This window comes from Heterodontus francisci, chromosome 1, assembly GCF_036365525.1.
Source record: "Heterodontus francisci isolate sHetFra1 chromosome 1, sHetFra1.hap1, whole genome shotgun sequence".
Classification (NCBI taxonomy): Eukaryota; Metazoa; Chordata; class Chondrichthyes; order Heterodontiformes; family Heterodontidae; genus Heterodontus; species Heterodontus francisci.
Window position 1 is genome coordinate 168,241,294 of NC_090371.1, and position 129,850 is coordinate 168,371,143.

Here is a 129,850-nt window from a genome sequence, read left to right on the forward strand (position 1 = left end):
TCATAATTTGTAAAGTGCATATAAGATGACACCCACTCATGTTATTCTGCATCATGTAAGAAGATTTATTGTGTCTCTTTGTGTGTCAGGTCTGTTGTCTACATCATGATTATTGAATATATTTATAAGTTTTCCTGTTCCTCGGTAGTTAAGTATCTTTTCTTCTTTTCTCATTAGTTAAGTCTCTTGGAATACAATTCAGTGTTGGGAAGGGTGGGTGGAGGTTACACAGTGGGTGGTAACAGATTGGACCCCTTTCCGCCCCACTCGATTTTCCTGTCAGTTAAGTCAATCGGAGAAGTGTATATCGGGTAACTGATCCACTATCGCCAGTCTTCATCCCCGCTGAAGTTGAATACCCCCCAAGACATCCTCCTTTCTGTTAAGAGGCAAAAGAAACACATGAAGAAGAGAGCAAAACAGAAATAGAGGTGAAAAGGGAAGTGAAAGAGCAAAAGAGAATAGAAAGAGCAAGACAGAACTGAAAGAGAGAAGGCATAGAAAGACACAGCAACAGGAATAGAAAGAGAGACTGAAGTGAAAGAGAGACAGAAATGAATACAGAGAGAGAAATGAAGGAGAGGAGAGAGATGTAAGTGGAGGAGGAGAGCTAAAGAAATAAATTAAATATGGAGATTAAAAGAAGTGAAGGTGGAAAGGGAAACAGAAATAAAGGAGAGAGAGAGAATCGAAAGTAAAGTAGTGGGAAATGGTTTTAATGGAGAGAAACTCAAAAATGTGGAGGAGGAGAAAAGGGAAGTGAAGGAAATGGGTGCTGAACTGAACTGAAGGAAAAAAGAGAGAGAGAAACAGAAATGGAGGCTGAGAGAGAAGACTTTTTTCAGGATTGGCAGTGCCAATATCCATAGTTATATGTTACAAGAGGCCAGGATTGTTTTTTGGTGGGCCTGGGCCAAAAAGGTTAGAAGTACTGGAGCCCAGCCTCTGAAGTTTTGAAAACCACTGTTCTGGCCAATAATTAGCCCAATATGGGTATGCATGGGAATTCCAATGAAGTAATCTCTGACTTTATTCCTTTCAACAACTCATGACCATGTTGAAGGGGAACAGAGAGCTTTTGATACCCTGGAGGGAGAGTGGCCATGTCAAGAGGAGCTGGGAAAGCAAAGGAGAGAGGTCTTCTTAGGTCAATATGGGAATATGGGAAAGACCTGTTGAAGGGCTAGGGGAGAGAGAGAGTTAAAGGAGTTGAGCAGGGAGGGAATGAGTGAAAGGCACTGTGTTAGGATGGCAGCAGGTCAAACATAGGCAAGGAAATCTCCTGCTAATTACCCCATACCTCCCTCCCTCAACTGATAAATCAGTACTCCTCCATGTTGAACACCACTTGGAAGGAGCACTGAGGGTGGCAAGGGCACAGCATGTACTCTGGGTGAGGGACTTCAATCTCCATCACCAAGAGTGGATCGGTAGCACCACTACTGACTGGGCAGGCCAAGTCCTGGAGGACATATCTGCCAGACTGGGCCTGCGGCAGGTGGTGAGGGAACCAACAAGAGGGAAAATCCTACTAGACGTCCTCATCAATCTACCCGTTGCAGATGCCTCTGTCCATGACAGGAGTGACCACTGCACAGTCCTTGTGAAAATAAAGTCCCGTCTTCACACTGAGTTTACTGTCCATCGTGTTGTGTGGCACTACCACCATGCTAAATGGGATAGATTCAGAACAGATCTGGCAGCTCAACTGGCCATCCATGAGGTGCTGTGGACCATCAGCAGCAGCAGCAGAATTGTATTCAAACACAATCTGTGACCTCATGGCCTGGCATATCCCTCACTCAAGCATTACCATCAAGCCGGGGATCAATCCTGGTTCAATGAGGAGTGCAGGAAAGCATGCAGGAGCATCACCAGGCATACCTAAAAATGAGGTGTCAACCCAGTGAAGCTACAACACAAGACTACATGCATGCCAAACAGCAGAAGCGGCATGAAATAGACAGAGCTAAACAATCCCACAACCAACGCATCACATCTCTGCTCTGCAGTCCTGTCACATCCAGTCGCGAATGGTGGTAGACAATTAAACAACTAACAGGAGGAGGAGGCTCCACAAATATCCCCATCCTCAATAATGGGGGTCTCAGCACATCAGTGCAAAAGACAAGGCTGAAGTATTTGCAATCATTGTCAGCCAGAAGTGCCGAGTGGATGATTCATCTCGGCCTCCTCCTCAGGTCCCCAGCATCACAGATGCCAGTCTTTGGCCAATCCGATTCACTCCACGAGATATCAAGAAATGGCTGAAGGCACTGGATACTATGGCTATGGGTCCTGACAACATCCTGGCTGTAGTACTGAAGACTTCTGCTGTAGAACTAGTTGTGCCACTAGCCAAGCTGTTCCAGTATAGCTACAACACTGGCATCTACCCGACAATGTGGAAAATTGCCCAGGTATTGTCCTATCCATAAAAAACAGGACAAATCCAATCCGGCCAATTACTTCCCCATCAGTCTACTCCTGATCATCAGCAAAGTGATGGAAGGTGTTGTCGACAGTGCTGTCAAGTGGCACTTAAATGCTCAGTGATACTCAGTTTGGGTTCTGCCAGGGCCACTCAGCTCTTGACTCATTGCAGCCTTGGTCCAAACATGGACAAAAGAGCTGAACTCAAGAAGTGAGGTGAGAGTGACTGCCCTTGATATCAAGGCAGCATTTAACCAAGTGTGGCATCAAGGAGCTCTAGGCAAACTGAAGTCAATGGGAATCAAGGGGGAAACCCTCCACTGGTTGGAGTCACACCTATCACAAAGGAAGATGGTTGTGGTTGTTGGAGGCAAATCATCTCAGCTGCAGGACATCACTACAGAGTTCCTCAGGGTAGCGTCCTCGGCCCAACTAACTTCAGCTGCTTCATCAATGACCTTCCCTCTATCATAAAGTCAGAAGTGGGGATGTTGGCTGATGATTGTACAATGTTCAGTAACATTTGGAACTCCTCAGATACTGAAGCAGTCCATGTCCATATGCAGCAAGACCTGGACAATATTCAGGCTTGTGCTGATAAGTGGCAAGTAACATTCATGCCACACAAGTGCCAGGCAGCAACCATCTCCAATAAGAGAGAATCTGACCATCTCCCCTTGACATTCAACGGCATTACCATCGCTGAAACCTCCACTATCAGCATCCTGGGGGTTAAATTTGACCAGAAACTGAACTGGAGTAGCTACATAAATATTGTGGGTACAAGGGCTGGTCAGAGGCTGGGAATTCTGCAGCAAGTAACCCACCTCCTGACTCCCCAAAGCCTGTCTACCATCTACAGTGCACAAGTCAGGAGCGTGATGGAATCTCTGCACTTGCCTGGATGAGTGCAGCTCCAACAACAGTCAGGAAGCTCAACACCATGCAGGGCAAAGCAGCCCGCTTGATCAGCACACCATACACCACCGTAAACATTCACTCCCTCCATCACCGATACACAGTGGCAGCAGTGTGTACCTTCTCACCATGCCACCTTCAACAGCATCTTCCAAACCCGCGACTTCTACTACCTGGAAGAAAAAGGGTAGCAGTTCAATGGGAACACCACCACCTGCAATTTCCCCTACAAGCCACACAACATCCTGACTTGGAAATATATCACCATTCCTTCACTGTCGCTGGGTGAAAATCCTGGAACCCCCTTCTTAACAGTGTGGTGGGTGTTACCTACGCCAGATGAACTGCAGCGGTTCAAGCAGTGATAGGCACCAACATGTTGCACCACGGATATTTGCCAAAATTATTTTCTCAGCCATGGACATGGGGGCAATTAATCTGTATATAAAGTGTATAGCCAACCTAATGCCATCAAAACACAGTCCAATTTAAAACACATTTCTCGCTATTTAGTGAGGTACCTGGCATTGTTTTTGTTTGCACACGTAGTCAGTGTCTGCCCGCATACTTGATACAGCGATGCGGAGAATTCGGATAGATGTCCATCTGTCAGGAGTGATTGTCATCTTTCTCTCTCCCCCTATCTGTGTCCCTCCCCCTCTCTGTGTCCATCCACCTCCCCCTTCTCTGTATCCCCTCTCCTCTCTCCCCTCTGTGTCCATTCCCTTCTCCCCTCTCTGTGTGTCCGTCTTCCTCTTCGTCCAGCCCCCTCCCCCCCCCCACTTTGTCCTTCCCCCTCTCCCCTCCTGTATGTCGTTGCTCCTCTCCCCCTCTCTGTGTCCATCCCCTTCCCTCCACTCTGGCCCCACTTTGTGTCCATCCCCCTCTCCCTCCACTCCATGTCCATCCCTGTCTCCCCCCTTTCCCGTGTTCATCCTACTTCCATCCTCTCCCTGTGTCCATCCCCCTCTCCCAACCTCCCCACCCCCCGCCGTTCCCTGGGCCAGTGCTTGTTTAAAAGGCTGCCTGACTCTCAGCTTCTCCCACTGCACCGCACCTCTGGCTGTGCAGGCCCACTTCCTGCTTTCCCCTCAGCCTCTCTCTCACCTGCAGCAGCCATTCCCGCTCACTCCCTGAACTGTGGGAAAAGATCAGGAATGGCCGATCCCAGTGCGCCTGTGCTGCAAACCGCCAATCAGTGCTCATCCCACCCAGGCAGCCCACTGTCAGTCACAGACAGTGACCAATCACAAATATGCGGCCGCTGTCCGTCAGGCACAGGTTCTGCCTCCACCAGATATACACTTTAATAGGACAGACAGCAATCAAAGTTGAGTCATGGGCAGCCCACTGTCAGTCACAGAGTTTTGGTGAGCTGGATGGCAACCATGGACCTCAAAATGTTTTGTCACAGACATGGGTGTCCATATACGGACACGTTGCCGACCCCTGGGTTCAAGAAGGCATCTCACCATCACCTTCTTAAGGGCAATTAGGGATTGGCAGCAAATGCTGGCCTTGCCAGCGATGCCCACATCCCATGAAAGAATAACAAAACAAATGTTGACCAGAGATACACAGAGACCCCATTCAAGCTGGGGTGGATGATACACATACTCTAATGTAAGATAAGATAGAGGTGCTTTTTGCCCCCTTATAAGGTGGGAACAGACTTAGCAACACAAAGCTTGTTGTGAATTGACTTTATTGAGATAAAAGTAAGGACAAGTTTATTAAGTTTTCAGATAAACCATAGTCACAAACTCAGGCCGTGATTAACATCTAACACAGATACTACCCATATTAGAGACTGTATGGCAGAGTTTAGTTTAGTAAAGTTTAGTTTAGAGATGCAGCACTGAAACAAGCCCTTCAGCCCACCGAGTCTGTGCCAACCATCAACCACCCATTTATACTAATCCCATATTCCTACCACATCCACACCTGTCCCTATATTTCCCTACCACCTACCAATACTAGGGGCAATTTATAATGGCCAATTTACCTATCAACCTGCAAGTCTTTTGGCATGTGGGAGGAAACTGGAGCACCCGGAGGAAACCCACGCAGACACAGGGAGAACTTGCAAACTCCACACAGGCAGTACCCAGAATTGAACCCGGGTCGCTGGAGCCGTGAGGCTGCGGTGCTAACCACTGCGCCACTGTGCCGCTTGCAGCTTTTTTCTTGCAGCTTTTGGTCTTCAAGTTTTTTGGTCAGCCCCTCTCTCTTGTCCCTTGCTGTTGTTCGAAGATTCTTTGCCATACAGGGACAAAGTCAAGACATCTTTTATCCTGGCTGCTATCAATTAACCCTCCCTTCCCCAAATAATCTTTAGTTTTGTGTTTAAAGGATGCCTTTCTTAGCCGATCAAGGATAATTCTTCAGCTGTTGCTAACCTTTTGGATTTACGTAGGTCACACCCCTTTGTGTTGACTACTTTATCTTAATGCTTTTACATTTTGTGGTTCCTTATCTCATTATGAGTCAAATCTGCATTTTGTTCTGACAGAAGCTGTTGTCATTGTCTGCTCTCAAGGTCTCACCCTTATACTGCAAGTAAGCATTTTAAAACTGGACATTATTGCCCAAAATCCCTCTACCTTGACATTGGTGGTCGCCTAGCCATTGTATTTCCTGCATTCTACAGTCATTCTTCTGCATCATTTTTACTGAGTGTTTCTGTGAGGTGGTGGTCTTTTCTATTCCAGGCTGCAGTGCTAGACCCAACTATTCCCCTTCCTTGAGTCTAACTTACCTAATCATGATGGCAACATCCATGGCCCAATCACACTGGTCACAAAAACGTTATATTACATTTATTACAATGTCACAATCTTTCCATCATATATGGACTTAAAAGATTCTCTAGCTCTCTCTTTGCCTGTATCCATTTTGTGGATAGCTCATGTTAAGTATTATTTTCCTAGCCCTTCAACTGTCTCTCTGAACTTCAATTTTACTCCCTCTGACCATTACCAATGTGTTTAATTTATCCTGATTGTTGTAAAGTCAGTTTCTCTATGGAGAATGTGTCAATGTCTTGGTAATTTAAAATATTGTCTCACTCTGCTGGCCACATTAACCATTTCATGCCATGCTGTTTGTCAAGTTGCTGCGCATGTCTGAGACCCATTCTTCAGTGCAGGTTCACCAAGTATTTCTGCACCAATCACATCTGCACACTTACACCAGTATCCCAATATCAGGCCACACATTCTCAACTCTCAAGTGAGCTTACTAAAAGATCAAAAAGGGGGGTGTGGTGTCTGTTTCTCCCCCTGCATGGCCCCGATGTCTCGGATAGTGCCCAGACTATCAAATGCCACTCTCTTTAAAAATAACTCATAGGCAAGGATACAAATATCTCCAAGAGAAAGTATTCAAATTATCTACAAGTTCCTGACTTTCATTGGAAACTTCTGGACTTCTTGCAAATTCCACACTGTATTAATTTAACAGTTTGAATTCCAATTTCACCATTGTGCATCCCCAAAATTCCTTTATTAGCTCTTGCATCAGCCAGATCTAATTGGCAATTCCCAGTAATTATAATTCTATTTCATTATTGAGTCCTGGAGAAACTTTACAATCCAATATTCTCATAATATCTTTAAAAAAGAAATCAAACATTCCAATTTGATTCGAGGCATTACCATATTTTGTTTGTTCTTTATCATTGATGACATTTTGGTTTCTTAAAAGTAAGTTGCTAAATTACACTGGACTTCTTGCATTTCAAAATTATCTCAATTCAAATAACAGTGTTGCCCGGATTACAGGTTTTGTTAATGTTCCATTTAATTTCTCCCCAAAAGAAACTTTCTGGGTTTTTTATACTTAGGAACCCCCTAGACTGCTTTGCTATCAGATTTTTTGTTGAATAAAAATTTGATTATCCCCTTAAATTTCAAATAAATTCCCCTTTGAATGCTTGATTGATTCCAATGCCCAGCATTGGTAGTTTTAAAATGCTTTTACAACAGCGACTGAAGTACTTGCAATCAGTCTAGAGGTAACTTCCATATCTCCTGTTCTCAAGCACTTTGTCTCAGAAAATAACAAATAACAAACGGCAAAGCCTCTCATCTGAATTGTGACTATGCTATGACATTTCATGTCTGCAGATAAGTTCTTAAATTCTTAAAGCTGCTGGATCTCTTGTTGTGACATCAGTTCTCATGTGGCCCTGGAAACCATCATCACCTGTTAAAAAAACACAAAGAATTCATTGTGGCTTTGCCCCAAAGCCCAATGGGTTAATTTGTCCAATTATATCTGTCTATTTAGAAATTAGAATATTTAAATAATGTCGAATATATAAATTTACACTCAACAATACAAAAGTTGTATGGTAAATTAAATGAAAAAAAACTACAGGTGCAGTGGGGTTAATTTCTCTGTTCATTTTCAAGGGGGCGGAGCAAAGCATTCTCAGATGTGTCACTTTACGTAACTTTTAAAAAAAAACTTTCCCAACTGAAAAAGAACCAAACTCCATTTCAAATTATTTTTCTTCCCAGTTCTTTTTGGTATCCTTAGGGATTGAAAACAGCAACAAAAAAAATCATTCATAACATTATCACCTTCAAAGGAAAACATTTCCATCAGGGAAGACTGCATTTCAGATTAAACTCCAATTGTTTCCAAACATTTTTTAATGTCTTTTATAAGAGCTTTCTAACTCAAAGATTTTTTTTTGATATAACCAAGATGATTCCAAATTTAAATTCACTGCAATAAGCATTTAAAATTCAAAACTGCTAATGTGATATGAGCGAGCCTCATATCTGGAATTAAAGATTCCCTCAAATCATGCCTTGATTACTTGGAAGTTCATTGTGGCCGCAAATGAAATTCCAGTTTCCCCAACTTAACAGGTTAGTTAACCATAATAATTTAAATTTAATTCAGACCAATACTTACTAACTACACACAGAACAGAATAGCACATGCTTTTCTTTTCAAAAGAAAAGGTAAATTATGTATTTTTTATTGTTCTTTCTTCAGGCACCTTTCCAAATGACTGTAATAAAACCAGAAAAGCTAAATAAAAAGTTATTTAACATTCTTGCAACAGAAGACATAACACCAGCCTCTTTAAACTGATGGACTCTTACCCATATCTCCTTTATTTATCCTTTCTCTCCCTTAAACCAATTTCCAGTTCTTGATGTTTGCTACTTAAAAATAGTCCATAAGACATATCTTTAATTTAAACTTCAAAAAAAGCAATAACAGGTTGTAAACTTTGGTCAAATTAAAGCAAAGTGTTTTAAAACTTCAAATTGGATTTCTGCCAGGCATCTTCAAGCCTTTAAAGCTGAAGCTTATGTCTTAAAAAATTATTCATTGACTTTTCACAGTTGCAAAACCAACTTTTAAATTTAAAAAAATTATACCAGCATCTTTAATTTAAAATGTAATTCAATTTTTATATCCCATTTCTGTGTGCAAAATCTTAAATTAAATTGAACACACTCAACAATCACAATCACACTTTCTTAATTCCAAACAACTTAGAAATATTGATTTCTGTAATGGGTTATGAATTCAAAGTACCAAGAATCTGTGTTAAATTCCCTGTCCCAAATTCAAGGAACACACAGTTCAATTAGCTCACAACCAAAACATGACTCAGAAATATAGAAATAATGGAACAAGTTACAGTCTCATGCTTTCAACATTAAAGCCAGACTACAAAGGGTTAATGCCTGTTAGCTCTACAGAACACAAACTACACAGGTAAGAACATTCATTCGTGGAAGCTTCCAACATTCAAACAGACTCGAACAAAAGACACAGTTACTTGCTTTTACTCATTTTAATTTCACTAAAGTTTTTTTTATTTAGGTTGTCCCTCTGTCCTCAATCTGATACCTCTCACATTCCCACTCTGGCTCTCCCCAATCTCCCCCATTCTTGTAGGAGGTTGGGAAAGTGCCACCCACGGTTACTGCAGACGCAATTACCCGTTGTCTCCCCAATATTCCCCACAGTTCCAAATCTTTTTTGAAACACTTATTCTGCTCCTCTTGTTTCAGCTGACTTTTACTTCCCTGAGCGTCAATCATGGCTGCGCAGCGTTCAAGTTAGAGACATGTTGCTGTTGTACCAGAGTGGTTGTACACTTGTGGGCATAGCTCCAAATCCCGAACACGCTGGTTCAGTCACTCAACCTCTTTATCTTTCTGGAGTAGCGGCCTCTTGGATCCACTGAGTGCTGTAAGAGAAGGCTTTTTGCCTTCTCTATCTTTAACTTCTGCTGGCCTACCTTATCTTGAATGAACTCTGTAACTTCCTTGTATTTCTGCTCAAAGACCCGTTTAACATCTTTAGTTGACATGACTTTATTTATTCTCTTTATATATTCTCGTATAAGTGCCTTTGATCACTGGTTGGTCTGTTAAGATCTCCACACTCCCCTCAGGGTTTTCCCTCCCAAGATGCATGTTGGCCGGATTCGCGAACTCAAGATCCTTCCTTTCTCTCAAAAAGCGTTCACAACACGCCAAGTCCCATCTGGAGTGCCAGATGTAAGATTTGATAAGTGTGGTTTATGCCCCCTTATAAGGTGGGAACAGACTTGGCAGCACAAAGCTTGTTGTGAATTGACTTTATTGAGATAAAGGTAAGGACATGTTTATTAAGTTTTTAGATAAACCATAGTCACAAACTCAGGCAATGATTAACAGTCTAACACAGATTATACGACCCATATTAGAGACTGGACAGCAGAGTGCATGACTCTTTCGCTTTGATCTTCAAGTTTTTTGGTCAGTCCCTCTCTCTTGTCTCTTGGTGTTATTCAAAAATTCTCTGTCGTACAGGGACAAAGACAAGACATCCTTTATCCTGGCTGCTATCAATCCTCCCTCCCCCAATCATCTATAGCTTTGTGTTTAAAGGATGTCTTTCTTAACCAATCAAGGATCATTCTTCAGCTATTGCTAACTTTTTGGATTTACGCAGGTAATAATCCTTTGTGTTGACTACTTTATCTCAATGCTTTTACATTTCGTGGTTCCTTATCTCATTACGAGTCAAATCTACATTTTGTTCTCACAGAAGCTGTTTTCATTGTCTGCTCTCAAGGTCTCACCCTTTTACTGCAAGTAAGCATTTTAAAACTTGACATAATCTCCCAGAATCCCTCTACCTTGACATCTTGTCTATACTGTGCCCTATTTCCTAAGTTTTCCCACTTTACCGTATGACAAAGAAGGCTTCTAATAAAGCTAAATGTTAGTTAATGATAATAACTCAGTAGTTAGTTTATAATAGCTAGATTTTAACAATTACTATTCTGGTTAGTCTCGTTTTAATAACCTAATAATCTTACAGTATTGAGGATATTACATGCATTGAACTGTATTATTTGGTATCCCTGCAACAATCTTGGCCTGAAATTTCTTCGGCCACAGTCCGCTGCTAGAAGTGTCACAGCCTGGGCCCAATATGGGGAAATTTATGCTGGCGGAGAGAGTCTCGACGTCGGGGGAAACCAATGCCGAGATCCTGGCGTCCTTTCTTTTCCGGAAGGCCTGCCGAATTTAGTGCCCTTCATATGATTTAGGGCCCCATTGTCAGAAGTTCCAGTCTTGCAGAGCTGCTGACCAATCAGGGGCCAACAGCTACAGCGCCACCATGGAAGCGGTGGCTGATGCTGTAGCTGCACCTACCAGAGGCCGAGGAAAGTCACTGGAGCCAAGCCTCGGGTAGGTCAGGAAGGGAAGAATCTCACTGGGTGGGGGTCGCAGGAGAGGGGGGAGGGAGGTCGGCAGCAAGGGCAGGGAGGTGGCCCTCAGCGGGCCCCTCCCCTCCTATACGCTGGGTCCCTCGTTCAGGCACTTAAGTGCCTTTGAACAAAGGACCCCTCCCTGCCCAGGAGCCGAAAAGCAGCCCGCACGGTTTTATGTGCCATGCTTTCTGTGCGGCAACAGGGCTGCCCGCTGCACGGGTAATTGCGGCTGCGGTGGGAAGAGGCCCTTAATTGGGTGTTAAATACCCAGTTAAGAGCCTCAATTGGCGGTGGCGCAGGACGGCCGTTCAAAGGACTCGCTGCCCAGACTAAATTTCGGCAGAGGCGGGATGGTGACGGGAGCTCCCCACCACCAACCCACCCGATTTTATGCTCTCCTCCAAACCTGTTGCGGGGGAGAGCATAAAATTCCACCAAATGTGACTAGCATTCACCTCATCCCAAACCCCACAGATAAGGTCATCAGCATAAGGGGGCAGGGCCTGTGCCAATCAAGTCATTCTCTGGGTGTCCGCTGTGCAGGGGACCAGCAGTATTAGAGAAACACTGTCTTTCTGTTGTGGGAGGTGAGGGGTTGCTGGGTGGCGGGTGGGGTGGGGGGGTAGGGGGGGGAGAAGAGATGCTGCCACAAAGAGAAGCATAGAAGAAGTTGTTGATTTTAAAATTAACATTTTCATCATGAAAATCAATCACTCTGGGAACAATTGCTGTTAGTAAGGCAGTCTGATGTGCCCTACTTCCACCAGATCCTTTCATAGCACAGCTGCCTTGTGCAATGGTGCCTTTTCCTGGCTGCCGGAAAGGTGGAACTGGCAGGATTTCTGATGAGGAGAATTATCTGGCAGTCTTGCCTCATGCATGATGTCAGGTTGGGGGTGGGGGCAGGGATGAGATACAACCTCCCCCTCCTATTAGAATTTCCAAACATTAAAGGGCCTGGAATTTTACGACAAAAGCAACATACTATGCATGCTGGAAATCTGAAATAAAAACTGAAACTGCTAGAAATATTCAGTAAGCTTGGCAGCATCTGTGCAGAAGGAAACAATGATATGTTTCTCTCTCCACACATGCTGCCAGACCTGCTGAGTATTTCCAGCATTTTCTGATTTTTATTCCAGGAATTTTAGGGTCCTTGCATCCCTGTGAACTATGTCCATGTAATGAGTGTTGTTGAGTCCCTTTGAGCAGTCATTATCCCAGAATCCTCAGTGTTACGACCAGGTGAGAAAGGTGTCTAGGGGTCTGTTACTATTTTCATTGTAACAGGGTTTCATTTTAAACACGCTGTGTTTTGAGTTCCCCCTTTGTGAATCCTTGTTCACAGCTTTCCAATTATAAGGCAAGAAAATGAGCACACCAGGGGCTGAATTTTATGAGTGCGCTGCTTTTTAAAGGGCTTTAAGCCCTTACACATATGTATAATTTTTAAAGGGACAATGTAAAGGATTTTAATGACATATAAAAATAGGTGATGGAGACCCTTCCCAACACCCCCAATGGTCATTTCAGGCAATAAAATGACCATCCATTGATTGTTCCACTACCCAAGCATTCTCCCCCAACCTCCAATCTTTTGCCCTTCAAACCCTTCTCACCATCCCCACCTCCAATAAAAATTAATTTCCCCGCTCCTCCGCCCCTTCCGCCCTGAAAATTTTATTCCTTCCTCCCTCCCCACCAGGTTCTCGCCGGAACTCTGTATGGAGTTCCGAAGGTGCGCGGAGCACAAACGGTGGCCGTAATATTGGAGTGGGACGGCCACCGCCTGCATGTAAGTTTATTTAAAGAATTTAAATGTTCGTCTACATATGCTGATGAATGGCACACCGCCAGGTGGAGGGGGGAGGGCGCACTGAGGTTCTGCCGCCGCCGGTAATATGCGGTGGACACTTCTTGACATTGCGAGTCGAGGCGGGCCTCTCGCTGCAACATTTTACCGGCCTCCGCGCCGTGACCCACAGCGTCGAGGGGCCAGTAAAATTCAGCACCAGGTTTTCTTTAGGTTTAAAAAAGAAACGTGAAATTTATTAAACCTTAATCTTAAACTCTAATACGGTTAATGCCTACGGGTATACGACACACCCATGCCAGTATGCACATGTGATACACACATGCAAATAGGGACAGAAAAGAGCAAAAGAAAATTAAAATGGAGAGGTTTGAGGCAGTCTCTAAAGGGGGTTTCTTGTTACTGTTTCTGTGTTTCTAGCTCACCGTAGAGTTCTTGATTGTAGACAGCTCTTACCTTTCGGGGCCCAGTATTCTTCTTAAACCTTTATAATAAAAGCAAAATACTGCAGATGCTGGAAATCTGAAATAAAAACAAGAAATGCTGGAACCATTCAGCAGGTCTGGCAGCATCTGTGGAAAGAGAAACAGAGTTAACGTTTCAGGTCAGTGTCAGGCAATCCGGAATCCGAAGAAAGGTCACTGACCTGAAACGTTAACTCTGCTTCTCTTTCCACAGATGCTGCCAGACCTGCTGAGTGGTTCCAGCATTTCTTGTTTTTATTTCTTCTTAAACTTTGTTCACTATTGGAGACTTTTCTCTCTTGGGGTTCATATGTCTTCAGTGGTTTCTGAAGCTGGTGAGAGTGAGATGAGAGCAGACAGGAGAGAGGTGTTCTCCGTCCAGGAGCTAACAGTCTTCTGAGTTCAAATTGAAAAAACTCCAAGTCAGTCATGTGACTAAACTGGCCCGACTACGTCTGTTTGTGTATTCGGCCATCTTAGTAGTTAACCTGGAATACTTCAACGTCTGGTAATCAAAAGTCCATTGTGGATTAAAATTGGAGCAGGGAACAGCTCCTTTGTCCTTTGAAGTACTTGTCTGTTGATATGCTAATGTCTCTCTCCTGCCAAAGTCTCCAATTGTTTTTTTAAAGCAAGTTCGTTCTTCACTATCAGCAGTTTAAAATCAATGTTCATGTGACAAAATTAATTTTCCTCATTCTTGGCAGGTGGGGGGCTTGCCTGACACTCAGTCTAATGTCATTCTGATTGGTCCTTTTTATATTCTATCAAAAAGGTTCTGTGGCATGTGAGATTTTCCCCAACTCTGTTATAGGACACCAGAGCCACCATGTCCTGTGCTCCATGGTTTTGCCCATGCTAGACCCAACATGAACAAGAACAGACCAAAGCAGGACCTAAGGCTATTAAAAGTGGTAGCAATTTTAAACATTGTACAGGCAAAGTTAAGATTTCAAATAGATTAGCATCCTTTTACAACAAAACTAGGTCCTCACATGACCAGTGAAATTAATCTCTGACTATGCACAGTCTACTCCCCTTAATCTCTGTCAATGCACAGTTCACTCCCGAGAATTCAAAGTTGTTTTTGCTCAAATAAAAACTAAAATTAAGAGATGTATAATTTCCTTGAGAGTTCTCCCAATTGTCTGCCGTAACTTCATCGGACGATCTGCAGAATCTATAGAGAAGCAGCAGAAACAATGTGCATTTCTCCAAAGTTTCTGCCAACCTTCCAAGCATATGTTACCCCATAGTTTATTTAAAAAAGGCAGAATTTGACCAAATTCCTGTGAAAATGGATCGTTCTAAATCTGTACTGTTAAATACAAGATGTTAATAAGTGACGTAAATGTGAAAAGCAGTGACGTACATGCTGGACTTGCTTCAGTCCTTCAACTCTTTTACTCCAAAAAGTCTTGAGACTATCAGTCTTAGGCTTGAGGGACATTTTTAAATTTAAGAAGGCTGCTCCAGAGTATAGACAGCAGGACATTGCTGAATAAGAATATTCCAATGAAATCAGAGCATTTGAAAGACTTGGCTGCCGATAATAAAGCAATGCAGAATGTCATATTGGAGTTCCGAAGAAGGGTCACTGACCCGAAACGTTAACTCTGCTTCTCTTTCCACAGATGCTGCCAGACCTGCTGAGTGATTCCAGCATTTCTTGTTTTTGTTTCAGATTTCCAGCATCCACAGTATTTTGCTTTTATATTAATGCAGAATGTCATATTGCTGGTGCATTGCACAGGAACCACCAGCAGATGGCACTCATCTCAAGTCTCCGATCCCCAGTGTACATTACTATATGTATCCCTCCTAGAAATCATTCAATTTTAGGGGTAGAAACTGGTCCTCATTTGTACCAGTTTTGGGGAGTAATACAGGCTCAATGAGAGCCAATTTGGGAGGGCAACATTCAGCAGCCTAATAATCTGAAAGATTTTGAGTGGGGCCATTTTTCAGACAGCTGATGTTAGGCCCCTTACATGTGCTAATGAGGGACTGTTTCAGGACCCTGTATGAATTTGGGCTCATTTGAGCAGAGCAAATGCCAGGCCAACCAGTCAGGTTTTACAGTCAAGAATGCAGCCACTACTAAAAAGTAGTATCTTTTGCTCGGTTTGATTTGGAGCAAAAAGATGCACTCCTGCTCCTCCCAGCTCCACAGCACTCCTGAAGGCCACTGTCACACTACAATCGCGCCCATCCCCCCCTTGTCTTCCTCCGCCCCAACCCTGGGATTTATCTTCAGGCGGCTGTCACAAGGCTCAACATTCATTCCTATCAAACAGTCTAGCTGCCTGTGGGGATGTAACAGGTACTGACAGCTCACCCAGATAATGCTAACAAGGCTGGAGTCCCAGTTTCGGCAACAGACCTTCCAGCTGAGGTGTGCACTCTGTGTGTGGTACCCATTTCAGGCCTGGAATTCCTATACCTAAGTCTCATTTTCGTGAATGTATGAAGACTCTAATAATGGTGGTTGGGGGGCTGTAGCAAAGTGCATTGTTCCCATTAGAGTTGGCTTTCTGTTATAAATCAAAACCTACAAAACATATGCAGCAGATCAGTTTGTTTTTGAAAGGAAAACGATTTTTTACCATATCTGTGTTGACCCTTCATCAGAACTGGTAACTGGAAGATTTGTATTGGACTAAACAAAAGGAAAGGGACAAATTAGTAAAAGTCGCGAGCTGGCCATATTAATCACTCGCATGTATGAGTAGCTAATGGAGTTAATAACCTGAGAATATTTTTGAAAAAAGTAAAAAAAAGTTTTGAATTATTATGCAAAAATCATCACAATCATCAATGCAAGTCCGTTAGAAAGTAAAAGGATGTGAAAATGGCTTCAAAATGGATGTGAATGTAGTGAGAGATGGATGCGGATAACCAGGCAGGAAAATGGGGTTGGAAATATGCTTTGTGGAGGGGCAGTCTCTCTGTAAGTAGGTGTGTTTGGTAGTAGGATCACGTTCTTGATGGACTAAATGTTGGAAGATGATCCAGCAGCTGCAGAGGCTAGTGTGATGAAATGTTGGTGCAAGAGGGATCTTGATGTTTGTGGAAGGAAAGAGGTGAAATGCAAGAAATGAAGCGGGTGATTAAAGGAGTTGTGACCACAGAGGAGCGAAGGTTTCAGCAGAGGAAAAAAAGAGGAAATTTCAAAAGCTGTAATGTACAAAGTAGAATCATTGAAACAAATATGGTGCAGATGGGGAAACTGAGTGAAATGGATGAATTCTTGCAGGAAGGAAGGTGGAAAGAAATATAATACAAATACTTATAATGTATGTCTGTGAAAAACCCATAAACAGTTAGAAAGAAGACCAAGAGAGAGCACAGAAGTTCAGAAATGGACCATGTAATGGAGAAATGGGTGGAGGTGGGAAGCATAAGCAAGATTCTTCAGATTAGAATGAGAACAGGAAGCAACACAACACAATATATCATAGGAAGAGGTCAGGGATAGGAGTGAGTAGGATTGGGATGGACGATTCCATTTAACCAACTAAAGGACAGATGCAGCTGAGAACCATATGCATTCCAATATCTTTATACGGAAATTGTAATATTTTTTATATGGAAAAAGTGAGTAGATCTAAAAGAAGTTATTAATTTCCTGATACATTCAGCCACAAACATGTAGTGGACTCAGGCGTTGATCAAGGAAGAATTCCCATTTTCGTTGTCGAATACCTTTTCGCTGCCTGACAGAGATGATCTTTATATATTTGTCAGCACTTATCCTCTCTTTCTACTTGGAAAAAATATACATGTGTTATTATTGTTGCTACGGTTAGCATACTGCACTCCGGACTTTTATTTCCACCTTTTCTCTCATTTTGTTTTATATTTGGCCCTCCAAAAAGGGGCTTATCTTACAATTTCTAATGTTATGAAGCATCTACACCATAAAAGTTAAATCATCATCTTTCTGATGCACATGGACTTGCTGTGTGTATTCCAACCAATTTCCAGCAATTACATTTTCTAATTTCGATTGTAAATTTGCTGAATCATCTTTGCTAGCTTCACATTAGCTTTGCTAATGTTATGAGATGTTCACTATACTGTGCATCGCATTATAATAAACTGGAAATGATTTGCTTCCAAGAAATGTGTTATATTGAGATTAAAGGTTGAAGCATGTCTGTATTACAATGAAAGTTTGGAGTGTGTTTTTAAATTCTTCGTTTTTTTTTCTACTAATCACTGGGTGGCTTCATTATATTTTTATTTCATTGATCCACCTATAGACATGGCCACTACCAAGGAAACATTCACATATGTTAAATAAAAGATTTCAGCATTCCAGCAACTGACGAGAGTCGATGATGAGAATGTGAAGAGATGGTTTCCTCTGTGCTCCAGATGGAATCAAATTGTAAACCTGTTCTTTATAAACTTTACAATTTGGCTACATCTGCTGCACAGAGAAAATCTTCCCCTGTGCTTATTCCACAAAACCAGCTGTGGTAGTTAGGATATCCCTTGAACACAGTAGGGCTGGTTTTAAACCAGTCTCTTGTGCACTTCTCGCCTATAACTGTTTTAGATTAATTAACTGTAGTGTTGTGTAACTTCATATCATCTGTTCCCTGTTATTATTTATATATTCCCTTTGTGTTTTTGGGTCCTTTTATGTCTGTGATTCATATTTAATACACAATTGAATCAGGAATTCCCACCTTAATTTCATTGTGTAATGTTGTTTATGATCATTAACCATCGTACACTAAAATCGTGTTCCTCTTACCCATCCCTCTAATGACACAAATTATGCAGGGTGCATCTGGCTTAGATGGACAGCCAGGACTGCGGGTGAGTGAGTCGCATTTGTACTCTTTGTCCTTCCTTTTGACTATCTCCTTTCTGCTTGGTGCTGGCAGTCCACTAGAGTCAGTAAATGCTCTGTGCTCATGATCCCCTCCTTCATACTCACTCCACTCTCTGTGCATGGATCGCTCACAGTTCAGTGTGAGGCACTGACAAGTCCTGTTGACTAATTTACCTTTTTTCACTATCCATTCAGGGCAATGTTGCTCCAGGGAAAAGTGAGACAGGGTGAGAGTGTCAGTGTCTTGGGATTTAGCTTTAAATATTGCTCACTGTCAAGGGTAGCATTAGGACTGTGCAACCCATGCAATCACACAGCGCCCCAAGCCAGTCACAGATTTATCCAGTGAAAGAACACCTAGACAACGGTTTTGTCAATTATTTTTATATTGCTAATGGCAAGCATACCTTTTCACAATCATACATGTATGGATTTCACACCAGATTAATTACGTGGTAATGTCATTGTCCAGTAAAATGTGGGGGCCCCAAAACAGAATCTTTGTACAGGGCCCCCACAGGCAAAATATGCTCCCATCTGCTGTTAGACTACATTTTTATCAGAAGAACCAACAAAAAAAAATAAAAATTTACATTCTGAGTTCACAGAAACCTCTCCTCTATAACTGATCAACTTGGCACCAGCCTCAGATGGAGCAGTCACAAGGTGAACATGACTTCAGTCATGTTAATGGGTGGTACAGCATGCCAAGGGAATTTTCTGTTCGTCTACCATTATGTTTGTGTTTCTGGAAGCAGGGCATGTGTCAGGCAGTCTCAAGTTCAGGAAGTGAGAAAGAAAATTGGTAAAATGGGAAAAAAGGCCATCTACTGCACGAGACTGTCCTTGTCTTTTTGGAAATGTTTGGTATCATTAATGGGACAGAGCTCTGGGGCAATCTCATGAATCTGAGGTGCTTTGCTTTATCTCCATCCTCGAGATGAGACAGACCTTTTAGTTTATCGGTATGTTGAGGGAGTGTTCGCCACAGTTAATTGTTCTCTTTGTGTTCAAAGGGCATTGATGGTCCAATGGGTCCTGCAGGTCCAGCAGGCCCAAAGGGCGATAGAGTAAGTACTGAATTCTATGAATGTTTTACAATGTCTTGTATAAATTGGTAAGGAGTGGAGTGTGCAATGTACATCGAGAAATGCAGTGCTAGAAATAAGCAGAAATACTTTAGTGTTACACCTCGATGAATTTTTGATGAAAAATAAGCTCCGTGGTGGGTAGTAATGCTGTACCTATGACTGTTGCTCCACTCTGATCTTTTACATTATTTATTTTGATAACATTTTTCCCTTTTCTATTTATTCTTTGCTTCCTTTGTCCCTACCTCCAGCTTCATATCTGTACCCAGATGAGATTCCTTGATTGAATGAGTAGGACAGCCCCTGTCAATGTTGGGAGAAGGAAGATCTACTTAATTCATCCAATAGCTGCTCAACTAGGTGAAGTGAGCAGATCTCCTTTGTCCCTTTTAGCCTTGCATCTCTGACATACGACTGCGCCCCCCCCCCGCCCCCGCACAGACCAGAAGCTACTCATTTCAAGGTGCACTGAGCTAGCAGTTTGAACCGCAGTCGTCTTCTTATTGGCAGCACCACCGTCATTGCGTCTCATGTGTGACAACATCCTCTTACAGTGCCTTTCAGCATGGAATTTTAAATTCCAACATTCCCGATATGAGCCCTAAGTATCCAATTTAGGAGACTTCAGTCTTCCCTGTCTGTAGGCCCAGTGATGCCGCTCTGTAAATATGGGATTGTTTAAGCAAGTACTCTGCTCTGATTCTGTGACATCACAAGTCTGCCAGAAGCTGTTTGGAAAATTCTCTGACATTTCAGCATTGAACTGTGAACGCTTGCCCAGATTGTAAAGGAACGCTGAGATGTATTTTGCTATTCATAAATCATTTCTTCAAAAAATAAGCTTTTAAACAGAAAAATGTAGAGGCAGTTCTGTGTTGTAACTCCATGAGTACTAGCCTAACACTTGCGAAAACTCAGTGCACATAAGACCCTTACAGCCAACAGACAGAGGAGGCTTTCTTCTTGTGGACAACATTATTTAACTGTAAACAAAGGGTAGAATTTTCACTTAGGGCGCAATCGACAAACTGAGCGCAAATTGCACTCTTTTTTCCAAAGTGAATTTATCATTCGGGTTTCTGCCCAAAACCACCTGCATAATGATGCACATAAAATCTTCCATGAGCCAGCGCAATTGAGCAGGGTAATAGAACGTAACGTTTTGGTTCTTTTCTTTTGCATTAAAAATATGCCTCAATGTATTGTTACAACCAAGTGTGAAGGGTGTCTAGGGATCTTTTGCTATCTTTACCTGGTCTTATTGTAACAAGGTTTAATTTTAAACATGCTGTGTTTTGAACTCCCCCTTTGTGGATCCTTGTTCACAGCTTTCCAATTATAAGGCAAAGAAATGAGCAGACCAGGTTTTCTTAAGTTTTAAAGAAGAAAAGTGAAATTTATTAAACCTTAAACTTAAACTCTAATACGGTTAACACCGACAGATGTACGACGTGCCCACGCTAGCATGCACACGTGATACACACATGCAAAATATGGACAGAAAAGAGCAGAAGAAAAGTAAAATGGAGAGGTTTGAGGCAGTCTCTAAAGGGGGTTTCTTGTTACTGTTTCTGTGTTTCCAGCTCGCCGTAGAGTTCTTGATTGTAGACAGCTCTTACTTTTCGTTGGGGCCCAGTATTCTTCTTAAACCTTGTTCACTGTAGGAGACTTTTCTCTCTTAGGGTTCATATGTCTTCAGTGGTTTCTGAAGCTGGTGAGAGCGAGATGAGAACAGATAGAAGAGAGATGTTCTCAGTCCAGGAGCTAACAGCCTTCTGAATTCAAAATTCTGTTGGAAGCTCAAATTGAAAAAACTCCATCAATCAGTCAGTCATGTGATCAAACTGGCTCAACTATGTCTGTCTGTGTATTCGGCCATCTTAGTAGTTAACTGGAATGCTTCAATGTCTGGTAATCAAAAGTCCATTGTGGATTAAAATTGGAGCAGAGAATAGCTCCTTTGTCCTTTGAAGTACTTGTCTGTTGATATGCTAATGTCTCTCTCTAGCCAAAGTCTCCAACTGATTTTTAAAGCAAGTTCTTTCTTCACAATCAGCAGTTTAAAATCAATGTTCATATAACAAAATTGATTTTCCTCATTCTTGGCAGGTGGGGGACTTGCCTGACAGTATTTAAAGTGGTAACCTGGTGCTGTTTTATTCATCCAGCAGAAAATGTGCTCATCACTAAAAATAAGCATTTTTAATAAGAGCGCCCAGTCTTCCACCTGTGAATAAACTGGATTTGAAAATGGATTTAAAAACTGTACTAATTTGACTGGTGTACACTAGTCAGTTTCTTCATAAATTTAAAAATTTTTACCTGTTAAAAAATATTTAAGCGTGCCTGTTACAACTGACTACTCCAGTCAAGACCCCCAATCAAAATATACCATTCTGATTGTGGTGGGAGAAACACACTGTTAATTCAATCCCATCCCTCCACAGATCACCTAACATATAATTTTAAACTTTCCAAATTAAAGAAAGACCCAGCCAAATTGTGCCACCTATTAACCCCTGAATGAGGCTAACCAAACCAGGTGTCTTTAAATCAACAAATTAACTGTTTCATTAGAAAAACTAAATTTTTAAACACTGCTAAGATATAAACAACATTTAAAATAGAAAAAATTAGAGTCCTTGCAGATTTACGCTCCTGCCAGATGTGGAACAGTCCAAGGTTGCTTGAAGTCCTTACAGCTGTCCGATGGAAGAAAAAAGGTTCTTCAACAGTAGAACAGTCTGTAGTCTAAATCAGAAGTCAAAATAGTTGCTCCTTCTCCAGTGATGAATTTCAACAATTAACAACTTGCAAACACTTTTTAATGAATCAATTTAGCGTTAGAATTTTTTGAGGGATAAAAGATTGTCACAGTCTAACTTCCCTTCCTTCAATTTAAATTATCAGAGATCTCTGTTCTGGCTTGACTTTTTAGAATTCTGAGAGGGAATAATAAATAAACAAACTAAATTCTCTTCCTTCAGTTTAAATGGTGTGAGATCTCCTTTCAGATGCTAACACACAGCTGTCAGTCTGTTTTTTTCTGCGTTAGAACTGTCTGTTTCCTCGATAAACTAGTTCAAACCTAAATTGTAACAATGTATCACTCGATCTCTGGTCTTGAATGGTTGTATCCCGGGCAACGAGAATGCACTCTTTGACTCTCAGTCTCCAAATTTTTTTTCCAAAATATACTTTACTCATAAGTATCTGTAAAATATACATTACAAAACAGTTACAAACAGCACCAAGTCAAAAAATACAAACAGTGCAAAGGAGATCAGTTTCCTTCAATACAGGTTCAATGAGTTGCCTCACCACCCTTCAATTTCATTTTTCCTGCCATTTACATTTTACAGCAAAAAAAGATTTTCTGGGTACAGTTCGAGGGGTTTTCCATGGATCCAGCCCCTCAGTTCAGCTTGGTGGGGGGACCTTACACTGTGGTTTTCCCCATTGAGCCTTTGTTGTGGCTGCCCCAAGCTTTAGTGCGTCCCTCAGCACGTAGTCCTGGACCTTGGAATGTGCCAGTCTGCAACATTCGGTCGTGGACAACTCTTTGCGCTGGAAGACCAGCAAGTTTTGAGCAGACCAAAGGGCGTCTTCCACCGAATTGATTGTCCTCCAGCAGCAGTTGATGTTTATCTCAGTGTGCGTCCCTGGGAACAGCCCTTAGAGCACAGACTCCTGTGTTACAGAGCTGCTTGGATGAACCTCGACAAAAACCACTGCATCTCTTTCCACACCTGCTTTGCAAAGACACATTCCAGAAGGAGGTGGGCAGCCGTCTCTTCCCCACCACAGCCACCTCGAAGGCATTGTGCGGTGGGGTTGAGACTTCGGGCGTGCAGGAAGGATCTGACAGGGAGGGCTCTTCTCACCACCAGCCAAGCTACATCTTGGTGCTTGTTTGAAGGTTCTGGTGATGAGGCATTCCGCCAAATGATTTTGGCAGTCTGCTCGGGGAACCATCCGACAGGATCTACCATCTCCTTTTCCTGTAGGGCCTTGAGGACATTCCGTGAAGACCACTGCCTGATGGATCGGTGGTCAAAGGTGTTTTTCCGCAGAAACTGTTCCACGAAGGATCGTTGGTATGGCACAGTCCAACTGGATGGAGCGTTCCGCGGCAATGTGACCAGGCCCATCCTTTGCAACACCGGGGACAGATAGAACCTCAGCACGTAGTGACACTTGGAGTTTGCGTACTGGAGGTCTACACACAGCTTGATGCAGCCGCACACGAAGGTAGTCATCAGGGTGAGGGCGATGTTGGGTACATTTTTCCCGCCCTTATCCAGAGGTTTGAACATCATGTCCCTCCGGACCCGATCCATTTTGGATCCCCAGATGAAGTGAAAAATGGCTCAGCTGACCACCACAGCGCAGGAGTGGAGTATGGGCCAGACCTGCGCCACGTACAGCAGCAACGTGAGCGCCTCGCATCTGGTGACCAGGTTCTTACCCATAATGGAGAGAGATCGCTGCTCAGCTTGTGTTGTACCTTGGCTACTCGCTACTCCCAGGTTTTGGTGCACGCCCCGGCCCTTCCAAACCATATCCCCAGCACCTTCAGGTAGTCTGACCTGATAGTGAAGGGGACAAAGGATCGGAAAGCCCAGTTCCCAAAGAACATGGCCTCGCTCTTGCCGTGGTTAACTTTGGCTCCTGAGGCCAGTTCGAAATGGTCGCAGATGCTCATCAGTCTGCGCACGGACAGCGGATCCGAGCAGAAGACGGCGACGTCATCCATGTACAGGGAGGTTTTAACCTGAGTGCCTCCACTGCCTGGGATTGTCACCCCTCTTATGCTCGCATCCTTCCTAATAGACTCAGCAAAGGGTTCAATACAGCAAACAAACAAGACAGGAGAGAGAGGACAGCCCTGTCTGACTCCAGATTGGATCGGGAAACTTTATGATCCCCACCCATTGATTGAGACTGCGCTACTGATGTTTGTGTAGAGCAGTTTAATCCAATTGCAGATTCCCTCCCCAAACCCCATTTTGGAAAGCACGTCCATCATGTAGGTGTGCGATATCCTGTCAAAAGCCTTCTCCTAGTCCAGGCTGATGAGGCAGGTGTCCACCCTCCTGTCCTGTACATAGGCGATCGTATCGCTGAGTAGCGTGAGACTATCAGAGATATTCCTGCCAGGTATAGTACAGGTCTGATCAGGGTGAATCACCAACTCCAGAGCAGACTTGACTCCACTGGCTGACTTTTGACAGAATCTTGTAGTCAGCATTAAGCAGTGAGATGGGCCGCCAATTTATGATTTCTGCCCTCTCCCCCTTCCGCTTGTAGATGAGGGTGATGATGCCTTTCCTCATGGATTCTGACATGCTGCCGGCCACGAGCATACTCTCGTATGCTTCCAGCAGGTCCGGACAGACCCAGTCCCACAGGGACGAACACAACTCAACCAGTAAGCCATCGAAGCCGGGAGTTTTACTCGTCTCGAAGGACTTGACGGCCTTTGTCAGCTCGTCCAGAGTTAGCGGCTTGTCCAGTCTCTCCCTCGTGCTGTCATCTAAGACCTCTGTGATAGATGACAGGAAGGACTGGGAGGCTCTGCTGTCTGTGGGTTTCGCGTCATACAGCCCAGCATAAAAGGGTTTGCTGATCCTTAGTATGTCGGACTGCGAAGACGTTACCGAGCCATCCTCTTCCTTCAGGCTTCTGATCACAGAGCTCTCTCTGTGTACCTTTTGGAAAAAGTAACGCGAGCACGTCTCATCCTGCTCAATGGAGTGGACTCTGGACCAGAAGATGATCTTGGAGGCCTCTGTGGCAAAGAGCGAGGCCTGCTGGCTCTTCACCTTGTGGAGGTCCTCCTTGACCCCCATCGTCTGCAGCCGGAGCAGATTTTGCATACTTCTCTGGAGTCGGGACATTTCTCTCTGTCGCTCTCTAACCCTCTGAACACCTTTGAAGATAAAGAACCTCTTGATGTTCTCCTTGATCGCCTCCCACCAGTGAAAAGGAAACTCCAAATGGCTGTATCCCGGGCAACAAGAATACATTCTTTGACTCAGTCTTTGGAGCTTGCTGCCTTAAAGCAATACTGCTCCCTTTCCAGCCTTAAAGGCACACTGCATTCTTCCTGAACAAAAAACTACAGGGTCATAACATGCCTACTAGTGTCTGTGCACCTAAAAAAGAAAATAAGCTCAATTTGACTTCTGCAAATGGGCACAATCGGCAGAAACGCACCACGCTCATTAATTCAATTTGGTGGCATGGCCAGCTTGGTGGGCAGGGCAGTGTTAATGCAGAAACTTGTTTTATGCTCAACGTAAGTTGAGTTCTAAAATTTCACATTCTTTTGTGCTCGTTTGCCCACTTTCAGCCAGAGCAGAAACTCTAGGCCAAGATTGTACAAGGTTTTAGTCAGCTTTGAAGTGTTTGCATCAGCAAACAGGTACATTTATTTTCTAAAACTGTCCATGTTGCTGTTCTGTATGTCAGGTTAAAGGGATTTTGATAGTTGCTGATGAAGTAACAAGATCAAATAGTACCATGTAAGCAATTAGGGAAGTCTTGCTACAACTGTACAGGATGTTGGTGAGACCACATCTAGAATATTGCATACAGTTTCGGTCTCCTTATTTAAGAAGGGATATACTTGCATTGGAGACAGTTCAGAGAAGTTCACTTGGCTGATTCCTGGGATGAAGGAGTTGCCTTATGAGGAAAAGTTGGGCCTATAATCATTTGAGTTTAGAAGAATAAGAGGTGCTCTTATTGAAACATGCAAGTTCTCAGAGAGCTTGACAGGGTACATGCTGAGAGAATGTTTCCCCTCATAGGAGAATCTAGAACTAGGGGACAGTTTCAAAATAAAGAAACTCCCTTTTAGGTCAGAGACGAGGAGGAATTTCTTCTCTCAGAGGGTTGTTAATCTTTGGAATTCTCTACCCCAGAGAGCAGTGGATGCTGGGTCATTGAATATATTCAGGGTGAGTTCAACAAATATTTGATCTACAAGGGAGTAAAGGGTTATGTGGGGCCATCAGGAAAGTTAAGACCACAGTCAGATCAGCCATGATCTTATTGAATAATCTTATTGAATGTTCTAAGCATTACAATATGTTCAATAAAGCAAGTCAGTCTGAATTGGGAAGGGCAGCTGTCCACTGGCTGAACTCATACTTAGCATAGAGGAAGATGGTTGTAGTTGTTGGAGGCCCATCATCCAACAACACACAGGAAGCTCAACACCATCCAGAACAAAGCAACCCGCTTGATCAACAACCTGTCCACCACCTGCAACATTCATTCCTTCCACCACTAAAGCACAGTGGCAGCAATGTGTACCATCTACAAGATGCACTGCAGCAACACACCAAGGCTCCTTCGAAAGCGCCTTCCAAACCCATGACCTCTTCCACCTAGAAGGACAAGGACAGCAGACACATGGGAACACCACCATTCCTGTTCAAGCCACACACCATCCTGACATGGGACTATATCAGCATTCCTTCACTGTCGCTGGGTCAAATCCTGGAACTCCCTTCCTAACAGCACTGTGGGTGGATCCGCTCCTGATGGACTGCAGTGGTTCAAGAAGGCACCTCATCACCACCTTTGCAAGGGCAATTAGGGATGGGTAACAGATGCTGGGCTTGCCAGTGATGACCACATCCCATGAAACACATAAAAAAAGTCTCAGCCCCAAGACATCGCTGCAGGAGTTCCTTGAGCCCTTGGCCCAACCATTTTCAACTGCTTCATCAATGACCTTCCCTCCAATGTAACATCAGAAGTGAGGATGTTTGCTGATAATTGCACAGTGTTCAGTTCCATTTACAACTCCTCAGAATCTGATGTAGTCCTTGCCCACATGCAGCAAGACCTGGGCAACATCCATGTTTGTGCTCATAAATGACAAGTAACAGTTGGGCCACACAGTGCCAGGCAATGACCATCTGCAACAAGATATAATCTAACCATCTCCCCTTGACATTCAGTGGGATTATCAGAGTCAAAACCCTCACCATCAACATCCTGGGGATCACCATTGACCAGAAATTTAACTGGAGCAGCCACATAAATACTGTGGCTACAAGAGCAGGTCAGAGGCTGGGAATTCTGCAGTAAGTAACTCACCACCTGACTTCCCAAAGCCTGTCCACCATCTACAAGGCACAAGTCAGGAGTGTGATGGAATACTCTTCACTTGCCGGGATGGGTGCAGCTCCAACAACACTCGAGAAGCTCGACACCATCCAGGACAAAATAGCCCGCTTGATTGGCATCCCATCGACCACCTAAATATTCACTCCCTCCAGCATCAGCACACCGCGGTTGTTGTGTATACCATCTACAGGATGAACTGCAGCCACTTGCCAAGCCTCCTTCGACAGCACCCTTTCAAACCCATGACCTCTTCCACCTAGAAGGACAAGGGCAGCAGTTACATGGAAACACCATCAACTGCAAGTTCCCTCCAAGGCACGCACCATCCTCACTTGAAACTATAATCGCTGTTCCTTCACTGACACTGGGTCAATATTTTGGAATTCTCTTCCTAACAGCACTGTGGATGTACCTACACCACATGGATTACAGCAGTTCAAGAGGGGGGCTCATCACCACCTTCTCAAGGGCATGAATGAATAAAAATGAATGCTTACAATAGAAAATGATAGGGAATTTAAGCTGTTATGTGATTAGGTTGGTGGTATTGTGCTTTCCTGGATTTTGAAAGTATTTTCACTTTTCAAGTGGAAGAGTTGCTCGTCCTGCACACAGCAAGGCATCACCCCAATGCAAGCCCAGATTGGAAGGTTGCAGGGGTGAACCAGAAATTTCCAATCCACACTTGCAGACTCCAGGTACCGTTCATGAAGTAAGACTCAGAAAATTTCCCTTTCACTCTATGCTACATTTCTGTTTTGATGATGCATTCTCCTTGGATCATGTTCAAGATGGCCTCAGCAGAGTGGAAACCCCAATTATCTCAAAAGCAGAACTACAGGTCCAAACTGAACAATCAGCATTAGCAAAAGATAAACTGCTTCAGGGTTTTAATTTTCCACGGCAGCGTTTGCATGACGCTCCCAACATATTTTTTTATCACATTGTTGAAACTGCTTCTGCTTTGTTGAAACGTGGTAAAGGTATTAAGTCATCTCCTTTGTGAAAAACAATTCCAAGTATTGAGAACATTATGACAAACAAATGCAACCCTACCATTAATGGTTTTCATTTCAGCTGTTATTTTCCATTCGGCACTGCAGTTGATTTTAAACTCTATGCATGTGCTTTTTTAAACTTGTCATATCCCACAGGATCTTCCTGCACTTAGTAGTTTCCATGCCCGTCAGATTTAAGATACCAAAAGCGTTTGAGAGTGCTTGCTTCTTTATAACCGTGATTGTTTATTTTATATTAAGTGTTGTCATTTCAGGGTGAAAAAGGAGCAGTTGGTAACCCAGGGCCAAGGGGACCCACAGGTTTGCCTGTAAGTAAACCTAGTGTTGGTTTGAGTAACTTTAAGAAGGAATAGCACTATTTTGTGCAGTTTATATTAATGACACAATTCCAAATGGCTGAGAGTGAGTTCATGAAGATTTTATTCGCTCTGTGACTTGAATTTGCATATTAGAAATTTTTAGAAGCAGTTTTTGTGATGGAGAAGATGCGTTTTGATGGGTTCAGAAACTCAACTCAGGATTGAGGAGAATTCTAAAGTTGTAGAAAGTTTGGTTCAGTCCAAGAGAGCGGTTTGCAGTTATATAACAGCAGTGATTGTGACAGTGATGTGCACTTTGTGGAAATGGTAACAGATATCATGTAAAGCTATGTTTGCCAGCTTGACATCAACTTATGCAAGGTTGTTTGAAAGGAAGAATAAATGAGCAATGAGGGTAGATTTTCTTCAGCACTGCCATTTGGCAGGCACAGTAAAGAGGATAAAGAGAGGAGACCTGTCAGGGCTCAGACCATCTTGCACTGCTTCAACATTTCACAGGGCTGTACATAATTGGGGTGCACCTATAGCAATTTAATTCAGACAAAATTGGGTGTATTGGCCTCCCACAAATTGTTACTTGAGTGACAATTGTTGCGTGTCCAAGAAAAAATGGGTGAAGAGGCCAGTTACTGGATCCTCTCTGAGGAGGGTCTGTGTGGGAGCTGAGGGCAGTCTTACTTCATCAGAGGTAAGTATAAAAATTGTATTCCCTCTTCATCCTACCCAGGATGATCTTGTGAGCTTGGCACCTTCTGATTGCTGCTTTCCAGGAGGAGCAAAGGCCTAACCTCAACAGCCAGGAGCACAGGAACAGGCCTCTCCCAATGCTGAGGTGCACAAAGCAGTCAGGGGGTCAGGCCTGGGCCTAGGACATGCAACCAGAATGGAGCAAGAACAAGATGGCAACTACTTCCTCACAGCCACAGGATACCTGATTTGTGTTACACCCGTCAGAGGCACAGTGAATTCCCATAGAGGAAAATCTACCCTATTTTGACCCAAATCTGAACCATGATTACTCAAAGTAACATTATCTTAATTTGTTTACAGTATGGAACATGGTAGATTAAATCACTGTGAGGTGAAATGTGATAATTTTTCCAAAAATTTTGGCATTATGCAAAATGGTAAATTGCCCATGAACTTTAACCCTGTGTTATTTACAAATGCTGCCAAAAGTGGCGCACAGGCCTTCCCTCAAGAAGACAGGTTTTCTGGATTTTTCCGATAAAGACAATGGGCAGAATTTTTGATCTCTGGAAGAAGTGGGACTGTAGGCAGACGAGCCCGCAATTTCCAGACACAGTCCGGCGTGCCGCGTTGCCAGCATGCTCCTGCCTCGGGGCCACTTCAGAATATGCAGGTTTGGTGAGTGAAATGGCTACCCTCCCTCAAGCGCAGGTAGCCAATTAGGGCTGTTAAAGGCCCTATTAAGGCCTCTCTGCCACATTTGGCTGGAATTTTCCAGTCAGCCGGTAGGCCTCCCTGCAGTGGCTGGAACACGCTCCATATGACTTGTTAAACCCGCTGCTGCTGCAACTATAAATGGTCACAGCTGTGGTTGCAGGCCCCTCCACAGTGGCACTCTTGCAGCTATGACCAGTTTTTATTGAATAAATTTTATAAGCTTTGAGAGGGTGCGTCCACCTTGAGCTGCCCTCTCTCTTACCTGCCTTGGACAGTGGGGCTGCCACTCCCTCAGTGCTGGCCAGCCTCCTGTTGGCCCTCCAGCCTCAGGAGCTTATCTGCTGTCTTTAATTGGACGGCGAGTGTGCTCCTAGGCCACTAATTGGCCATCCATTCGAAAATCGTGTCAGGCATGTCACGCCGATGCCATTCAGGATCAGGACCTGCAAATGATCCCAACATCGGGGCCCGGACCCTAGAACAAAAATCCAGCCCAATGCCTCTTTTAATATATTAAAACTCACCTACTGCATCATTTATTTTTGATGTTTCTAAAGTTATTGGTGATTTTTTAATGCTAATTAACCTTTAATTAAACTGTCAGAGGTACTAGAAAAACTAAGGCTCCCTGGGCCAGCGTTAAAAATTACACTTGGTGATATTAATGGATGAACGCATAACATGTTGATAAGGCATTACTCTATTCATTATTCAACAGAGGCATTTATGTTATATGAATGCTTTAAACATTGATCTACTAATATCAATAACAGTTATCTCGTCACTGAAAAAGTAGTTTCAAATTAAAGCATGTCATTTGAAACATTTTCTTAAGCACATCTAGCTTTCTCTTTATCCTGCTATTTGTTCCTCCATGTTATCTTTGTTTCTTTTATTTATCAGAGATATTTCTATTTACTATGCCCTATTTTAACTCTTTTTACATTTTAAGATAATTTCTTTCTCAATCTCTCAGGTCGCACAATTTATTTTGAAGCTGGAGGCTATAGTGGAAAAAAGTTACCCTTGATTGGTTGAAAAACCTGGTCCACACTGGTTTCCCAGCCATTCCAAGCTTGCTGTGTAAAGACTGATGTGGTTGTGTCAGAGACCTGACCAGGTTTATCTTTGCAGTTGTTTTGTGTCAGATAGCTGCTTTAGCTGGACAAGTTGGAGCAGATTATCATCATCACATGGGCAGTAATCTGGGGAACTGGCCAACTGCCATTTATAAAACCCTCACAATTTGCATGCCATCGAAATGTGTGTGCTATTTTCTGCTGGTAGCTACAGCAATATTTGTATAATACATAGGCCAGAGAGCATTATCATCTGGAATTGTTATGTTGTAGCTAGTTGATAAATAAGTTGGCCAGAACAAGTTCTACATTCACTATTTCTCAAAATGAGTAGGTGAATTTACACAGGGAGCTCAATTTACACAGAGCTCACCTGCTGTAACTGAACAGCCATGGAGCCTTGGAAAAAATGGTGTTCCACTGAAGTAGGACCGACCTCTGTGGAAATTCACCCCTCTGTGTTTTAGTGAAATTGTATTCAGAATTAAAGAGTCAGAAAGCTGCAATGTGAATGAGCAATCATTACAGTAGCCCAAAGAAAATGGCTACTGCAGCATCGAACATCATCTATTAGATTTCTTTAGGGTTTTGGGCAGTATTGGATTTATCATGGAGAAAACAAGTTCTAAATGAATTCACATACACCCACAGGAAATTACAGCCCTGAGCACACTGCATTTGATATAAAAATTGGAAGCAGATATGATAGTCATTATGTATATGTTGTTCTTTGACAGGGTATTGATGGCGATCCAGGGTTAGATGTAAGTCTTATTCCCTTTATACTCTGTTTATATCAGCCTTGTCTCTAAGGATTCCAATTGTGTTCACTTAAAGAGAATAATAAATAATTTGTAAAGTCTTTAAACTTTTTTAAATGTTGTTTATTTACGAATTTCAAATTGCTTAAAGATCCTTTACAGCAGGGTTGTCCAACCTTTTCGGGTGGAGAGCCGCATTCTGATTTTTGCTCGGCCTGGGGGAGCCGATAAGCAAATTTCAAAAGATAAAGGCATTAAAAATTTATCTTACTAATAAAAACAACAAATGTGCATTTTTGTGAAGAAGCTTTAAATGAGAAGACTAATTTATTGACTTACTTTCTCATCACTATATTGAAAATTGATTTAGTGAAATACCTGGCATTATTTTTGCTTGTATAAGTAGTCAATCTCTGCCCGCACACTTGATGTAGCAGTGCAGAGTATTCTGGATAGATGTCCATCTTTCAGAAGTGAGATCTCTTTCTCTGTCTCTGTCTCTCTCTCTCTCGCTGTGATCCCCCCTCTCTGTGTTGTCCTTGCTCTCTGTGTACCCCCTCTCTCTTTGCCCCCCCCCTTCTCTCTGTCCCCCTCTGTTTACAGGAATAGTATTGCCATTGAGAAAGTGTAGAGGCAAGTAACAAAGATGATTCCATATATCAGACATTTAACTGATGAATAGATGTTAAGAAAGTTGGACATCGTTCCTTTCAAAAGAAGACATTTTGTGAGCCTACCTAAATGAAGCTTTTATGAAAGGAACTGACAAAATTAATCCAGGTGAATTGTTTATTCTGTTTATGCCAGCGACACAAGTAAAAATTAGGATATTATGAGTAAAAAGGAAGCAAGTGAATATTGAGACGAGCTGATCCCTTTATACCAGTAAAATTAGTCTGAATGAACAGATTTGTTACTAATCTTTGTAATTTTTTTCACAGCAGGGATTATAAATTTGTTCTGAGTTATTTTGATTTTTTTTTTCTTTCAGGGTTTCACTGGTCCGAAAGGAGATAAAGGAGAAAGGGGAGAAAAGGTGCAATTACAGATCTGTTTATTTACAAGTTCAAATGGCTGTCCTCATTGTTGGTGAAATGAAATGATCCTTGAGCATGAGAACCAAATGCACTTAGAGTTCCAGTATTCCTTTTTAGGTTGCATAGAGTAAAACACAATACAAGGAGTGAGGTAGCCTCCACATGTGCCTATTGTATAGCCTTGCAATTGTAACTGAATATGCAGGAAAGTATAATCCAGAGGCCCAGGCTAGTGCTCTGGGACACGGGTTCGAATCCTACCATGGCAGAAGGTGGAATTTGAATTTAATTAATAAATCTGGACTTAAAAAGCTAATCTAATGGTGACCATGAAACCATTGTCGATTGTTATAAAAACCCATCTGGTTCACTAATGTCCTTCAGGGAAGGAAATCTGCTGTCCTTACTGGCCTGGCCTACATGTGACTCCAGACCCACAGTAAAATGGCAGGGCCCAGCCCGATATTGCCGGCTGCAGCAAGGCCTTGTGGTGCCCCCCCACCCCCGCCCCCCCCACCCCCCCCACCACCACTTGGTGATGGGACTGCAATTTAATTATTTAAATAAATTACAATACCTGAATTAATTACTCTCCTGTCGCCTCCTAATGCCCTGCCGTGATCTTCACCCCGACGGTCGGCACTGCTGCACCTTTGGATCCCCGTCTGGAAAGAAGAGGTGCAACACTGATGGGGAGGGGGGAGGAAGTAAGTTTCTCAGTGCGGGGTGGGGAAATGGGGTCAAATTAGCGTGATGGGTGTAGGGAATAGTGGGAAGGGTTATAGTTTAAAGTTTGTGCAGTTAGGGAGGAAAGGTCAGATGGTAAAGGTTGGGGGGAAAGAGCAAATAATTAATTTAATTGTTATTGTGGGGGGCGGGAAAGGGGCAAAAGAGATGTATTTATTTAATATCGATAACTCTTTCTTTAAATATTTAAATTTGCCAGTAGGGCGAACAGTCCTTTACAAATAGCGTTAGCGCCTGCGCACAGGCAGCTAATGCCATTGCCGGGGATGGACAGCCCACTCCCTCCATGTGATCGAGGTGGTTGGCCACCCCAGCTATTTAAATGAGCCGCCATGATTCCAAGCATGGCGGCTCTTTGGTGTGTGGGTGGCCATTTTTCGCATCAGCAACGGGCTTATAGAATCCAGCCCAGGGTCGACAGCTCTCAATGGTGGGAAACCCAGTTTTTATTTACCTTAGAGCTTTAAACATTGGTTCATGTTTTGTTAGTAAATTGATTATCGCATTTAGCAAGATCAGTTAATGAATATGTTTTTTTATTGTGTACAAGGGGCTGCATTTTAAGTTTCCGCCACCAAAATAGGCGATGGGCATAAAAAAAATGCAACCCGCACGCACAGGAACCACGTGGTGGAGAAATCGTGGTGGCTCATTTGCATGGCCATGGCGCCCACCCGCCCCCCACGATGACATGGAGGGAGTGTGCGAGCCATCACTGGCAATGGCATCAGGCGCCGGCGCCATTTTGAAAGGGCTTACAGTCCTCGATGTGCATTTAAATTTTTAAAGGGCCGGTTACTGTAAAGTTTAAAAAATGAATAAAATAAACTTTCCATGCACTCTCCCACCTCCCGAATGGCATATCACAACATTCCTGCCCTTTTCCCCCACGGAAATCCTAACATGAAAATTTGACCTTCCCCCCGCCCCCGCAAAGTTCAGAACCTTTATCCTTTATCCCTTCCCCCCCCGCCCCGTGACCAATCCGAGGTGTTTTAACCCCGCTCCCCTGCAGAGAAAAACACCTCCTTCCCCCCTCTCCACAGGTGTTGCGCCACATTTCCCCAAACAGAGATTCAAAGGCGCAGCACTGCTGGCCACGAGAATAAAGATTGCAGCCTGGTGGCTGAATCATTGCGGCCTACATGGTAAGTAGGCATCAACATATTTTAATGCAGGGGTGGCCGCACGAGGCCTCGCCGCCGCAGCTGAGATTGGTATGGGGCCTGCCGCTGCCGCTGCCAGGGTCGGTGGCGGGCTTCCTCTGTACTGATCTTCATTGCCCCCCCCCCCCCCCCCCGCCACCCTTCCCGGCAGTGGAGAGGCTTTAAAATCCAGCCCAAGATGTCAGTAAAGTTGGGAGACTTGTTCCAAAGCACCGCCTAATAGGTATAACCTGCAACTGCATTGTTGTAGGGAACTGTTTACATACAAGGATTTCCATTCAAAATGTATGTTACATGTTAATGTAAAAACGTAACCAAAAGTGACAACAGTGTCTGCATACACAAGATTATTATATTTGATAATCCAGAAATTATTCCAGTGCTGTTGGTACACTATGTAAATTTCAATCAATAATGTTCGATTTACAATTGTTCCTGGATTGCATTTCATTACCTATTCCATATTTATTGTGACTAAGGTACTAGGTATATTTTTTTAATTTTACTTTCTTACCTGGTGTAAAATTCCCACTGTTAATTTTATAGAAAAAGCTTTTTCTGGATGAAAAATGCAAAATGAATTCTTGTTTTCTACTAAATTTATCTGCAGCAGAAACTCTGTCTGCCGGCTGAAGTTTTTTTTAGGTCTTTTTGGGAAATATCCCTGCTGTGCCCAAGAAACTGGAACAAGCAGTCTATCACCATTGCTCCTCACCAGCTAGGAGATGTACAAAAATGGCCTTGGTTACCTTCACTCTGATTCTTCTCCATCCAATAATTTTGCACAATCTGTATTTTTGCAACAAAAAATTGAGAAACACGTTTCCCCAATTACTTTATCATTGGTGTCTGGAACATTTGATTTAAGAGTAAGGTGCTTACTTTGATGAGCCCATGCAAAGCCAATAATAGCAAGCAAAAACTGAATGCAGTGTTGGAAAATGGTTGATTGAGCAAAATAATAAGGAATACTGAAGCTTTTGTCATTTGAATTTGAACATGTATGTTTAGAAATAAAGTACAGTGAGGTTCATTCAGAGAACACTCATTAGGCTGCATGAGTGATCCATTCATAGCTTTCTTGTGATCTTGTATGAACTGTCCATCTACAATGGCATGAGCTAGATATCCACTGCTCTCCTATTGACTGTAAAACTATCCACAGCACTCTATAGACTGTATAAGCTGTGTCCATCCAGAACTCTGATGTAGACTGCATGAGTTGTCCATTTTGAATAGACTGTACAAGTCAACCTTCCACATCCATTTATATAAACTGTGAAATGGCAATATCACTGAATGGATACTTAACACATTCCTATGACATTCCTCTGTACAATTAATGATAGCCTATTTATTTTAAATAGTTTAACTGCTCCATTAAAAATAGTGGACAGAGAAATGTCATATGCACAAGCTAAGCATTCATCTGCTGACATAACTGACAGCAATTTCTAGGCTGTACACTGTGTGAGCTATCAATTAGTTCATTTTTGAAGTGTGTAAGTTATCCAACTCTCGTAGACTGTATAGGGTCGATTTTCTGAGTACGCACTGCTGCCGTGCAGCTTTGCCCACTGGCAGCACATGTGAGGAGATTGTGGTCAGTGTTGCCGCAGCTTCCCAATATGTGTTGCCAGCTGGTGATGCTCCGAGCCAGGAACACATCCTCAGAAAATTGACCCTTGTGTGCTATCTGTCCACTGTTCTCCTTTGAAATGTATGAGCTATCCAACAATACTAGCTGTAACATTTTAATCAGGTCTTTTCCCTGTTAGACTTCTGGACTAAATGTATAATTGTTATTAATTGCAATAAAGACAGTGATCAAACCACTGGCACAGTTTTGTGAAAATTATCACACGAAAGTATGAAACTTAGTACATGCAACTTTCCAAGACCTTTAAAACCTCATCAGTTACACTTTTAAATTATTCAAAGACTAAAATATCAAGGGATATATAATTTTTTTTACAAAAAAAACCCTTTCATTGACTAAATGCCATGTTTCATGGATTATGTTCTCTGAGGTTGTGTGTAATTTCCTGGTAGTCACACATTCGCTTTGGTTGGATATCTCATAACATCAGGAGCTCTGTGTTAAATGATTACATTTTATTTCCATTTTGCTTCCACTTGCACAACTGATTGAATTGTTTCTGGTTTTGTAGAGGTAGTGTCCTTTTCCCTTTGCCTATGCATCACTCTTGAATGAGGACAGTGACCACTGGCTGCAACATGTACCACTGCTGCACAAAATTGCCAAAACACGATGCAGCAGATTTCTGTTGTAGCTAAGAGCATTCATAGGTAAACGCAAAGGACCACTTCCTCTGCAGAAACGGGATTCCTTCCAGAAGCTTCTTATTCCTGTCGCTCAGATTGAAGCATGCTTCATTTTCCTGGAGGTGCCTATCCTTCTCCTTCCCCCTCTGCCCTCTGAAACCCAAGCATATTGGTTCCCACCTATGGACCTGCCCCACCCTTTTACTTTTTACTCCTTAATTTGACTACTTTAATAAGAATTGTAGTTTTACCTCTTTCTGAATATAACTCACTCCTAAGTGTTCCTGCAACCTCACTAATTCCCCTTTTTTTCTAATATCATCCCTTATCCTTACTGCAGTCCCTTTACTCCTTATAACCGTCAAGTGTTTTTTCTGGCTTTAAACTCATTATTACTCTTTTATTGTTTAATTCTTAGCATTCAAATTGGCTTAAAGTAATTAATGTACAGTAACATGTAGCAGTGTCTGAGTTCACAAAACTTTTTTTTTTGACCAAACCATTGTGTCCACAGGGGGAAAAGGGAAAGAAAGGCAAAAAAGGGCCTAAGGGGGAGAAAGGAGAACAGGGTGCCCCTGGATTAGATGCACCTTGCCCATTGGTATGTCTCTGCTGTGTATTGGTATTCAGACATCTCAAGCCAAACAAAAGAGAGAGGCATGTTCTGTCTAACATTCCCAATGCATATAATGACATAAATTATTTACTCAATATTTCATTTGAGGATTTCACAGTGAGCACCAGCTCTACTAAACTTACCTTCTACAACATTTGCCTTGTGGCATTCTAGTCACAGTAATAATAAGATTTGTTCCATGTGTGTAAAGGGGGTTTCAGTCCCATCACAATTATTATGCTGTGGGGTATACAGCCTCACACACACATCAAATATTTACAAGTCCTTACTATTTCAGATCCTCTTTTTTTGGAGGGAGGAAAAATTCAACATTGCATTTTTGCTCCAAACTTTCCATTTACAATTTGAAATATATAATCGAAGATGGAGACACAAGAATAGCTTTACAAATTGAGCATTTGTTTCTTTAAAGTAAGCATTATTGAGATTTTAAATGTAAAAATAGGAAGAAAGGATGCTCAGTTTCATAGTCCTTGTATTTTCCAACTTGACTTATGTTATGGAAACCCCTCTCTCCACACGTTGCCCATGAAATCATTATCTGCTTCTCTCTCCTGTTTGTAAACTGTCAAGTGTTGGCCTCTCAGCAGGCAGAGCAATTCATTTGTCAATAACAATGCAAGTTAATTTCAATAAACAGGGACTCCGAGGCAATAAGGGGGAAAAAGGGGAGCCAGGCCAGCCTGGCCTGGATGGGCTGGATGCCCCTTGCCAATTGGTACAGTATTCTTTTTCCTACCAACCCTGCATGTTGTCTTTAATTAGGCAATCTGTCATAATGCAAAGCAGTGGTTTGATCCTCTTTGCATTGCAGGTTTAATGCATGCGCATGAGTATACCTTCCCTCAGCTAACGTATCCCAGTGCAAGAAGGGTGTGCTTGTTATTTACTTACTGACCAATATGTAACATGTGGTGTATAATGTGATACTGATAGAATTCTGCCAGCATATCATTGAGAAATTTGGGGGAAATCAATAGGATGTGATGCTGAAAGATGATTTAGTAATATAGAAACATCAACATATACAGTGCATTCGAAATTACAAAATGGTTTTCAGAATCCTGCAACAGAACCCAAACATCTTCAGTGGATTGAAGGCCAATCAGTACCTCCTTTAACATTGCAAAGAGAGGATTTTAATACAAATGCAATAACCATTCATACAATTACATTGCCAACAGTAATTTGTACCCCTAATAATACCTGGCTCTGTGTCTGCACGACAGTTATTTCTTTTATGAAGTCTAAAGGGGAGAATTTTAACAACCCCCCCCCCCCCCACCCCACCTCAATGAAGGGGATTAAATGGGGAAAAATGTGAAACCGGACCCCATCCCACAGTGAACGCATCTACTTATGCTTTAACCACAGCCGATGTGGGTGTGTGTGAGTAACTCACTTTGGAGAGACAGGTCAGGATTGCACAATTTCAATCAGGCTCCTTTCCTCAGACTTTGTCAGTCCTTTGAATGTAACGGCTGTGAGATGTGTTTCCCAGGACTTGGGAGGTGAGAGATGCCAGGTAAATGCTTTTCCAGCACTGGTTATTGGCCAGGAGAAGCAGGAGTGCTTTCCCCCCACCCCGTCCCCCAGCACCTCAAGCAAATCTTCTGCCTCAATTGATCTATCCCTGCAATCTGCTGACCACCCCCTCCCCCCCGCCATGATTTGTTCACCCCTGCAAACTTCCACCCCCCCACCACAATCTCTACCTCCCAATGATCTCTCCTTACCTCCCTTCTTTACCTATGTAACATAAGTTTGGTTAATTCCAAGCCAGTTGGTGGGTGAAAGTCCACTTTACAAAAATTCCCACAAATAAGCATCAAATAGACAATCTCACTCAGAACCACCATTACAAGGGCTACAAAAGCTGAGATAAAAAGGAAAACTGTTGGGACTGCACAATAAATCGTCAGCTGTAAAGCAAAAAGACAGGTTCAAGGTGTAGGTCAGATTCCTCAAAATTCAAAACTAGGAGATAAATGAGCATCTTAATTTAAATGAACCAAACAAAGAGAGACGAGACCAATATGTCCAGTCAACCCAATTCAGTCCAAAGCAGCCACTATTAGCAAGTGGCTGCAAGTAGTTAACTTTTAATCAGACATGGAAGCATTTTAGTCTGGTGAGATGTAAAGATTTTTTTTTAATTATTTTATAATAATGTGTTCATCCAAGCAGAAAATAACTTCCCTGGACTGCCAATGTACTCAGGCAATTCAAATTTGTCCATGCACCAGAAAATGTGAATGTTTCAGACCCATGAGATTGTCAGGGATCTGAGATACAACAGACCCACCAGACTGCAAACATCTTATTGCACTGGAGCTATTAGACCCCCAGGGAACTTGACCAAACCTGAAGGGCTATCCACAGTAACCAAGTAATGGCTATATCACTAACCATGGGCAAGGTGCCCTGTACTTGTAGTTAGTGCCATGATGTATATTCCTGTACTGGTGTGCTGGTTTCCTGATAAGTGATGCAGATTAAATTTGACCTCCAATTTGTACTGCAGTGTAAGACCTCAGGTTAGACAATAATATTTCAACAACAACAACTTACATTGAATATAGCACAGTTAACATGGTAAAACATCCCAAGGAATTTAACAAGAGCGATATCAATAAAAACATTTTTGATACCAAGCCACAGAAGGAGAAATCAGCACATATAACCAAACACTTGATCAAAGAAGTATCAGCTTAAGAAAGGTTGAGAGGTGGAGAGGTTTAGGAAGGGAATTCCAGAGCTTAGGGTCACGGCAAACTGAAAGCATGGTCACCAATGTGGTGGAGTAATTAAAAACAGAGGTGTGCAAGAGGCCAAAATTGGAGGAGCACAGAGATCGTGAAGGGCTGGAGGACGCAACCGGGATAGGGAGGGGTGAAGACTTGGAGGAATTTGAAAACAAGGATGAGGATTTTAAAATTGAGGCATTAACAGATTGGGAGCCAGTAAAAGTCAGCAAGCACAGGGATGATGGGTGAACTGGACTTGGAACGGGGGGCAGAGTTTTGGATGACCACATTTTATTAGGGTGGAAGATGAGAGGCTGGGCAGGAGAGCATTGGAATAGTCAAGTTTAGAGGTAACAAAGACACGGAAGAGGGTTTCAGCAGCAGATGAACTGGAGCAGGATCAGAGTGAAGCGATGTTACAGAGGTGGAAGTTGGCAGTCATGGTGATGGTCGGAAACTCATCTTGGGCTCTAATGTTAGGTGTCAGACAAGCAGTGTGACAAATCAGAGACGGTGCAATGGTCCAAGGTGGTATGAAAGAGCTGAATGGCGTTGGCAGACATGTGGAAGTTGGGTTTTCAGGTGATGTTGCCAAGGGATAGCATGGAAATGAGAAATAGAATGGGGCCAAGCATAAATTCATGGGGATCTCCAGAGATAACAGAGTAAGAGTGGGAAGAGAAGCCATTGCAAATGATTCTCTGGCCATGATTAGACAAATAAAAATGTAACCAAGCTAGGGCAGTTCCACCCAGCTGGATGATGGAGCAGAGGCACTGGAGGCAGATGGTGTGGTCAACTGGGTCAAAAGCTACAGATAAGAAGGATGAGGAGGGATAGTTTATCGTGATCACAGTCACAAAGGATATCATTAATGACTTTAAAAAGGCCCATTTCTGTACCGTGCTTAGGCCAGAAACCTGCTTGGAGGGATTTAAACATGGAATTGTAGGAAAGATGGGCATAGATTTGGGAAGAGACAATACGTTCAATGACTTTGGAGAGGAAAGGGAGGTTGAAAATGAGTCGGTAATTTGCAGGTACAGAGGGTTGAAGAGTAGGTTTCTGGAGGAGGGGGTGATGACAGCAGATTTGAAGAGTGGGGGGGGTGGTGTACTTAAGGAGAGGGGCCATTAACAATATAATCTAACATGGGAGCCATGAAGGGATGTTGGGTGGCCAACAGTTTGGTTGGAATAGAATTGAGGGAGCAGGAGTTGGGTCTCATGGAGTCTTTTTCCTCGGATGGTGATGGCAAACACGAGGGGACATAGCTTTAAGTTGAGGGGTGATAGATATAGGACAGATGTCAGAGGTAGTTTCTTTACTCAGAGAGTAGTAAGGGCGTGGAACGCCCTGCCTGCAACAGTAGTAGACTCGCCAACTTTAAGGGCATTTAAGTAGTCATTGGATAGACATATGGATGAAAATGGAATAGTGTAGGTCAGATGGTTTCACAGGTCGGCGCAACATGGATGGCCGAAGGACCTGTACTGCGCTGTAATGTTCTATAAGGTCAGAGAGAGGATTGCAGGAGATGGGATACAATCTAGAGAAAGATATGTTCAGGGCTAAGTCAGTGTGGGCTTTGGAGGAAGTTTGTCCCAAAGGTCTAGGGGAAGGGAAGGAAGTGGCAGACGCAGCTGAATAGATGGTCTTGATCTTTGTGATAACAAAAGTCCATGATCTCCTTGCACTTATTGTGGGAGGTGAGGGTGGAAGAAACAGGAGAAGGTGGTTTAGGAAGATAGTTTGTAGTCAAGAAAAAAAGGCAGGGATTATCTTTGCTTTTCTGGATGCTCTTTGAATAGTGAACAGTTTTAGTGATTTCATACTTAGGCTCCAATGTGGGGCTTTACTATATTCAAATTATAAGAAAACGGACACTCTCACTCACACCTTCCTAACAAAGAAATATCCGCCAGTGCAGAGGAGCTCTGTCCATGCGCTTAAACATCCATCCACAGAACTCTGTCCGAGCAGGCGGAGTACAAGTCAGTCACAAGAGTCAGTATAACCCAGTTATTGCTGGCTGTGCTTACTGCTCCCCAGACTTCAATTTCAGACCAATAGTGCAGTCTAACTGCAGCCTGAATTACCTAGGGCTTCATTGTGAGGAATGATCAATCAAAAAGCTTAGCTTGAATCAATGTGCTTGCTTTCCCACCATAAAATGAAGCAATCCTTCGAGGCAATTTTCAACTTATCCCCTCTCAATTTAATAAACTAAGATGCAGTTGGCTGGAATGTTCCTTGGAAAGCAAAGCATAGTATGTTGTAACTTAACAGATATTTAGGATAGTTACAGCAGAGGTACAATTTCCAACTGGGTGTGTTGAGTGTAATCATTTTTGTTCGAACTTATGTATTTGGTTACTTTTCAAAGTACTGTTATTAAGATCCCAATTTGTGTTAACTCCTAGAAACTATAGAGCGGAAAATTCTTTTTCCAAAGCAGGTCCAAAGAGCAATGTGAATCACTACAGCATTTATTTGTGTTCCTGAAATAAGGAAACACTCCTAATATACTCATCGAGTGGTAAAATACCAATCTTGCTTACTTACTGCTCCGTATCCCTTTGGCAGTATTAGTTTTAACAAAAGATGCCTTCCCTGAGCTGAACTGTTCCAAGCTTATACTAGCAACCCTTCCCTGATTATTAACATAATGTCAAGGTTCCTGGCTTATCTTAACACATTGCAGTTCACTTCAAAAAGGTCTCAATTTTTCAATATTAAAATTCCATATTGCTTCCCAAACCCTTCTTAGCTTTTAATACAACCTCTGTTTCATTTTTGATGTAACCAATTGTAACCCTTACCTCCATTGTACCAATCGGGCAAAATTTGCAATGTGAAATATTCATTTGGAACATATATAAATAAAAATTCATCAGTTAAACTTTTTATGTAATGCTGTTTTCAACTGATCACAAGGATTAACTGTAGTATTTTAGTAGAAGACGGCATTTGATGGGATTACAAAAAGCTGTGGTGTATTGTATTTGGTTCTTTCACAGTTCAGACCTGTTAAGTCTAGCCAAAAAGGTAAAAATGTTCAATGGAATGTATTGCTGTGCATGGTTATCTTCTTTTGAAACAAAATGCCAGTTCTATATAAATCCTGACAATGTAATTGTTCTGATTTCTGGACATTATATCTGATTTGTTATAGAAATTTGCGATAAGAGACAGCTAGCAATAAGCTGTGAGGCTGCTACTAATCATGAGTGCTAAGCTTCAGTTGCCTAAAGACTAAGCTAGATTTGGCTGCCTATCAATAGCACCTTGTAGTCCACATAGAGTTGCAGTCTTAAGTCCGACTATTGCTATTTCTGAATGACAGAACAAGGAGCTAATAATGATGGCAGTGGCATACGAACAAAGATATTTGAACTTGTGACATGTTCTACATTACAGTGTTAAAACTGATGGAAAAGTACTTTATATCATCAGGGTACTCAAAACCAATCTAGAAAAGCATTTCCCAAACTCTTTTAGATGACTTTTCTTAAGAAGCAGTGTGATTGCTGGGATATATGAAGGCAGATGTTCCTTTGCTTAACAGTCCATGTGTGTCAGCTAACAGGATTTTAGGAACAGGAGCAGACACCTGTACTAGTGAATGTCTGCCCCATTTGTGTATTAAGCACATTTCCTGGATGGAACAGACATGAGTGACCTAATAATACCTCCTGTGTTGTTCTCCGGAGATTATTTAATTCTTCTTATCCCTTTTAATTGCACATGGAATAAATACCACACATTGGGCTGTACTTTACCAGCTCGTCAATGATCTCAGTGGCGAGTTTCAAAGATGGTGGGGCGTATGAGCGGGATTTGCTCCGTGGAGCCACTGGGATATTAAAGAAGGCGGCTCATTTACATAGCCGGGGCGGACCACCCCCGTGATGACGTGGAGGGGGCAGTTGATCCGTCCCTGGCAACAGCGTCCAGGGCCACCGTGCAGGCACCAGCGCCATTTTTAAAGGGCTTAGAGCCCTAAATGACAATTTAAATTTTTAAAGGGATGTTGAATTTAAAAGTATTAAAAATAATTAAACATATCTTCCAGCCCCTCTCCCACCCCCCCCAATAGCCTTACATTTGATCCCTTGCCCTATCCCCCCACCCCCCACCAAACTACTCACTTTGTGTTCCGAAGAAGGGTCACTGACCCGAAACGTTAACTCTGCTTCTCTTTCCACAGATGCTGCCAGACCTGCTGAGTGAATCCAGCATTTCTTGTTTTTGTTTCAGATTTCCAGCATCCGCAGTATTTTGCTTTTACTCACTTTGTGTACCTGACCTTCTCCCCCCCAAAGCTCAGCAACTTCTAACTTTACCCCTTCCATCACCCACTAGATCAATCACGCACATTTGGCCCCACTACCCCCTCCAGCCCTGATATACTTACCTCCTCAACCCTCCCTACCAGTGTTCAGCCAAACTTCACTGGTCGGAGATCGGACTGCACGGGAGTGCCGGCCACTGACAGTAATATCGGAGTGGGATGGCCGGCGACACCCTTTAAGTAATTATTCTTTAATTTACATGTCTTAACATATTTAAATGTGTCTCCCTTCGCCAAGCGGCTGGGGGGGGCCGCCAAAAGGCCTCACTACTGCTGGTAATATGGGGCGGGGCCTTCCTGTCATCGAGGTCCGTGGCGGGCCTCTCCCAGAGGCATTTTCCGGCCCTCATGCCACGACCCCTGCATCAGGGGGTTGTTAAAATTCAGCCCACTGAAACTAGGGCTAAATTTTACTTGCTCCCCGATGTCACATTTAAATATGTTAATGTATGTAAATAAAGGAAATAATTACTTACCTCGTCGCACCAGCCGTCCCGCTCTGATATTGCGGTCGGTGCCCAGCACTCCCATGCCGTCCGATCTCCGACCAGTGAAGTATGGGGGAACACTGGTAGGGAGGGGGCAGGAGGTAAGTATATCAGTGCGGGGGAGCGGGGTCAAACTTACGTGATTGGTCTAGGGGGTGATGAGAAGGTGTAAAGTTAAAAGTTTGTGTACTTTGGGAAGGGGAAAGGTCAGATACACAAGGTATTTTGCGGGGGGGGTGCAAGGGCAAGGAATGAGTGTATTGTTATTGTGGGGGGTGTGGGAGACGGGCTGGAAACATGAATGTAATGTTTTTAAATAAATTTCATTGAACTTTCCCTTTAACACTATAGTTTGTAATGATGGGACTTGAAGCCCTTAAAAAATGGCGCCTGCACAAAGGCGCCGGACGCCGTTGCCGGGGACGGAGCACCCGCCCCCTCTAAGTCATTGGGGGAGGTGGGGGGGGGGGGGGGGGTCCACCCTGGTCATGTAAATGAGCTGCTGTGTTTAATATCGCGGCAGCTCCATGGAGCGAATCCCGCACATGCACCCCGCCATCTTTGAAGCTCGTCGCCAAGATTGATAGCGAGCTGGTAAAATTCATCCCATTGGGCTAGAGGTTATGAGGTGGCCTTCTCAGATTGGAGGATCTGAAAAGAGGCCTGCAGCAACCTCCTGGGACCTCAGCTAAGTAACTTTCCCGGTCATTAGTTCATCAGACCACATTGCAGGGATGAAGGCCATTTGTTGCTACTTCTGACTTTAGACCAAAATGCCGTTTGTGATTTACACTACTACAGACCTTTAAGGATGCATAGCTTTCCCACCTTGAAAATGTGCACACCCAGCCCATTTAAATGCAGCACAGCACCTGGCTTCAGTGGAGGTCAAGCTAGGTGAACGCAAAAAGCACACCACACAACTTATGCTGGGTTGAAATGTTGGGAAGACAGTCAGACCCACTTGATCAATTTATTAGTCTAAAAACTGAAACGCATTTTATAATTTATCATATAATTAAAAGCAATGGTCAATTACTCAATTAGATACAGGGAATAAAGTTAAAAATCAAATAATAGGGGATAGTAAAACTAAAGAAGTTTGAATTTTTTCGCAAATTAACATCATAGGTGTTTAGAGAAGAGTTAAGTAAAAACATTTTAGTTAACCTTTCTATAAAAGAAAGTGATGTCAGCATAGAAAAATCAGCTGATTGGTGAGTTGCTGGTGAGTCTCTTTTTAAGTAGTAGGTTTATTAGTCTAATAAATAGAGGCATGGCAGGGCAGCTCAGACCTGTAGAGATTGAGATCTCCTGGACGCTTCTCATGTCCTGGACAACCACATGTGCAGAAAGTGTCATAAGCTGCAGCAGCTTGAGATCAGGGTTTCAGAGCTTGAGCAGCAACTGGAATCACTGCGGTATATCTGAGAGGCTTCGAGTTGCGTGGACAGCACATTTATAGATGTGTTTACCCTGCAGCTTAAGAGTATGCAGGCAGAGAGGAAATGGGTGACCGCCAGGGAGTCAAGAAGGAACAGGTAGGTAGTGCAGAAGTTCCCTGAGTGTATTTCAGTCACCAACCAGAATTCAGATCTGAATACTGGTGAGAGTAATGGTTCCTCCGGGGGGTGCAGCCAGAGTCTCGACCACGGCACCATGGCTGGCTCAGCTGTACAGGGGCAGGAGGGAGATTAGGAAAGCAATAGTGATAGGGGATTCTATAGTTAGGGGAACAGACAAACGTTACTGCAGCCACAAACGTGAATCCAGGATGGTTTGTTGCCTCTCCAGGGCCAGGGTCAAGGATGTCATGGAGTGGCTACAGAGCACTCTGGGGTCGGGGGGGGCGAGGGGAGAGGGTAGACGGCGTTAAGCAGCCAGCAGTCATGGTCCATATTGGTACCAACGACATATGTAGAAAGAGGGATGAGGTGCTGCAGGTAGAAGAAAAGAAACTATCAAGCAGCACTCCCAGTACCACATGCAATTGAGTATAGAAATAGGAGGATAGAGCAGATGGATGTATGGCTGGAGAGATGGTGCAGGAGGGAGGGCTCAGTTCCTGGGACATTGGGACCAGTTCTGGGGAAGATGGCACCTGTACAGGCTGGACGGGTGGCACCTGAACAGAGCTGGGATCAGTGTCCCTGCGGGGCGATTTGTAATTGGGGAGGGTTTAAATTAATTTCGCAGGGTTGTGGGAACCAGGAGGTAAATTTAGAGAGGTAAGCCAAGGTGCACAGAGAATTGGGAAAGATAGATAGCACTAGAGTAGGAAATAGTAAGGCATTAGGTGGGGGTCAGTTTATGAAGGAATGTAATAAGGTCTAAATTAGGTTTACTCTGCTTATATAAATGTGTGGAGTGTAGTAAATAAGGTTGGTGAACTGCAGGCGCAGATAGCCATGTGGAAATATAATGTGGCGATAATGGAGAACTGGCTCAAAACAGGGCGGCATGTGGTACTAAATATTCCTGGGTACAAGGTGTTCAGGAAAGATAGGGAAGGAAGGAAATGAGGAGGGGTAACTGTATTGCTTAAGGAGAACATTACAATACTGGAGAGAGAGGATGTCCTAGAGGGGTCAAGGACAGAATCTATTTGGTTAGAGCTAAGAAACAATAGAGATAGCATTACATTGCTGGGGGTATTTCGATAAGCCACCAACTTGTGGGAAGGATAAAGAGGAACAAATTTGCAAGGAAATTACACAGAGGTGCAAGAATTATACAGTAGTTATAATGGGGGACTTCAGTTATCCTAATATAGACTGGGATAGTAATAGTGTAAAAGGCAGAGGGAGGCAAGCGTTTCGAGAGTGTGTTCAGGAGAATTTTCTACATCAGTATGTTTCATGGCCAATGAGGAAGGAGGCATTGCTGAATCTGGTTCTGGCGAATGAGGTGGGACAAATTAATCATGTGACAGTAGGGGAACACTTAGGGGACAGTGACTGTAGCCTCATAAAGTTTAGGTTAGTTATGGAAAAGGACAAGGAGCAATCCAGAGTAAAGATAATTGGGGGGTGGGGGGCAACTTCAATGGAGTGAGAACGGAGCTGGCCCAAGCAAATTGGAATCAAAGATTGGAAGACAAAATTGTAACTGAACAATGGTCGGCATTTAAAGGGGAAATAGCTCAGGTTTTTTTTTATTCATTCATGGGATGTGGGCGTCGCTGGTCAGGCCAGCATTTATTGCTCATCCATAATTGCCCTTGAAAAGGTGGTGGTGAGCTGCCTTCTTGAACCACTGCAGTCCATGTGGGGTAGCTCCACCCACAGTGCTGTTAGGAAGGGAGTTCCAGGATTTTGACCCAGAGACAGTGAAGGAACGGCGATATAGTTCCAAGTCAGGATGGTGTGTGACTTGGAGGGGAACTTGCAGGTGGTGATGTTCCCATGCATTTGCTGCCCTTGTCCTTCTAGTTGGTAGAGGTCGCGAGTTTGGAAGGTGCTGTCAAAGGAGCCTTGGTGCATTGCTGCAGTGCATCTTGTAGATGGTACACACTGCTGCCACTGTGCGTCGGTGGTGGACGGAGTGAATGTTTGTAGATGGGGTGCCAATCAAGCAGGCTACTTTGTCCTGGATGGTGTCGAGCTTCTTGAGTGTTGTTGGAGCTGCACCCATCCAGGCAAGTGGAGAGTATTCCATCACACTCCTGACTTGTGCCTTGTAGATGGTGGACAGGCTTTAGGGAGTCAGGAGGTGAGTTACTTGCCGCAGGATTCCTAGCCTCTGACCTGCTCTTGTAGCCATGGTATTTATATGGCTACTCCAGTTCAGTTTTAGGTCAATGGTAGCCCCTAGGATGTTGACAGTGGGGGATTCAGTGATGGTAATGCCATTGAATGTCATGGGGAGATGGTTAGATTCTCTCTTGTTGGAGATTGTCATTGCCTGGCACTTGTGTGGCACGAATGTTACTTGCCACTTATCAGCCCAACCCTGGATATTGTGCAAGTCTTGCTGCATTTCTACACGGACTGCTTCAGTATCTGATGAGTCAGGAATGGTGCTGAACATTGTGCAATCATCAGCGAACATCCCCACTTCTGACCTTACGATTGAAGGAATGTCATTGATGAAGCAGCTGAAGATGGTTGGGCCTAGGCCACTACCCTGAGGATAGTCAAGGCACCTTCCCACAAGGGGGAAAGGTAGAACAAACAGATCCAGTGGTCCCTGGATGATGAAGGAAATAGAGAGTAAGATGAAGCAGAAAAAGGGTGCATATGACAGATGTCGGGTGGATAATACTATTGAGATCCAGGCTAAATATAAAAAGTAGAGAGGGGAAGTGAAAAAACAAATAAAAGAAGCAAAGAGAGAGCATGAGAAGAGACTCGCAGCTAACATAAAAGGGAATCTAAAAGTCTTCTATAGGCATATAAATAGTGAAAGGGTGGTAAAAGGAGGAGTGGGCTGTTTAGGGATCGCTAGGGGATTTAAACATGGAAGCAGAGGGCATTGCTGAGGTACTAAATGAGTACTTTGCATCTGTTTTTGCCAAGGAAGAAGATGCTGCCCAAGTTATGGTGAAAAATGAAGTAGTTGAGACACTGAATGAGCTAAAAATTTATAGAGGAGATATTAGATAGGCTGGTTGTACTTAAAGTTGATAAGTCATCAGGACCGGACGAGATGCATCCAAGGATACTTAGGGATGTAAGGGGGAAAATTGCAGAGACACTGGCCATAATCTTCCAATCCTCCATAGATACAGATGTTGTGCTAGAGGACTGGAGAAGTGCAAATGTTATGCCCTTGTTCAAAAAAAGGTAATAATAAGCCCAGCAACTACAGGCCAGTTTAACCTCAATGGTGGGAAAGTCTTTAGAAACAATAATTCAGGATAAAATTATCAGTTAGTTGGATAAATGTAGATTAAATAAGGAAAACCAACACAAATTTGTTAAGGGCAAATCGTGTTTAACTAGCTTGCTTGAGTTTTTTGATGAGATCACAGAGACAGTTAATGAGGGTTGATAACGTGCCACGTAATAGGCTTGTCAGCAAAGTTAGAGCTCATGGAATAAAACAGACAGTGGCAGCATAGATACAAAGTTGGCTGAGTGACAGGAAGCAGAGAGTAGTTGTGAACAGCTGTTTTTCGGGCCGGATGAAGGTAAATAGTGTGATTCCTCATGGGTCAGTGTTGGGACCACTGCTTTTCTTGATAAGAATATTAGAACATAAGAAGTAGAAGCAGGAGTAGGCCATTCAGCCCTTCGAGCCCACTCCGCCATTCAAAGAGATCATGACTGATCTTCTACTTCAACATCATTTTCCTACACAATCCCCGTATCCCTTGATGCTTTTAATATGTAGAAATCTATCAGTCTCAGTCTTGCTCAATGACTGAGCCTCCACAGCCCTCTGGGGCAGAGAATTCCAAAAATTCACCAGAAGAAATTCCTCCTCATCTCAGTCCTAAATAGCCTGCCTCTTATCCTGAGACTGTGACCCCTGGTTCTAGACCCCCCAGCCAAGGGAAACATCTGTCCTGCATCTACTCTGCTGAGTCCTGTAGGAATTTTGTATGTTTCAATGAGATCACGCCTCATTCTTCTAAACTCCTGAGAATAAAGGCCCAGTCTATTTAATCTTTCCTCATAGGACAATTCCTCCATTCCAGGAATTAGTTCAGTGAACCTTTGTTGCACTCTCTCTATGGCAAGTATATCTTTCCTTAGCTAATGAGACCAAAACTGCACACAATACTCCAGGTGTAGTCTCACCAAGGCTTTATATAATTGCAGTAAGACATCTTTACTCCTGTACTCAAAACCTCTTGTAATAGAGGCCTTTTTGCTGTACCAGCACGTTAGCTTTCAGTGACTCATGAACAAGGACACCGAAGTTCCTTTGAAGTTCAACATTTCCCAGCCTCTCACCATTTAAGAAATACTCTGTATTTCTGTTTTCCAACCAAAGTGGATAACCTCACATTTTTCCACATTGTATTCCATCTGCCAAATTTTTGCCCACTCACTTCGCCTCTCCAAATCCCTTTGAAGCATCTTTGCATCCTTCTCACAACTCACACTTCCATCTAGTTTTGTGTCATCTGCAAACTTGGAAATATTACATTTAATCGCCACATTCAAATCATTGATATAGATTGTGAATAGCTGGGGCCCAAACTGATCCTTTCAGTACCCCACTAGTCGCAGCCTGCCAACCTGAAAATCATTCATTTATTCCTACTCTCTGTTTTCTGTCCATTAAGCAGTTCTCAGTCCATGCCAGTATATTCCCCTCAATCCCATGTGCTCTAATTTTGTTTACTTAACCTCTTGTGTGGGACCTTGACAAAATCTTTCTGAAAATCGAAACATACAACATCCACCAGTTCCCCCTTATCTATTATACTAGTTACATCCTCAAAAAACTCCAACGGGTTTGTTAAACATGATTTCCCTTTCATCAATCCATGTTGACACTGCCCAATCTTACCATTATTTTCTAAGTGTTCTGTTGTCACATCCTTTATTATAGATTCTAGCATTTTTCCTATGACAGATGTTAGACTAACAGGTCTGTAGTTCCCTGTTTTCTCTCTCCTTCCTTTCTTAAATAGTAGGGTTACAATTGCCACCTTCCAATCTGCAGAAACCATTCTAGAGTCTATAGAATTTTGAAAGATGACCACCAATGCATCCACAATCTCTACAGCCACCTTTTTCAACACTGTGGGATGTAGATCATTAGGTCCATGAAATTTATCTACTTTAAGACTAATTAATTTCTCTAGTACTTTTTTTTACTAATATTAATATCTTGCAGCTCCTCGTTTACACCAGTCTCTTGATTCTCCTTTATTTCTGGGAGGTTTTTAGTATTTTCCTCCGCGAAGGGCTGAATTTTATAAGCCCCCCAACATCAAGGGTCATGGCGGGAGGGCCCGGAAAATCCTTCCGGGCGAGGCCTGACATGGGCCTCGACGCTAGGAAGGCTCCGCCGCATTTTACTGGTGGCGGCAAGGCTTCAGAGTGGCACCCCTGTCGCTTGGCAGCAGAGCCTTCATTTCAATATTTAAATAAATTTAAATGCATACAAAAACACCTACCTTGTCCCAACAGCCGCCCCATACCGATATTCTGGCCGGACACCAGAACTCCCGCGCTTTCAGATCTCCGTTCAGAGGTCCAAGCTGTGACATTGGTGAGGAGGGGAGAGGAGTGAAATTTTCAGGGTGGAGGGGAGCGGGGAAAACTGTTTCTATTGGCTGAGGGGATGATGGGAAGGGGTTGAAGGGCAAAAGTAATGAAATTAATGGAGGAAGTTTGGGTTGGGAAGAAAAGTTTTTTTGATGGGATAAGCCCAAAAATAAAGTGTGTGGTCATTCGGGGGCTGGGAGAGGGGTATCCAGCTTTTATTTTATTTTTTTTATTTCACTGTGAAATGAATATGTCTTTAAAAATTTTAATTCAACTGAAGGGCTTGAAGCTCTTTAAAAATGGTGCCTGCGTGGTGGCACTGGATGTGTTGCCGGGACGACTGCCCACCCCCTCTTCATCATTAGGGACAGGCGTTCCACACCCCTCCATGTTAACGAGCTGCTGTGCAGGTCTTGTGCGTGTGCCGCGCATTTTTTCAAGCTCGCTGCCGACAACGGCGGCAAGCCATTAAAATTCAGCCCGAAGTATTTGTTTAGTTTCTCTGCCACTTCCTTAATACCCGTTATAAATTATGCTGACTCTGCTTGTAATGGACCCACATTTGTTTTAGTTAATCTTTTCCTTTTTACATACCTCTAGAAGCTTTTACAGTCCGTTTTTATGGTTCTTGCTAGTTTACTCTCATATTCTGTTTTCCCTTTCTTACTCTTTTTCTTGGTCCTCCTTTGCAAAATTCTAAAATGCTCCCAATCCTCAGGCTTACTATTTGTTTTTGGCAACTTTATACACCTCTTCCTTTGCTCTAATACAATCCTTGATTTATTTCGTTAGCCACGGTTGGAATACTTTCCTTGCTAGGTTTTTGTGGATTAAAGGAATGTACTTTTGTAGTAAACTATGCATTAGTTCTTTAAATGTTAGCCATTGCCTGTCTACTGTCATACCTTTTAACGTAGTTTCCCAATCCACCATAGCCAATCTGATATATATTAATGACCTAGACTTGGGTGTACAGGGCACAATTTCAAAACCTGCAAATGACACAAAGCTTGGAAGTATTGTCAACTGTGAAGAGAATAGTGTAGAGCATCAAAGGGACAAAGACAGGCTGGTGTAATGGGCGGACAGGCAGTAGATGAAAATTAATGCAGAAAGGTGTGAAATGATTCCTTTTCGTAGGAAGAATGAGGAGAGGCAATATAAATTAAAGGGTACAATTCTTAAGGGGGTGCAGGAACCTGGGGAATGTATGTGCACAAATCAATGAAGGTTGGAGGGCAGGTTGAGAAAGTGGTTAATAAAGCATATGGGATCCTGGACTTATGATAGGAAATTATGATAAACCTGTATAAAACGCTAGTTTGCCCTCAACTGGAGTATTGCATCCAGTACTGGGCACCACATTTTAGAAAAGATGTGAAGGCATTAAGAGGGTGCAGAAAAGATTCATGAGAATGCCAGGGATGAGGAAGTTCAGTTATGTGGGGCTGAATTTTCTTTGGGCTTTAAACTCAGCGGGGTGCCCACATTCAACAGCCGCCGAGGAGCCCCCGTGATATTCTGCGTGGGGGCTCATTTAAAAAGAGGAGGTGGAGCACCGGCCCCTGATGACGTGTGGGGGCAGCCACCGCATCCCCGGCAATGGCATCCGCCACCACTGTGCAGGCGCCAGTGGCATTTTTAAAGGGCTTTAAGCCCTTACAATTAATTTTAATTTATAAAGTCAAAACAACATTGATTTTTATTAAATATAAAAGTAAGTGATCGAGGCCCTTCCCCAATCACCACCCCCCCATAGTCATTTCATTGCCTGAAATGACCATCAATTGATTTTTCAAATACCCGAACTTTCCCCCCCAACCTTCAATCTTTTGCCCTTCAACCCCTTCCCACCATCCCCACATCCAATAAAAATTGTTTTCCCCGCTCCTCCATCCCTCCCACCTTGAGATTTTTATTACGCACCCCTCCCCACCAGGTTCTTGCCTCAGAACTCCGTGTGGAGTTCCGATGGTGCACGAAGGCCGAACGGAGGCCGTAAAATCGGCGTGGGACGACAGGTAAGTTATTTTGCATTTATTTATTGGAAATCTGCATATGGAGATGAAGGGCCCACCGCCAGGTGGCAGGGGGCCACACCAAGGTCCCCCTGCCGTCGGTAATATGCGGCAGGTCCTTCTCGATGTCGCGGCCTCTCCCCGCAGAATTTTACCAGCCCCCGTGCCACGACCCGCAGTGTCGAGGGGCTGGTAAAATTCAACCTGTGGATAGGTTGGAGAAGCTGGGTTTGTTCTGTTTGGAGAAGAGAAGATTAAGAGGAGATTTGCTAGAGGTGTTCAAAATCATGAGGGGTCTGGACAGAGTAGATAGAGAGAAACTGTTTCCATTGGCAAAAGGGTGGAGTAGCAGGGGGCACCGATTTAAGGTGATTGGCAACAGAAGCAACAGTGACATGAGAAAAAACATTTTTACGCAGTGACTGGTTAGGATTTGGAATGCACTGCCTGAGGGTGTGGTGGAGGAAGATTCAATCAAGGCCTTCAAAAGAGAACTGGATAATCAACGAGCAAAAATTTGCAGGGCTCTGGGGAAAAGGTGCAGCAATGGGACTAGGTGAGTTGCTCTTGCAGAGAGCTGGCACAGACATGATGAGCCGAATGGCCTCCTGTGCTGTAACCATTCTATGATTCTATGTTCTTGATGAGAGAGTATTGTATTTCATATATGTGCCTGGAATTTCCATGTGGGTTCTCCAGATTTCTCCATCTTTGCAGGGCTTCCACCAACCTTCTGCCAGTTACAGTGAGAGATTGAGAACTCCATGCAAGTTCTACCCACATGAACTGTAGGTGTTAAAAATAAAGTCTATGTAAAGGCATGAGAATATACAAGCAAATTAGCCTACTGCATTCAGTAAAAATAAACACAGAACATAACCAGAATTACAAAATCATACCTTACCCATGTGATACGTGGGGCTGGACCATAAAATGAGATATGGGTGTATTTTCACAGATTCTACTGATCTAATACTGAACACTTATGATATAAACTGCTTTTTAAAAATTCATTATATAGCTATAGCTAGTTGTCCCTGAGAAGGTGGTGTTTTAGACAGGTGTTAGGGGGTGTGGGTGGTTCCCACTGTTCACTTCTCAACTGACCGTAATCAGGTAAGGACAGGATGAGGCTCAGCTGGGATGTTGACCCTCCCACTATTAAATAGCCTTCCACACTGTCTGGTTTACACATGAAAAATAACAACCCAGGAACTGCCAATGCTGGCAAAACCAACAAAAGTCAGCACATTCAGGAGGGAAGAATATTGGGAAAAGAAAAGAAAAACCTGCTTACAAAAGCTCACAAAAGAAAGTTCCAAAAGTGCAACAAAATTTTCAAGTGTCAGTTTAACAAAATTGAAAACAAACCTACAGCTCCAAACCAATGTTCAAAATTATCAAGAGTAAGGCAATTAAAAACACTCTTTTTCTATGCAAATTTTTCTGTGTATGCATAAGCACTTGGCCTGCTGTTGTGTTTGCAAGAATAGGTGCCAAAAGAGTACCGTTAGAACTACTGTTCCTTGCCAAGTTAGCTACAGAACTGCCATAGATTCATTAGATAACTGAATCAGTCTTTCAGTTTTGTCAACACTGTAATGTGGAAATTGTTGAATAATGTGCTATCGTTGGAACAATTGCTTTTAGATACTGAATCCCTACATTGGTAATTACAGAGTTCATAACATTTTTACTGGCAATGATGGTCAATACTTCGGTTGAATAGATTAGTTGGCAGGAGTGCCTGTCTCTGCTATTGCTTCTTCCTGTCTTTCTGCATACTAGTCAAAGTCTTTGTCTTTGGTTAAAATAGGGCCCAGATGGGTTGCCGATGCCAGGATGTTGGCAGAAGGTAAGAAATGCCTGATTTTTAAAATTATTTAAAGGGAGATAAACTCTGATAACATATATAAGATAGTGAAACATTAACCACAGATAACATATTACAAACATATCCTGGTAATTTGCTTTTTACTTGTCATATTGGGGAAAATTTCACTGTTCGCTATTATGGTGAAAATAGTAAATACTAATTTAGAGATGGGGGCCGGTCAATTCTATTGCCTGGCATAAACAGGGGAAGAGTTACAGCCTGAAAATGCATTGAGACTTTGTGGCTAGATAGCATCCCAAAAACTATCAGAACACGGTGTAGAACTGTTAGTAAAGACCGGGAAATTCCTCAAAGCTCCTTCTACACTGCCGCATAACACCAGCAAAGGGGGAGCAGTTTCAAATAATTTCCTGGCCAAAGTATGAATATAGTTATTCAAACTTCAGGTAGAGAAATCACCAGGATTGAGGGATACGGGGGCAATCTGACTATTTTCCAAGTTTCTTTGAAATGGTAATTTGTGCAACTGTGGCTTCCCTCTTCAGCAAAGGAGACAGTGATAAGCCAAGAAATTATAGGCCAATTAGTGTTGCCTCAGTTATTCATTGTCACAATTTTTTAGTGTTTTTATGCAAGATGGTTCCATGTCAATGGTCACTCCTGCAATTGGACATCACATCCCCTGCTATCCAGAGCGCACAGATTCTGCCCAACGATCACATCAGAGAACCCTTACTCTGTACACAAGCTACACCCTCCCATCCAGCCAATTCCTGTTTTCTATTTCTTATGACATGTGCTCCCACATGAATCCTTTTTCCTTTCTAGAATGCAGAGTAAAATAGCACACTACCCCAAGGTGAAGCACAAACTTAGCACCAATGGCTGTTTTTTTATGTAAAATACATCAATAAGCAGTGTATAAATTTTCATAGAGTGGATATATAAACTGCTCCACTAGCAGAGGGAATGAACTGCAACAACAGTTGGGCGGCACAGTGGCACAGAGGGTGGCACAGTGGCGCAGTGGTTAGCACTGCAGCCTCACAGCTCCAGCGACCCGGGTTCAATTCTGGGTACTGCCTGTGTGGAGTTTGCAAGTTCTCCCTGTGTCTGCGTGGGTTTTCTCCGGGTGCTCCGGTTTCCTCCCACAGCCAAAAGACTTGCAGGTTGATAGGTAAATTGGTCATTATAAATTGCTCCCAGTCTAGGTAGGTGGTAGGGGAATATAGGGACAGGTGAGGATGTGGTAGGAATATGGAATTAGTGTAGGATTAGTATAAATGGGTGGTTAATGGTTGGCACAGACTCGGTGGGCTGAAGGGCCTGTTTCAGTGCTGTATCTCTAAATCAAATCAAAATCAAATCAAATCAAACAAAAACAGGAACTTGCATTTATATAGTGTCTTTAAAGTAGCAAAACATCCCAAAGTGTTTTGTGGGAGTGTAATAAGACTAAAATTGACACCAAGCCAAAGAAGGAAATATTAGGAGGTGTAACTAAAATTTTGGTCAAAGTAAGGGTTTTAAGGACTGCTCTTTAAAGGAGAAGGGAATTAGAGAGGTGGAGAATTTTAGAGAGGGAATTCCAGAGCTTACAGGCCTAGGCACCTGAAGGCAGTGATGGGGTGAAAGGGGTGGTGGCGATACACAAGGGGCCAGAATTGGAAGAATGCAAAGTTTCTGGAGGGTTGTAGGGCTGGCAGAGGATAGATAGGGACAGGTGAAACCATTGAGAGATTTGAACTAGAGAATAAGAATTTTAAAATTGAGGCATTGGTGGGTCACTTACTATATAATCATCCTCTAAATGCAAAACACTCCAGTTAGAAGCAGCTCAGCCTAATTGCTGGCAGAATATGACCCCTGTAAAGTGGCAGCCATGTTTGTACGGCGTGCGACTGGAATTAAAAACATGAGTGACTGGTTGGGAACCAAGTGATGTAGCTGTCGCCATATCGCTGGTTTTACTAGGAACCCTTTTTGTTCACTGCCCTCAAAGTATGTGTTGGTCAACAGGATTGGATAATTTGTTATTACTAATCTTCTAATATGTGTTTTACTTAATGCTTGTGTGTCTTTTTTTTTGCAGTGATGAGTCTAACACGAAAGCATGAAGTTTGTATATAATGCTCCATATTTTGTATTTATATAGTTGTAACAGTTTAAAAAAAGTCAAGAACATGTTCACACATAGTTGCTTCTACTTCTTTATAGTAAGAAGTTACATATCATACATTGACTGATAGAACAGTTCAGTCAGCGACTCATAGTGTTAAAAAGAAACAATGTAGGAATGTTGTTCGCGTGAGCTCCCTGTGAGCTGTCTCAGTTTGTGTATTTTGCATGGACAAGTGCCATTGATGCATATCTGGACCAAGTTCTGTCATGTAGTTGTGACCAAATAGACTAAAGCAGATGAATACTGTGGAGTCTCCTCAGCTGCTGCCATTGCAAATAACTGGCCTTTGCTTACAACCTCCATCTAAAGTTCCATCACTGATTTTCTGCTGTCGTGTCTGTTCTAAAGAGAAGTGCATGAAGTGTTTGACAAGTGCTAGATGTGTGACCACTTCACAATTTCAAACACTAATGTCTTGTGCAACCAGACCTATGGCCTAGGCCTCTGAACTTTCTTTTTCTTTCCTCATCTAAAGGGAGGAAACCCCTGGCTCATTGCTAGAAAGAAATAAAAGAAATGCAGAGGAAAAGGGGTTTTGAATTTGCAAAAAAAAGCGGCCTAAACTTCTGTTGTTCAACATCCAGTTTTGTGGGTCAAGTAACCACGACAACATAAGTATTTTTTTTTGTTTTCTGCGTGCCAACTCCAGTGGATGGCAAAGTGTTGGAGTTCACAATTCGGTGCTCCAAGGGCCAGTCCTTGGTTAACACGTAGGCTGTGAGCACTGACTGCTTTCATTGTATGGCTAAAGTGTGGAACATATTTCATTCAGAGGATTTGAAAGATCAAGGTGGTTTTGAAGATTCCACATGGGAACAAGGAACTTTTCCTTAAGGTGCAGAAAGGTGTTAATCCTGAATGAGAAGAAAAGGAAAGAGCCTTTGACTGAGATTGGGCACTGGCACCCAAACATCATTCACCCCAAATGGGAATTACAAACTGACTCCAATGGATAATCTGGAGGTGAATTTGAATGAGAGGATTAATATCAAACGTCGAAGGCATCTTGTAAAACACTTTGTTGCTGTTACAAACAGTGGAGAGATGCTGAAGGTATTGTGCATGACACTTAGAAAGACTCCAGCATGAAAGAGTAAGGGTGTTTGGACTTGTATTGAAAGGCTCTCAGAAGCATCTGACCCAGAAGCTTTAATTTAATGCATCAGCGCACAAAAACCTTTTGTGCCTCAACTACTCGCTGTGGATTCACTACTTTATACATTCGTCTTTCATAATGTAAATGCAAGTGCCCAGTATTATATATAGAAAAAGTATAAAAGTTTCCATTTGAGGCATTTTATGATAATCTGTTGTCAGCTATTAATTATTATAGTGTGTTCTATATTTTACCGTCTTTTGCTGTCAGTTGCTGTGAACATAACAGTTTTTCTGATTCAATACAGATCTTCCTGCAGTTTTTTTACTGAGTCCCTCTTGCACTGACTCTGCAACTGCAGGCAGTTTTACTTTTGTGGCACCTTGCTTTTTGCTTTCTTTTTTTTTTGCAAGCCTACTGATTAATGCTTCACTCCACCCCATACTGCGTTTGGAGTGTTTATACTTTGATGGTTCTAACATAAACAGTATCCCACATGGTTGCCAGTGGGCTGGATTTGCATTAGATAATCTGGGTGTTTGAGTAGTCTGGAAGTTCTAAAATGGAAGCCAGACACCCAAAGCCTTCATTTTTTAAAAATGCCCTTTATTTTCTCTTCACTTCTACATTTTATGAGGTTGGAAGTTCCAAAGCTCGTATTTCATTCCTTGTGTGTTCATCTTTAAACATGTGTTAATCAAGTTAATTATAACCTGTATAAACATAGCACACAGGAATATAAGAGTGTGTTAACCATTTGTACAGAAACTTCATGGATCAGATTTTGTACTCTATAATGCAGAAGGATTAGTTATTAAGGTTTTCATTATCAGTAAAGAAAGCATCAAAGCTGCATGTCCTGCCCTTTATTCTGTCCCCTGTTCAATTTTGGACTTGGCAAAAGATGACAGCGGTAAATGTCACAGGTGTTAATACCAACTATAAACAGCTTCTCCTGCGGAAATAGTATATTTTAAAAAAAGCTTCCTTTAACAAGTCTGCACAAGGTTGAATTTAGCGAGCTCATTTCAAAACTTGTATTCATTATTATAATATTTTCTTTCATCCGCTGTAATTCACGAGAGCTTTTAGTATTAACCTAGAATTATATCATATACAAGCTAAAATATTTTTTCAATAATATAAATTGTTACTGCAGACTCAATTAGTAATTCATTATAATATAATGAAAAGTGAGTATGTAAATGAAATCAAAGGTTATCAATAATATTACATTACAATCATAATTTCATATGTACAACAACAGTGGATCACTATAGTTGTGGTTCCAGCCAATGGTCCATGCTTTGTGGATTATGTGTAGATGGCACGATTGCAGATGTAATATTACCCTAATGTCACCAGTAGATACTGCAACTGCAATACTTGATCATCAATTGTAGTATCACTGAAATGGGTATCAATTCTACTAATTTTATTTGAGAGATGCTCCTTTCATAATCCCATACTGCACAGCACAGGTACTGTATAAATAGAATGCACCACAAGAGACTGATTTATACAGGTGCACCACTCATCTAACTCACAGATGTATCCTGATGTGTTTTGCATTTAGCACTTGACATAACCACTCCCTAATGAATATAATCAGTGTATTGATCCAACTGCCCTTTGCTCCTCCCCCTATCCTGCTAAACATTGGCATTTTGTCTTCATCCTAGTTCTTTTATCCATTTTTTAAAAAATGCTATTGAATAATGTGTTTTTATGTTTATTCCAACAAAAGGATAGAGGCCTCTCAGCCTACTACATTGTAGCATCTACTTTGCTTTAATGTGATGTAGGCAAAAAATGAGGCAACTGTACATTTTTTTAATGCTAAGACCAAGTCCTTAATTGTTGCCAACATCACAATGCTGCTTTAGTTGCGTATGGTTTATCTTTTGATATACGCTGAGCATAAATTATGTATCTTTTATTGTGTAAAATATCAGTTACATTTTATTTTCTAACTTTAACCATTCCGCATGTTCCTGAAGGTGTATTGTTGTAAAATGCACAGTTATGACAGTGGTTCATCAAACCAGCATTTTTTAAGTGTCAAATGAAGGGAATATTTTATTCAAGCTTTCTTGTTTTAAATATATATATTTGGATGTTGTCCAGTTCAAAGCCTCAAATGCATGATTGAACTGCAGTTAATTAATATTATTATGTGTTTCAGGTTTTTCTGAACTAAATGCACATCACACTGCTCAGTCACTGAGCTTACATTTCAAACTACTTAGCTCAGAAAAAAAATGCTTGAAATGTTTCTCATGCAAATTTTTTGTTTTGTTTTGGTTTTGCTTTTATTTAAATTCTAGTGCATGGAATTATTTTGCTGCCTGTGTACTCACTGCAGAATGGTGTGAATTTACCAGAAAAGTGTTACAAGTCAGACTTTGGTACAGTTTCCTTTCACTGGTGATGGCCGAGTTGTTCCAGTGTGATTTTTGTGGAACATCCCTCTCGGTTGCAATAGCATTTGGCATAACAGTAAACTTAAAAATCCAACAGGAAGCACTGGCTTCTATGTCTTGTCCTTGCACAATAATGCATGCAGTTCTCTTTTTATGTGCCAACTCAAGCAAGGCAGGATCATAAAATTTTAAATCTCTGAGGTCAAAAAAGTCATGCATAGTTTGTTGTCTTGTGGGATTTAGAGGAATCCGTCTTCTATTGTGTTATCCTTGCTTTTCACTTTTCTGATTTCTATTGAGCATTCCCCAGTTTGAATTGAGTAGTTCCCCAGTGGCCGATTTCATAGAGTCATAGAATAGTACAGCACAGAAGGTGGCCATTCGGCTCATCAACTCTGTTAAAGCAGTAAAACTATTCCATCTTTTTACTCTGAAGATGTTACTTTGTACTCTGAGAAGTGCCATTATAGATGTCACTCTGTATGCCATTTGATTTGATACAATTTTAGACTGAAGTATCAACTTTATTGATTCAAAACTAAAGTAACCCCACTTTTCGTCATTCTGTATGATAGTAGCCTCCTGTTAAAACAATGAGATTATTGTGACTGCCCGAATGGTCAGGTTGGATGTAATTACTGCTGAGTGTACCATCAAACCAAAGGCATAGTACTGGGGTGGCAGTTATATGATTGATCCAAATTCATAAATTCAGAACACTCTCCTAAAGATCTGCACAGCGTACAGAGAGATCACATCCCCAAACACTTCCTGCTCCTTTTTGCTTTTTGAACCTGTGCTGGAAATTATTGTCAATAATTGTTTATGAAAACTATACACTAAGGACATTAAATGATAAATATTAATTGCAACACACTTCATAATGTAATCAATTTCTTGGTTCAGTGAAGAGTGCAGGAGGGCATGCCAGGAGCAGCACCAGGCATACCTAAAAATGAGGTGTCGGCCTGGTGAAGCTACAACACAGGACTACTTGCATGCCAAACAGCAGAAGCAGAGTGCAATAGATAGGGCTAAGCGATCCCACAACCAATGGATCAGATCTAAGCTCTGCAGTCTTGCCACATCCTGTTGTAAAGGGTGGTAGACAATTAAACAACTGACAGGGAGAAGAGGCTCCACAAATATCTTCAATGATGGGGGGAGCCCAGCACATCAGTGCAAAAGACAAGGCTGAAGAATTTGCATCCATCTTCAGGCAGAAGTGCCGAGTGAATGATCCATCTCAGTCTCCGCCTGAAGTCCCCAGCATCACAGATGCCAGTCTTCAGCCAATCCGATTCGCTCCACGTGATATCAAGAAATAGCTGAAGGCACAGGATACTGCAAAGGCTATGGGCCCTGACAACATGCCAGCAATAGTACTGAAGACTTGTGCTCCAGTACTAACCGCACCCTTAGCCAGGCTGCTCTAGTATAGGTACAACACTAGCAGCCACATGGCAATGTGGAAAATTGTCCAGGTATGTCCTGCGCTCAAAAAGCAGGACAAATCCAACCCAGCCAGTTACTGTCCTATCAGTCTACTCTCGATCATCAGCAAAGTAATGGAAGGGATCATCGAGAGAGCTGTCAAGCGACATTTACTCAGCAATAACCTGCTCATTGAAGCTCAGTTTGGGTTCCACCAGGGCCACTCAGCTCCTGATCTCATCACAGCCTTGGTCCAAACATGGACAAAAGAGTTGAATTCCAGAGGTGAGGTGAGAATGACTGCCCTTGACATCAAGGTAGCATTTGGCTGAATATGGCATCAAGGAGCCTCAGCAAAACTGGAATCAATGGGAATCAGGGGGAAAACTCCCCGCCAGTTGGAGTCATGCCTGGCACAAAGGAAGATGGTTGTGATTGTTGGAGGTCATTCATCTCAGTCCCAGGACATCACTGCAGGAGTTCCTCAGGGTAGTGTCCTAGTCCCAACCATCTTCAGCTGCTTCATCAATGACCTTCCTTCCATCATAAGGTCAAAAGTGGAGATGTTCGCCGATGATTGCACAATGTTCAGCATCATTCGCGACTCCTCAGATACTGAAGCAGCCATGTCCATATGCAGCAAGACCTGGACAACATCCAGGCTTGGACTGATTAGTAGTAATAACATTTGTGCCACACAAGTGCCAGGCAATGACCACCTCAAGCAAAAGAGAATCTAACCATCTTCCCATGACATTCAATGGCATTACCATCGCTGAATCTCCCACTATCAACTTCCTGGGTGTTACCATCGACCAGAAACTGAACTGGAGTAGCCACATAAATGCAGTGGCTACAAGAGCAGGTCAGAGGCTGGGAATTCTGCAGCGAGTAACTCCTGTCTCCCCAATGCCTGTCCACCATCTACAAGGTACAAGTCAAGAGTGTGATGAAATACTCTCCATTTGTTTGGATGTGTGCAGCTCCAACAATACTCAAGAAGCTCGACACCATCCAGGACAAAGCAGCCTGCTTGGTTGGCACCCCATCCACCACCCTCAACATTCACTCCTTCCACCACCGATGCGTAGTGGCAGCAGTGTGTACCATCTACAAGATGCACTGCAGCAACTCACCAAGGCTTCTTCAACAGCACCTTCCAAACCTGTGACCTCTACCACCTAGAAGGACAAGGACTGAAGATGCGTGAGAACACCACCACCTTTAAGTTCCTCTCCAAGCTACACACCATCCTGACTTGGAACTATATCATCGTTCCTTCGCTGTCGCTGGGTCAAAATCCTGGAACTCTCTTTCTAACAGCACTGTGGGTGTACCTACACTCCAAGGACTGCAGTGGTTCAAGAAGGCAGCTCACCACCACCTTCTTAAGGGCAATTAGGGATGGGTAATGAATGCTGGCCGAGCCACCGATGCTCACATCCCCCAAACGAATAAAAAAAATATTTCACTGCACCTGTCTAAACTTTCTCATTGCACTGTGGGACTCCATCCTCCTCAATACCTGTAAAATTCTAACAGGACTTGACAGGGTAGATGCAGGAAGGATGTTCCCGACGGTGGGGGAATCCAGAACCAGAGGTCATAGTCTAAGGATGCGGGGTAAACCTTTCAGGACTGAGATGAGGAAAGATTTCTTCACCCAGAGAGTGATGAACCTGTGGAATTCGCTACCACAGAAAGCAGTTGAGGCCAAAACATTGTATGTTTTCAAGAAGGAGTTAGATATCGCTCTTGGGCTAAAGGGATCAAAGGGTATGGGGGAAAGCGGGAACAGGTTACTGAGTTGGATGATCAGCCATGATCATAATGAATGGCGGAGCAGGCTCGAAGGGCCAAATGGCCTACTCCTGCACCTATTTTCTATGTTTCTAAGTGTGCTCACTGGACACCAAAATACTCAGATACCCAGGTTTATGATAGTATTATTCTAATGGGATTTCTTTAATGCTCTGATACTGCAAAACCACATAGAAAAACAATATTTTGTAACTGGATCAGTTTTATGCCATCATTTGATAATGTTTCCATCAGGATTGTTTCATCTGAAAATGTGCAGAATATAGGAGACAAACATAGGAACAGGAGCAGGCCAGTTAGCCCCTCGAGCCTGTCTAAATGAGATCATGGTTGATCTAACTCTATATACCCATCTTTGCCCTATATCCCTTAATACATTTGGATAACAAAAATCTATCAATCTCAGATTTAAAATTAATAATTGATCTACCATTAGTTGCCATTTGTGGAAGAGCTCCAGACTTCTACCACCCTTTGCATGAAGAAGTGTTCTCTAATTTCACTCCTGAAATGTCAGGCTCTAATTTTTTGACTATGGCCCTAGTCTTAGACTCCCCAGCTAGCAGAAATAGTTTTCATCATCTACCTACCTATTTCTCCTTAATAACTTGAAAACTTCAATCAAATCACCCCTTAACCTTCTTAATTCCAGAGAATGCAACCCTAGTTTGTTCAATATCTCCTCGTAGTTTAACTCTTGGAGTCCAGGTATCATTCTAGTAAATCTACGCTGCACTTCCTCCAAGGTCAGTATAACCTTCCTAAGGTGTGGTGAAAAAAACTGCTCTCAGTGCTCCAGGCATGGTCTAACCATGGCTTTGTATAGCTGAACTTTGACTTCTATCCCTTGTATTCTATTTTTTTAGCTATAAAGGCCAGCATTCCATTAGCCTTTTTCATCCTCTGTCCTGTGGCTTGGCAATTAGCATTTTCAGTGCAGAGCAGAGGAGAAAGGGGTAGAGACCCTTTACAGCAGGTCTCCACTCCCATTACTTTGCTCAAATATTTTGTTAGGGCTTTCCCATGATCTAAAACTAAGCCTGAGCCTGTAGTAGGCACAGGGCCAGTGTAACTAGTATCAAGAAGCAGAAGGGAGCATTTCCAACCTCCCACCTCATTTTCCTGTAATTCTGCTCATTGGGTACTCATGAATATTCAGTGCTATGGCTACTCTAAGACCCCTGCTGTTCAGAGGATCCGCAGAGGTGGCTGGGACATGCTGAAGGCATTGCAGGTAGGTTGGAAAGTGCTAGCATCTTAAGAGTCATTGGGATCTTCTAGCATCTGACCTCCATCAACAGCCAGATGTCCCTGATCTCAATGGACACAGAATAAAGCTGTAGGTCTGAGAGCCCTACGACTGCACTCAGGTTTGCTTCCATGTTTCTTGGCCCTCCGCCCAACTAAGGGCAGCCAATCTGCATGGCCCAGAGAAGGCAAAGTGACTGCTTCCTCACAAGGTATTCTGTACCTGTTGAACACCCACTGGATAGCCAGAGAGGAGATTTTTTTCCCCTCATATGAATTATATTAACACTAGAGTTTAGCAAACCTCTCCTGCCCAGATTCATTTCATTGTTACAATTTGGGATGGATCACATGGACTGACGATCATTTCTGGTCCTGTACTTATGTCCCTAATACATACAGTGTTCAAACTGGAGATGGGTATGTACTGCCCTATAATCTAAGAACGAAAAACATTCCCAAAACAAAGTGATCTAACAGTCAATATTAAACAATTTATTCAGGTGCAAATAGTTTAAGAAGATAGAAAGTGTCTATATTGTGAAAATTCAGCCAACAAATCTCAATCTCCTAACTGTCCCATCACAGCATCCAATTACATTTTGAATATCCCAGATTTTTTTTCCTCTACTGCCATGTAAGGTAATCTGTTCCAAGTGTTTATCTTCCTAATACCTAGTTTAAATTCATTTTCAACAAATATGAATCTTTGCTTCAGCCCTACTTTTTTGCTTGCCTTTCAAGTATAGATTAACCTTATTTATTCAATTTAACCTTTTATACTTCAATGAAAGCCTCCTACATATTCTCTTTCTTTCTAGACTATTAGGTGCAAACTCTGTAATCTTTCCTGATGCCTCATACCATTTAGATTCGAGATCACTTTTGATGCTTTCTCACACCCTTCCCAATGCATGGTGTGGTGACCAGAAGTAAACGTGGTACTCAAAGTATGGGCTGATCATTGCACAGTAAAGCCCTGGCACAATCTCCTGTAGAGTTGCACTGTACTGTTGCACGGTACTATTGCCTTTTTAAAATTGCTTTGTCACATTGTTCACAAGTTGAAAGTGAGCAGTCTATATTATTACTTCTAGGTGCCTTTCTAAATCTCCCTTCAATTCCATTCATTATATACTTATGAGACAGACTTTTTAATCAATATGCACGAATTTATTTCCCTCTGTCTTCTCCCAAAAAATGAAAGGTGGCATGTCTACCAAAGTAGCCAATAAGAATAATGTCACCTTCCCCAGTCCAGTGCATACAATGGACAAGTGTGATGGCCATTTCCTACTTCTCGTACTATGCCTTTGCAATCATTTTGCTCTAGTAGTGAAAGCATGTTATTCAAATATATGCTTTGATATAGATGAATGTTATTTTGGTGGGAAAACATTTTTAAAAATGGTATATATGATACAGGCTTGACTTTTATTTGTGATTTTTTTTCACTGCATTTAATTTTTGCACGGTTCATATACTTTGAAAGGTGGGTCTTGTCAGCATCTTTTGAATGCAACAGGAAATACTGTCAGTTTTTAATTTCAAACAAGGTGACATTGCTCTTTGCAGCTTTGAATGAAGCAGAATAGAGGTGTGTATTTGAATGCAGCAGAAGCAAAGATATAAAAGGTTCAAGTGTTGTTTTTTGGTCTTATCAAAAGCATCAGTAAACTTAACACCTTGCTCTCGTGGGTTGGTTCTGATGACATGATGAAGATTTGTATTAACTTGATTTTTATTCATTTTTATATTATTTGTTTGAACCTTTTATGTTTTTCCCATTTTACTTCAGTTGTATTTTTGTATATTTCCAAATTTTTGTTTTAATGTTAAGAAGTTGATCTTCAGATCTATTTTTACAAGATGCTGTTTTTTGGCATATTTTAATATGATCATACTAAACTCTGTCTGAGACTGTTTAATAATAGATATCCCAGCCATCTTTGCATTTCTTTACTGGTCATTCTGTGGATTTTTGTATAACTTTCTGTAACACACTGAAGAAGGTATGGTCTGTTATCTATTACCCACTGTCTGCTGTTGAGTAATTTATTTTTGCTGCATCAGTTAGAGATGCATTAATTGCAAGTGGTTAACCCTATGTGGTCAGATTGTACACAGTTCTTTGTAACTGACAAGAGTTTTGTTCCAACATCAAGGAGTTATTTTTGCTTGGGCTCAATTACTGGAACAGTCTGCTTTAGCTCATTAAAGCACTGTAGCTACATGGCCAATATCGGCTGCATGTCAGATGTGCAGGGCAGCGGATGCTATCTGCTGAAGCACAATATTTTCCAGTGCCGTTTTCGTGTTTTAATTTTCTTCATTCAAATAATTTTTTAAAATATATACGTTTGGTAGCACTAGTGCACAAACATTTTGGAGCACCGGCGGTTAACTCACCTGTCGAGTTCCTGATCTTATCCGCGTTTTCACTATGGCAAAATGTCAACCAGGGGCTTGTTTACTCCTCAAAGCAAGGCTGCTCTCGTACCTTCGACAGTCCAGGGAAATTGCCATATTGGCTCTGGACAGTACAAAATTGAAGGAGAACGGAGAAGTGGAAAAAAGCAGCTCATGCAAAAAAAAAGGATTCTTATCCAGTCTAATTGTGCCAAAATACTTTGCCATGACAACACCAGTCTGGTTGTGTACTCTCCCTCTCTGTTCAGAGAATCTTTGGGAGAATGCAGGTTCTGCAATGCCATGCATATGATGCATTACATATGACCAATTTAAAATAAATTTTATCACAGCTGCGATATAACAGGAAATGTGGAAGTAATTTAACACTTTCATAGGAAATTAAAGCCCTCAAGTTTTGTTTAATTCACATTTTATCACTTTTTTCGAAGAAGAAATATTTATCATTAGTTAAGAATATGATTTTAACAGCGGTCAAAACAGTTTCTTTTTCAATTGTGAACCATACCAGTATTTTGATTTCTTTTATGGTATTGCCAGAATTAAAAAAAACTTTGTGTACCAAATTAGAGTCATAGTCATTTATTTTAACTTTCAGGCATAAGCACCATCTTGCCTATTAAGAAAAGCAGTTAGTTAATACTGCACTCATTTGAAAAATAGAATATTAACTTAATGATGATGTCTCGCATTTTACAACATTGTATTCATAGGATTTGCAGCTCCTATATACAATTACCAGCATCCATGACCACAATGTCTGTCTCCAACCTTGTCTCATGACATAGTGCAATTTTTTAAAGCATAGCATTATCATCTGAAACTAATAATGTGGAAAATCTAGTTCTGGATTTAGTCATAATACAATTTAAAAAATATTATCGCTATGGCTAAGATTTTGGAAGTTTTTTTTTATCTTTAGCGCCTGGACTTCAAGCAATATCTGGTTGGAGTACATTGAGGAAAATTGAATACGAAGGTTTGCAACCACCGCGAACCCCCTGCCCTCCCTCCATCAGAGACCCTGTCAGATTTGCTTTCCATGAATTTAAATGGAAGGACTAAATTACTCAGGCAGCAAATTCAAAATCTACCCCAAAGTTAACTGGTGATATGCAAAATGATCATAGTGTGGCAAAATGTTCCCGTGCGGACCACCATTTACCTGCCCGACTATAGGCTTATGTTGATAGTGTCAACTGCTGGTTGTCATGTGTGTGCTTATCTGCAGCTGAAGTCAAAATAACAATGGTAAATGTGAAAAGGCTTTCTTAATATGGGATTAGTGATCTAATGAGGTGGGGGGCTCAGATTCTAGAAAAGCAGGACTCGGGTGTGATAGCTTTTATCTCCTTACTGCTCTGATCAGGGATAGGCACCAACATGTTGCACCATAGACATTTGACAAAATTATTGATTCAGCCACGGGCATGGGGGCAATTAATCTGTATATAAAGTGTCTAGCCATTGGTTGCCATCAAAACACAGTCCGATTTAAAACACATTTCTCCCGATAAATAAAGTAGTTAAGCATACAAACATCAATGGAGAGCAGAACTGTATTAGCTAGCTGGCAAGCAAAATAGTATGCAATACCAATGTGAATTACTTTTGCTGACAGAATAGAGTTAGCTACACCATGTCACAGGGTGGTAGATGGACCTTCTCGGATGACCTCTGTGGATTCACACTGTGTCAGGAGTGCAAATTCATCCAATAAACCATGAAACTCAAGGACAGGGTGGTTATTGTGGTTATTGAGGTGAGGCAGTAGAAAAATCAGCGATAGGAAGACGGAACATTTCTCACACTACCGTTGTCACAAGACAATTTAACCCATGGTCAATGTTTCTGCAAATTCTCCATCTGCTTGTAACATGTGACTGAAGACAGGGCAGCCAAAAAGGGCGGTGTTCCCCAAATAGTAATTCAGAAGAGTCATGTAAAACAGAAAAGCAGAGTGGAACAGGAAGGAACAGAGAGAGATTAATGGTAGGTAGCCAAGACTAGTTTATTCATCTTGACAGGCTGTTAAACTAGGTCCTGGATTCTAAAATACAGAAACAACAGATTCTCTCATGGACAAGATATCATGTGCTCATCGATGCTAGTGATAGCATTAGGTAAACACAATTACAAATAAAGAGCACACTTCTGTTCCTCCAATAAAGTGATTCTCTTAAATTCACCTATGTATATATCTCAGTCAATCAATGTCGATTCCAAATCAGTTGTGGCAAGGTAATTTTTTTTAAAAGCTTTGCTGTAAAAAATTGAGCATGTATTATTCAATTACAAAATGTTTAGTTATTATCTGTAAGATTGTACTCCAGACTAACCAATTTATGTACAAGACAAATCTCTTACCTGTTAGCAAAGGTACACTTACAATGGAATATAATTATATGATACAGACAACTTTCAAATGACATTGGCCACTCAAGTTATCTTCCCCCAAGCTGGATAGTAAATGATGCACATTACAGTTACAGATCTTTGACATACTTGTAAAACTTTGTTTTCTGCAAATTGGATTAAAGACCATCAGTTAATGACTATTTCTATCATGATTCTTGAAACATAATAAATTTTTACTATGTCTTCCCTGACAGTTTTTAAAATTGCAAATACAGCCTGTATTTTGTTAAGGAATCATAGACAATTCATCACAGATTAAGATTTATTAAAGCTATCCATTAAATTGTAGTAACTAAGTATTGTATATAGGTCAGCAGCATTCTGTTTTTGCCCATATTCCCTCAGCCACAATACACCATACTCTTGAGTTCATGAGGAACTTACAGTGCTGACGTCTGGAGATTCCTAGGATTTCCTTGCCTGTTTTCCCCTCAATGCAAGTTCTGGAACAATGTGATTCCAAATGGATAGCAGCAGAATTGTGACATTTATATAAAAATAAAAGTCTAGTAACTTTCAACATATTGTATCCCAAGTGGAAGTAATGCATGCCTGAGTGTAGAAATCAAAACATTCCCTAAGTGCCTTTTGCCATTTTAAAATGAGTTTACATAACACAAGCATTTAAACATGTGTTTTAAAATACCCTAGCTGCTAAGTTATTTTAAAATACCAAGTTAAAGGCTTGGAGCAGGGGTGTCCAATCTTTTTGCGTGGGGGGTCACATTACAATTATTGTCTTACATAGGGGGCCAGTGAGACAATTTGGAAAGATAAATGCATTAAAAATGTATCTTACTATCAATCAAAATAACAACAATTGTGCATTTTTGTAAAGAATCTTTAAATGAGAAGACTAATTTATGGGCTTACTTTCTCGTCATTATGTTGGACACTGATTTAGTGAGATACCTGGCTTTTTTCTTTTGCTTGCGCAAGTAGTCAATGTCTGCCCGCGCACTTGTGTAGTGATGCAGAATATTCCAGATAGATGTACATCTGTCAGAAGTGATCTTGATTGCTCTCTCTCCCTCCTCTCTCTCTCTCTGTCTGTCCATCTGTCTGTCTCTGTGTGTCTCTCACTCCCCCTCCCTCCCTATAGTCCCCTTTCTATGTTGTCCGGCCACTGTGTTGTCCACCCTCTGTGTTGCCGCCCTCTCTGTGTTGCTCCCTCCACTCTTTGTGTTGCTTCCCCCCTTCTCTGTCTTGTTTCCCCTCTATGTGTTGATTCCCCCTCTCTGTCTTGTCCCCCCCCCTCTGTGTCATCACTCCCTCCATGTCATTTCCCCCCTCTCTCTGTCAGACCCCCTTCTGTGTCATTCCCACCCACCCACCCCCAGTCATCCCTGCTCTCTCTGTCCCCTCTCTTTCTCTGTCCCCCAACCGCTCTCTCTCTGTCCGCCCCCCCCACCTCTCTCTCTCTGTCCCCCACCTCTCCCTCTCCCTGTCCCCCTCTCTCCCCATGCTCTCTCTCTGTGCCCCTCTCACTCTCTTCCTCCATTCCCTCTCCCCCACACTCTCTCATCCCACTCTCTCTGTCCCCCCACTCACTCTCCCCCCACTCACTCTCTCTCTGTCACCCCTCCTCTCTCTCCGTCCCCCAACCTCTCTCTCTGTCCCCGTACCTCTCTCTCTCTCTCCCCCACTGCTCCCTCTCTCTGTCCCCCCGCTCTCTCTCTCTCTCTGTCTGCCCTCCCACACTCTCTGCGGGGCTGAATTTTATTGGGGCACATGCTGCGCAGCGGTACCCTTAGAACCTGGGGGCATGCCCACATTCGCCAGCTGCTGCCGAGCCCCCGCGATATTAATCGCAGGGGCTCATTTCTATAGAGGCCACGTGCTGCTCCCCACACCCCCCCTCACCAATATTATGTGGGGAGAGGCAGGACATTCGGCACAGCGAGAGATTTTGACAGTTGGGGCCCTATTTTAAGCACCCCAGCACCTGCTTCCTGACAGCTGTCAAAGAAATACTTACCGACTGCTGAAGAGTGGGGCTGCTGTCAATCTAGCAGCAAAGCAGAAAGTGCTGCAGAAATCCAGCAGGTCAGGCAGCATCTGTGGAGAGAGAAGCAGAGTTAACTTGTCCAAGTTCACAGACCTGAAAGTTAACTCTGCTTCTGTCTCCACAGATGCTGCCTGACCTGCTGAGTATCCCCAGCACTTGCCGCTTTGCCGCCACATACTTACCCTGCTGTGTCCCAGTGTACTGTGAAGTTGCGATCCTCTTCTCCCACTCAAGTGTAACATTCCTTCTTGTAGGCGTGCAGCACCTGGGTGAATAATCGTAACTTTGCACGTTCCAGGACGTGAGACTTAAATACACCATAAAAGGTATTACAGAGGTTTATAGAGAACACACAGACACAAATGGAATGCATGGGTGTCACAGCAATGTAAATACGTCTTTCACTAAATGTTCCTCACCAACATGTGTGTCCTTTTCTCTGTGCGAATGATGTGTGCCAGCATGTAGCGCCAATGTCACATCCCTTTGCACCATTGACCCTTCAGGAGAGCCAACGTATGCAATAACATCATTGCCATGTTACCATTATTCATGAGCATTTCCTTGGATGCAGTGACATGGACTTTGGTTCAGTCAGCTGCTGCCTCTAATGGTTTACACAGGGATGCTGCAAATGTGAACTGGTGCACAGCAGGTGAGCGAGGGTGATGTGTGGCTTGCAGAGCTCATGTCGGTTCCTATGGAGCAGAGAACTTTTGTCTGAGAAACCACTTCCGTACATCCCTAGCTCACTGCTAGCCCTGCGTGCAGAGCCTGGGTGCCATCTGCGCTCCCATGCATCTTTCATGTTGTAGGTCCTCAGCATCCTTCTAGTCCGAGGAGGAATCCTGTTGACATCTCTCCTCATCATACGAGGCCTGGCCCCTATTGGGTGCGTAGTTGTGCAGAGCAGCAAAGAAAGGAGCTGGCCTTTTTGGCCCGTAGTACAGGGCATCACCCTATCCATCCAGGCATTGGAGGTGCTCTTTCAGCATGCCGATCTCCTGCTCAATGGAGGCTCATGTAGCTCAGTGGCTGGTGTTGTATCTCTCCTCTGCAGCAGTGGTGGAGTCTCTCACTGGTGTCGGGAGCCATGGCTGCAAAGGGTAGCCCTTATCTCCAAGGTGCCACCCCTCCATCCGAGCCAGTTCAGTGAACAGCGGTGGCAGCCGGGACTGATGCAAAACCCAGGTGTCATGGCAGCTGTCTGAGAAGTGGTCACACATTCACTGCAAGCATCTGCAGTGTTCATATACCAGCTTCACCTAGATTGAGAGGGCTCGTTTAATGATGACGTCTGCAGGTGGTAGCCTGGCAGTAGGCCTGATGGGCACATGAATGCAGTCTATGAACATTACAACCTATGGTTCTCTGGCAATGGTGCCAGAACCAATGGCCCTCTGGACCTGGCTTTGAGAGACCGTCCTGAAGCGGACATCCTCACTGGCACTCCGGTGCAAGGCATTGGTGACCTCCCTGATGCAGCGGTGCACTGCTGACTGTGTGACCCCACAAAGGTCGCTAAAAAGGTGCAGAGACATCAGGCTTGAGAACCGCTGCCACCATGAGGAACAAATGCATGGGATGTCCACCGGAGCCCATGGGCTGCAGGTCATCCTTGAGCAGGGCACAGAGACGTGTCACGACCCTCTCTATAAAAACAATCTCCTCTGACACTGGTGCTCTGACATCCGATGGCACGTCATGTGGAGCCTGTAGATGCATGGCAACCATAATGGCGAGCTCTTCTTGGGGGCTGCTGCTCACGACCAGGGGCCTCTACGTGGATCGCACCTGCCTGTTGCTATTGCCTCTGGCACATACAGATTCTCACGAGCAGAGGATTACACAATGTAGGATGTGCCATACCTATTTCCATGTGATAAATAAAGTTGAACCCTTCATGTATTCAAAGGTTCCTAACAGGGCAGGGATTGGTGTTGATGGATACATCAGCTGCTTTCCTGGATCAATTATGTGGCGTGCCATGGCATTGCCCATCTTGGCCAACACTCAGAATGGCACAGCATGACCACATCATGATCCTACCAGCTGAATTGATTGCCCCCATCATCCATATAAATTTAATGCTACTGCCCTTTCTGGCACGCTCACCACACACACGGTGCCTGGTGTGCCATTGCTCCCTCACAAACACAAACAAACACAGAGCGTACACTGTTAACGGAGGGATGGTACACAGTACCTCCCTTCATGCCAGCAGAGCTTTCCCACCAGTAATACCAAAACCCCTCCCTTTAAAAATGGAGTGGGACTCCTGTGTATCCCCCCCCTCCCGCCTCCCTCCCTCCCTTCCAGTATGCAGAGTGAGACCCCTGAAAAGAAACTTACCTTCTGCCGTGAAACAATTCTTCCTCTGTAGACCAGCTGGCTTTTCCAATTGTGAACTGGATGGCACATGACAGCCGCCCGTTCATCGAAAAATCCGGAAATGTCAGTGGAGAGATGGTTGGCTGCATAATCAGCAAAGATAAGTACCATTTCCCATATGCTAATTGTGGTGCCGCCGCCCTGCAGCGGGGGGGGACCGCACCAAGGTCCCACCGCTGCCAGTATTATGCGGCAGGCCCTTCTCAACGTTGCAGGTTGAGGTGGGCCTCTCGCAGCATTTTACCAGCCCCCGCGCCGTGACCCATAGTGTCGAGGGGCCGGTAAAATTCTGCCCTCTCTCTCTCTGTCCCCCCTCTCCCATTCTCTCTCTCCTCCCACTTTTTCTCTCTCCCCCCACTCAATCTCTCTATGTCCCCGCCACCCCAGTCCCTCTCCCCACTCTCTCTCTACCCCCTTGCTTTCTCTCTTGACCATTGCTGAGAGTGGGAATAGCACTTCCGAACTTCAGACAGATTTGTGGTTTTCTGGTGGACTTTAATAAAAATCAGAACCCGCCGGAAAACCACGAAGCTGTCCAAAGTTCGGAAGCGCTGTTCTGCTTCAGCACCTGTCAGCTGTGAAACTGACATTTGAGACTTTTTTTTTAAAGCCGGTCTGAAGAACATAGAACATAGAACAGTACAGCACAGTACAGGCCCTTCGGCCCACGATTTTGTGCCGAACATTTAACCAACTCTAAGATCAAACTAACTACCTACCCTTCATTCTACTATCATCCATGTACCTATCCAAGAGTCGCTTAAATGCCCCTAATGTATCTGCTTCTATGACCACTGCTGGCAGTGCATTCCACGCACCCACCACTCTGTGTAAAGAACCTACCTCTGACATCTCCCCGAATCCTTCCTCCAATCACCTTAAAATTATGCCCCCTGGTGATAGCACTTTCCACCCTGGGAAAAAGTCTCTGACTATCCACTCTATCTATGCCTCTCATCATCTTGTACCCCTCTATCAAGTCACCTCTCATCCTTCTTCGCTCCAATGAGAAAAGCCCTAGCTCCCTCAATCTTTCTTCATAGGACATGCCCTCCAGTCCAGGCAGCATCCTAGTAAATCTCCTCTGCACCCTCTCTAAAGCTTCCACATCCTTCCTATAATGAGGAGACCAGAACTGAACACAATATTCCAAGTGTGGTCGAACCAGGGCCTTATAGAGCTGCAGCATAACCTCGCGGCTCTTAAACTCAATCCCCCTGTTAATGAAAGCCAACACACCATACGCCTTCTTAACAACCCTATCAACTTGTGTGGCAACTTTGAGCGATCTATGGACATGGACCCCAAGATCCCTCTGTTCCTCCACACTACCAAGAATCCTGTCTTTAAGCCTGTATTCCGCATTCAAATTTGACCTTCCAAAATGAATCACTTCACACTTTTCCAGGTTGAACTCCATCTGCCACCTCTCAGCCCAGCTCTGCATCCTGTCAATGTCCCGTTGCAACCTACAACAGCCTTCCACACTATCCACAACTCCAGCAACCTTCATGTCATCGGCAAACTCGCTAACTCAGCCTTCCACTTCCTCATCCAAGTCATTTATAAAAATCACAAAGAGCAGAGGTCCCAGAACAGATCCTTGTGGAACACCACTGGTCACCGAGCTCCATGCTGAATACTTTCCATCTACTACCACCCTCTGTCTTCTATGGGCCAGCCAATTTTGTATCCAGACAGCCAACTTTCCCTGAATCCCATGCCTCCTTACTTTCTGAATGAGCCTACCATGGGGAACCTTATCAAACGCCTTGCTAAAATCCATATACACCACATCCACTGCTCTTCCTTCATCAATGTGTTTTGTCACATCTTCAAAGAATTCAATAAGGCTTGTGAGGCATGACCTGCCCCTCACAAAGCCATGCTGACTGTCCCTAATCAAACCATGCTTTTCCAAATAATCATAAATCCTGTCTCTCAGAATCCTCTCCAATAATTTGCCCACTACCGATGTAAGACTGACTGGTCTATAATTCCCAGGGTTATCCCTATTCCCTTTCTTGAACAAGGGAACAACATTTGCCACCCTCCAATCATCCGGTACTACTCCAGTGGACAGTGAAGACGCAAAGATCATCGCCAAAGGCGCAGCAATCTCTTCCCTCGCTTCCCGTAATACCCTTGGGTATATCCCGTCTGGCCCCGGGGACTTATCTGTTCTCATATCATTCAAAATTTCCAGCACATCCTCCCTCTTAACCTCAACCTGTTCGAGCATATCAGCCTGTTCCACGCTGTCCTCACAAACGACCAGGTCCCTCTCACTAATGAATACTGAAGCAAAGTATTCATTTAGGACCTCCCCTACCTCCTCCGACTCCAGGCACAAGTTCCCTCCACTATCCCTGATTGGCCCTCCCCTCACTCTGGCCATCCTCTTGTTCCTCACATAAGTGTAGAACGCCTTGGGATTTTCCTTAATCCTACCCGCCAAGACTTTTTCATGTCCCCTTCTAGCTCTCCTAAGTCCATTCTTCAGTTCCTTCCTGGCTACCTTGTAACCCTCTAGAGCCCTGTCTGATCCTTGCTTCCTCAACCTTAAGTAAGCTTCCTTCTTCCTCTTGACTAGCTGTTCCACATCTCTTGTCATCCAAGGTTCCTTCACCCTACCATCCCTTCCCTGCCTCATCGGGACAAACCTATCCAGCAGTCGCAGCAAGTGCTCCCTAAACAACCTCCACATTTCTGTCGTGCATTTCCCTGAGAACATCTGTTCCCAATTTATGCTCCCCAGTTCCTGCCTAATAGCATTGTAATTCCCCCTCCCCCAATTAAATATTTTCCCATCCCGTCTGCTCCTGTCCCTCTCCATGACTATAGTAAAGGTCAGGGAGTTGTGATCACTATCACCGAAATGCTCTCCCACCGAGAGATCTGCCACCTGTACTGGTTCGTTGCCAAGCACCAAGTCCAACATAGCCTCCCCTCTAGTCGGCCTATCTACATATTGAGTCAGGAAACCTTCCTGGACACACCTGACAAAAACTGTTCCATCCAAACTATTTGCTCTAAGGAGGTTCCAATCAATATTGGGGAAGTTGAAGTCACCCATGACAACAACCCTGTTACTTCTGCACCTTTCCAAAATCTGCCTCCCAATCTGTTCCGCCGTGTCTCTGTTGCTATTGGGGGGTCTATAGAAAACTCCCAATAAAGTGACTGCTCCTTTCCTGTTTCTGACTTCCACCCATACTGACTCAGTAAACAAACCCTCCTCGACGACTTCCCTTTCTGCAGCTGTGAGACTATCCCTGATTAGCAATGCCACTCCCCCACCTCTTTTACCTCCCTCCCTATTCCTTTTGAAACATCTAAACCCCAGAACATCCAACATCCATTCCTGCCCCTGTGATATCCAAGTCTCCGTAATGGCCACAACATCGTAGCTCCAAGTACTGATCCATGCTCTAAGTTCATCACCCTTATTCCTGACACTTCTTGCGTTAAAATAGACACACTTCAACCCATCATCCTGGCTGCAACTTTGCCCTGTCAACTGTCTAACCTTCCTCACAGACTCTCTGCACTCTGTATCTGCCTGTTCAACAGCTACCCCATCCACTGATCCGTAGCTCCGGTTCCTATCCCCCTGCCAAACTAGTTTAAACCAATAGGAAATTTCTCATCTCTGAAATTACAGTCATGGACCTCACAATTTTTTACCATAGACAGTGGTGTCCGTGTATGGGCACATTGCCGACCCCTGGCTCTGATCATGCTGAAAATTAGGGTGCTTGGCAGATGACTTTTTAAAAAAAATTCCCGTTGGCCACCCAAGATCTGCCTGACTTGATTTTCGAGCAATCCTCAAAATGGGTGTCCAGTTCTCCTATTGGAAACAGTGGGAAACTTATTTGATATTTATATATGATTCCCACACTGATGGCAGAAGCTAAGGCTATTTCCATTTACCAGTGGGTGCACACTCTACCACCAATAACAAGTATTGAGTGACATAACAAGCGATCTTTAAAGGGACTGCTGCAGGCCATTTAAAAGCAGGTAAGTTTCAGGTTTCAAAGTGATTTTTGTGGGGCCAGGAGGTGCATTAATGCCACCAATAATTCCCCCCCACCCCTGCTGCCCGTCTGCCCACAGCCTTCCCCTGGGATTATCTAACCCACCCTGTCCTTTTCACCTGTCTGCAACAGCTGTCATGATGCCGTCATCCTGCACCAGCCCTCAATTCACCCTTCTTTTCTACCCCATTGGTTATCAGGCTGGCTGCTTGGAGACAAGGGTAATCCACAGGCTCAGAGGAGAGGTGCAGTCAGAACCGCACCTCTGCCAGAGTTCTGACTGAGCAAATCATCAGCAGAGTTTCCAGATTCACTGCTGCACAGTCTAGAATTTTTCCTAGCGAAAAAGAGGCAACCCTTGAAGCCACCTGTGGAGGAAGATGTAGAGATACAGGAGCAGAAAGAACTGCAGGATGCTGAATAAGCGTGTGGGTGGCTAATCCTGCCACTGTCAGAGCTGATTCATTCTTCTCACCCTCTTTCTTGCATCAACAATTGCTCTTGTCCTCAGCCCCAGTCCTGACACTCTCCAATTTAATACCCTCCGTTTAAATACCAACATGAGAATTTGCCTCACATCACAAATCTTGGTCAACAAACATTAATCCAAATAAAAGCTGCACAACAAAAATTTGATGCAAAGCAACAACATGCATTTATATAGTGCCTTTAACATAACAAAAGCTCTCAAGGTGCTTTCCAAATGTTACCAAACAAAATTTGACAGCAAGCCATATAAGGGGACATTAGGCCAGCTTGGTCAATTTGATAGGTATTATGCAGCATCTTAAATGAGGAAAGAGAAGTGGAGAGCTGAGAGATTTAGGGAGAGAATTCCAGGCTTAGGACCTAGGTAGCTGAAGCACAGCCACCAATGTTGGAACAATTAAAATCAGAAACGTGCAAGAGGCCAGAATTGGCAGAGCACAAGATCTCAAGGGGCTGTAAGGCTGAAGGAGATCACAGAGATAGGGTGAGGGAGAGATTTGAAAATAAGGATGAGCATTCTCAAATTGAGGGGTTGCTTAACCAGGAGCCAATGTAGATTAGCAAGAACAGGGGTGATAGGTGCTTGGGACTTGGTGTAAGTTATGACAAGGGCAGCAGAGTTTTGAGTGACCTCAAGGGTGCAGAGGGTTGAGGTAGAGAGGCTGGCCAGGAGTGCATTGGAATAGTCAAGTCCAGAGGTAACAAAGACATGGGTGAGGGTTGCAGTAGCAGATAAGCTGAGGCAAGGGTGGAGTGATGTGATGTTACAGAGGTAGAAATAGTCAGTCTTAGTGAAGGTGAATAGTCTGCTTCAGCCTCAAACAGTTGCCAGAGAGAGGGATGGAGTTGCTGGCTAGAAAACGGAGTTTGTGATGGGGAACGAAGACAATGGCTTCTGTCTTCCCAATATTTAGTTGGAGGAAATTTCTGTTCATCCAGTAATCGATGTCAGACAAGCAATCTGACAGTTTGTGATAAAACATAGTGATAATAGACTTAATTAGGTAGAATTTAGATACAATTAATACATTATACCTTTTAGAATTAAAGATTGAATAAATGGTCAGTTTTCAAGACTCGCTGAAATCCCCCTTTAAGGGTAGAGTTAAAAAAACCATTCCAATGTCTTCCAAGGTCTCTGCTACAATGGAATTAAAACATGACACACATTGAAACATCCTATGTGAAGTCAGTACTGATAGCTCTAAACTTAGTTGATAATGTTAGTGATATAGACAGACTGACTCAACAGGATGGTACAAGATACCATAAAAAGACAATTACGGATGATAAGTTACAGCATGATATGGTACTTACAAAAACAGATGCCAAGTAAACCTAACTGCAAGCATTTTGACCAGATAAAAGCTCACAACTTCAAGAGAAGGGGATTTCCAGCAAATACATTAAGTGGGAATGGTAGCTAATGATATTACCATATATGGATCTCAAAGGCAGGAAAAACACACACAGAAAGGTAACACCTAGATTCCAAAAGATGAAAGATTAGAAACTGTATAAACATGAGAGTATTGAATAAAAAAAACAAGTAATGAATTCCTCATCAGTGCTTCTCAACCAATGGTACTCGGGGAATTTAAGGTAAAAGTTTACTTTAAATTTTGATGGATATTCTAAGATATTTTGCTGTAATATTGTCAAGGTTAAACTTTTGGATTCTATTTTAGAAATAAGATTATTTTTTACATCTCTTAATAATCTTTGATATTGTAGTATACTTAGCCACTTAAAATGTATTGCATGTTCAACTCTTTAATAAATATATAAAAATTAATAAATCATCTCATGTAGCATTCTGTAAACAACTACAAGAACCCCCTCTCTGTGTCTCCTTAAGTGGGGAGATACTTATTAAAGAGAATTTCCCAGACCCTTATAATATCTGGGATATTTATGACTTAGCTATAATTATTTTTAAAATAGGTCATCCAAAAGATAGTAATATTCTCTGTTGGTTTTCTTTCCTGGAGGGAAGACTTGTTTAGTTCTTCAGACCCAAACAAGTGTCAGTAGGAATCTGTCTGGTGTGAATTTAATTAAAGGAGACTTATAGGGATGCACGCTTGATTTGGTTTAGCCCCTATAGGGGTTAAAAGTCATAAATCACTTCAAGTTTAGAGACAGCGAAAGGGTTGAAAGAGAGCAGGACCTCAAAAGCAGTAATCTCAGGTGTTCAGGAAAGATAGGAAAGGGAAAAAGGGGGAGGGGTGGCAGAATTGATTAAGGAGAGCATTGCAGTGCGGGAGAAAAAGGATGTCCCAGAGGGGTCGAGGACAAGATCAATTTAGCTAGAGCTAAGGAACAAAAAAGATGCAGTTACATTGCTCGGTGTTGTCTATAGACCACCAGCTAGTGGGAAGGACGTGGAGGAACAGATTTGCAAGGAAATTACAGAGAGGTGCAAACATTATAGGGTAGTTATAATGGGGGACTTTAATTATCCAAACATAGACTGGGATAGTAGTGTAAAGAGCAGTGAAGGGCAAGAGTTCCTCGAGTGTGTTCAGGAAAATTTTCTACAACAGTATGTCGCTAGTCCAACGAGCAAGGAGGCACTGCTAGACCTGGTTCTTGGGAATGAGGTGGACCAACTGGATCAAGTATCAGTAGGAGAGCATTTAGGGGACAGTGATCATTGTATCATAAGGTTTAATCTGACTATAGAAAAGGACAAAGAACAATCCAGAGTATGCTTAATTAATTAGGGGAAAGCCAACTTCAATGGGGTAAGAATGGAACTGGGGCGAATAAATTGGAGTCAAAAGTTAGCAGGAAAATCAGTAGCTGAACAATGGGCTACCTCCAAAGAGGAGATTGTTTGGATACAGTCAAGGTCTGTTCCCTCAAAGGGGAAAGGCCGGGCAAACAAATCCAGAGCTCCCTGGATGACAAAAGAGGTAGAGATTAAGATAAAGAAGAAAAAATATGCTTATGACAGATGCCAGGTAGAAAATACTATTGCGAATCAGGCTGAATATAGAAGGTCCAGAAGGGAAGTGAAAAAGCAAATTAGAGAAGCAAAGAGAGACCATGAAAAGAGACTGGCAGCTAGCATTAAAGGAAATCCCAAAGTTTTCTATAGACATATAAATAGTGAAAAGGTGGTAAAAGGAGGAGTGGGGCCGATTAGGGACCACAAAAGGGATTTACACATTGAAGCAGAGGGCATAGCTGAGGTGTTAAATGAATACTTTGCATCTGTCTTTACCAAGGAAGAAGATGCAACCCAGGCAATGATGAAAGAAGAGGTAATCCAGACACTAAAAGGGTTTACAATTGATAAAGAGGATGTATTAGATAAGCTGTCTGTACTTAAAGTGGATAAAGCACCAGGACCAGATGAGATGCATCCAAGGATACTGAGGGAAGTGTGGATTGAAATTGTGGAGATGCTGGCCATAATTTTTCAGTCTTCCGTAGACTCGAGTGGTTCCAGACAATTGCAAACATTACACCCTTGTTCAAAAAACGACATAAAGATAAGCCCAGCAACTACAGGCCAGTCAGTTTAACTTTGGTGGTGGGAAAACGTCTAGAAAATAATTCAGGACAAAATTAATAGTCACGTGGACAAATGTGAGTTAATTAATGAAAGCCAGCATGGATTTCTTAAGGAAAAATCATGTTTAACTAACTTGCTGGAGTTTTTGAGGAGGTAACAGAGAGGGTTGGTGAGGGCAATGCTGTTGATGTGGTGTACATGGACTTTCAAAAGGCATTTGATACAGTGCCACACAACAGACTTGTGAGCAAAATTATAGCTCATGGAATAAAAGGGATGGTAGCAACATGGATACAGAATTGGCTGAGTGACAGGAAGCAAAGAATAGTGCTTAATTTATATTTTTCGGGCTGGAGTAAGGTTTGTAGTGGAGTTCCCTAGGGGACAGTTTTGGGACCCTTGCTTTTCCTGATATATGTTAATGACCTAGACCTTGGTGTACAGGGCACAATTTCAAAGTTTGCAGATCATACGAAACTTGGAAACATTGTGAACTGTGAGGAGGATAGTGTAGAACTTCAAAGGACACATATAAGTTGGTGTAATGGGCAGACAGGTGGCAGATGAAATTCAATGCAGAGAAATGTGAAGTGATTCATTTTGATAGGAAGAACATGGAGAGACAATATAGAATAAAGGATACAATTCCAAAGTGGGTGCAGGAGCAGAGGGACCTGGGTGTATATGTACATAAATCATTGAAGGTGGCAGGACAGGTGAGAGAGCGGTTAATAAAGCATACAGTATCCTGGGCTTTATTAATAGGGACATAGAGTACAAGTACAAAGGAAGTTATGTAGAACCTGTACAATACACTAGTGTGGCCTCAGCTGGAGTATTGTGTCCAGTTCTGGACATTGCACTGTAGGAAAGACGTGAGGGTATCGGAGAGAGTGCAGAAAAGATTCACGAAAATGGTTCCAGGAACAAGGAACTTCAATTATGAAGATAGATTAGACTGTTTTCCTTGGAGAAGAGAAGGCTAGAAGGCTGAGAGGTGATTTGACAGTGGTATTCAAAATCATGAGGGGTCTGGACAAAGTAGCTAGATGATCATAGAGTCATAGAATTATACAGCACAGAAACAGGCCCTTTGGCCCATCGTGTCTGTGCTGGCCATCAAGCACCTATCTATTCCAATTCAATTTTCCAGCACTTGGCCAGTAGCCTTGTATGATATGACATTTCAAGTACTCATCTAAATACTTCTTAAATGTTGTGAGGGTTCCTGCCTCTACTACCCCTTCAGGCAGTTTGTTCCAGATTCCAACCACGCTCTGGATGAACACATTTTTCCTCAAACCCCCTCTAAACCTCTTGCCCCTTACCTTAAATCTATGCCCCTTGATTATTGACCCCTCCGCTAAAGGAAAAAGTTTCTTCCTATCTACCATATCTATGCCCCTCATAATTTTGTATACCTCTATCAGGTCTCCCCTCAGCCTTCTCTGCTCTAAGGAAAACAACCCTATACTATCCAGTCTCTCTTCATAGCTGAAATGCTCCAGCCCAGGCAGCATCCTGGTGAATCTCCTCTGCACCCTCTCCAGTGCAATCACATCCTTCCTATAGTTTGGTGACCAGAACTGTACACAGTAGTCCAGCTGTGACCTAACTAGCATTTTATACAGCTCCATCATAACCTCCCTGCTCTTATATTCTGTGCCTTGGCTAATAAAGGCAAGTAGCCCATATCCTTCCTAACCACCTTATCTACCTGTGCTGCTGTCTTCACTGATCTATGGACAAGTACACAAAGGTCCCTCTGACCCTCTGTACCTCCGAGGATCCTACCATCCATTGTATATTCCCTTGCCTTGTTAGTCCTCCCAAAGTGCATCACCACGGCACAGTGGCGCAGTGGTTAGCACTGCAGCCTCACATCTCCAGCAACCCGGGTTCAATTCTGGGTACTGCCTGTGTGGAGTTTGCAAGTTCTCCCTGTGTCTGCGTGGGTTTTCTCCGGGTGCTCCGGTTTCCTCCCACAGCCAAAAGACTTGCAGGGTGGTAGGTAAATTGGCCATTATAAATTGCCCCTAGTATAGGTGGGTGGTAGGGAAATATAGGGACAGGTGGGGATGTGGTAGGAATATGGGATTAGTGTAGGATTAGTATAAATGGGTGGTTGATGGTCGGCACAGACTCGGTGGGCCGAAGGGCCTGTTTCAGTGCTGTATCTCTAAACTAAAACTAAACCTCACACTTCTCAGGATTAAATTCCATTTGCCACTGCCCTGCCCATCTTACCAGCCTATCTATATCGTCCTGTAATCTAAGGCTTTCATCCTCACTATTTACGACACCACCAATTTTCATGTCATCTGCGAACTTACTGATCATATCTCCTATATTCACATCTAAATCATTAATGTACATTACAAACAGCAAGGGACCCAGCACCGATCTCTGCGGTACACCACTGGTCACAGGCTTCCAATCGCAAAAACAACCCTCGACCATCACCCTCTACCTCCTGCCACAAAGCCAGTTTTGGATCCAATTTGCCAAATTGCCCTGGATCCCATGGGCTCTTACATTCTTAACCAATCTCCCATGTGGGACCTTATCAAAAGCCTTACTGAAGTCCATGTAGACTACATCAACTGCTTTACCCTCATCTATACATCGAGTCACTTCCTCGAAAAATTCAATCAAGTTATTTAGACATGATCTCCCCCTGATAAGCCATGCTGACTATCCTTGATTAATCCCTGCCTCTCCAAGTGGGGATTAATCCTGTCCCTCAGAATTTTTTCCAATAGTTTCCCTACCACTGATATTAGACTCAAAAACAAGAAATGCTGGATTCACTCAGCAGGTCTGGCAGCATCTGTGGAAAGAGAAGCAGAGTTAACGTTTCGGGTCAGTGACCCTTCTTCGGAACTGATATTAGACTCACTGGCCTGTAATTATCTGGTTTATCCCTGCTACCCTTCTTGAATAATGGTATCATGTTTGCTGTCCTCCAGTCGTCTGGCACCTCTCCCGTGGCCAGAGATGATTCGAAAATTTGTGTCAGAACCCCTGCTATCTCCTCCCTTGCCTCACTTAACAGCCTGGGATACATCTCAACTGGGCCTGGGGATTTATCCACTTTTAAATCCGCTAAAACCGCTAATACCGTTAATACCTCCTCCCTTTCAATGCTAATTTGTTCGAGTATATCACAATCCCTCTCTCTACATGATCTCTACACCTACATCATCCTTCTCCATAGTAAACACAGATGAAAAGTAATCATTTAAAACCTCACCTACATCCTCCGGCTCCACACACAGATTACCACTTTGGTCCCTATTGGGCCCTACTCTTTCCCTGTTTATCCTCGCCCCGAATATACTTATAAACCACCTTAGGATTTTCCTTTATCTTGCCCACCAGTGTTTTTTCATGCCCCCTCTTCGCTATCCTAATTACTTTTTTAATTACCCCCCCTACATTTTCTACGCTCCTCCAGTGCCTCCGCTGTTTTCGCCCCCCTGAATCTGCCATAAGCCTCCTTTTCTTTCCTTATCCAACCCTCTATATCCCTTGACATCCAGGGTTCCCTGGACTTGTTGGTCCTGAACTCTCACTATTTCCTTTTTGAATGACTCCCATTGGTCTGATGTAGACTTTCCTACAAGTAGCTGTTCCCAGTCCACTTTGTCAGATCCTGTTTTATCATATTGAAATCGGCCTTCCCCCAATTCAGTACCTTTATTTCTGGTCCATTTTTGTCCTGTTCCATAACTACCTTAAATCTTACAGAGTTATGGTCGCTATCCCCGAAATGCTCCCCCACTGACACTTCTACCACTGTTCCCACTCATGAAAGGATCGAGAATGAGAGGGCACAGATTTAAAGTATTTTGTAAGAGAAGCAAAATTACACGAGGAAAAAACTTTTTCACGCAGAGAGCGGTTAAGGTCTGGAATGCACTGCTTTAGAGTATGGTGGAGACTGGTTCAAATGAAGCATTCAAAAGGAAATTAGACTGCTATATGAAAAGGAAGAATGTGCAGGGTTACGGGGAGAAGGCAGGGGAATATACTGTGTGAATTTCTCTTTCGGAGAGCCAGTGTGGAGATGATGGGGCAAATGGCCTCCGTCTGCACTGCAACAATTCTGTGATTCTGTGAGGTAGAGATGGGTTTCATCAGCATACATGTGGAAATTGATGCTGTGTTTTCAGATGATGTCACCAAGGGGCAACAAGTAGATGAAAAACAGAGGAGGATAAAGAAAGAACCTTGGGGGATACCAGAGGTAATGGTGCGGGTGCAGAAAGAGAAGCCATTGCAAGTGATACTCTGGCTGCTACTGGATAGATAAGAACAAAACCAGCTGAGTGCAGTTCCATCCTGCTGGATGATAGCAGAGAGGCTTTGGAGAAGAATTTTGTGGTCAACTATGTCAAAGGTTGCAGACAGGCCGATAAGGACGAGGAGGGATTGTTTACCTTTGTCACAGTCAGCAAAGATGCCATTTGAGGCTTTGGTAAGAGCCGTTTTGGTGGCGTGGGCGGAAATCTGATTGATTTCAAACGAAAGCAATGATTTTAAATTGTAAATTGCCTTTTAAGAAATTCCATAACTAAAGGTGACCCTGGTGCTAACCCTTATTGACTATCTTTGGTGTTCTCTTGTCTAAGTTAGTGCTCCTCACAGGTGCTATTCCTGTAGCTATAACACAGGGCATGGAAGGCCTTCTTTCATCCACTGAGACCACTTGATATGGCTGTGGTGGGTAGCCTCCAGGAGCTCGGGCTGACAATGGCCTGGTTGCAGATTGCAGTAGCTCGGCTGTGGTCAGGGAAGTCTGTTCCAGCTGGCACTCTGGCATCAGCACAGGCACTGAATCAAGGGCTGGCAAAAGAGTTGGTATGCTGTCATCCAGAGTATGTTGTAAAGGAATATAATTGTAAACAATTTAATGTGTCTTGACGTAGAGAGCGTCCAGATATGTTGTACATAAATGCCAATATGCCAAGAGAATGAAATGTTTATATTTAAATATTGAGTCCTGAGACTCCAGCTTCCTGCAAGGATCCTAGTTGAGGCTCAGAGAAAATAATCCCAGACCACAATGTCTGGTAAAGCAACATGTATTTCTATAGTTTCAACAAATCACAACTAATCACAGCTCAGTTACATAGTTTGCATGACTATCATGATGATATTACATCTGGACTCACTGTCAGATATTAAGACCTGCAACATTAACTTTAGTCAACAACAATTTATAGCATCTTTAACATAATAAAACATCCCAAGCTGCTCAAGGGAAATAAAACAAAATTATAGGAACATAGGAACAGGAGTAGGCCATTCAGCCCATCGAACCTGCCCCACCATTCAATATGATCATGGCTGATCTTCCACTTCAGTGTCTTTTTCCCACACTCATATCCTCTTATGTCATTTGTACTTAGAAATCTGTCAATCTCTGCTTTAAACATGCTCAATGACTGAGCTTCCACAGCCCTCTGAGGTGGAGAATTCCAAAGATTCACAACACTCTGAGTAAAGAAATTTTTCCTCATCTCTGTCCTAAGTGGCTTCCCTCTTATTTTGAAGTTGTGTCCCCTGATTCTAGACTCCCCAAGCTGGGGAAACATCTTACCTGCATCTACCCTGTCTATCCCTTTAAGTATTTTGTAGGTTTCAATGAGAGCACCTCTCATTTTTCAAAACTCCAAAGAATACAGGCCTAGTTTCCCCAATCTCTCTTCATAGGACAGTCCCGCTATCCTGGGAACAAGTCTGGTGAACCATTGTTGCACTCCCTCTATGGCAATAATATCCTTCCTAAGGTAAGGGGACCAAAACTGCACACAGTACTCCAGGTGCAGTCCAACCAAGGTTTTATACAATTGAAGCAAGACTTCACTACTCCAGTACTCAAATCCTCTTGTGATGGAGGCTAACATACCATTAACCTTCTTAATTGCTTGCTGCACCTGCATGTTAGCTTTCAGTAGCTTATTGACAAGGACACCCAGGTCCCTTTGTACATCTACACTTTTTAATCTCTTACCATTTAAGAAATACTCTGCACATCTATTCCTCCTACCAAAGTGGATGACATGAACCACATGAGATAATAGGTCAAATTACCAAAATCTTTGTCAAAGAGGTAGGCTTTCAGTGTCTTAAGGGAGGAAAGTGAGGTGGAGAGGCTGTGAGGTGTACAGAGGGTATTTCAGGGTTTGGGGCCTAGGCAACTGAAGGCACAGCCACCAATGGTGAAGAAATTAAAATCAGAGATGCACAGGAGGCCAGAATTGGATGAGCACAGATATCTCAGACGGTTGTGGGGCTGGAGGAGATTACAGAAATAGGGAGGGGCGAGGCTATGGAGGGATTTGAAAACAAAGATGAGAATTTTAAAATCAAGTTGTTGCTTGGCCGGGAGCCAATGTAGGTCACCGAGCACAGGGGTGATGGTTAACTGAACTTGGTGCAAGGTAAGACATGGGCAGAAGAGTTTTGTTTGACCTCGAGCTTATGGACCGTAGAATGTGGAAAATCAGCCAGGAGTGCCTTGGAATAATCAAGTCTAGAGGTGATGAAGGCATGGATGAAAATTTCAGCAGCAAATGAGCCGAGTCAGGGGCAACGTTGGATGATGTTACAGGGATGGAAATGGGCAGCCTTAGTGATGGTGGGGTCAAATTGTGAACAGACTGGCTTAACCTCAGACTGTTGCCAAGGAGAGGGTTGGAGTCAGCAGGTAGGGAACAGAATAGTAATTGGTAGCCCTTGTGTACTTTCCCTGTTGTTTATGTACAACCAGTAGCCCTGAGTACTCCTCATGTTGAGTATCTTGCACACCAAAGTGGAAGAAGTTGGAATACGGGCTTGACACTGCACCACCACCAGCCCCCTCCAATTTAAATTCTAATGAAGCATCCACCTGTTTGAGACAGGCACTTCCAATACTTCCAATACTTCCAATTCACCGGAAAATGTCAAAGAAAGAAGGACTTGCATTATATAACCCCTTTCAGAATGTCCCAAAGTGCTTTACAGTCAAGGAAGTGCTTATGGAGTGTTATCACTGTTGCCATGTAAGAAAGGTAGCAGCTAATTTACACACAGCAAGATTTCACAGACAGCAATGGCCAGATAATGTGTGATGTTGGTTGAGGGATAAATAATGGCCAGGACACCAGGGAGAACTCCCCTGCTCTTGTTCAAAATAGTTTCACAAGCTTTTCTACGTGCACCTGAGAGGGCACACAGGGCCTGGATTTAACATCTCATCCAAATACAAACTCAGTCTAATACCACTAGGGCAGGACTTTGCCTGATGTTTCACGCTGCCTGCACATACAAGTAATCCAACTGAAAAATCCTGCATTCTGCTCCCTTCTTGTTTGAAAATTAAACTGCCAGCACTACAAATGTGTTATCATTATAATAATTTAACATTTTATTAAACATTTCAGAAACTGATGACCAGTCTCCAAATCTTTATTCAAGATACCTATTTTTTAAAACTGGAACAAGTCAGCATTGAAATGAACTGTTTACCACTAAATTGTTTAACTGGATGCGAGACATTTTCAAATGCAAATTAATAAGTGACTAGGGGAATGTAAAAACCTGTTTTGATAGCTGTTAGGAGTTAAATAGTACAAATTAAAATAGGACGATTCTATGCATAACTAAGCTGCATAGGTAACAGTGTAGATTTTCATTTTTACTGCCTGGGTGTTAAACATCTCCTGGGCAGACCATGGATCAGAAAAATCTTTCAGAGCAGGTAATCTACCTGTAACAGAACACAATGGATTTTATATTCATTGAAAGTCGTGAAAGGAAAATCGAACAAGTTTTGCAAGGATTGTGTGATTCTCCCCTCCAGATTTTCCTATCTATGCTTCACATGTGAGCATATGAACATTGCAAAAGACAAGGTGGTCCATCAATCCTCCCACACTCATAAAGGCTGAAGTACCAAGATTAGATACATTCTACCCCTCCTTCAGCCATAAAAAGAAAGAAAGACAGGCATTTATATAGCACCTGTCCCAAAGTGCTTTACAACCAATGATGTGCATTTAATGTGTAGTTGCTGTTGTAATGTGGGAAATGTTGCAGCCAATTCATGCAGAGCAAAGTCTCACAAACAACAATGTGATAATGACCAGATGATCATTTTGATTGTAATAAAAACAGAAAATGATGGAAATACTCAGCAGCTCAGGCAGCATCTGTTGCGAGATAAACAATGTTAACATTTCAGTCAATGGCCTTTCAAATTTCCAGCATCCACAATAATTATTGTGCTGTTGATTGATGGATAAATAATGGCCAGGACACCAGAAATAACTCCACCTGAAAGGGCAGGTAGGGCCTCAGTTTAACATCCCTTCTGAAAGACACTGAAGTGTCAGCCTAGATTGTTACACTCAAATTCTGGTGTGGGACTTAAACCCACAACCTTCTGACTCAGAGGCAGGAATGCTACCAGCTGAGCCACAGCTGACAAACATGTAGTCTCCCAGGAGAGGCAAAAATACAAGGCCAATAAGAAAAAAAACACTTTGGAAAATTCCTTTCCAATCGCCTCAGACAATCAAAATCTGTTCAAGCGTAGTTATCAGTTAATCCACTTACCTTCTATATGATGCGTCACGCTCATGCATGGAGAAATCATGAACTATATAATGAACTTATAAAACAAACCCAAAAACGCACACTTTTTCTTAAAAACAAGATGGAGTCGAGAGGTCAGATGACCTCATTCTGTACTGCCAATAGACATGGAAACTACAAGAACCCTGAGTCATTCTTCATGCCTGGACCAATCTTGGAGAAGACACTAAAATGTAAATGGCCCATTCTGTGATAATGGCTACCGCTCTTCAAAAAATTGTGTTAACAATGGCATGACAGATAAGGTGGGCTGGATTCTAAAGCCCACACACTGTCAGGAACAATGATGGGAGCAATAAAGATCGGGACGGCAACGGCCCACCACCGACCCTGACACCAGCAGGGCCTGTGCCAATCTCGGCAGCGACAGTGAGGCCTCTTTGCAGCCATCCCACCATTCGGCGATGGGACCTGCATTACAATATACTAATTGGTACTTAACATACAGGCAGCAGCGATCCAGGAAGCAGGTCCCAATCTTTATTCAGACGTGCGGCACTCAGGTGCCATCACATTCAAGTCTGTGAAAAGCTGGCAGCAACAAAGCATCAGTCCTCGGAATAGGCAAATGGAGGTGGGTGAGGTCTCCAATGAATGGGACCTAACTCTGCATGAGGTGAGGGAGTTGGGTGGGGGTCTCTAATGAATGGGACCTAACTCTGCATGAGATGAGGGAGGTGGGTGGGGGTCTCTAATGAATGGGACCTAACTCTGAATGAGATGAGGGAGGTGGGTGGGGGTCTCTAATGAATGGGACCTAACTCTGAATGAGATGAGGGAGGTGGGTGGGGGTCTCTAATGAATGGGAGCTAACTCTGCATGAAATCATGGAGGGACGCCATACCCTTCTACCATAAAGGGCTTGATTATGCGCACACCAGCGTTTGGCCTGATGATGAAGTGAGTTGACCCTGCAATCGGCCAACTCTGTTTGGAGGAGGGGGGAGCAATAGCACTCCATGACCCCTTCTGTGTGGGGTATGGGCCAACAATGGTAATGGGTAGAAGGTCATGTGGCCAATGGTTGCATCCTCGCAACGTCAGTAACATGATTGTGTTCATGCTGCCCCACTGACATGCCAAGCTAGTATGGGCAATGTCATACCATACCATATAGGTGATGATGGAACACAGCTGAAGCATCAATGTACTGCACTCTCTGCCCTGATAGGTGTCACTGATACACTGAAGGCACAGAGTTCATCTGCAACATTCAGATGGGGCTGAGCCATCCTGTATCTCTTGATCCAAGTGCTGTGAGGAGCCATATCCGCCAGAGGCGGGACCAACAGGCAGGCATAGCACACCTGGAAGCTCATGGAAGTGAGCAGCAGCAGCCACCAAGGCGCTTTTGAAGTCTGAGAATACAGCAGCTCTACAGGCCCCACATGACATACCTTAATCCTGAGAAGTGGGATGTGATGCAATTTGGGAGGACGAACAAGGCAAGGGAATATACAATGGATGGTAGGACCCTAGGAAGTACAGAGGGTCAGAGGGACCTTGGTGTACTTGTCCATAGATCACTGAAGGCAGAGGCACAGGTAGATAAGGTGGTTAGGAAGGCATATGGGATAGTTTAGTTTAGAGATACAGCACTGAAACAGGCCCTTCGGCCCACCAAGTTTGTGCCGACCATCAACCACCCATTTATACTAATCCTACACTAATCCCATATTCCTACCACATCCCCACCTGTCCCTCTATTTCCCTACCACCTACCTATACTATGGGCAATTTATAATGGCCAATTTACCTACCAACCTGCAAGTCTTTTGGCTTGTGGGAGGAAACCGGAGCACCCGGAGAAAACCCACGCAGACACAGGGAGAACTTGCAAACTCCACACAGGCAGTGCCCAGAATTGAACCCGGGTCACTGGAGCTGTGAGGCTGCGGTGCTAACCACTGCGCCACTGTGCCGCCCCCACTGCGCCACTGTGCTGCCAATAACCAGCGGGCATAGATTTAAGGTAAGGGGCAGGAGGTTTAGAGGGGATTTGAGGAAAAATGTTTTCACCCAGAGGGTGGTTGGAATCTGGAATACACTGCCTGAAGGGGTGGTAGAGGCAGGAACCCTCACAACATTTAAGAAGTATTTAGATGAGCACTTGAAACACCATAGCATACAAGGCTACGGGCCAAGTGCTGGAAAATGGGACTAAAATAGTTAGTTGCTTGATGGCCGGCACAGACACGATGTGCCGAAGGGCCTGTTTCTGTGCTGTATAACTCTATGACTCTATGACTCTATGACCTGCATATGTCGGATTGCCAGTGTCAGAGTTGGCTGCGGATGTCCAGAGAGGCAGTGACGCAGCTCTGTGCCTGCTGAATGATGAGCTGCAGACGATGGGGTTTGCTGGGCACCCTATGCCTGTGGCCCTCAAAGTCACCACGGCTTTTACTTTCTGCACCTCCACATCATTCCAGGAACCCACCGGCGACCTGTGTGCGCTTCACAGTCACCAGTGCACAGCTGTTTCAGGGAGGTCACCAATGCCTTGCACAGGAGGGCCACTGGATATGTGTGCTTCGGGACAGACCCTGAGAGTCAGTCCCAAAGGGCCATCGGATTTGGGGCCATCGCGGGAGTCCCACAGGTGCAAGGGTTCACCACTGCACGCATGTGGCCATCAAGGATCCAGTTGGACAATCAGCTGCTTTTTTGACTAAAAAGGGCGTACATTCACTTAACATGCAGCTAGTATGTGACCAGAGTAAATGCTTCATGCAAGTATGTGACCGCTTTCCAGGCAGCTGCCATGAGACATGTATTTTGTGCCACTCCCAGGTGCCAATGCTCTTCACTGCACCGTCTCAGATCCAGGGGTGGCTTCTTGGGGACAAGGGTAACCCCTTGCAGACATGGCTCCTGACGCCAGTGAGAAACACCGCCAGCATTGCAGAGGAGAGATACAATGTCTGCCAAGGTTTGACAGGAGCTACCATTGAGCAGGTCATCAGCATGCTCAAGATGTGCTTCCGCTGCCTACACATGTCAGGTGGGGCCCTATAGTAATCACCCGAAAGGGTAGCGAGCATCGTCGCTGTGTGATGAGCTGCTCACTATTTTGCAACACAGAGGGGGAGGCCTAGCAGGAAAAGTAGAGAGACGAGCAGGAGACATGCTTGCACGATGAGGACACAGAGGAGGTGCATCAGCATACGCACATGGGAGGACTGAGATAATGGAGGCATCACAGACAGGGTGAGCAAAGAGCAAGGGATGTTCGTCAACGCCTTATTGTTGAACACTTCCACTATCTGTAAGGAGCAGAATATGCTCCCCATGTCACACATCACCATGCTGCATCTGGTAGGCAGTCTCCTGCGGCACAGTGGTGCAGTGGTTAGCACCGCAGCGCAGCCTCACAGCTCCAGTGACCCGGGTTCAATTCTGGGCACTGCCTGTGTGGAGTTTGCAAGTTCTCCCTGTGTCTGCGTGGGTTTTCTCCGGGTGCTCCGGTTTCCTCCTACAAGCCAAAAGACTTGCAGGTTGGTAGGTAAATTGGCCATTATAAATTGCCCCTAGTATAGGTAGGTGTTAGGGAAATATAGGGACAGGTGGGGATGTGGTAGGAATATGGGATTAGTGTAGGATTAGTATAAATGGGTGGTTGATGGTCGGCACAGACTTGGTGGGCCGAAGGGCCTGTTTCAGTGCTGTATCTCTAAAAAAAAACTAAATCTGTGACATCTGTGTAACCACTATTGCTGGCAGCACATGGCTGAGCCATTGCCCATGTGACTGCACCCATGCAGTGCCACATCATGCATACTGGCATGGTAATGATGTCTTTCTAAACATTAGCATTGCTCAAGGACAATGATGTCATGGGAAGAGACATAGTCAGCATATGCCAGTATACATCATTACCACAGTAAAGAGGAGACACCTGTCAGACAAACACATTTAATGATAAGTCAACACAACATAGACGTTACACCCGTGATAACCCATATGTGGCATTGTGTCTTTTTTAGCCGCTTGCAGGTGCTCTTTCTCTGTGCAACCTCTGCACCAGCAGCTTGACTGGAGGCAGGCTGCTGATCAGGATGGCCTTTAGTTTTGGATGACTTGGGCGGTCGTTCTCTGGGCACATGAGGCCTGGAGGGCCGCTGCTGTCTGATGGTCTGCTGCACCAGTGCAGGGGTCTCCTCAGATGTCGTGGCAGCTGGAGCTGCACTCACCCGCGGAGGGGCTGAGAGGGCAGTGTCCACTTTGGAATTACCCTGACGGGAGACCCCAAATATGGACGGCTGACTCTCCTCCTCTCTCGCAAGGCTCGTGGGAACCTCGCTGCTCTCCTGAGAAGGACTAGGTGCAGAGACAGTGTCCAGGCCCCTGGTCCCTCACTTGCCTCGCCATTTCTGCATCCAGCTCATGGCCGAGGCGATGGTTTGCAGGTCAGTGCTCATCTGTGGGATGTGGCTCTCCATGAGTGTCGCCATCCTCCCCATTGAGGAAGCCGTGCGCTCATTTGCCCAGGACATGGCAGCTGTCTTGGCATGGATGGACACCCCAGTGTCCGCTCATGCCTGTGCATAGCCTGTGGCATCTCCGCCAGATGTTGCCTTACCTCTCCCTGCAACTCCAGCCTGCCCAGTGCTATTGACACCAGAGGGTCATCAACAACCTCGGGCTCAGCAAGGGCCTGGCTGCCCACAGTCCTCTGACTGTCAGAAGCCTCAGCTGTCTCATTCTCAGCCAGCTGCTCGGACACATGTGTGGTGCTCTCACCAGCTTGTGACCCAGACTCTAAAGCCGAATGCATTCCCACCGAGGTGGATGTCTCTGCGCTGGTGGAAGGTGCGGGAGTGTCATGGGACATTGCGTCCTCTGAGGTCATCTCTTCCTCAAAGGTACCTGCACTCTCTGAGGCCTCCAATGCCACCTCGGAGCGTTACCCTGCAAGATACAATGTGAAGAGCACAGTTTTAGATTCACTGGTGTACATAGCAGGAAGATGACAGCATTGTGTCGGCAAAGGAAATGTTTGGAATAATCATTGCATTTGTCAAAGAGATGAATGTTCGCCAAGCTCTACTTCTGAAATTGGTCATCCTACATGTCCACCACATATTTTGAGGGCCTCCTCCTCAGCCTGGGTCGGTGGACAAAAGTCCAGCGCCCCTCCTCCAGTCCTGGAGACTCCCTCGCATTGTGTGCACTCTTTGCCTGGAAGAGCAAGGATGCAGATGTTAAACGTTGAGATACAACTACATGGCATTTTGCACAATGGGGCACTACAAAAAAAGTTGGGTGACAGTCAGTGTGTCAGACGGACTCAGCCTGTCAGGTAGATGCCATACTCTAGGGTGAACATGAGGGATTGCGTCTTTCACACATGCAGACACCCATGTGGCATCAATCCTCCCCACCCGGCCTCCCTGTGTTTGACATGGCAGTGGCACCCATGTGCCACTCAGTGTGGGCTAAGCCGGGTCAGATGAGGCCGCAAAAAAAGTGTCACTTACCTTGGCCAAACGAAGGAGATTGTTCATTCTCTTGCGGCACTGATTCCAGTCGCGGTGGGTGACCCCATGGCAGCTTACCTCCTCTGCAATCTCCACCCAGGCTTGCTTGGTCAGGCAGGATGGCCTCTTCTTGCCATCACTGGGGAAAAAGGACCTCTCACCTTGCCCGCACAGCCTGGAGGAGAGTGAGAAGGGAGGCATCGCTGAACTGTGGGGCCACCCTGGATCGAGCATCTGACATCTTTGTTGGCAGCACGGATGTTCCTGTTGATGATTGTTTTTAATCTGCAGTTTAAATCTCACAGAGAAGTCTGAAAATGCAGCATTGTAACTGATGCAGGGCTGGCTGCCCTTTAAATATGGCAACAGCACCTGACTATTTGTCACCTGCCGCCATTTGTGACGTCGTTCGGCCTGCCCCCTCCGCGTGATTGGAAGGTGCGTGCACAGCACCAATGCAAATGAGCCACCATGTTTGCAATTGTGGCGGCTCCGTGATGCAGTGCCCATGCAGGTGGAGTGCAGTTTTTTATGTCTCCCACCTACTTGGGCAGCAGACTCTTAAAATGCAGCCCAGTGTCTTCAAATTCAAACTCAAGTGAATGGGTGTGACAAAGCTTCACTTTATCAAAATGAAATGAAGATGGGTGATACCCAGACCTCATTGTCTGACAATGGCCCCACTATCAGACACCATTTATGAGGACAATGGTAAGTAGAAACCATTACAGAAACCAAGTGTCTGATAAGGAGCTTAATAACATTTTATGCTAAGAACCGGCACAGTTGCCTCTTGAAGGCATGCAGAGAATCAACATCGGCAGTGCTTATCACACAGCAAGGTCAAAAATCTACTCCAATGGGTATTCAGTTGCAAAAATAAATTGGTTTATAAAGATATTTAATTTGAAAAAAATAAAACCATTTCTGAAGAGGTGGAAAGTTGATTGGAAAGCATATACTCAAATTTCCCCATCTCCGAAGACCAGGCACACCAAAAGTCCACTGATCTTCAGTGCTGCCTCCTCTGCAGTTGTTAGTTGTGAGATGGTTGAAGGACCACCTCTGGTTTTCTCCCTCTCCCTGGTGTCATGAACACGTGCTATGCTGAATGATGACTTTTTCATTCCACTGGCTGGAAACCTGACTTAAGTTTTAAAAAAGGTAGAAAGGAGCAGATAAAAGGTGACTGCTAGCAGCTAAAATGGCCACCACAATTTGCATCAAAATACCCTACAGTCCAATGCATCAAGGTGGAAATGTAGTGTCTGCTCAGTCCCCAGCAGGAACAATGACCTGGGAATTTTGAGTGAAACTACCTATCCTGTCCCCATTAACAAGACACTAAAGGCAATCACTTGAGACATTAAACTGCTGGAGATGAACACTCAAACCTAATCACTTGAACAATGGGACCCTGGTTGAGAGAAGGGAATTCCTAGATGTGAACTGATTAAGTTGTAACAGGAAATACACAATAGGTGATGGTCATATGACAGGCCCACAATCTGTGTGTTTACGCTGGTTCTTCTCTCTCTGCAGACCAGACAAGCAACTGGACACTAACCAGAGGAGGACCAAGTGGGGGTGCCTCTCTCTCTCTTCAGTCCACCTTGCAAGTTTCAAACCCTGCCTGCTGGCCATAACTGCTTTGGCCTAACACTGTGCAGACAGAGACCCCGTGAAGGAAATAATCTGCCTCGCTGTTCTCCAGGAGAAGCATCAAACCAGCTGGCCACATCTGCAAGCCAGAAGCCTCAGGACCACTGAGCTCAGTCGGAAGACAACCAAGCCACCAAATTCCACAGACTGTATATCCTTTTTTGTTGCTCCAGATTCTAATCCGACCAATCTATCATTCCCTACTCTGTAACCTATTTTTGTATATGTGTGTGTGTGTGTGAACCCTGAGTATGTATATGTCAAAGTTGGCGCATAGTTTATTATTTTACTTAGATCGGTTTAAGTACAATAAAGCTACCCTCTTTCTTTGTTAAACTCAAGAAAACCTGTACGATTGGTTATTTTATGATCATAGCATGTAAATAGTTAAACAGTCACTGAATTGGCAAACATATTCACTTTAAAAAAGAAATGAAACCTGTTCCAGTCAATCAAGGAGAGGGACAAAAGGGGAACCCTTCGACCCCTCCTCGCCTGATCGTAACAATAGTCTTCTGTGTTTTCCTCCTGCAACGAGGGAAAGAACAAACCTATGATTGAGTATAATGTCCTGTGTTTAGCAAATGGATGGAGTTCATCAAAAAATAATTGATTGGACAAATCATATAGATTGGAAAAATCCAATTGACAATGGTAGCCTTGAGGACGAGTTCAGATAGTGTATTCGGGACAGTTTCATTGAATAATATGTTGTGGAACCCACCAGGGAACAGGCTATTTTAGACCTGGTAATGCGTAATGAGACAGAATTAACTAATAATCTCATAGTAAAGGATCCTCTAGGGATGAGTGATCATAACATGATATAATTTCACATTCAATTTAAAGGTGAGAAACTTGGGTCTGATTCTAGTGTTTTAAACTTAAATAAAGGCAATTACTAAGGTATGAAGACAGAGTTGGCTAAAGTAGACTGGTAGTAAGAGGTTAAAATCTAAGATCTTAGATAAGCAGTGACAGATATTTAAGGAGATATTTCATAGCTCTCAACAAAGAAATATTCCATCGAAAAAGAAAGACTCTATGAGAATGATGCACTATCCGTGGCTAACTAAGGATGTTAAGGATAGTATCAAATTGAAAGAAAAGGCTTGCAATTCTGCAAAGAGTAGTGGTAGGTCAGAAGGTTGGGAAAATTTTAGAAACCAGTAAACATTGACTAAAAAGAAATAAAGAGGGAGAAATTAGAATATGAGAGTAAACTAGCAAAAATATAAGAACAGATAGTAAGAGCTTCTACAAGTATGTAAAAAGGAATTCATTATTTAAGAAAGTAATAGCAGGACATTTAGAAAATCATAATAGAATCGTGCAAAGCTGGCATGATTTTATGAAAGGGAAATCATGATTTGAGGATGTAACAAGTAGGGTGGATAAAGGGAATCAGTAGATGTAGAGTATTTGGATTTTCAAAAGGCATTTGATAAGGTGCCACATAAAAGGTTACGGCACAAGATAAAAGCTCATGGTGTTGGGATAATATATTAGCATGGATAGAGGGCTGGCTAACTAACAGGAAACAGAGAGTCAGGATAAATGGGTTATTTTCAGGTTGGCAAACTGTAACTAGTGGATTGCCATAGGAATCAGTGCTGGGGCCTCAACTATTTACGATCTATATTAATGGCTTGGATGAAGGGACAGAATGTATCGTAACCAAATTTGCTGATGATACAAAGTTAGATAGGAAAGCAGGTTGTGATGAGGATACAAAGAGTCTGCAAAAGGATAGAAATAGATTAAGTGAGAGGGCAAAAATTTGGCAGATGGAGTATAATGTGGGAACTGTGAGGTTGTCCACTTTGGTGGGAAGAATAGAAAAGCAGAATATTATTTAAATGGAGAGAGACTGCAGGATGCTGTGATATAGAGGGACCTGAGTGTCCTTGTACATGTTTCACAAAAAGTTAGCATGCAGGCACAACAAGTAATTAGGAAGGCAAATGAATGTTGGTCTTTATTGCAAAGGGGATGGAGTATAAAAGTAGGGATGTTTTGCTATGACTGTACAGGGCAATGGTGAGACCGCACCTAGAGTACTGTGTACAGTTTTGGTCTCATTATTTAAAGAGGGACATACTTGCATTGGAAGCAGTTCAGAGAAGGCTCACTAGGCTGATTCCTGGATGAAAGATTTGTATTATGAGGAAAGGTTGATAAGCCTATACTCATTGCAGGTTAGAAGATTGAGAGGTGATCTTATTGAAACATATAGGATTCTTAGGGGACTTGACAGGGTAGATGCTGAGAGGATGTTTCCCTCGTGAGGGAATCTAGAACTAGGGGACACAGTTTCAAATTAAGTGGTCTCCCATTTAACATGGAGATGAGAAGGCATTTCTTTTGTCAGAGGGCCCTTAGCATTCGGAATTCTCTTTCTCAGCAAGCAGTGGAGGCTGTGCCATTGAATATATTCGAGGATAAGTTGGACAGATTTTTGATTGACAAGGGAGTCAAGGATTATGGGGGGGCAGGCAGTGGAGTTAAGTTCACAATCAGATCAGCCATGATCTTATTGAATGGTGGAGCAGGCTTAAAGGACCAAATGGCCTACTCTTGCTCCTATTTCTCATTTTCTTACACTCTTATGAATGGTGGAGCAGGCTTAAAGGACCAAATGGCCTACTCCTGCTCCTATTTCTCATTTTCTTACACTCTTATGAATGGTGGAGCAGGCTCAAGGGACCAAATGGCCTACTCTTGCTCCTATTTTGTATGCTGTTATGATTGAGGGCTCAGCCTAATGGTCTCATCCTTCAGTCCAATGACCTATACTGAACTCTGGTGGGACAGTATACAGGTGAGTTTCTTCTTGCCTTGCTTCAATGAGGTACGGTATGTGACGTCAACCTTACTTCAGGAGTATAATATATTACTTCTAATTATCCACAGCTATTTGTCTAATATTAATATTCAAGGGCTGTACATACGAACATACGAATTAGGAGCAGGAGTAGCGCATTCGGCCCCTCAAGCCTGCTCCGCCATTCAATAAGATCATGGCTGATCTGATTGTAACCTGGGCTTCACAAACCGCCTACCCTTGATAATCTTTCACCCCCTTGCTTATCAAGAATCTTTCTACCTCTTCCTTAAAAATATTTAAAGACTCTGCTTCCACTGCCTTTTGAGGAAGAGAGTTCCTAAGACTCACGACCTCTGAGAGAAATAAATGTCTCCTCATCTCTATCTTAAATGGGTGACCCCTTATTTTTAAACAGTGACCCCTAGTTCTAGATTCTCCCACAAGGGGAAACATCCTTTCCACATCCACCCTGTCAAGACCCCTCAGGATCTTATATGTTTCAATCAAGTCACCCCTCACTCTCCTAAACTCCAGCTGATACAAGCCTAGCCTGTCCAACCTTTCCACATAAGACAACCCGCCCCTTCCAGATATTAGTTTAGTAAACCTTTTCTGAACTGCTTCCAATGCATTTGCATCCTTCCTTAAATAAGGAGACTAAGACTGTACACAGTACTCCTGATGTGGTCTCACCGATGCCCTGAAGCATGACCTCCCTACTTTTGTATTCAACTCCCCTCGCAATAAATGATAACATTCCATTTTTCAATAAAATTCTAGCAAAATAATGGAAATACATGATTTGTGGAAAAGCTATCTCAATGGCATCAGCAAAGAGCTGATTCTGCAACCAGATCTCACAGGTGCTGATCACCTCGATACTGGAATGGTCCAAGTGTACGATGTGTGAGGGGAAACCTCTCTAAGAACCTTTAATGTTCTTTGCACTCCCTGGCATTCCTTTCTTTTCCACTGTGATATGCCCTAGAAAGTTCATTACACTTTTATACCCTGGCCAGAAAGCTGTTATAATATTCACTGCCAATTCATCCACTTCATTTTCACTAATGCCACATCTTAGTTGGAGTTAAATGTTCACATTTTATCATGTCTCTATAGTTGCACAGTAGTGCATGAATTCCTCCTTAAAGGACTCCTCCAGTAACATAGCATGTTGATTGGCCTTTGAAAAAAAAAAGGACATGCTGAAATTGCGCACCAGATCCAATAGTATCTAATAAGAGGAAAAACAGGTTAACATTTCAGAATTAGGCCCTTCAGCCTAGCTACAAATTGAAAGTAAAATGAGCCTCTTTGTTAGGCTGAAAAAAACGATGGACAAATGGAGGAAAAATGGTTGGTAGGCATCAAGATCTTTTAATACTGGAGGAGTTAATGGATTGAGCAGCCAACAAATACGTTTCTGAAAAGCTCAAGAAAGCTGGCACTGATAGATTATATACAAAAGTAATCTCACTGAGGCAGCAAAAAAACTTTAAAACAGGTGTGAAAATAGCTATACAAGATGGTGAAAAAGGATGGGATTTGCCAGATGAGGAATAGCCAGAAGGTGGTAGAGAAAGGACCTTTGAACATGTTACACAATTTCACAGGCTTGACCTATAATCTAAAGAATTCCACTTCCACCCATACTTCACCTTTCTGTGACCTATCCAATTCTTGCTTTCCATCCCTGGACCTCTCCATTGGCTATCCAGAAAGGAAATATCCTTTTAGAAAACAATGATCACGTGTTTGTTGGAAGAATCATTTTGTAAATAGCAGAAGATGTGGCAAGTGCAGAGGCTGGTGGGTTGGAGGGTAAGGACATCATTGGGAGAGGAGAAAAAAGTGGAGGCATAGGAAATGTGTTGGCCCAATCAAAGGCTCTGTTGATCATTTTGGAAACATCACAGCAGTTACAAGGAAGACAAAACTCATTGTCAGAAATGAAAAGAAAAAAACAGAGAAAGTGATGGACGAAACAAGAGGTGAGGGATGGATGGAAAGTGGAAGTGTTATCAATGAAAGTCTCCAGATCAGAGCAACAGTAGGAAGCATTTATCATTATAATGGAGGAAGACCTCAGGGAAAAACCAGAGTAAGGTTGGGGTGAAGAGTGTTTTACATATCCTAGAAGAAGATAATGTTACGGCCAGTTAAGGAAGGAGTCACAGTCACCCCTCTTGCCCTTCCTCTTATTTGACTGCAACAGGGTTTATTCCTTTTCAAACAGTGGGTGTGCTTCCCACCTCGGTGAGTGTTTTACCATTTACCTTTAATGTGATCGTGAAAGAAACAATCGGATAGATTTTCTTGAATTTAAACAAGAATGAGGTAAGTTTTTTATACTTACCAAGCTAAACCCAATCTAAAATAATAAAAAACATGCTACACATTCACGCATACATTCACATAAGGATCAACACACATACAAATAGATTTTTTTGGTTGTTTTAAAGTCCAGAATTAATAAAAGTTAAATACACAGTCTAAGGTTGAATGATTCGGTGGTCTTCCGGCTGGAGTTGTATTCTTGAAGTCTTGGCTGATCAAAGTGCACTTGTGGTTGGCCCGCTTTGCTCAGGGTTTTCTTGGAGGCAGAATTGTAGGTGGCTCTCTTCCCCTGTCTCAGGCTGTAGCAGTCTGTAGGCTGGGAAGGTCCACAGTTGCAGATGGTTTTCTAACATGATGTTTTCTGGAGAGAGAGAAAGAAAGGGAAGCACACAGCCTTCCCTGCTGCTGCAGTCTCAGTTTCTGTTTGTCTCTTTGTGTGTAACAAAACTCCCAGTTTTTCACAGCCTGGGGAGACAGTCACATGGTTCTCTCAATCCCCTTAGTTTTAATGAAGTCTAAAGTCTAAAAACCAAAACCTCTCTCAGGTGGTATGGTCAGTGTTTACCCCTGGAGGGACGTCTCCTTTCATGAATGCCTCAAGATGGCTTTGAATGTCCCACTAATGAGGATGATCTGAATAATCTACTCAGTTAGCCAAAGCATTGTCCTGGCTGGGCTTTTTGTTAGACTTGTGTCTCCAATTCGATCTCCTGGTATTTCATCTGGTATTTCAGATGCAAATTGCGGTGGACATCTTGTTTGTCAGTTTCTTTTAAAGTTAACTGTAGGATTTTTTCCATTAAAAGTTTAATGTAAGTTTCCAACCAATGAGTTAATATTTCTCATTTGGCATATCATGTTTTCTTGACAATAAACATAGCCGGGACCCTTACAGGTTCCCAGAGTTACACCATTTATCTGCCTCTTCTTGCATTAGAGTTTTTATTGTTTGTGGAGTACAAATTTTTGCAGTAGTGCTGAACATACATGGTTCCTCCATTGGAGGTTTCCCCAACTTCCTACCAACGTTTACTTAGTTTATTTTTGTTCACCAAGATTCACAGTGGACCACACTAAATCAGTTTTATTCTATCAAAGAAAGAAGCAAGAGAGAAACCAAGAAATAGACTTGTTAGTTTCACTGTTGTTGTTGTTGTGAAGTTATTAGAACCTTTAATTAAAAGCAGAGTGACTGAGCATTTAGAGAAATTTGAGCCGATTAGAGAGAGCCAAGCTGGATTTGTAAAGGGAAGGTCATGTCCACCAAACCTAATGGAATTTTTCAAGGAAGTAACAAAACTAGATGACAGGGAAATGGCTACAGGTATAGTTGAAAAGGACTTCCAGAAGGCATCTGACAAGGGTCCACATAAAAAACAGCTAGCTAAAATTAAAGTGCATGGAATGGAAAGCAAATTATTGACCCAGTTAAGCGATTGGTTAAGTGATCGAAGACGAAGTGCAGGAGTAATGGGGTACGTATTTGAATTGGAGAAAGTGAATGGTGCTGTCCCACAGGATCTTTGCTGGGCCCTCATCTATTCACTCTTTTTATTAATGACTGCAATATCACAATAGAGAGCCATTTTTGCAATTTTGCTGTGATGCAAAGATTGGAGTCATAGTAAATAGTGTAAACAGGAGCCTAAAATTACAAAGAGACATTGATAGATTAAGTGGGCTGGATTTTAAGAAACCCTTGACGTAATGATCTTTGGCGGGGGGGGCCTGAAGAGGGCTCCGGATGAGGCCCGCCACGGACCTCGATGCTGTCAGGACCCAGCCTGATCTTGCCAGCTGTGGCAAGGCTCTGTGGCAGCCCCCAACTCCGTCACTGGGTGATGGGGCCATAATTTAAATATTCAAATTAATAAATTAACATAGATTTATCTGGGATCTTGAGGGCCCACCACTATCTTTGGTGCAGCAGCTGGCACCCCCGTGCCTTCAGATCCCCGTCTGGGGAAACGAGGCGCAACACTGGTGGGGAGTGGGGAAGTGGTAGGTTTGTCAGTACAGGAGGGGTAGGGAAGGGGTCAAATACACATAATGGGTGTAGGAGATGGTGGGAAGGGTTGTACCTTAAACTTTGTGCAGTTTAGAGGAGGGGAAGGTCAAATATAAAAGTTGTGTTTTGGGGGGGAAATGACAAATACTTATTGTAATTGTTATGGGGGGTGGGAAAGGGGCATAAGAAATGTATTTATTTACTTTTGGGGGGAATCTTTCTTTAAAAATTTAAATTGGCGCCAGCATCTGCGCACAGGCAGCAGACGCTATTGCTGGTGACGGACAGTCCGCCCCCTCTACATTATTGGGGGGGACGGGCCACCCCGGCTGTTTAAATGAGCCACCATGCTTAAGATCGTGGTGGAGCTTTGGCATGTGGCCCACACGGGCGGGCTGCCATTTTTTGAGCTTGCCGCCGAGATCAGCGGCAGGCTCATAATATCGAGCCCAGTGCGTGGGCGAAACTGTGGCAGGTGGATTTCAATGCAATTAAGTGTGGGGTCATCCATATTGGGCCAAAAAAAATGACAAATACGAGTATTCTTTAACTGATGAAAAAGCTAGAAACAGAGGCTGTCCAAAGAGATTTAGTGGTCCATATACACAGATCAAAATATAATCAAAAAGGCTAACAGAAGGAGGGCTAAAATATAAAGGGGAGGCAATTATACAAGGCCCTTGCTGAGACCACATCTGGAGTATTGTGTGCAGTTTTGGTCTCCTTATCTGAGGAAGGATGTTCTTGCCATGGAGGGTGTGCAAAGAAGATTTACTAAGCTGATTCCTGGGATGGCAGGATTGACGTATGAGGAGAGATTTGGGCGGCACAGTGGCGCAGTGGTTAGCACCACAGCCTCACAGCTCCAGCGATCCAGGTTTGGTTCTGGGTACTGCCTGTGTGGAATTTGCAAGTTCTCCCTGTAACCGCGTGGGTTTCTGCCGGGTATTCTGGTTTCCTCCCACTGCCAAAGACTTGCAGGTTGATAGGTAAATTGGCCATTGTAAATTGCCCCTAGTGTAGGTAGGTGGTAAGGAATATGGGATTAATGTAGGAGGGGATGTGGTAGGGAATATGGGATTAATGTAGGATTAGGATAAATGGGTGGTTGATGGTCGGCACAGACTCATTGGGCCGAAGGGCCTGTTTCAGTGCTGTATCTCTCTCTATCTAAGACTAGGCCTATATTCACTAGAGTTTAGAAGAATGAGAGGGGATCTCATAGAAACCTATAAAATTCTAACAGGACTAGACAGGCTAGATGCAGGGAGGATGTTCCCAATGGCTGGGGAGTCCAGAATCAGGGGTCACAGTCTCAGGATACGGGATATGCCATTTAGAACTGAGATGAAGGGAAATTTCTTCACTCAGAGGGTGGTAAACCTGTGAAATTCTCTACTGCAGAAGGCAGTGGAGGCCAAATCATTAAATATATTTAAGAAGGAGATAGATATCTTTCTTAATGTCAAAGGGATCAGGGGTTATGGGGAAAAAGCGGGAACAGGAATTAGAAAATCAGCCATGATCTTTTTTGAATGGCGGAGCAGGCCTGAAGGGCCTAATGGCCTACTCCTGCTTCTATTTTCTATGTTTCAAGTTTCTATGTAAGTTTTACTACAGCTTTAAAGCTCTAGTTAGACCACATCTGGAGAACTGTGTACAGTTCTGGGCACCGCACCTTAGAAATAATGTATTGGCCTTGGAAGGAACGCAGTGCAGATTCACCAGAATGTTATCGGGGCTCCGAGGGGTAAATTATGAGGAGAGATTACATAAACTAGACTTGTGTTCACTAGAGTATGGGGTGATTTGATGTTTTTCGGATTTTGAAAGGAATTGAAAGGTAGATAGAGAAAAACCTCAGCCTCTGGTGGGGGATTCTTAGACATGGGGACAAAACTTTAAAATCAGAATCAGTCCATTCAAGAGTGAAGTTAGGAAATAGTTTTTCATGCAAAGGGTGGTAGAAGTGTGGAACTCTTTCTCACAAAATGAAATAGATGCTAGTCCAATGAATCATTTTAAATCTGAGATTGTTAGACTTTTGCTACTCAAGAGTATTAAGGGATATGGAGCTAAAGTGGGTAAATGGAGTTAAGATACAGATCAGCCATAATCTCATTGAATGGCAGAACGGCCTAGAGGGACTGAATGGCCCACTCTTGTTCTTACGTTCCTAGCAGCTTAAAACACACTTAGTCCTATACTGAACAAAACTTGTTCATTTGTATCTGCCTTTGTTAGAAAGCAACAGTACTTAGCCAGATTTTTGCTCCATTTTTAAAGTGCTGTCTGCAAAAAAAATGAATATATTTTCCCTTGTTCACTCACGTTTGTGAGAGTCACCTTGTGACATATCTTGATAAGAGTGAGTGGTCTCCAGATTGTGATGGCACTACAGCAGCAGAGGGCACAGTAAGAGGGGAGGGGGTCAAGCAAATGTTACATGACAGACCTCTATTGAACCCTCATTAAATCAAAAGCGTTTCCTAATCAGCGAGAAAGGAAAAAACCCAGTACATGTGCAAAGTACTGTGGGTGCTGGAAAACTGAAATAGAAACAGAAAATGCTGGAAATACTCAGCAGGTCTGACAGCATCTGTGGAGAGAGAAGCAGAGTTAACAGGCAGATTCCTGTCACCTTTGAACATTTTCTGAGGTCAGGACTAAAAGCAGGTTCTGACCCCGCTGGTGATGCCTGGCTGCCCACCTGCTTGATCTTACCAGAGGCGGCCAATTAAGAAGCCATCTCTGGGAGTGCCGTTCAGCTAAGGACAAGGGTCAGGATGAGCACCAGGCTGAGCCAATGGGAGGGCCCAGAGCAATGTCCTGCCAGCAGCTCCACTGGGAGAGGTGGGTGCTGCTGCAGCAGGCAGGAGACCATGAGGCTGCCTAAAGATGGAGGAGCCCTCTGAGGAATTCTAAATTATTTTAAATGACTCGTGGCTCCTGCTGCCAGGCCATCATTGTGCAGGGACACCCCTCCATAGGCTGGCCTGCAGCCGCAGCTGTGGCCCTGTGGCAGAGGATATCCGGTGGGGGTGGGGGGAGGTGGGTGTGGGAGTTGAAATACAGGAGGCTTCGCTGGCCACCGCCCCCAGTCCCCGACCTGCCGCAAAGAGGTCACCTCCTGGGACCTGCCAGGTTCCTTCCGCACAGAGGAGCCTGTCCACCGCCAGTAAGATCCAGCAGTGTCCCAGTATGGCCCCAGTTGGCTAGGGTATTGGCACTAATTGGCTATCTGTCACTGCCTGGCGGGCAGCCACTTCTGTTGCACACCCATCTCTGGCAAAATCAGCTGGAGGCAGCAACGAGCCTGGTCTGACTTAATGCACCATTCTCTAAAACTCCCCACTGCACTCCACCTAAGCCGCCTCCACGTGGCTGGTAAGGTTCCGCCCAACATTTCAGGTCAATGACCCTGACGACAGGTCATTGACCCAAATCATTAACCCTGTTTCTCCCTCCACAGATGCTGCCTGACCTGTTGAGTGTTTCCAAAATAAACATCGGCTGCCTGTAAACATTAACCAGGATAGAAATTCAGAGGCAAAAATCATCTGTCACCTTTTCCACATTTTAAGACAAAAGCTTAAAGACCCACCCCATTCCACCCCTCCTCACCTCCAACCCACCCCATTCCACCCCGCCTCACCTCCAACCCACCCCATTCCACCCCTCCTCACCTCCAACCCACCCCATTCCACCCCGCCTCACCTCCAACCCACCCCATTCCACCGCTCCTCACCTCCAACCCACCCCATTCCACCCCTCCTCACCTCCAACCCACCCCATTCCACCCCTCCTCACCTCCAACCCTCCCATTTCACCCCTCCTCGCCCTGTTTCCCTGTTTCACTTCTCCCTCTTCTTCCCTTCTGCCCTCCTCTTCTCTCTCCTTCCCATTTTCTTTCTCTTTTCCCCTCCTAACCTCCCAGTCCTCTTTTCTGCTTCTTCCTTTCTATCCTCACTGCTCCCCTCTTCCCCTTTCCCATCCTGCTCTCTTCCCTGTTATGCCCTCCTACTCTTCCTTCCCCACTCCCCCCTCCCCTTCTGCATTACTACCTCCCCTCTGTTGCCCCTCCCCTCTCCATTTCTGCTCCCTTCCCCTCTCCCCTCTGCTCCTCTCTCCTACCCTATTTTTGCCCTCCTCTCATTCTGCCTCTCCTGTTCCTACCCTCCTCATTCTGTCCCACATTCCTCCACATTGCATCTCATCCCTGGCCTTTCTCCTTTTCCCTTTACACCAGCCTACGTCTTATTTCTCCCCTCCCCTCCTGGATCCCCACTCTTCTCCCCTCTCATTGCCCTTCTCTCCAATTCTGACTCTCTTCCCACTCCGTCCCTTAACTCCCCTCCACAGCCACTCCTGTTCTCTATCCCATCCTCTCCTCCTTTCCACATCTCCTCCTCCTTTCCGTCTGCTCCTCTCCCCTTTTGTATCTTCTCACTCTCCTCTCTTTATCCATCCTCACCTCTTTCACCATTCCTCTCCTCTATTCTTCCTCTCTCCTTCCCCTAGCCTCCTCTTCCTCTTTCTTCTCCTCTTTCATGTCCTATCCTCGCCTCCTACCCTCTTCTTACTTAAACAGTGGGTTTGCTGCTGACTTCTACCCTAAACAGGCACAAAAATCAGACGAGCATCTGTGCCACCCGTGCAAAGCCACCGTCTGGAGGCTTGAACCCTACCCTGGTCCGGCCTTATTTAAATGTAACCAGCAAACTGTGTCTGCCAAACAGGACAGTTCCCATACCGCCAGGTCAGGTCAGGTCAGATCAGGAGGGGGCAGTATGAGACAATTTAGTGGGGTATTAAACAGAATGGAAGTAGGCCAGAGATTTTTCTGGGTGCAGGAGGTCCCTCCTGGGCCCACAAATTCCTGGGCTGTTTTTGAGCAGCCTCCAGTGGTGCCTTTAAGGCCTGATAGTTAAGCCACTCAATGCCTGGTACAAATAGGGTGGAGCAGAGCACTGCTGAGGCCGCATCCTCATTCTCCCCCTCCCCTGATTTTCATCTCCATTTGTCAGGCCAGAAACAGTTGAAAATCGGACACTTGTTTGCTACACTATCTTTATAGTGAGGATAATGTTTCTGCATTTCATTCTCAGTCCAACAGACTCTATATTCAGGTACTGACAGCATTTATCACTCAATCTTATTTATGTCAGTGCATTGTATGTAAAATAATGTAAAAAAAGATTTGTTAAACATCGTCCTTGCATTCATTTCTGTGTATGGGGAAAAAAGCTGGTGAAATATTTTTCAAGGATTCCAATAAACAGTGTGAAATTGTTATGCGATTATATATGGATGTTTAGTTGGCCAAATACGTATAAAAACATTTGTGTTCATTTAGATGGTTTTACATTAAACTGTTTTACTTTATTTTGACACATTTACTTAATAGCAGAATAAATCTTGGCCCTGAAAATGCAGAGGCCACAATCCCAGCTGTAGCACCAGGATTTCCAAAATCCGACACTGGAAGAGCAGAAATCTCCTCCGACTAAATAACGGGAAGACCAAAGCAATTGTCTTTGGTCCCTGCCACAAACTCCATTCCAAGCTACCGACTCCATCCCTCCCCCTGGCAACTGTCTGAGGCTGAACCAGAATGTTCGCAACCTTGGTGTCTATTTGACCCTGAGATAAGTTTTCATATCTGCGCCATCACTGAGACTGCCTATTTCCACCTCTGTAACATCACTCGACTCCAGCCTGTCTCAGTTCATCTTGCTGCTGAAAAACTCATCCATGCCTTTGTTATCTCTGGACTTGACTATTCCAACGCACTCCTGGCCAGCCTCCCATCTTCTATCTTCCATAAACTGAAAGTATTCCAAAATTCTGCTGCCCATATCCCAACTCACACCATCTTGTTCACCCATTACCCCTGTGCTTGCTGACCTACATTAGCTCCTGGTTAAGCCAGGTCTCGATTTTAAAATTTGTATCCGTGTTTTCAGAATCTTCCATAGCCTCATGCTTCCCTATCCCTATCCTGCAGCCTTACAGCCCCCTGAGATCTCTGTGTTCATCTAATTCTGGCCTCTTAAGAATCCCTGATTTTAATTGCTCCAGCAATGGCAGCTGTGCTTTCAGTTGCCTAGGCCCGAGGCTCTGGAATTCCCTCCCTACATCTCTCCACCTCATTTTCCTTTAAGACATTCCTTAAAACCTAATTGTTTGACCACGCTTTTGATCATCTGCCCTAATATCTCCTTATGTGGCTTGATGTCAAATTTTGTTTGGCAATGCTCCTGTGAAGCACCTTGGGACGTTTTACTGTGTTAAAGGCAACTATATAAATACAAGTTGTCATTGTTGATAGCGATCATGTGTAACTTACAGCTCCGCCCCTTCTGGGGTTGCTGAGAAGGTTCCGGATATATAAAAGGCCAGAAAATGCCCACACCATCAGCAGCTACAAATGAAGTTGTTAGTTTCTATCTACAGCAGTCTATCTCATCTTCAATATGTTGGAGAATAGTTTGAGACAGACATAATGCAGGACCTCATCAAACCCATTGCTACCTCTGCACAACCTCTGGGCATACTAAGGGAATACTCAGAAATGAGCAGAAGTATTGAGCCAGCAGGACTTGACTGAACCAGCAGTCTCTCAGGAAGTAGCTAGATCCCTATCAGCCTTCTGCCCTGCTCAAATGATGTGGGGTGTTTGCCATCACAGCAATATCCATGTTCCCTGCAGATGCTGGACCATCTCCTAATCCAGCACCAGGATGTTCTGTCGCATCTCCACTTAAAGGTGATCATTGATATGCAGCAGCCATCCACCTCATTTCCTCCTCCTGTTGGAGCACATAGTTAAAATATAGAAAATGCACTCCATAGACAGTTGCAAAAGAGAAAATACATTGAACACACCTGAACCACGCACAATTAGGGCAAATAAAATCTGGGTGAACTGGTACTCTCATGTGTAATGAAAGTTAATTTGAGATGGGACAGAAGAAAGTTTTTTTGAGTAAATCTGCAGTGAGATTCATGGGTCCTGAAGTAAACCTGGGGGCAATGGTGGTGTCCAGTTTCTGCAGAGTATTGGGTCCATGTACTTAAGGTACCATTTATGGCAGCCTGCCTGAACACTAGTTCTGAGTGAAAGCTGGTCTGCTGATATATCTCTTATAGCCACCTGGTTGATGTCCTCTTCTTCCACCTCTTCACAATTCATGCAGCAACCCTCCAAAGGGTGAGGTTGCATAAAGCACCACTGACAACAATGATCTGGGATAACTCGGTCAGGCGCAATAGTGAGACTCCCACAATGGGTCAAGGCACCTGAACTTGGGTTAAAATCCTGATTGTCTGCTGCACCAAAATCCTGGGAGCTGCATGTGTCCCATTGTACTTCAGGTCTAGTTGTTGGGTGTGTCAAAGAGGGTATGAGCCAAAGGTTGTGTGAATAGCCTTGAACTTCTAACAGCTATCCATGAGAAAGGTAATGAATTCCCAGATGAGGCCAAACAACAGCATGTTTAACATAGAAAAACATCCCAAGGTGCTGCACAGAGGTGTAAGGGAAAAGAAAATCCCCAATGCATTTCCCACTTGCCTGGTGCTGCTGTGGTCTACAAGTTGAGAGATTCATTAATAACTCATAATTGGATAGCTTTTACAAAGAGCCAGCATAGCTACAATGGGCTGAATAGTCTCCATCTGTAATAAAAACAGAAAGTGCTAGAAATACTCAGCAGGTCAGGCAGCATCTGTGGAGTGAGAAACAGAGTTAACATTTCAGGTCTGTGACTTTTCATCAGAACTGTCAAAGGTTAGAAATGCAATAGGTTTTGAGCAAGTGAAAAGGGGGGTGGTGAGGGTGGGGGTGGAAAAGCAAAAGGGAAGATGCGTGATAGGGCAGAAGACAAGAGAGATAAAATGACAAAGATGTCATGGAACAAAGGCAAAGGGAGTGCTAACAGTTGTATTAAAAGACAAAGCATTAGTCCAGAGAGAGTGTTAATGACAGAATAATGAACAGTTCTGTCCAAAAGCAAAATTCTGAAAAACAAGTTTAAGTCAAGCACATGGTTAAAAAATAAAATAAAATAAAATAAAAAAGGCAGTCATGCTCTGAAATTATTGAACTCAGTGTTGAGTCCAGAAGGCTGGAGAGTGCCTAATCGGAAGATGAGGTGCTGTTATTTGAGCTTGTATTGAGCTTCACTGGGACACTGGAGCAGGCCAAGGACAGAAATGTGAGCATGGGAGCAGTGTGGTGAATTAAAATGACAAGCAACCGGAAGCTCGGGGTCATGCTTTCAGACTGATTGGAGGTGTTCCGCAAAGCAATCACCCAATCTATGTTTGGTCTCCCCAATGTAGAGGCGACTGCATTGTGAGAAGCGAGTACAGTATACTAAATTGAAGGAAATACAAGTAAATCGCTGCTTCACCTTGAAGGAATGTTTGGGGTCTTGGATAGTGAGGAGAGAGGTGAAAGGACAGGTATTACACCTCCTCCCATTGCATGGGAAGGTGCCGTGGGAAGGGGATGAGGTGTCGGGAATGATAGAGGAGTGGACCAGTGTCGCAGAAGGAATGATCCCTTCGGAATGCTGACAGAGGGAGTGATGTGAGGGAAAGATGTGTTTGGAGGTGGCATCACACTGGAGGTGACGGAAATGGCAGAGGATGATCCTTTGGATGTGGAGGCTGATGGAGTGGAAAGTGAGGACAAGGGGAACCCTTTCACGGTACTGGGAGGGAGGGAAAGGGGTGAGAGCCGAGGTGCGGGAAATGGCTTGGACACAGTTGAAGGCCCTGTAAATCACAGTGGGGTGGGTGGGGGGGGGGGAATTCTCGGTTGAGGAAAAAGGAAGACATATCAGAAATGCTACTGTCAAAGATTGTATCATCAGAACAGATGTGTCGGAGATGGAGAAATTGGGAGAATGGAATCCTTACAGGAGGCAAGGTGGGACAAAATCTGCCATCCTTACCTGGTCTGCCCTCCATCTGACACCAGACCCACAGCAATGTGTTTGACTCTTAAATGCCCTCTGAAATGACCTAGCAAGCCACTTAGTTGTATCAAACTGCTACAAAGTCTATGAGAAGGAATGAAATCACCACCCGGCATCGATGTAGGCACCGGAAACGACAACGGCAAACCCAACCCTGTCGGCCCTGCAAAGTCCTACTTACTAACATCTGGGGGCTTGTGCCAAAATTGGGAGAACTGTCCCACAGACTAGTCAAGCAACAGCTTGCAGATACCATCATCACCATCCCTGGGTATGTCCTGTCCCACCAACAGGACAGACCCACCAGAGGTGGCGGCACAGAGGTATACAGTCGGGTGGGAGTTGCCATGGGATTCCTCAACATCGACTCCGGACCCCATGAAGTTTCAGGGTCAAACATGGGCAAGGAAATCTCCTGCTGATTACCACCTTCCGCCCCCTCAACTGCTGAATCAGTGCTTCTCCATGTTAAACACCAATTGGAAGAAGCACTGAGGGTGGCCAGGCCACAGAATCTACTCTTCAAAGTTCATCACCGAGAGTGGCGCGGTAGCACCACTACTGATCGAGCTGGCCGAATCCTAAAGGACATAACAGCTAGACTGGGCCTGCGGCAGGTGGTGAGGGAACCAACAAGAGGGAAAAACATACCTGACCTCATCCTCATCAATTCACCTGTCGCAGATGCATCTGTCCATGACAGTATTGGTAGGAGTGACCACCGCACAGTCCTTGTGGAGATGAAGACCCGTCTTCACATTGAGGATACCCACCATTGTGTTGTGTGGCACTACCACCATGCTAAATGGGATAGATTTCAAACAGATCTAGCAAGTCAGACCTGGGTATGCTGATGGCATGGACCATCAGCAGCAGCAGAATTGTATTCAACCACAATCTGTAACCTCATGGCCGGGAATATCCCCTACTCAAGCCAGGGGACCAACCCTGCTTCAATGAAGAGTGCAGGAAGACACGCCAGGAATAACACCAGGTATACCTAAAAATGAGGTGTAAGCCTGGTGAAGCTACAACACAGGACTACTTGCGTGCCAAACGACTAAGCAGCATGCAATAGACAGAGCTAAGCGATCCCACAACCAACGGATCAGATCTAAGCTCTGCAGTCCTGCCACATCCAGCCGTGAATGGTGGTGGACAATCAAACAACCAACTGGAGGAGGAGGCTCCACAAATATCCCCATCCTCAACGATGGGGGAGCCCAGCACATCAGTGCAAAAGACAAGACTGAAGAAATTGCGACAATCTTCAGCCAGAAGTGGCGAGTGGATAATCCATCCTAAAGTCCCCAGCAGCACAGATGCCAGTCATCAGCCAATTCGATTCACTCCGCGTGATATCAAGAAACGACTGAAGGCACTGGATACTGCAAAGGCTATGGGCCCTGACAGCATTCCGGCAATGTACTGAAGACTTATGCTCCACAACTTGGCCCCGAGCCAAGCTGTTCCAGTACAGCTACAACACTGGCATCTACTCGGCAATGTGGAAAATCGACCAGGTATGTCCTGTGCACAAAAAGTAGGACAAATCTAACCCAGCCAATTACCGCCCTGTCAGTCTACTCCCGATCATCAGTAAAGTGATGGAAGGGGTCCGCTGACAATGCGATCAAGCGGCACTTATTCAGCAATAACCTGATCACTAACCGCTCAGTTTGGGTTCCACCAAGGCCACTCAGCTCTTGATCTCATTACAGCCTTGGTCCAAACATGGACAAAAAAGCTGAACTCCGGAGGTGAGGTGAGAGTGACTGCCCTTGACATCAAGGCAGCATTTGACTGAGTGTGGCATCAAGGAGCCCTAGCAAAACTAGAGTCAATGGAAATCAGGGGGAAAACATTCCAGTGGTTGGAGTCATACCTAGCGCAAAGGAAGATGGGCTGTGGTTGTTGGAGGTCAATCATCTCAGTTTCCAGGACATCACTGCAGGACTTCCTAAGGGTAGTGTCCTAGGCACAAACACCTTCAGCTGCTTCATCAATGACCTTCCCTCCATCTCAAAGTCAGAAGTGGGGATGTTTGCTGATGATTGCACAATGTTCAGCACCATTCGCAATTCCTCAGATACTGAAGCAGCCCCTTCCATATGCAGCAAGACCTGTACAACATCCAGGCTTGGGCTGATAAGTGGCAAATAACATTCGTGCCACACAAATGTCAGGCAATGACCATCTCAAACAAGAGAGAATCTAGCCATCTCCCCTTGATGTTCAATGGCATTACCATCACTGAATGCTCCACTATCAACATCCCAGGGGTCACCATTGACCAGAAACTGACTGGACTGGCCACATAAACATTGTGGCTACAAGAGCAGGTCAGAGGCTAGGAATTCTGTGGCAAGGAACTCACCTCCTGATTCCTCAATGCCTGTCCACCATCTACAAGACACAAGTCAGGAGTGTGATGGAATACTCTCCACCTGCCTGGATGGGTGCAGATCCAACAACACTCAAGAAATTCAAAACCATCCAGGACAAAGCAGCCCGTTTGATTGGCAACCCATCCACTACCTTCAACATTCACTCCCTCGACCACCGATGCACAGTGGCAGCAGTGTGTACTACCGACAAGATGCACTGCAGCAACTCACTAAGGCTCCTTCGACAGCACCTTCCAAACTAGTGGCAACTACCACCTAGAAGGACAGGGGCAGCAGATGTATGGGAACACCACCACCCGCGAGTCCTCCTCCAAGTCACACACCATCCTGACTTGGAACTATATCGCCCTTCCTTCACTGTCACTGGGTCAAAATCCTGGACCTCCCTTCCGAACAACACTGTTGATGTATCTACACCCCATGTACTGCAGCCATTCAAGAAGGCAGTTCACCACCATCTTCACAAAGGCATTAGGGATGGCAACAAATTCTGGCCTAGCCAGCGATGCCCACATCCTCCAAACGAATAAAAAATAAATTGCAGTCGAGGCAGCTGTGGGAGTAGGTGGGCTTACAATATTAGTGGGCGACCTATCCCCAGAGGTGGAGACAGAGAAGTCATGGAAGGGAAGGGAAGTGTCAGAGATTGACCATGTGAAGGTGAGAGAAGGGTGGAAATTGGAAGCAAAGTTGCTGAAGTTTTCCAGTTCGGGGCAGGAGGCAGGAAACGGCACCGATACAGTCATCAATGTACTGGGAAAAAGAGTTGGGGAAGGGGCCTGAACGGGACTGGAACAAGGAATGTTCAATACACCCCACAAAAAAACAGGCATATCTAGGATCCATGCGCGTACCCGTAGCAATACCTTTTATTTGGAGAAAGTGAGTGGAGTTGAAGGAGAAGTTGTTCAATGTGAGAACATGTTCAGCCAGGCAGAGGAGGGTGGTAATGGATGGCGACTGGTTGGGCCTCTGTTCAAGGAAGAAGCAGAGAGCCCTCAGATGTCCTGGTGGGGGATGAAGGTGTAGAGAGATTTGACGTCCAATGGTGAAGAGGAGGCAGTCCAGGAAGCTGGAAATTGTCGAAATAATGTAGGGTGTCAGAAGAGTCACGGGGTGTAGGTGGGAAGAGACTGGATCAGGGGAGAAAAGATAGAGTCAAGAAAGGAAGAAATAAGTTCAGCAGGGCAGGAACAGGCTGAAACAATGGGTCTACCAAGACAGTCCTGTTTGTGGATTTTGGGAAGGAGGTAAAAGCAGGCAGTCCAGGGTTGCAGAACTGTTCTGAAGAAGGGTAACTGATCTGAAACGTTAACTCTGCTTCTCTCGCCACAGATTTGCAGGTTGATAGGTAAATTGGCCATTACAAATTGCCCCGAGTATAGGTAGGTGGTAAGAGGAGGTGGGGATGTGGTAGGAATATGGGATTAATGTAGGATTAGTATAAATGGGTGGTTGATGGTCAGCACAGACTCGGTGGGCCGAAGGGCCTGTTTCAGTGCTGTATCTCTAAAATTAAAAAAAATAAAAATAAAAGATGCTGCCAGACCTGCTGAGCATTTCCAGCATTTCTTGTTTTTAGTGCAGAACTGTGAGGTGGGAAGCCAACAGTGCTGTGTGATTCTATGATCCTGCTATTGCTTGAAGTGATTCAGTGTCATGCACATTTCAAGGCAGTGGTCACCGAAAAGCCATTGACAAAACCACGTTGGTGGAATTTGGCAGTCTGGCTGCAGCATACCGCACAGTGTGGTCGCAGAGTCCTTGGTGAATTGCAGTCTCCACATGGTGATCTATTCAGGCATGTGAAGGTCTGTGTACACAGCCGACAATGAATGGGCAGCTCATTCTGCGCCACTTAAGATATAGACCGCAATTGTTGACAACGCGATCGGTAGGTGGCGCTGTTTTGGCACATGCGCAAATACAGCGTGTGCCACGAAAACGTCACAGCTTGCGACTGTAGCAGCTGCCAGGACTAAAGATGGCGCTGCTCAAAGAATCACAGAGATGAAACCTAACAAACACGTGGCAGAATACAATGGCCGGAGTGAGAGAGTGGGGAGCGGGCCGGGGAGAGCAGCGCGGGGGCCGGGGAGAGCAGCGCGGGGAGACCAGCGGTAGCAGTGCTGGGGGGGGGAGAAGGGGGGGGGAGAGAAGGGGGAGAGGGAGTGGGGGGAGAGGGGGGGCGGAGAGGGGGGGGAGGGGGGGAGAGGGAGGGGGAGGAGAGGGAGAGGGAGGGGGGAGAGGGAGGGGGGAGAAAGGGGGAGAGGGAGGGGGGGAGAAAGGGGGAGAGGGAGGGGGGAGAAAGGGGGAGAGGGAGGGGGGGAGGGAGAAAGAGGGAGGGGGGAGAAAGAGGGAGGGGGAGGGGGGGAGAAAGAGGGGGGGAGAAAGAGGGAGGGGGGGGCAGAAAGAGGGAGAGGGAGGGGGGAGAAAGAGGGCGAGGGAGGGGGGGAGAAAGAGGGAGAGGGAGGGAGGGGAGAAAGAGGGAGAGGGAGGGAGAGGGAGGGAGGGAGAGAGGGAGGGAGGGGGAGGGAGAGGGAGGGAGGGGGAGAGAGGGGGGGAGAGAGAGGGAGGGGGGGGAGAAAGAGGGAGGGGGAGAAAGAGGGAGGGGGAAGGAGGGAGGGGGAGCTGGGGGAGGGGGAGCTGGGGGAGAGGGAGAGCTGGGGGAAGAGGGGGGGGAGGGGGGAGGAAGGGGAGAGAGTGGGGGGGGGGAGCAGCGGAACGGAAGAGGAGTGCCTTTTTCTGTGCATGCGCCATAAACACAACAGCAAAAGACTTACTGGCCAGTCCCTGGACCCGGTGACACCAAGGTCTTCGCACGCTCGCTCCCCGCGGCTCTCTACGGCCTCTCGCTTCCGGCCCTCTCCATTCAGCAGTTCCCTCCAGCTGCGGATGCCCAATCCAGTTGCTTCTCCCCTACTTCTCCACAGTACTTCAGGCATTGCAACTGTCTGGTCCCTGCATTTTGCATGCTCCCTCTCCCCACCCCTCCCCACTCTCCCCACTCCTCCCCCTCTTCACCCACCCCTCCCTCCCCCCTCTTCACCCACCCCTCCCTCTACCCCCCCCTACCTCCACCCCTCCACCATCGTTGAATATCTGAAGCGCAGTTGCAAAGTCGGGGAAATAGCATGCAAAACAAAACCTCAACAATTCTGGGTTTAATTATTGAAAAGTTTTATTAAGTTCATTAAGTATCCGAGGAACTGCTGTGCATGGATACATGAGTGTTGTGTCCAACATTCCCGTTAGACAGACAGGCCGAGTCTCTGCTATGCACAGCTAAAGAGATTGTTCCTGGAGAGCCTTGTGGTGAATGAACGCTTGGCTCTCTATTCCACTACTGTATTGTCCATGTGAAGAAGGCAAAGTCACAAGAGTCTGAGCTCAGTCTATTCTTGGTGAATGTTCCCCAAGCGCATCCCAATGTGCATTCTCAATTCATCCATAAATGCAATGTTCCTTTCCACATCGTGATGAGCTCCGCAGCATGATCCAGTTGCCTTTGTTGCTTGAATGCTGACCTTAAGTCTCGAGGATTGTTTTCTCGACGGCATGTTTTACATGAAAAGAAGAAAAGCAAATCAGAGTCAGAGCTTGCCTCCCTCCATCCACTGAAATTACTGTTGCGCACACCTTTTTAAGTTCTGCAGTGAAGGCACCAATTGATAACGTCGCCAATGAAGCACTTATTACCCACCTCAGATGCAGGAGTCAGGATGATGTAACTGCCCCTATCTCGTGATGGTTCAATGCTGCTCTCAGGGAAAACATGAATGATGTGAGGGTGCTGGAAAAAGAAGCACATTTCTTTTGGACTATGAACATAAAGCAGGCCATTTAGCCCAGCTGTTCCCTGCTAGTGGTTATGCTACTCGTGCGGTCTTCCCATCCATTCCCATTTAATCCTGCCTACTACTATCAGCATCATCTTCCATTTCTTTCACTCTTACCTACCTTTGCCTTAAAGCAACACTGAGGATGGAGAATGGTGTGGCTGCACTCCCACCTCACCAGTTGTGTACACAGCAAGAGCTTTCACATTTGTGCTACCACTGGACACGGCATGCTTGTTTCTTTTAGTGCTCAGTCTCTTCTTGCTGAATGTTCCCCAAGTGCTTGACCCCTTTGGACGCCTTCTCTGCTTGACAGGCAGCAGCTGGCAATTGCGGAGTCTCACAAGGCTCTGCATGGTTGTTTCAAGGGCGGATGGGGAAACATGTGGCTGTGTGTCCACGTGCACTGCTTGGATGGGTGCAGGAACAGGTGACTGTGTAACTGAACAGCAAGGAGAGGGTACCGCAGGTGGGGGAAGTGGAGCTTTGAACAGGCAGGCGTATGTATGGTCCATCAGATCATTAGGCCAGGGGGTGAAACGCTCAGGATCCATGGATTGTGGCACGTGACTGATGTCCAGCGCGTGGCCACCTCCATCCGAAGGTGCTTCCGGGCAATTGTTGAGCAAATTAATTGGCTCCATCTCATCAGCCAGTCCTTGTGTTTATGGCGCATGCACAGAAAAAGGCACTCCCCTTCCGCTCCGCTGCTCCCTCCCGACCTCCCTTCCCCCCCCCGTCCCTCCCTTCCACCCCCCGTCCCTCCATTCCCCCCGTCCCTCCCTCCCTTCCTTTCCCCCTCCCTTCCCCCCTTCCTTCCCCCCCTCCCTTCCCTCCCTTCCTTCCCTCCCTTGAAATGTATTTTCAGAGCAACTTACCTTGGAACAATCTCCTCTGTCTAATAAAAATGAAGCAAATGTCCAAAATGACTAAATAATTGAGATAAAATGCCCGATGAAACCTCTCCTCCTTCCATTTTCAAAAACTCGCGCCGAAGCTTTTGGAAGATTGACGCACATGCGCACACGGTCTCAGGCCCTCTGCGCATGCGCTGCGATCCGGCTTGCCAGGGCCAGTTTGCGCATGCGCAATGGCCAATCTGGCGTGTTCCCCGAGGAAGATGACGTTACGCGATGGCGTCATCTGCGCATGTGCAAACTGGTCCTGGCAATCCGGACCGCAGCGCAGAGGGCCTGAGACCGTGTGCGCATGTGCGCACCGCGGCGCATCCTGATGACGTAGCGTTGTCATCAATCACTTTGTAAGATATAAGGTATTTTGCATCCTTCCACTTTCTCCTCCAGATAGAAACGTGTACCCAGCAGGGAACCCAGAGGTGCTACATAGGTCTGTACAAACACACTTGCCGTAACAAGAGATGAAGTTGTATTTTTATAGTGTCTCTGGGTGTCCTGAGGCACTTTACAGCTCATTAATGACTTTTGAATTGCAGTCACTGTTTTGAGAAGCTTTGACATAAAAAGTGCCGGTAAAATTTCTTATTGTTTACTTTAACTGGTATACTGATAATATCCAGTAGAGGGCTCTGTCACATTATACACCACACATTATACCAGCACGGTTTTGTGAAAGGTAGGTCGTGCCTCACAAACCTTATTGAGTTCTTCGAGAAGGTGACCAAACAGGTGGATGAGGGTAAAGCAGTGGATGTGGTGTATATGGATTTCAGTAAGGCGTTTGATAAGGTTCCCCATGGTAGGCTATTGCAGAAAATACGGAAGTATGGGGTTGAAGGCGATTTAGAGCTTCGGATCAGAAATTGACTAGCTGAAAGAAGACAGAGGATGGTGGTTGATGGCAAATGTTCATCCTGGAGTTTAGTTACTCGTGGTGTACCGCAAGGATCTGTTTTGGGGCCACTGCTGTTTGTCATTTTTATAAATGACCTGGATGAGGGTGTAGAAGGGTGGGTTAGTAAATTTGCGGATGACACTAAGGTCGGTGGAGTTGTGGATAGTGCCGAAGGATGTTGTAGGGTACAGAGGGACATAGATAGGCTGCAGAGCTGGGCTGAGAGATGGCAAATGGAGTTTAATGCGGAAAAGTGCGAGGTGATTCACTTTGGAAGGAGTAACAGGAATGCAGAGTACTGGGCTAATGGGAAGATTCTTGGTAGTGTAGATGAGCAGAGAGATCTTGGTGTCCAGGTACATAAATCCCTGAAAGTTGCTACCCAGGTTAATAGGGCTGTTAAGAAGGCATATGGTATGTTAGCTTTTATTAGTAGGGGGATCGAGTTTCGGAGCCACGAGGTCATGCTGCAGCTGTACAAAACTCTGGTGAGACCGCACCTGGAGTATTGCGTGCAGTTCTGGTCACCGCATTATAGGAAGGATGTGGAAGCTTTGGAAAGGGTGCAGAGGAGATTTACTAGGATGTTGCCTGGTATGGAGGGAAGGTCTTACGAGGAAAGGCTGAGGGACTTGAGGTTGTTTTCGTTGGAGAGAAGGAGGAGGAGAGGTGACTTAATAGAGACATATAAGATAATCAGAGGGTTAGATTGGTGGATAGTGAGAGTCTTTTTCCTCGGATGGTGATGGCAAACACGAGGGGACATAGCTTTAAGTTGAGGGGTGATAGATATAGGACAGATGTTAGAGGTAGTTTCTTTACTCAGAGAGTAGTAGGGGCGTGGAACGCCCTGCCTGCAACAGTAGTAGACTCGCCAACTTTAAGGGCATTTAAGTGGTCATGGGATAGACATATGGATGAAAATGGAATAGTGTAGGTCAGATGGTTTCACAGGTCGGCGCAACATCGAGGGCCGAAGGGCCTGTACTGTGCTGTAATGTTCTAATTCTAATTCTAATATCTCTCACAATAATACAGTTTTTGTCTGTCCACATTTTCTGATTGGTCAGTGGTTTGATTTGGTGGGCGCAGGTGCCGCTGTTACTGTCCCCCAGCTCTTGCTGTTCCTGGCCCCGGTTACTGGAGTACAGCTCTCACTGCTCCCCGGCCCCAGTTACTGGGCTCCAGCTCTCACTGCTCCCCGGCCTCGGTTACTGGGCTCCAGCTCTCACTGCTCCCCAGCCTCGGTTACTGGGCTCCAGCTCTCACTGCTCCCCGGCCTCGGTTACTGGGCTCCAGCTCTCACTGCTCCCCGGCCCCAGTTACTGGGCTCCAGCTCTCACTGCTCCCTGGTCTCAGTACTAGGCTTTGGCTCCCACAATTCCCTGGCCCTGTTTACTGGGCTCCAGCTCTCACTGCTCCCCGGCCCCAGTTACTGGGCTCCAGCTCTCACTGCTCCCTGGTCTCAGTACTAGGCTTTGGCTCCCACAATTCCCCGGCCCCAGTTACTGGGCTCCAGCTCTCACTGCTCCCTGGTCTCAGTACTAGGCTTTGGCTCCCACAATTCCCCAGCCTTGATTACTGGGCTCCAGCTTTCACTGCTCCCCGGCCTCGGTTACTGGGCTCCAGCTCTCACTGCTCCCCAGCCCTGGTTACTGGGCTCCAGCTCTCACTGCTCCCCGGCCTCGGTTACTGGGCTCCAGCTTTCACTGCTCCCCGGCCTCGGTTACTGGGCTCCAGCTCTCACTGCTCCCCAGCCCTGGTTACTGGGCTCCAGCTCTCATTGCTCCCTGGCCCCAGTTACTAGGCTCTAGCTCTCATAACTCCCTGGACCTGGCTACTGGGCTCCAGCTCTCAATGATCTCTGGCCTCTGCTATTGGGCTCTGGCTGTCGATGCTCCCTGATCCTGGTTACTGGGCTCTGGCTCTCACAACTTCCTGGCCTCAGTTACTGGGCTCCGGCTCTTACTGCTCCCTGGCCCCAGTTACTGAGGCCTCTATGGCACGAGTCTGAGCATCCAGGGCTTCTGGCATGGAACAGCTCCGCTGCAGGTGCCCCTGCAGTTGCTACATGATGTATGCAGGACTACCGAGGTGAGTGACCTTCATGTGAAGCAGTTTGCTGGTAACCACTCCTTCCCATTTGCAGGAACTGCTCTTCCTGGGGATCGGTGGCATTCACTGATGAAGACATTTCACTTCTTCCAGAAAAACTGTAACAGAACAATGGGTGATCTTTAAGCAGGAGATATTTCAGGTACAGGCTAGGTACATTCCAACATGGGAGAAAGACAGAGAAACCAAAGCCAGGGCTCCATGGACAACGAGGAAGATAGAGAATGTGATGAAACAAAAGAAAGAGGGTGTATGATGCATGTCAGGTGAATTCTTCAAGCAAGAACCAGGCCAAATACAATAAGTTGAGAGGGGACGTGAAGAGGAAAATAAAACTGGCAAAGAGAGAATCTGAGAATAGATTGGTAGTTAACATAAAAGGGAACTCAAAAATCTTCTACTGATAAGTAAATAGTAAGCAGCTAGTAAGAGGCGAAGTGAGTAAAATTTCAAAGTTTGATGATGAAACCAAACTTGGAAGTGTGGCAAGCAGTGAGGATGATACCAATCAACTGCAATAGGACATAGATAGGCTAGCAGAAGGGCAGACAAGTGGCAGATGGAATTTAATACAGAGTAATGTGAGGTGATGCATTCTGGCATAAAGTATAGGGAGAGGCAATATAGACTTTTGGCACAGTTCTAAAGAGTATTCAGGGACAGCGGGTTTCCGGTGTTCACATGCATGGATCATTGAAGGTGAGAGGACATATTGAGAAAGTAGTTAACAAAGCATATGGGATCTTGGGCTTCAAAAATAAAAGTATTGGGCACAAAAGCAAGGAAGTTATGCAGAACCTTTATAAATCTGGTTAGGACGCAACTAGAGTATTGCGTCTAGTTCTGGTCGTCATACTTTAGGAAGAATGTGAGGGTTCTTGAGAAGGTGCAGAGGAGATTTACCAGAATGGTTTTAAGGATGTAATGCTGGAACTGTATAAAATGCTGGTTAGGCCACAGCTGGAGTATTGCCTACAGTTCTGGTCACATTACAGGAAGGACATAATTGCTCTGGAGAGAGTACACAGGAGATTTACAAGAATGTTGCCAGGGCTCAAAAGTTGCAACTATGAGGAAAGATTGGATCGGCTAGGGTTGTTTTCCTTAGAACAGAGGAGGCTGAGGGGTTACTTAATTGAGGTGTACAAAATTATGAGGGGCCTAGATAGAGTAGACAGGAAGGACCTATTTCTCCTAGTGGAGAGGTCAATTACCAGGGGGCACAGATTTAAGGTGATTGGTAGAAGAATTAGAGGGGACATGAAGAAAAACCTTTTTGCCCAGAGGGTGAGGGGTGTCAGGAATTCACTGCCAGGAATGGTGGTGAAGGCAGGAACACTCAATTCTTTTAAAAGGTACCTGGACATGAACCTGAAGTGCTGTAACCAGCAAGGCTATGGACCAGGTGCTGGAAGGTGGGATTAGATTGGGCAGCTGGTTTTTCAGCTGGCACAGACACGACGGGCTGAATAGCCTCCGTCTGTGCCATAATTTTTCTATGGTTTAGTTTTCTATGATGAGGGATTTTAGCTACAAGGTTAGGTTGGAGAAGCTGGGGTTGTTCTCCTTGGATCAAAGGAGATCACGGGGAGATTTGATAGGTTTAGATAAGGTAGACATAAAAGCTGTTCCCATTAGCTAAGGGGACACAGATTAATGGTTTTGGGCACGAGATACGGGGGGATGTGAGGAAGAACTTTTTTATGCAGCAAGTAGTAATGGCCTGGAACTCGCTGCCTACATGGTTGGTGCAAGCAAAGACAATCAATGATTTCAAAGTGAAATTGGATGGTTACTTGAAGGAAATAACCTTGCAGTGCTACAGGGATACATACAGTGGGAGAATGGGACCGACAGGATTGCTTTACAGAGAGCCAGCCTGGACTTGATGGGCCGAATGGCCTCCTTCTGTGCCATAATGACTCTATCACTCTATGACACTGCTCTACCATAGCAAGAACACTACTCAAATGTCGTATAGACTGCTTTATAATGGCTTAATACTTGATACTTGCATCGGAATCATATTGTTAACATAGGAGCCACCTTAGTTTTGGTCTTTTCCATTCCAATTTTCTTCCTTAGACCTTTCTTTCTTGATGGTAGTGGAGCATGGTTCCATGAGTGGCAGCAGCCCTTTGCTACCTCTCTCAATCTGCCATCCTTCACTTGTGCAGTCCTGGATAAATGTTAGCAGGTCATTCATCTTGTAATGGGGAGGTGGGGGTGGAGGTGGAGTGGAGAATTAGAGTTTCTCCCCTCCCAGAACTTATACCCAAGCATTTCCAGCAGGGATTATTGAACAATTAATTAGGAGCAAGAATTCCGGAAGATTTTAATTCCTTCACTAATCTGTGGGCATGGAAACAAATTGCCCTTTAAAATTAATGAAATAGTGTTAATGCTGTTTTTCTGTGGCTGAAAGAGGAACCTGAGCTTCTTAGTAAGTGTTTAAAAAGGAAAAGAAATAACTAACCCCTTTATTCTCGACAACAGTCCATTTGTGCTAAAAAGTACATACAGAAATATGAGTTATTATGGATCCTCATTCATGATCCTTCACACTTCCAAATATGAGATGAATCTTTTAACTAAATTATTACGCTGCTTGTAGACTTTTACAGAAGCTGGAACAAATACTGTTTGAGTATAAAATATGCTCAAATCTCATTTTTAATATATTTTATACAATGGGGTTTTTTTTTGTCTTCACCGCCCAAATAATACTCTGGCAGAATGGATTGCACATCCTTTATAGATTTCAATGCAATGAGATCGATAATTCTGTCAGATTATTGCCCAGGTGCTGAAGGTTGAAATCTATTCAAATTTGTCTTCAAAGAAGGAAGGATGGACAAACGCCTGCACAATTTCATAAATATCAGACGATAGATGTGTCATTGAATCTCAGAGCAGTGGTGTTGGAAAAATTGAGTATTTTGTATATAGAAAAAGAGAGATCCTATTCAAGTGAAATGAGTTTCATGTGGAAGTCATTATCTTCTATCTCAGCAACATTTCTGTTATTCACTACAATGCTCTGTAGTAGGTGGGAGATACAATGTTTATTACAAAACTTAGACAAACTTCTTTGGGCAAAAATACCTTTTAGAAATTACATTGCAACTTAAATTATGATTCTTTTAGAAATTATTTTTGCCACAAAAGATGGGGAAGGAGGAGAGAGGGGAGGGGAAGAAGGAGGAGATGTGAAGGGGGAAGGTGAGTATAGGTTTTTAAACGGGGATCCCAAGCATTAGGGGCTTGTGGAAGGATCCCAGAGGGTCACTGGGGTAATCAGATTTGTGTATCGGTAAATTCCAATGGCATATTATATTTGTTGTCTTCCAAAAGTGGGTGCAGTAGCTGAGGGACCTAAAGGGGTATATGTGCACAAATCATTGAAGGTGGCAGGGCAGGTTGAGAAAGCAGTAAATAAAACATATGGGATCCTGGGCTTTATAAATAGGGGCATAGAGTAGAAAAGCAAGGAAGTTATGATAAACCTGTGTAAAAGATTGGTATTGTGTGTGATTCAGGGCACCACACTTTGGTCAGGATGTGAAGGCATTAAGAGGGTGCAGAAAAGTTTCACGAGAATGGTTCCAGGGATGAGGAAGTTGAGTTCCTTGGATAGATTGGAGAAGATGGAGCTGTGGGTTTTTGGAGAAGAGAAGATCAAGAGGAGATTTGATAGAGGTGT

At 44.1% G+C, this 129,850-nt stretch overlaps 1 protein-coding gene and 1 long non-coding RNA gene across 2 annotated transcripts; one reads left to right on the forward strand and one right to left on the reverse strand.

Annotated features, from left to right (window-relative positions):
* Positions 1 to 5,157: 5,157 nt before the first annotated feature.
* Positions 5,158 to 69,259, reverse strand: LOC137348401 (uncharacterized). The gene is made up of 3 exons (XR_010969111.1): positions 69,134 to 69,259; positions 15,976 to 16,028; positions 5,158 to 7,557 (listed from the first exon to the last, which is right to left on the reverse strand). It is a non-coding gene; the product is annotated as an uncharacterized lncRNA (long non-coding RNA).
* Positions 16,366 to 58,891, forward strand: LOC137362449 (collagen alpha-1(XXV) chain-like). The gene is made up of 9 exons (XM_068026863.1): positions 16,366 to 16,452; positions 18,164 to 18,199; positions 19,232 to 19,285; positions 28,725 to 28,778; positions 32,014 to 32,040; positions 33,029 to 33,073; positions 37,788 to 37,874; positions 56,500 to 56,538; positions 58,613 to 58,891. Exons 1-9 carry the CDS (start codon positions 16,366 to 16,368, stop codon positions 58,613 to 58,615), a joined length of 432 nt encoding a protein of 143 aa, XP_067882964.1. The 3' UTR covers positions 58,616 to 58,891.
* Positions 69,260 to 129,850: the final 60,591 nt, after the last annotated feature.

Bases quoted from the DNA above. Each gene is read 5' to 3' on its own strand.
- LOC137362449 (XM_068026863.1), top strand. From the start codon at position 16,366: ATGTTGGAAGATGATCCAGCAGCTGCAGAGGCTAGTGTGATGAAATGT. The intron at 19,286-28,724 runs GTAAGTACTGAA...TTGTCATTTCAG, and splicing joins CAGGCCCAAAGGGCGATAGA to GGTGAAAAAGGAGCAGTTGG. The intron at 33,074-37,787 runs GTGCAATTACAG...TTGTGTCCACAG, and splicing joins AAGGAGAAAGGGGAGAAAAG to GGGGAAAAGGGAAAGAAAGG.